At 49.7% G+C, this 139,617-nt stretch overlaps 5 protein-coding genes, 2 long non-coding RNA genes and 1 pseudogene across 8 annotated transcripts in view; 3 read left to right on the top strand and 5 right to left on the bottom strand.

Moving 5' to 3' along the window:
- Positions 1-3,201: 3,201 nt before the first annotated feature.
- Positions 3,202-22,031, top strand: LOC134395738 (class I histocompatibility antigen, F10 alpha chain-like). Its single transcript, XM_063121901.1, has 6 exons — positions 3,202-3,256; positions 14,231-14,500; positions 18,410-18,685; positions 19,751-20,035; positions 20,694-20,780; positions 21,991-22,031. The coding sequence occupies exons 1-6, from the start codon at positions 3,202-3,204 to the stop codon at positions 22,029-22,031; spliced, it is 1,014 nt and encodes a 337-aa protein (XP_062977971.1).
- Positions 22,032-24,668: 2,637 nt separating this feature from the next.
- Positions 24,669-29,149, top strand: LOC134396492 (uncharacterized). Its single transcript, XR_010025266.1, has 3 exons — positions 24,669-24,730; positions 25,194-25,227; positions 25,926-29,149. It is a non-coding gene; the product is annotated as an uncharacterized LOC134396492 (long non-coding RNA).
- A 6,646-nt stretch (positions 29,150-35,795) lies between these two features.
- On the top strand, positions 35,796-63,382 carry LOC134396435 (H-2 class I histocompatibility antigen, Q9 alpha chain-like). Its single transcript, XM_063122938.1, has 9 exons — positions 35,796-35,940; positions 43,918-44,199; positions 53,765-54,040; positions 55,537-55,824; positions 56,481-56,567; positions 57,704-57,736; positions 61,395-61,421; positions 61,892-61,924; positions 62,591-63,382. The coding sequence occupies exons 1-8, from the start codon at positions 35,883-35,885 to the stop codon at positions 61,909-61,911; spliced, it is 1,071 nt and encodes a 356-aa protein (XP_062979008.1). The 5' UTR covers positions 35,796-35,882; the 3' UTR covers positions 61,912-61,924; positions 62,591-63,382.
- A 3,733-nt stretch (positions 63,383-67,115) lies between these two features.
- On the bottom strand, positions 67,116-95,748 carry LOC134396436 (H-2 class I histocompatibility antigen, Q9 alpha chain-like). Of its 2 annotated transcripts, XM_063122939.1 has the most exons (9): positions 93,297-93,413; positions 87,777-88,058; positions 76,322-76,597; positions 73,717-74,004; positions 73,067-73,153; positions 71,904-71,936; positions 69,117-69,143; positions 68,623-68,656; positions 67,124-67,922 (listed from the first exon to the last, which is right to left on the bottom strand). In XM_063122939.1, exons 1-8 carry the CDS (start codon positions 93,352-93,354, stop codon positions 68,637-68,639), a joined length of 1,071 nt encoding a protein of 356 aa, XP_062979009.1. In that variant the 5' UTR covers positions 93,355-93,413; the 3' UTR covers positions 67,124-67,922; positions 68,623-68,636. The 2 variants fall into 2 exon arrangements, with proteins under 2 accessions (XP_062979010.1, XP_062979009.1); XM_063122940.1 differs by lacking the exons at positions 87,777-88,058; positions 93,297-93,413 and adding an exon at positions 95,473-95,748 and having other exon boundaries at positions 67,116-67,922.
- Positions 95,749-96,127: 379 nt separating this feature from the next.
- Positions 96,128-96,276, bottom strand: LOC134397072 (U2 spliceosomal RNA; annotated as a pseudogene).
- Positions 96,277-101,647: 5,371 nt separating this feature from the next.
- On the bottom strand, positions 101,648-103,078 carry LOC134396494 (uncharacterized). Its single transcript, XR_010025268.1, has 3 exons — positions 103,052-103,078; positions 102,537-102,570; positions 101,648-101,844 (listed from the first exon to the last, which is right to left on the bottom strand). It is a non-coding gene; the product is annotated as an uncharacterized LOC134396494 (long non-coding RNA).
- A 1,246-nt stretch (positions 103,079-104,324) lies between these two features.
- LOC134395740 (zinc-alpha-2-glycoprotein-like) lies at positions 104,325-115,111 on the bottom strand. The gene is made up of 6 exons (XM_063121902.1): positions 115,042-115,111; positions 113,986-114,255; positions 110,368-110,643; positions 107,725-108,012; positions 106,051-106,137; positions 104,325-104,365 (listed from the first exon to the last, which is right to left on the bottom strand). The coding sequence occupies exons 1-6, from the start codon at positions 115,109-115,111 to the stop codon at positions 104,325-104,327; spliced, it is 1,032 nt and encodes a 343-aa protein (XP_062977972.1).
- Positions 115,112-127,043: 11,932 nt separating this feature from the next.
- The window catches only part of TAP2 (transporter 2, ATP binding cassette subfamily B member), a 27,971-nt gene continuing 15,397 nt past the window's right edge, over positions 127,044-139,617 (bottom strand). The window contains exons 7-12 of the mRNA XM_063122476.1: positions 137,057-137,185; positions 135,681-135,869; positions 132,960-133,133; positions 130,962-131,121; positions 129,250-129,386; positions 127,044-127,859 (exon numbers count right to left, since the gene is read on the bottom strand). Of these exons, the coding sequence (XP_062978546.1) occupies positions 127,668-127,859; positions 129,250-129,386; positions 130,962-131,121; positions 132,960-133,133; positions 135,681-135,869; positions 137,057-137,185 (981 nt within the window). The 3' untranslated portion in view covers positions 127,044-127,667. The remainder of the gene's footprint in view (positions 127,860-129,249; positions 129,387-130,961; positions 131,122-132,959; positions 133,134-135,680; positions 135,870-137,056; positions 137,186-139,617) is intronic.

Here is a 139,617-nt window from a genome sequence, read left to right on the forward strand (position 1 = left end):
GAATATCATCCCTCCATCTTGCCCTTGGTCGGCCCCTCTTCCTTTTGCCTTCCACTTTCCCTAGCATCAGCCTCTTCTCCAGGGTATCCTGTCTTCTCATTATGTGGCCAAAGTGCTTCAGTTTTGCCTTTAATACCATTCCCTCAAGTGAGCAGTCTGGCTTTATTTCCTGGAGTATGGACTGGTTTGATCTTCTTGCAGTCCAAGGCACTCTCAGAATTTTCCTCCAACACCACAGTTCAAAAGCATCTATCTTCCTTCGCTCAGCCCTATTGCAGCCCTAAAAGTTCCTCTTGAAGGCCTCTAGTGTGGGAGAGCCCACCACCTCCCTAGGTCACTGGTTCCATTGTCGTACTGCTCTAGCAGTGAGGAAGTCTTTCCGGATGTCCAGCCGGAATCCGACTTCCTGTAACTTGAGCCTGTTATTCCGCATCCTGCACTCTGGGATGATTGAGAAGAGATCCTGGCCTTCCTCTGTGTGACAACCTTTGAAGTATAAGGGCCGTCTTTGTTTCCTGAAGGCTTCCATTGGATGGCCTTGTTCTTCAGTCCCATTCATTTCAATGGGTCCCCAACATTGGAGTCAACCTTAATCGTTAACTAGTTGAACTTCATTTTTCCAAGATCGAGAATGTGACCAACAGGCTTCTGAAAAAGGTGTTTGATTTGATTATCTCAGGGTGCGATCTTACGCATGCTTAGCAGGCAATGCTGGGGTCGGTGAGCTTTTTTCCTCTCTAAACATGCATAGGATTGCACCCTAAACCTCTTTTTAGTGACATAGAGATCTGTTGTGAACATATTTTGCATTTTGATTGATGCTGATGGATGTAAAACATTTTAATAGCCCTGCTGAGATGGGCCAAATTAAAGGGATTCATTTTCCTCCCTCCTGTGCTGTGGCTTTTGTACTTGGGCGTCAGAAGACTCCGGTTCTCTGCAGAGCCGGGTTTTGCCACCCTCTCGGCTGGCCACTCCAGGCCTCCGCCAACAGGGCACCACGTTTGCGAACACAACAAAAGTCAGTGTAAAGGTTTTGTGGGTGGGAAGTAGGTTGTTGCAAGAGCTAAACAGACCCGAAACACTTGTTTTTTTGTTGAAAGAATAAAAAAGGCATCATGAAATAGGCCAAAAGCGAAAGCGCCCAGGAATCGGAGACCCCCAGCCTCACGGCAACTTGTGGAACTGCCCGAGGACTCCGGCCCCAGCCCAGGCTGCCACTGGCGATGGCTCCCCCAAACCCCTCCCAGCCCTGCTCCTGGGGACCCTTCGGACTGGACGTGCTGGGGAGGGAATCTGGGGTGTTCGCCATGCAAAGCCCCTGTGGGGGCCCCTCCTCTCCTCCTCCAGGCTTCGTGGGGCTGGTAAGGAGAGCAGCAAAGTCCGCTTCCGCGCTGGTGGACTCAGGGCCGGTGCGACCATAGAGGCGGCTCAGTGCCAGGCTAAGGGGGGCGCTGGGCGGCGGGCGCAGTACTCATGCAGGCGTTGGCTGTGAGGCGAGGGTTCAGCTGGCCGGGCCTGGGCGGAGGAGATGGTGCGTGCCATGTATCCGCTTGGCACAGCCAAAGCAAAGCCAGGGACAGTGGGGAGGGGATGCTCGGGGGTGCCCTGAGGCAGAAGGGCAAATTACGATCCCCCCCCCCCCCCCCGCAATCCAAATCAAGATGCACAATCAAAAGCCAGTGAAGTCATTTTGGCTTTTATGAACTCTAGTCCACAAAAGCTTATTATGCCATAGTCAATTTGTGAGTCTTCAAGATGCCACGAGACACTTTGCGGCTTTTGAACACACAACAGAACAAGAGGCGCCTCTGCTTTTGGGCAGCAAAACCACTTCCGCCTCCCCTGATCCAGGTGAGAGGCTGGAGCAGAAGCCCTAATCTGTCTCGAGTACCCAACACACAGTACAAACACTCAAGACCAGCACTTGAATGAACAAGAAGCCTAGAGGGAGATTGTATTCCTATACACCATGGCAGCCCCCCCTCCCCGGCCCTCGAGTCTGTGCTGGTGCTGCACCGAGTACCAAGAAGGGCAGAGCTGGTTGAGAGCCCCAGTTCACCCCCCCCAGGTCTCAGTGATACATACCAGGTTGCCTTGTAAGCTGGCCAGTGTCACCACAAAGCCTCACCCATGCTGGGACTTGAGAATCGACTCCTCATTCCTGCCCCGTCTTGCAGTCAGGCAAGCCGAACACACTCTGAGTAGGGCATGAATGCCTACAGTGTTTAATAAATAAATGAATGAAAATAATGTCCTTTATGGCTGAGTATTCAATAAATGATCACTTGGACGGTAGGTGTGTGGGTGTGGGAACATCCCTGGGCGCCCACCCTAATGAAATGTGCTGCGAAGCCTGTGGGCTTGCTTACCTTGCAAAGTGCCCATTTCTTTCCCTCATCCCAGGGACTGCAGGTTTCGGGGACCCCTGGCCTCATTTCCCTTTCTGGGAGGCTTTTGGTGGGTCTAAACAGGGCCTCCTGAGAGGAAAACAAACTATTACTCCCCTCTCCTCTTTGCACTCTGCACATGCTCCCCACAGAAGTTAGAAGGCTGGAAAGGGGGTAATGGGAAGTCAGGCCATAAAAGAACCGTTTCTTCTACAGCTTAGAATAATCCATTGCTAGGTTGATTTGGCATTGCGAAAGTGGAAAAAAAACAGCGACATTCTGCTGATCTATTAGGCTGTTGTTGTTTTCTGCTGCCCGAGTAAAAACAGGGCGGATTTGCCCCGGTGGCGTAAAGGAAGTTGGCTTCAGCTACTGCTTGACTTTTAATTCGACGCCACCCCGTGTGCCAGGCAGGCGCTGCGCCCACAGCCGGACTTTGAACGTGAAACAGTGGGAGTCCCCGGGCCAAGGCCGAGCCTCCTTCCCCGGCCTTCCTCCAGAGGCTTCACCCGCCTCGCCGGGGCCCCCCTCCGGCCTCTGCCCTCCCGCCTTCCGACGCGGAGTCCCGACCAAGGCGCAGAGCGGGGAGACTTTCTCTTTCCCTTTCCAGCGACCCGCCCACTTGCGGCGGATCTGCCCAGCAACCACCGCAGGACACAGCCCGATTTTTTTGAGTGGTCGAATATTTCCCCCCTCGGCCAATCCCGAGGCTTCCTCGGCGGAGAGGGCGGAGCGTTCTCCCCCCCACGCCCAGTCAGGGGGACTCGAGGGAGTCCGGAGCCAAGGATGCTCCTCGCGCGTCGGGCCGGCCATGGAGCGCTGCTTCTCCGTGTTGCTCCTGGGGGTGGTGGGGCCGCCCTGCTCCGGTAAGTCCCTCTGCGGGAGAGTAAACTGCTCTGGGGAGGGGGGAGCGCCGAATTCACCACCAACCTCTTTGCAATGCGTTTATTTGAGACGCAAGAAGGGGAGGCAGGGAGCCCCCCGTCCGTCCCTCCCTCCCCCCAATGTACTGACTCCGGTTTCGTATTGTTCTGGAGTGTCTCCCCTCTCCCCAAAGCCAGCTTGGGATCTGGAGCTAAATATGAAGAGGCAAGGCGGCGGGGGCGTTGTCGCTGTCCCTAAATTATGGGCGTCCTGCCGCCTTCCCCCTCAAAAGTTTACTCCGATCTGACTTTTACGCCTTCGGATGTGGCTCCTCGTCTGAGTTCAGACGACACGCTAATTAACCGTTGTTTCCCATTCTGTTGCTATTACGTGCCCCCCCTCCACTTGTCGTCCGAATTCCGCCCTGGTCCCCCAAAGACTTAACTGCTGCTTTTGTTGACGTGGGAGTGGGGCTGCCTGGGGGGCACTTGGAGCTTCACCCCATGTACCTGTTTCCCTCGAATTATACCCCAACAGTGCATCGCTGTAGCCGTTGTTGCTACCGGGCGGCTAGATCCTTTGCATACCAGGAAATGGGTTTAAGGGGGGAAATGTAAAAAAAATATATCAAGGGATGACCCAATCCGATTCAAATTTGGTATGCTTAAAGCGCTCCTTAAAATCTATTACTGTGCCGATTTTGATGTTTCTATCTTTAAAGCTTACGCAGATGTAAGCCGTTGTTTAATTTTTCTCAAATCCTGCTCCTGCGTCCCAGTGGCCGCTGGGATGATACCCTCGGAAGCTAGTTATCAAAATACGGCCTCAGAAAAAACTAGTATCAAAATACGGCAAGGCGTCTGCCTTTGAAGCAAAATTAAAGCAGGACGCAGGGGAGGACTTCACAATAAAAGCAGATTATAAGCTGGAAAACTTCGGAGTCCTTTGCACCCAATTCGCAGTGATTGCACAGTATAACGCTGGTGTGATAAAGCTCTTCGTCGTCTTGGTAACTTTTCTGTGCAGCAGCGGTGTAGTCTCAGCCATGATGTGCGAGAACCAAAGAACTTCTTAGAAACCCCGGTCAGGCTTCTTCCTTCTCGACCTCCCCCCCTCCCTCCCCACACATCCCAATTTCTCTTGGTGTCTCCCCCCCCCCCCCCCGCCATATCCCTTCTCTTGTTCTCTCCCTCCCCGCCTCCACCAATGAGTGGCTGGGCAGGGATTTCCAGTCTTAGAAACGTTCTTCTGCCTACACAGCACTCCTTAGATCCAACTCAGTTCTGTCTGAAATGGCCAGAAAAATTAGATATTTCAGTAAGGAGGGAAAAGAGAGCAGTCAACTTTTCACAGTGTGGAAGTTTTCTGACTTAAATAGGGACATAGGAAGCTGCCTTATAGTGAGTGAGGGCGTTGGTCTGTTTAGCCTAGTATTGTCGACACTGACTGGCAGCAGCTTCCCAGGGTTCCAGGCAGGATTCTTCCCTCGCCCTCCCTGGAGAAGCCGGGAATCCAATCTTCCGCATGCGTACTAAATGTGGCGTCCATGAAGGCATCATTCCATCAGCGGCCGCCTCTGGCAAGCTTAATTTTTCAGTGTTGCATTTGTTGTGGGACAACCTCCCAGCTCTGTCTTTCCAGTTGGTCTCTGCAAAAATGCAGCCGAGGAGAGATGTGGGCTGGCACCAAGGTTGGTCACCCCCCCTCTCCCTTATCGATTAGGGATGAAGATAAGCCACAGTCTGCAGAGGGTTTTTTAACCCATCATGCATTATTGTGTCATGTAGCTGTGACTCTGGGTTATTTTGGCTGGCTACAGAGCTGTGTGGCAAAACCAGGCAAAACAGTGGCCACTCTGCTCTTTGCTGGCTTACTAATTAGGAACACGGTAAAGAAACCAAGCGAGCCCTTTAAAGGAGGGAGGCTATGGGGTTTGGTCTCAATCCTGCAAAAAAACCCAACCCTGCCAATGTTACAGGCATCTCCCCTTTTTTGGGCACTTGACGGGGGCCAGGGGTTTGGGAGTCAAGTGACACACCGTAACTTAATAGCCTACTCACAAGAGCTGGAAGAATGACAAGGGCTTTAAACTGAATCTTACCAGATGTAAACCTCGAGGCAACAATGGATGAAGGCCAATGCACCACAGTACAGAGAACAGCTCCAATAGTGCCCCAAAATAGTGTCTGCAACAAGGTAGGAACAAAGCCAGACTATAGAACTCAGGGTCTTCGATGTCTATATACTAATGTCCAGAGCGTGGGAAACAAACAGAACGAACTTGAACTCTTATTACATGAAGGCAAATACGACTTGATAGGTATAACTGAAACTTGGTGGGATGACTCCCATGACTGGAATATAGCAATTGAAGGATATAACTTGTTCAAAAAGAACAGAAGACATAGAAAGGGAGGCGGAGTTGCACTATATGTTAAAAATACCTATCCCTGCACAGAAATACAGGCGGATCAGACTGGGAGCCCCATCGAGAGCATCTGGATTAAAATAAATGGGGCTAGGAATAAAAAGAACATGATAATCGGAGTCTACTACCGACCACCCAGTCAAGGAGAAGAAGAGGATGAAACCTTTGAGAATCAAATTGCCAGTGTTTCAAGGAAGTCTGATGTAATAGTGATGGGGGACTTCAGTTACCCTGATATCTGTTGGGAGACAAATACTGCCGAAAGTGACCCCTCTAAGAAATTCCTGACATGTGGGGGTGATAACTTTCTCCTACAGAAAGTGGAGGAAGGAACCAGACGATCTGCAATCCTTGACTTGATATTGATCAATAGGGATGACTTAGTGGATAAAACGGCAGTTGCGGGAACTCTGGGGGAAAGTGACCACATCATACTTGAATTCTTGATTATAAAGGAAGCAAAAGCTGAATGTAGCCATTCACGTACTCTGGATTTTAGGAAAGCTGATTTTAATAAACTCAGAACTATGATAAGTAAGGTCCCGTGGCAAGGGAGCCTAATGAGAAAAGGACTGCAAGATGGGTGGGAGTATTTTAAAAAAGAAATTTTAAAGGCACAATTACAAACAATTCCAACAAGGAGAAAAGGTAGAAGACAACAGAGGAAACGAATGTGGCTCCACAAAAAGCTTAGAGATGACCTGAAAACAAAAAAGGATACATATAGGAAGTGGAAGGAAGGCCAGGCTACAGGTTAAGACTTTCCTCTTTGCCCAGGCATATGGCGGCACATCTTAATCACCCACATGTTTAGTTTTTTAAACGGTTTTTAATGCTTTATGTGTGTATGTTCTGTGTTTTAGAATTTTAAATTTTGTATACTCATTTTTATCTCAATTTTAGAATTTCTGTAAACCGCCCAGAGAGCTCTGGCTATGGGGGCGGTATATAAGTGTAATAAATAAATAAATAAATAAATAAATAAATAAATAAATAAAAGAAGAGTACAGACAAGTGGCGCAGAAGTGCCGAAATGGCGTCAGGAAGGCTAAAGCTGTGAATGAGCTGAGATTAGTGAGGGATGCTAAAAGCAATAAAAAGGCTTTCTTCAGATACATAGAGTAGTAAAAGTCAGAGGAAAGAAATGGTGGTTCAACTGCTTAATGAGGATGGCAAATTGATAACAGATGACAAAGAAAAGGCTAAAGTGTTCAATTCCTACTTTGGCTCAGTCTTCTCCCAAAAGCGGGTCTATGACCCCCCTGGAAAAAGTGAAGCAGAAGTTGAGGGGGCAGGATTGCAGTTTGAGATTGATAAATGGTCAAAGAACACCTAATTTCCTTGAATGAGTTCAAATCTCTAGGGCCCGATGAACTGCATCCTAGAGTAATGAAGGAGCTAGGGAAAGAACTCTCAGAACCTTTGTCCATTATCTTTGCAAAATCATGGATGATGGGTGAGGTGCCGGATGACTGGAGGAGGGCTGATGTTCTCCCTATCTTCAAAAGGGGCAAAAAGGAGGAACCTGGGAAATACAGACCAGTCAGTCTGACATCCATCCCTGGGAAAAATTTGCAGCAGATTATAAAGAAGTCAATCTGTAAACACCTTGAAATCAATGCAGTGATTACTAGAAGCCAACATGGATTTGTCAGGAACAAATCCTGTCAGACTAATTTGATCTCATTATTTGATCAGGTAACCTCCCTTGTGGACTGTGGGAATGCTGTGGACGTCATATATCTTGACTTCAGCAAAGCTTTTGACAAAGTACCACATGGCATTCTGATTAACAAACTAGCTAAAAGTGGGCTAGATGGAACAACTATTAGGTGGATTCACAGAATGAGACTACCTGACTCAGCAATACTACAAACGAGAAGGATCTTGGAATTGTTGTCGATCACAAGCTGAATATGAGCCAACAGTGCGAAATGGCTGCAAGAAAGGCAAATGCTATTTTGGGCTGCATTAATAGAAGTATAGCTTCCAAATCACGTGAGGTACTGGTTCCTCTCTATTCGGCCCTGGTTAGGCCTCATCTAGAGTATTGCGTCCAGTTCTGGGCTCCACAATACAAGAAGGATGCAGACAAGCTGGAGCATGTTCAGAGGAGGGCAACCAGGATGATCAGGGGTCTGGAAACAAAGCCCTATGAAGAGAGACTGAAAGAACTGGGCATGTTTAGCCTGGAGAAGAGAAGATTGAGGGGAGACATGATAGCACTCTTCAAATACTTAAAAGGTTGTCACACAGAGGAGGGCCAGGATCTCGTCTCGATCCTCCCAGAGTGCAGGACACGGAATAATGGGCTCAAGTTACAGGAAGTCAGATTCCGGCTGGACATCAGGAAAAACTTCCTGACTGTTAGAGCAGTACGACAGTGGAACCAGTTACCTAGGGAGGTTGTGGGCTCTCCCACACTAGAGGCCTTCAAGAGGCAGCTGGACACCCATCTGTCGTGTATGCTTTGAGGTGGATTCCTGCATTGAGCAGGGGGTTGGACTCGATGGCCTTTTAGGCACCTTCCAACTCTACTATTCTATGATTCTATGATTTGTCTGATCATGTGGCGAATTACAGAAGCTTATTAACCCATCATAGGCTATTGTGCTGTCTGAACACTGCCATTGAATAGGAACTTAAAATAAATGTAAAAGTATAATTTATTCAGACAACAGTTACAAATGTACTGAGTTTACTGTTAAAAGTTTTAAAATATGATAATTTTATGAGCAAATCAAGTTTTACATAAAATAACTTTAGGAACAGAAAGGTTATTTTATGTTCCTAAAGCATCCCTTCCCAATCTGGTGCCCTGCAGATATTTTGGACTATAATGTCCAGCATTCCAGATTATTAGTCATGCTGTCAGAGGCTGATGGGAGCTGAAGTCCAAAATATCTGGAGGGCACCAGGTTGGGGAAGGCTGACCTAAAGCAACAAAGTGACTTTAGATCTTTCCCCAGAATTTCTTTTTTTTTCTTAACGCCCTTGGGGGGAAAACATTTTTTTTCCTCATAGCCTCAAAATTTCCAGAAACTTTATGTTACTAGCTGGCACCAACAGGAAAGGTAATAGTGAAGACAGAACCATAGAATAGTAGAGTTGGAAGGGGCCTACAAGGCCATCGAGTCCAACCCCCTGCTCAATGCAGGAATTCACCCTAAAGCATCCCTGACAGATGGCTGTCCAGCTGCCTCTTGAAGGCCTCTAGGGTGGGAGAGTCCATGACAACCTCCCTAGGTCATTGGTTCCATTGTCGTACTGCTCTAACAGTGAGGAAGTTTTTCCTGATGTCCAGCTGGAACCTGGCTTCCTGTAATGAAATGCTGAAATGTAGTTGTTTTTTGGTAAAAGATTCTCCTGCCAGATATGTCACTGCACACATCAGAATTCTTTTTTTTAACCAAAAAAATAAAAAGAAAGAAAAAGAACAGTAACACTAAGAGCCCAAATGGAACAGTAACACTAAGAGCCTAATTTTAAACAAATTTGCAATCCCTTTAATGGATCCAATGGTACTACTTTAAGTAGGCAGGAGTGACAGTTTGACTTGTGGCTTTGGTGGCATGGAACCCAGACCAAGATAGATTCAGAGGGACAACACCGCTTTCTGGTAACGTGAAATTTGTGACATGGCTTAGCCATGCATTTTCTCACCTTCTATGGCTATTAACTTCTCTGATGCTTCCAAAATAGGACTGGTTATTTGAGGCGTTTTACTAGGAAGAACAGCAGTTTTTACGAGGCTGTAAAACTCTGGCAGATCAGGAAATGCATGCCCTTCTTTTGGGATACTCGAAAGAGCCCTTTTGTATGGTCCAGCAGCACCAGCAGTAGTTGCAGTTGGTAACTGGTACGTTGAAATGCTAGTGCCATAGAATGTAGTTTCAGACGTAGAAGACGACAAGTTGTGGTCAATATTGTCGTACGCACTCATCGTGAATAGCCCTTCCTTGAAATTTGCAGGACAGAGGACTCCCTCCTTGGAACATTCTACTGCAACTTGAGAAAGTCCTGTGGTGATTTCAGTCAAACGGTTGTGTGAAATGGGCAATCCTAAATTGTGATCTTAGTTAATGAGAGTTTTATCTCAGGTTCTGGTGTACGTAGACAAAGCCTTATAAATACAAAGGGGTGGTTCATACGTTTTCTTCTGCCGGACCTGATTTCCAGTTGGACCATTTTTTTTGTGATTGAAAAGTATTAACTGAGCGATGGTTAAAGCTGGTTGTGTAGACTTGCTGTCTTTCACTTCAGTACTACCTAAAGCAATAAATATAATGTTGCAAGCAAACCCGAGGGATTTCTGGCAGTCAGTATCAAAACTTGCACTGAAATTAGTAGTACAGTGAAACACCTCTTTGCTTAACCTCATAATAAATCTTTGGGATGTTATGACATCGGCATCAATGTCTTCGGGTGCTACATCATGGGAAATATTTGTATTATCTTGAACTAGAACGTACTCTTTGCTTGTCTTCTCGGCCTGAAGTTGAGGGAAATGGTAGAGAAGTCTCTCTCTAAATCTGGTTGTATGAACTTCTGGTTGTGCATCCAGTCCTGTGAGCTCCACCAGTTTTGTCCTGAATATTTTTAAAGTACTCCCCATAGGGAATATGTACTCTATATTTTCAGAAACCAGTTTTTCATTTATAAATGATGCAATGTGTGCGAAAGCCATGGACTGACAGACAGTGTCTTCATTGACACGTTGCTTTGGCTTTTGCAGTTCTACAGACCTTGCTTCGTGGCATAGGTTGGCCATGCATCTGACACGGTACTTAGCTTCCAAAGCAATTCAATTCGTACCTTCCATTATAGCATGAAGATCAGTGTTATCAATGAGTGATGCTTTTTCACAAACATATTTCCTTTAGTGCATAAAAGACCAAATATTGTCCGTAAGTCTTGGAGGTGGTGTGGACGCATGACGTGTCTTGCGTGGCGTCTGTGATGATGATTCCCCACACGATTGTGGTTCATTTTGAATTGTTACCGCCTTCTTACAAGACTGTGAACATTTAACTGCATGGTTCAGATTTTTTGTGTTGTACTTAAGTGAACATTTTTTATGCCAACGTGCCTGCCTTATGTCTTTCAAAGGTATGCTGCGTTCCTTCTCCTTTGTCAAAATATTCAATTTTTACTTCATTTGTTAATCTTCCAAGTTCTTTAAATTTCACTAGATTCTCTGATAGTGTCTTGTACACGGCACTCTGTTCACCTGAATAAAAATAAAAAGACTTGTTACTTTTGAAAAGTTTAAGCTCTCTTAAACTGCGGTAGATGACTAAAATGTTTGATTAGTGAAGAGTTTTTAAAGAATAAAATTAATGAATAAAAATGTTCTTTTTTAATTAGTGCAATCAAAAATAGTTTTTTAAAGCAAATTTATTAAAATACCTACTTTAAAATAGTACCATTGAATTTTTTGACCAAAAAAAATTATAAAAGACACCTCAACTGCTTATCTACCCCATTTTTAAAATAGAGTCCACCATTTTGAAAGATGGCCGCCATATTGATTTCTAATTTTTGGGTGTGTGTGTGTGTGTCCCTATCTTAAATGACTTATTTAGGCCTAAAGGTTTACCTTCTTACCACAAATTGCCGGATCTTAATGGGTTTTTATGCGATCAGCCCCCACTAATCAGTGTTTCATTGGGAATGGCCCAAAACTTTGGGAGGTCATAAAATATCCAGTTCTTTATTTTTAAGTGTGCCCTGTGGGCGTCATGTGTTAAAGTACAAAAGCAGTGCTTTTGATTGGAAACAATGCTTGTGCATCTCAGCTCATGGTGGTTTATGGTATGGGGTCTTACCGGTCTTTCCATCATAGTAATATATGGTACGGAGTATCCCAAAGCTTTTCTTCAAGATGCAGAGGCAATCAGTTATTTACGCAGGCTGCTCCAGCAGCTCTGAATTGAACTGGAAGCCAAGAACCAAGATGAGCCTCATAGTTAGGGACAGATGTGGGCGGCCGTTCTGACAACTGGTCATGGGTGTCTGTGCTGTCCCCATGCCTCTGCCTGCCAGGAGAGATTTGTTAACAGTCTTCCTGAACCACCCAGAGAACTTCGGCTATTGGGCGGTATAGAAATGTAATAAATAAATAAATAAATAAATAAGAAAGCCATAAAGACTGAACTCTTCCGGCAGGCCTACCCGGTTGAATTTTAAGATGCCTTTTGATTATGTTTTACTTTAATATGTTTTTAATCAGTTTTTTGTATTTTATAGTGTTTTGTGTTTCGTATTGTTCCCCACCTCGATCTAGAGGGAGAGGCGGGTAAGAAATAAATAAATATATCGTTGTTGTTGTTATGTGCCCCTGTGTATAGACATTTTTCAGCCAGGTTAACGCAAACCACTTCTTTAAATCCAACAATCCTTATTAAACAGTCTTCTTTAACAAACAATAAAGAATGGTAACTTACATTCTACAAGAAACTAAAGAGGTAAACTAGGGAGAAATAGGTATAGGGTGACCATATTTTGGAAACCAAAAAGGAGGACAACATGGCCGTCCCAAGGGGGCGTGCCCACCAACATGCCCAGCCCCCAAGGGGGCGTGCCCACCCAAACATGGCCTTGGTCACAGGTCTGATTTCACAGCATACAATTAAGACAAACCTGTTTTACATAACATCTTAATGTTAAAATCACTGGAATAAAAAGCGAATGAGACATTCACTGTATCTGAAATTAACTTCACTCATTCTTACTTTTGTAGCTTTTGCTGTACTTGAAGCTTTTGCTGTACTCCGTGTGATACAGTCTCTTCCCTCAAATATCCTTTTTGACTGCAAATCCTTCACTGGATGACCATAGTCTCACCTTTCCTAACATTTAACACTCTTTCCACATCACCTTTCTCATATCCATACTCACAGATTCAGCATACTGCAACCACTGAACAAATGGAAGTAGTTGACAAGTACAGAAAAATCTAGTACAACGAACAAGCAAACAAGCATTCAGAAAGAGTATAAACTACTGTTCCCCTGCAGACATTAGCCATGGAACAAAATGGATTAAAGGCTAGCACCTCTTAGCTTGTTTCAACTTCAACCAGTGATAACAGTCAAAAACAACAAAGAAAAACACATCTACCTCATTGACATAGTAATACCTAATGAAAAAATTGTTGCAGAAGAGGAAAAGAGAGAGAAATATACATCAGTGGCTATGGAAGTTAAAGAACTATGGCAACAGGAAAAAGTTACAATTATTCCGTTAGTCACATCAGTCACCAGCATCACATTATTATTATTTTTTTATAGAAGACCTTCAGAAATTAGGCTGACCAAAATACATGCACGCCAACATCCAGAAAGTAGTCATACTTAAAACATGTTCAATAGTCAGAAAAATTCTGAATCAGTAAAAGACGGCATGACTTGGCAAAGCCCATCATGTTCACCTACAAAAACCACCATGAGCAAGAAAAGAGAGATAAATGACGATGAAGATGATGATGTTAATAATGGCAACCCTGTTAATTTTTAAAAAATATTTTTAAGAAGGATGAACAATTATCAGCAATTTTTACAAAACATACATCAGGCCAATTATATCAAACAAATTGGAGAGGAAGGTCTGTGGGTCAAAATGCATTATTTAATAGGACTATCACCTCCAAACCATCCCCCCCACTCACAAACAGAAAACTACAGCCCTCCCCCAAACACACACTGCAAACATGCACATGCATCCATTCACTCAAAGCAAGGCATCCCATTCAGCACACACACACACACACACACACACACACACACACACACACAAACTCTGGATCAGCCATTCCAACACACACACACACACACTCACTCAAACACCCCATGCACCCCTACACTCTCTCTCACACACACACCCTTCAGTCTTACCTCCTCCTTCTTCTTCTTCTTCTTCTTCTTCTTCTTCTTCTTCTTCTTCTTCTTCTTCTTCTTCTTCTTCTTCTCTGCTCCTGGTTTCTTCTCGCCTTTTGCTGGGCCGGTGCAATTGCGCTGACCCAACAGAAGGCTAGATCGGCCCTGGGAGGGCTGGGAGACGTGTTCCCGGAAGTCCAGGAAGGCGTCTCCCGGCTCCTCTCCTCCAGGGCCAATTTTGGGCTTCTCCTGCGCTGGCATAATCACGCCAGCGCAGGAGAAGGCTGAAATCGGCGCTGGGGGCGGGGGCTGGAAGATGTGTTCTGGAAGTCTGGGAAGGCGTCTTCCACACTTTCCCCCAGTAAATTAGGGCCAAGTCCCGGTTGCCACGGAGACGGCCGTGACTCCAGGGTTTCCCGGTGCATCTGGTCACCCTAAGTATGAATGCTGGCTAAAAGGGGGCGGGTAAAAAAAAAAACCTTCGCTCTGCCAGGTCCTCTGGGCCTCTTCTTGCCTCTTTGCTGTCTAGGCCTAAAATGCTAGACCACCATGGCTTCATGTGGCTTCTGAATGGGGTCGAAGGAGCTGCTGGAGGGAGGACAGATGGATGGAGGCTGAGGGGAATCCTCAGTTCTGGCCCTCCGCTAATTCTGCCCCTTTCTTTTTTCCAGGCTCCTCCTCCCACTCCCTACAGTACTTCTACACTGGGGTATCAGAGGCCAGCCAGGGACTGCCCAGGTTCGTGGCTGTGGGATACGTGGATGGCCAGCCCATGGACCACTATGATAGCAACACGAGGAAGAAGGTGCCTGCAGTGCCCTGGATGAGGAAGGTTGAGAGGGATTATGCTGAGCTCTGGAGAAACTCGAAAAGGCGGAGCAGTGAGTTGGTCTTCAAACAGAGCCTGGTGAACCTGCAGAATTACTACAACCAGAGTGATGGTGAGTGGATGATGGGACTTGGGGCACTGCTTTCACTTCCTACCAATACTCCTCTCCCCCAGGGGCTGGAGAGGGCTGTTGGGAGGGAAGAGCGAACGTCTTCTCAGCAGAGAAACGCCGAATAAAAGGATATTTCAGCAGGTGTCATTTATTTATTATTTATGCATTGCATTTTTATACTGGCCAATAGCCGAAGCTCTCTGGGTGGTTCACAAAAATTAAAAACATTCAAAGTAGAAAACAAACAGTATAAATGCATGATATAAGACGCAATATAAAAGCTCAACCCATTTGTATGCATGCAGCACCTGGTGAAATTCCCTCCTCATCACAACAGTTAAAGCTGCAGGAGCCCTGCCCTCTTTTGTATTTGGTCACACTAGTATAGCTACCACTGCATAAATGAGTTCTTACCCTTCAGTCAAATTAAGAATAAAATATAGGCTCAGATAGTTTCAGTTATGTCAGAAAGCATCAGGACTGCACAAACGCAGTGAAAGATCCTTATTGAGGGCCCTGCTACATCTCCACATAGCAAAGGATGAAAATATCATTATAAAAGATTGCACCATTGGTGTATATTTTAGAGAGAGCTAAGTGAACTGAATTTTTTAAAAATACAGACATTAAGATGCTCAAGATGTGGATATTGGGCCCGATAAAAGTGCAGTTACGGGAACTCTGGGGGAAAGTGATCATGTCATGCCTGAGTTCTTGATTTTAAAGGCAGCAAAAGCTGAGGGTAGCCGTACGTGTACTCTGGAGTTTAGGAAAGCTGATTTTAATAAATTCAGAATTATGATAAGTAAGGTCCCATGGCAGGTGACCCTCATGAGAAAAGGAGTCCAAGGTGGGTTTGTGTTGTGGGGAAGGATTGACTGACTGATTCAAAATGTATATCCTGGCGCCTTCTAGATTATGAAAACATGGTATATAATTTAGAATAAAATGAATATCACCAAAAACGTTAAAATACAGAATAAATAAAACTGAATGAACTGTCTTTATAGGTTTTTTGATCACTGCATCAGTTGGGGCTGTGCCAAGTGAGATATTTTTGGTAACACGAATGGGGTTGAGTGGCACAGTTTTCTCCTCACTGCCTACAATCTTTTCCAAACATCTTGTTTTTAGATTTGCACATCTACGTTGTTGTTGTTGTTGCTGAGAAAGTCAGGAGTTGGAAAGATCATCTCCCGTAGTCTAGTTCGATCATGAACTGCATTAATGACAATGAAAGGGTGTTTTGGCAGTGCCATGAAAAGAATCTTGTGCAGATGGGGGCCCTCTTCAGTAGATTCTTCCCAGAGGACCTGAGTGTGCAGGGCGGATTGTACTGGAGAAGGCGATCCCGCAGGTAGCCTGGACCCAAACCATGTAGGGCTATAAAGGTGATAACCCACACTTTGTACTTCGCCCGGAAACTAATTGGCAGCCAGAGAAGAGATTTTAAAACTGGTGTAATGTGGTCACCCCTAGGGGTACCAGTGACCAGCCTGCCTGCCCTATTTTGAAGTAGTTGAAGGTTCCGGACTAGGCACAAAGGTAGCCCTATGTAGAGTGCATTGCAGAAGTCGAGCCTCAAAGTTACCAGTGCGTGCGCTACCGTCTTTAGGTCTTCTGACTCTAGGAAGGGATGCAGCTGGCGTATCAGCCGAAGCTGTTAGTAGGCACTCCTGGCTGCCACATCTGTCTGGGCTGTCATTTGGAGCGACGGATCCAGAAGTTGGCCACTGTGTGAACACCGTGCTGGACTAGACGGACCCTCGGTCTGATCCAGCATCTGGGCTCTTCTTCTTATGTTCTTATACAGCCAGATTGTTCTCGTTCCATCCTTCATATTTAGCCCCAGTGGCTCAATTTTTAATTAATTCTACAGTCTGTTATTGTACTGTACGACTCCATTGAAATAAGTCATTCATGAATTGAGTCAACTCGATTAGGCAAGAGTAGCAGCAGGATACAACCCTAATTTTAATTTGGGAAATGTTAACAAAAGAGAGCTTCGGCTATTGGGCGGTATAAAAATGAAATAAATAAATAAATAAATAAATAAATAAATATAAAATAAAAAGCCCCGTAATGTTTGCATCTTTTCTTACAATGGCAAAGAAGTTTTGAGGCTAGGAGTGAATCATAAGCTGGATAATGGGCTCCCTCATTACAGTACAGTCATCACCTGTAGCCCCCTTGGCTTTTGGGAGACATTTGGGGGTGGGGGGACGACCCAGGATTGGCTGGGGCTTCTGGGAACAGCAAGGAAGGCTGCCTGGATTCGGATGAGAGCGTGCATGGCGGCCGTTTTGAAATGGGGCAAACCTCCATTTTGGTCAGCCCCTCTGGTCTTGGGCACCATGGAACACATTTCTTGGAAACACCTCCCACCCACCCGGCGCAAGGTCTCTCCTTCCAGATCCAGGTTATGGGATGGGTGGGTGCAGGGCAGAGAGCTGAGCAGAAGCCCTCTTTTCTTTGGTGGACCAATGAGGGGGGGGTCATGCCTCTTGGCTTTGCCGTTCTCATCCTGGGCCTCAAGGAACCTTAGTGGGGGGAGAGGGGGAAACACCAATGTTGCTATAACAAGATCCCCCCCATGAAAAAAGTTCCGACCCCACCCCCTGAGGTGTGCAAAGACCAGAGTCACAGAGGCTGGGACGGCCCTGATCTGACCCAGGAGGGTGGGGTTATGTGTGGGGTGGGGGCCCCTCCCTTGCCTTCTGAGGGGGCGGGGAGGGGCTGGTTTTGATTGACAGGAGCACCCCAGGCAAGGGGGGCCGGGGGGGGAATGTCAGTCAGATCAAGGTGGGTGAGAGAGAAAAGGACACGGAGAGAGAAAGTGGAGGGATTGAGCCTCTCTGGGTTTAAGGCAAGGTGACCCAAATTGAAGCTGCCTGCCAATGTACAGCTTCACCCCCCCACATACACAAAAAAACCCATGGCAGTTATTATGATGTTGGTGGGGAGAGTTGGAGGCCTGTCTGATGCTTTGGGGAGACATTTGGGGGTGGGGGGGACGACCCTGGATCGGCTGAGGCTTCTGGGAACAGCAAGGAAGGCCGACTGAATTCAGATGAGAGCGTGCATGGCGGCCATTTTGAAATGGGGCAAAAAAAAAACCCCATTTTGGTCAGCCCCTCTGGTCTTGGGCATCATGGAACACATTTCTTGGAAACACCTCCGCCCCTCACCCGCAAGGTCTCTCCTGCCAGGGAGCAGATCCAGGTTGTGGGGTGGGTGGGTGCAGGGCAGAGAGCTGAGCAGAAGCCCTCTTTTCTTTGGTGGACCAATGAGGGGGGGGTCATGCCTCTTGGCTTTGTCATTCTCATCCTGGGCCTCAAGGAACCTTAGTGGGGGGAGAGGGGGAAACACCAATGTTGCTATAACAAGATCCCCCCCATGAAAAAAGTTATGTTTCTCTTTCGAGGGGGAGGGGGGAGGATCCTGGGGGTCCCCACCCCACCCTCTGAGGTGTGCAAAGACCAGAGTCACAGAGGCTCTGACCCAGGAGGGTGGGGGGATGTGTGGGGTGGGGCCCCCTCCTTTGCCTTCTGAGGGGGAGGGGGAGGGGCTGGTTTTGATTGACAGGAGTACCCCAGTAAAGGGGGGCGGGGGGGTGTCAGTCAGGTCAAGGTGGGTGAGAGAGAAAAGGACACGGAGAGAGAAAGTGGAGCGATTGAGCCTCTCTGGGTTTAAGGCAAGGTGACCCAAATTTTAGGGCTCAGCAGCTAATAAGGTAATTCACCTATTCTCCGGCAGCCTCTTCCTTCTAGGAGCCGGAGAGAAAGAAATCTTGTCGGAGCCTCTTTTGTGGGGCTTCATGCCCGGAGGTGGGGTGGGTGGGTGTGAAATGGCTGCCCCCGCCCTGGTTTCCCCCACCTCATCTCTTCTCCTTCTTCCCTCCTCTTCCAGGGTTTCATACCTTTCAGCTCATGTACGGCTGTGAGCTGAGGGGAGACGGGGGCAAAGGAGGATATATACAGTTTGGCTACAACGGGAGGGATTTCATCGCCCTGGACAAGGAGACCCTCACCTGGACGGCCGCCGATACCCAGGCCCAAAGAAGCAAGAGGAAGTTGGATGCTGACAGGGCAGGTAACCAATACCAGAAGTCCTACCTGGAGGAGACCTGCATTGAGTGGCTGCGGAGATACCTGGACTACGGGAAGGAGACTCTGCTGAGGACAGGTGTGTACATTGGGGGGGGGAATAAGGGGTCTGTGGGGAGTAGCGAGAGACTGGCGGGGGGGGATTCCATCTCTTCTTCATCCCAGTGTGAGACCCAATCCACACATAACAAAGGGGGCACATCTGGGGCTGCCCCCCTTCAGACCCCTGCGGGGGGAGGGGTTTTCTGTACCCTCCAGATTTTTAAAATGAAAATCCCTGCAAGTAGAAAACTAGCACAATGTACAGAGAAATGGGGGGGGGTCAACTTCCTTCACTTTACCCTCTAAGTGTTGCAGTTACAGTGAATTCATTTAATTTTACTACTGAGGCGCCTTCCAATATATGGCCTCCCCCCCCACCTGTGGCCTGAAGTGGTCCAGCCCACCACCACCACACCTCCCTCCTCCACTTTGACAGATCTGGCCTGAAACACACGATCCAAGCAGATCCCCTGGTCAGGCTTGGGCTGGGCCAGTTCTGTCCAGACTGCGTGTGGGGAGGGAGCTGCACATGTGGGTCCTCCCCCCTGTAGCCAGAACCCCCTCCCTGCCCATGGAGAGCTGCCCCTGCCCTTTTCTTCCTGCCCCAAAGGAGACCCTCCCTCTCCCCTCTCCTCCCCCCCCTCCTGCGAGTGACAGGCTGAGGTCTCCCCTCCTCTCCCCCCCTCAAATCACTCCCTTGGGGGCAGGATCCTTCACTGCTCTCCAGAGGAGTCCCATGTCCACCTGTGGCCCATCCCAGCATTTGCTCATCTGCAGGGAACAGAGAGGATTATTGCAAAATGGTAGCCTCCCCTCCTATGGAACTCCCTGCCTCTGGAGGTCAGGCAGGCGCCAACTTTGTATTCCTTTTGGCGCCTCCTGAAAATGTCATCGTTCCAGAGACAGTTGTGAACGGCTAAGACTCATACAAAGCCTGACAAATCCCCTTGCTTTGAGGTCTTTCAAAATCTCTTGGGGGTTCAGTCTTTGCAGTAGGACCAGATGCCCCCAAGGGGTGTTTTCCTGCTCTAAAGAGCAAAGCATCCATCCTGCCAGGCGCTGGAGAGGCTCTGGGTTAACTCCGAGGCTGCTTCTTTTGCAGAGCGCCCCGTGGTGAAGGTGACGAGCCAGGCGGAGCATGACGGCACGGAGACCCTCGTCTGCCAGGCCCACGGCTTCTACCCCAAGGCCATCGAGACCACCTGGAGGAGGGACGGGGAGGTCATGGACCATGCAACCTTCCGCAGGGACGTCGCCCCCAATTCGGACGGGACCTACCATGCCTGGCTCAGCATTAAGGTCGACCCCAAGGATCGGGACCGCTACCGGTGCCGTGTGGGGCATGACAGCCTGCTGGAGCCTCTGGACTTTGCTTGGGAGGAGACCGGTGGTGAGAGACTGGGGGTGGTGGAGGGTCTTCATTGTGGTGGTGGTGGGGATTAGTGAGAGGGGAGGACTCTAGGAGGTGCATTTTCCCCATTGAAGATGGAGACGTAACCCCACCCTCAGCAGAATCACAGACTGCATTACAAACCCCCTCCTTTTCTTGGATAGAAACGAAGTTTTTAGGATTTTGTAGATTTCGACACCCTTGTCGTCCTTCCTGGCCGGAACCTGCTGCCTTGGAGGCCGTTAACTGACATTGCGCCCTAGGGAAGAGCTCTCGGTCTTTGTCTCTCTCTGCAAGACTGAGTGGCTCTGAAATCACGAGATTTCTGACCGAATTTATATTATTGGAGGCAAACATGTCAGCAAAATGGGAGGAGTCAAGCCTTGTTATGGCTCCTCCCTTTGGGAAGAGACCCTCCCCCACCTCCCAGCCCAGCCCTGCAAGGACTTTTGCAGACTTTCGCAGGGGATGATGGGTTGGGGGGTGGGCTGTTCCTTGGACCTCTCCCCTTCTGACAACTGCAGCGTCTTCTCCCTCTGTTGACCCCCCCCCCCCCAGGCCTCATGGGCCATCCGGGGCCTCCCCCATCCCAGCAGAAGGGTGTTTTGGGGGGTTCCCTTCAATCTCTTTGCTCTTTCTCTCCATTCACCTTTAGCATCCAACTTGGGGCTCATTATCGGGTGTGTGGTGGGGGCTGCCGTTGCCCTGCTGGTAGCTGGGATCGTTGGGATCTATTTCTACAGTGAGTATAAATGTTTCTGCTGAGTTTATCTGTCTTTTGTGAGGGGAGGGAGGAGGTTCAATACAGTCCAGGTCTTTGAGGCAGGGCTGGGCTTCTGAGTCCCCCCCCCCCATCTTTCATTCAGACCTCATATTTATTTATTTATTTATTACACTTATATACCGCTCCCATAGCCAGGGCTCTCTGGGCGGTTTACAGAAATTCTAGAATTGAGGTAAAAACAAGTATACAAAATTTTAAACTCTAAAACACAGAACATACACACATAAAGCATTAAATGCTTCATGATGTGCATCTGAAGAGTCGCCCTTCAGATCCAATTGTGTCTCAACTCCATCTGATGTTTGGAGGGTTCTGCCTCCACACCAGGCCTGGCCCAGGACAGGTTGCTGCCTGAAGCAAGACCCCCCCCTCCCGCTGCCTCCCCCCCTCCACAAGGCCTCCCCCCCCACAAGAAGCAGTCTCTTGCTCACCCCCTGCCTTGCCTTCCCTCCCCGCCACCCCGGCTTCCTTCCCCTCGCAGGGGCCCACGTGCTGCCTGTAAGGTCTTTCTGCCTTCGGGAGCCGTGCAGCATCTGCATGTCTGGCAAAGTATCGGCAGAGATCCCAGGACTTCTTGTGATCTTAACTTCCAGGCCATTCGTGGGCCTGTGCTAGGGCAAGTCAGGCAGCTGGCCAGCAGGGCAGGGGAGGCCAGGGGTGCAGTTGGGTGGGGGCGAGGGGGTAACGGCTGCTTCTGGATCCTGCCCACTGGCTGCCTGGCCGGCCAAGAAGGTGGGCAGCTGGACCAAGCGGCGGCCGAGCCTTCCGGCCCTGCTCCACCCCACTGGCGGTGAGAGGTCTCCTAGTTCTCTCCCTTTCAAAGTGGGTTGAAAAGCAGCGCAGAAAGCTTAGAATAGGAGTCAAAACACCCCCACCCCCCCACCCGGCTTCTTCAGGTGCTGCCCTGAGCTCTCTTCCAGGGTGGTTCCAGAGGGAAGGACCAGAGGCATCAGCAGTGACTTTGGAGCAAACCCGGCGTCTGCTCGATGCGTGGAAAGCTTTTGTACTAATGGCCATTTCTTGGAGCGCCTGTGAGACCCCCTACTTTGGAGGCTGTGAGGAAGGGGTGGGAGAAACATCTGCCGGGGGCCCTTCGTCAGGGCAGAGGGTGAGACTGGATGATCTCTGGGGATCACGTTGAGTTCTGACTCTGATTCTTTCTTTGCAGAGAAACATCAAGATGGCTACAGAGCAGCATCAAGTGAGTGATCCCTTCCTCTTTGCCCGTTTACTCCAATTCGGCCTAAGCCTTGGGTGGTAAATGAGGACGTAGGGGGATGAGTTCAGTCTCCAAGCTGTGTCTCCAAGCCTTCGGCTGCCCCTGAAGCCACAGAGGAGGACCTCCTGCTACCATCACAGTTCTCTTTCCCTCCCTGAGAAGGTACCTGGGAAAGGTGGGTCCTCATTGGTGTAAAGCCGGGCTCCTCCTCCTGTGTGTAGATCCTGAGAAAGGATCCTTGTCCCAAGGAATAAACGACAGAGAAGGATCCAGGCTGAGGGATCCAGGCTCTCATTTTGCTTTCTTGGTTTGTTTCAATGGATTTTTTTATTGATTCATTTATTTATTTATTACATTTCAATACTGAGCTGTAGCCAAAGCTCTCTGGGCAGTTTACAGAAGATGAAAACATGAAACATTAAAAATCGATATACAGAATTTTAAACCATTGAAACCTCAAAACAGACCACATACAAAGACCACATCCTTTGGAAAACAACTTCGAACTCCCAGCCCGACCTAAAGACAAATCTGGGGTCGATTAAAACTCAACATCTGCTGTTAAACAGCTGAGAGAATAGAAAAGTCTTGACCTGGCGCTGAGAAGGTGACCATGTTGGCACCAGGCAGGGCCCCCCTCCTTCACTGCAGATATTTTCAGGGAGCCTCAAAACGATCAAAGCTCTAAGAAGTCGTGGTTGGGAGAGGAGAGGGCAGGAAGGAAGGAAAGAAGGCAGATCTCAACCGAGGAGGGATGATCTCTTTGTGACCTTCAGCTTTGGCTGCTTGGTTCAAATATGGACGTGAATTTTGCACCCGCAGTCACCCTCCGCCTGCTTTGCTGTCCCCCTTGAAATTTAGAGACTGGGCTGCCTCAGGTCTCTTAGTTCCTGCCTGTCCGCTCCCTTCCTGCCTCTGCTCTTCTATACGGCTGATGGGTCTCAAAGCAGCTCTTAGCTGGGGTCACACATTTGAAGTGTTTTTTATGCCTGCCCTTATGGAAATCACGGCTGGATCACACTCCCGACTGAGAAGCTCCACGTTACAGCTGCCCAGGGTTTGTTTAACCTCCCACCACACCCTCTCCCACTGAACTGAAGGCTCCAGAGACGCTCTCCATCTGGGTGGATGGAATTGGAGTTCATTGGGGGAAGAACAATCCAGACCTGTAACCTAGAATCAAACCCTGCATTCTAATTCTGGCTTCCCTCACCCACAACGACCCCCAATTCCAGATCCAGACATCCCAGGAAACCACTCAATGGGGGCAAGCCCCAGCACGCTTGCTCGCTCGCTGCCACTCATTCAGGACAACCCAGGGTTTAAAGAAGCCACGGGTGGTTGTGACATGCAAACCAGCTCCTGTTCCCAGAACCTGGGGGAAGGAACTCTTTGCACCCAGGGGACTCCCTGCCCCATGCTTTTTTCTCCTGGTTGCAGACCCTTCACGGCTCCATACAGCTCGAAAGAGCAAATAGGTCAAAAGAAGGGGCTGGATTTGAGGAGCCTTTGCCAGCTCTGAGCCTCCTCCCTCTCCCCATTCCTCCGTCCTTTAACCCACTGCCCACTCCGCAACGCCTTCTCTTCGCCACCCAGTCCCATCGAAGGACAGGAGTGTTGAACGGTTTGGGTAGCTGTGGAACTCCCTGCCCCAGGAGGTTCGCTTGGCCTCCTCTCTGCTGGCGTTTACAGGGAGGCTCCATTGTCTGGGAGGAGCTGCGCCTGCATTGTAGTTTCTGAGCAGACGCGGTCCTCGTTCACATTCTTCCTGAGCTGTATTTCTTTATTTACTGAATTTTTATATCCGCCCAACAGCCGAAGCTCCCTGGGCAGTTCACACAAATTAAAACCATTCAAAGCATAAAACAAACAGTATAAAGACATGACATAAAATACAATATAAAAGCGCAACCAGGATAAAATCAGCAGCAGTGCAGAAATACAGATTTAAAACAGCAAAGTTAAAATTGAATTTATAGACTGTTAAAATGCTGAGAGAATAAAAAGGTCTTCGCCTGGCGTCTAAGAGAATACGATGTAGATAGATTCCAGGCGAACCTCCTTAGGGAGCTCATTCCACAGCAGATGTCTGGTTTGAAGACATGTGTTTTTGAGAGGCTTTTGCTGTTATGCAGAGCCCTGTGCGCCCCTGGACGCCACGTAGGGTTCCGGAGGGCAGGGAAAGGGGTAAGAAAGGGGGCTGCTTGTGGTCTTCCCCAGCGGAGCATCTGGGGCTTCACTGTGGGAACCGACTCTAGACTAAATCAGCCAGGAGTGCCGACCTTGGGTCCAGGGGCCGGATTCCCCTGGCCAAGAACAATGCAGTGGGTTGGGTGGCGTCAGGGCTGTGCCCATGAGTCCCCCCTCCCTCCCTCCTCCCTCCCCCTCCCTCCTCCTGCCTCCCCTCCTTCCTTCCTCCTGGAAACTGCAGGTTCATTTAGGAATAGATTTGGTTTGGGTACACATTTAATTTTTCCCACGTGTCTCTTTTTGTGGGGTGTTTCTGTGGCTGGCGCAGTTGGTCATATCGGAGTGGAAAGTGTGTTTGCGTCTGAGAGTGAAGGACAGAAGGAGCCCAGCACGCCCCCCCCCCCCTCCATCCCTTCCCCTCCACCCAGTTTGGCATCAGACCCTCATTCCTTTTCTTTTCTCTCCTTTCCAGCAAAGGACCAAAACTCCGACAGCTCCGGTGAGTGTGAGGGAATCCCACGCCAAAAGGGCAAGAGGAGTTGTGCCTCCCCCTGAGGCTGCTGGGGAGGAGAGAGACACACACACACACCTGTTGTCCCTCCCAGGCCCGTTCTGCTTGACTTCCCCCCTCATACCTTCGTCCCTCCACCCTGGTTCGCAGTCTGCCAGCCCCACTCATTCTGTGCCCTGATCCAGGCCAGGAGACGGCAGGGCTGCAGTTGACTAAAGCGCCCCCTGGGCTCTGCCCTGAGAAGCACGGACCTCTGCAATGCCATAAAGCCAACATGGGGGGGGGGACATTTCTGGTGGCACAACCTGGCCTCCTCGCAGAGGTTCAGGAAGGCTGGGAGGTGTCTCCCCCCTTGAAGATGGAAAAGCACGCCACCCTCCCTGAGTTGTCCATCAGACACGTGTTACTTAGGGTGGGGGCTAACGCTGGTGTTTCCTTCTCTCCAACGCAGGGAGCAACCCGGCCATCTAGGAGCCCCCAAGCAGGTGAGTGGCAGAGGAGGGGGCGTCCTTTGTGGGAGGGGTCCGGGAGTGAGCAGGGGAAGGAGGAGCCCTGCAGGGGGAGGAAGCGCTGGGCTGCAGGACGCTTCCTCTCCCTGGTCGCTCCCTTCCTCCTGGCGCTGGGAAAGGGAGAACCTCCTGCAGCCAGACCTCACCCCTTCCCTACCGAGGGAACAGCCGCCATTCCGAACAGGAAGAGGAAGTGGCGCCATTGCTGGAGCAGCCGGGCTTTGATGGATTCGCTTGAACGCATACACTTATTAAACAGAGCACTGCGCGTCCTCACAGGGCAGATGTAGACACTGTGAAATCCTGGTCCTCTCCTAACTCTGAAGCAGGTCTGGATTCTCCAGGGTGGGGGTGGAGGAGGCACAAACGCTTCTAGTTATGGGGACAAAGTGATTTGCCTCAGAAGGGTGTGTGTGTGTGTGTGTCCTGATAGCCTGTGCAGGAGATTCTCCCACCCTGACCTTGGCCACAGCTCACATCGCTGCCCAGTGCTCTCTCCCTCCGGTGATTCCTGGCCAGCCCCTTCCCCTGGGGCTGCAGCCTCTGCTCCTCCACCTGGGCGAGAGATGCTGAGATCCCTCCTTCCGCCCAGCATCAGTCTGGATTGGACTCCTGGGGCTTCGTCCTCTTGGCTTCATCCCAAACAGAATCTCCCGGTTTCTCTCTCTCTGCAGCTTGACTCTGGGGGAGACTCTTCTCCCGATGGAGGAAGACAAGAGGAAGAGAGGATCCATCCATGAACTGAATTCTATCAAGTCCTTCTCAGGGACTTCTTCAGCCTGTTTCTGATTGCAGAGAGCTTGGCTTGGCGTGATTTGCTTTCTGGCACAGCTGCTGCCTCAAGTCGCATTTGCCCCTTAGCTTTTTACCCCATAAAAGATATCTTAGTTGATTAACACACTAGGGGTTTAAATCAATTGTTGGGAGATCAAATTGGTTAACGCTGCATGAAGTTGCCTAGGAGAAAACAGCAGCTCTGAAGGAGGGAAATGCGGCCTTTCTTTTTAGATGTCACCTGCAGAAGTGTCCCAGGGCACCATCTCAGAAGAGGCAGATCTCCTGCTTACGAGAGGAAACGAGATGGGGGGTGGAGGGAGGCCCTCCTTAAGATGCCGCCTTCCAATTATACCTTTAAGTTCTTCGGGAGGGGACCCTGCACTTGAGGGGCATTTTTTTAATCAAAGTGTTTAATTAACCTATCTAAACAAAGCAACTAAATATTGCATCCCTAAAAATTCAAAATTATGCCTCCAGTATTAGGCTGCAACTGATTTTTTAAAAATTACAGAGATATGCAGCAGGAAATTGCCAAAGTGTCTGTTTCCTCATAGAATCATAGAGTAGTAGAGTTGGAAGGGGCCTACAAGGCCATCGAGTCCAACCCCCTGCTCAATGCAGGAACCCACCCTAAAGCATCCCTGACAGATTCTTGACCAGCTGCCTCTTGAAGGCCTCTAGTGTGGGAGAGCCCACAGCCTCCCTAGGTCACTGGTTCCATTGTCGTACTGCTCTAACAGTCAGGAAGTTTTTCCTGATGTCCATCTGGAATCTGGCTTCCTTTAACTTGAGCCCGTTATTCCGCGTCCTGCACTCTGGGAGGATCGAGAAGAGATCCTGGCCCTCCTCTGTGTGACAACCTTTGAAGTATAAGGGCCGTCTTTGTTTCCTGAAGGCTTCCATTGGATGGCCTTGTTCTTCAGTCCCATTCATTTCAATGGGTCCCCAACATTGGAGTCAACCTGAATTGTTAACTAGTTGAACTTCGTTTTTCCAAGATCGAGAGTGTTATTAACAGGCTTCTGAAAAAGGTGTTTGAATTGATTATCTCAGGGTGCGATCTTACGCATGCTTAGCCGTGAGTTGGTGAGCTTTTTCTCTCTCTAAACATGCATAGGATTGCACCCTAAACCTCTTTTTAGTGACATAGAGATCCGTTGTTAACATATTTTGCATTTTGATTGATGCTAATGGATGTAAAACATTTTAATAACCCTGCCGAGATGGGCCAAATTAAAGGGATTTATTTTCCTCCCTCCCGTGCTGTGGCTTTTGTTCTTGGGCGTCAGAAGACTCCGGTTGTCTGCAGAGCCGGGTTTTGCCACCCTCTCGGCTGGCCACTCCAGGCCTCCGCCAACAGGGCACCACGTTTGCTAACACCAAAAAGCCAGTGTAAAGGTTTTGTGGGTGGGAAGTAGGTCGTTGCAAGAGCTAAACAGACCCGAAACACTTGTTTTTTGTTGAAAGAATAAAAAAGGCATCATGAAACAGGCAAAAAGCGAAAGCGCCCAGGAGTCGGAGACCCCCAGCCTCACGGCAACTTGTGGAACTGCCCGAGGACTCCGGCCCCAGCCCAGGCTGCAACTGGCGATGGCTCCCCCAAATCCCTCCCAGCCCTGCTCCTGGGGACCCGTTGGACTGGATGTGCTGGGGAGGGAATCTGGGGTGTTCGCCATGCAAAGCCCCTGTGGGGGCCCCTCCTCTCCTCCTCCAGGCTTCGTGGGGCTGGTAAGGAGAGCAGCAAAGTCCGCTTCCGCACTGGTGGACTCGGGTCGAAGCCTTGTGCATGGGTGGACAGTCCTGAGTGCTGCTCCCCTCACTTTAAATGAATTTATTACTGCATTTATAGCCCACCTTTCTTCCCCTTGCAAGGAATGCAAGAGGGCTGGCACGGTCCTCCACTCCCTGCCCCACTTTAATCCTCACAGCAACCCTCTGAGGTAGGTTTGGCTGGGAGTCAGTAGCGTCAGAGGCATAAATGATGAGGTGAAGACAGTAGCAGGGTGAGTAAATATATATAACTATATCAAGGATCTGGGGATCACTGGTTGTGTTGTACATTAGGTGCGTCTTTAGTTGATTCTACACAGGGTGGATTGCTTTATTATTATATTTATTTGTATCCCGCTTTTTGCCCAATACTGGGCCTCAAGGCGGCCTTACAAAATTTAAAGTCAAGCTCACTCGAATCCAAGACTTAAATCGGCCAGAAAAAAAAGGATTGATTTAAATCACGTGTCCCACTGAAACTTTTTCATGTATTTTCTGAACAATGGTGTAAATCTGACCACTAAGCAGTGTTAATTTCCGAATAAGAGTTTTATTTACACTTTTTCAATCTTCCAAGGAGGCCTTTGCATTTTTCCCTCCCACTGTATGTATTTTGCACGCTTCTCTTTTTCTCCTAGAGAGGGAAGGGTTTGCACCCACGACAGTTTGAGGCGAAGAGCACAATCTTCTTCATGTCTCCTTAGAAATTCCTTCCATTGAGGTCAATGGGGCTTATTCCCAGATCAGTGGATAGAGGATCACAGCCTTAGGATGGGAATGCAGGCACTGGGCAATTTTGTCTTCTCTTTTTCATTCCAGTGTTGCTGTTTTTGGCTTCACTCTGTCTTGGCCCAAAGTAGCAAATTCCAAAGACTTATAGATCCAAACAAGGTTTCATAGTAAACTTTTAAAGATCTAATGTTTCGGATTTTAGTAAGCATTCGGGTTTTATTGTTTATCCACACTCCTATATTTTGTCTTTCTTAATTCTTTTACCTTGCTTGGCCCAACTCTCAACGGAACAATATTCCTACCTAGCTTGTACCTGTGACTACAGGCAGAGGAACTGAAAGGCCAGAAGATTCAAGAGCTAATAGTTAGGCCAGACAGAGCTATTTTCATGAAATGAAAAACCGAAATGAATTGCCCATGTCTGATTGGAAGAAAACTTGATTTTCGTGAGGCTGTCAGGGTAGGTTTAGCATGTTTAGGGTGGGATTTAATTGCAACTATGCTATTTTTTTAAAAATTGCAAGAGAAATGTAGTGTTTATTGATGACTTTAAAAAAATCTGATGTTTATTTTTTAAACAATACCTTTTTGAATTAAAATAATTCCATTTTCCTTTGAATCATTCATTTTATTCACCACAATTCTACACTAGCACTTTTCTGCAGAACGGACCTCCACAGAGTGAATGAGGGAGGTTTGGGAGAAATTTGGAGCTATAAAGATGGTTTTACTTTGAGCATATAAGTTAATTCTGCTGCTGTTCTTACATGGAGTTGTTTTCACATCTGTGGTTTACCCAAAACGTTTGGACACTATTAACTATAAAATAAACCCACTTTATGTTCCTGAAGGAAATCCAGGCCTGTACTATTTTCTAGCCAGAACCCGTGTTGATAAAGGGCTGGAATGCCCAACGCCTCATGGGAAATGCTTTATTTCACAAGGGATTCACCCACCTTGGCTAGGACACAGCAGGGCCCCTCATGGACCGGAAGAATGTATCGGAAGAGATACAGGAGCAGGGCTTGTCTGCACGGCTTCAAATATGGGATGAATGCGTGGTGGGGGCTTGTCCCATCCTGGGAAAGGCAGCCTTGCACAAACGGCGTGACCCATCTCTGGGCTGAATAGTTGGGAAGAGAATGAATTGCCGAAGCTTCCCTGGAATCCCACGCTCTTGTAGACAGGGAGGCCTTATTTGCGGTTCAACACCAGCTCTGGATTTGAGTGGGGTGAAGATGCCCCAGGGGACGTGTCCAAATGGTTTATTTGCAAGAGCCTGACGCGTTTCGACCTGTTTCTTATTCTGAAGCTTTTTTCACAGGCCTGTAACATTAATAATAAAAAAGAAATGAGACAACCTTGTTTTACGCAATTTTATTTTTTTTATGCAATGCGCAATTTCCAGAGGCTCCCAAATTATCCCCCCGTTGTGTCAATGGCAGCTGCCCATGATGCAACAGGGGAAAGTGCCGTTTCGGCAGGGGCTGCAGGTGCCTTCCGAGCCCTGGCCGGTCCACACCGAGCCCGAGAAGAGGCCCAAGTGGCCCGACAAATGGGGGCAGGCGCCGGAGAGTCCACCCTGCCCTCTTCAAAAGGGACTCAAAAATGAAGTGTTTTCTAAAGGAAGCGTCTAATCTGCATGTCGAGGAAATGTCTGTGCCACAATTTGAACTGGTTCTCTTTCGAAGGGGAAATCTAGCCGTTCCCACTTCCCCCCTGTGCTGTTACATTTCCTCCTGCAGCCGCTCTACCAGGAAAGCGGAGCCACCTGGGCCCTGTTCACTTAAGAAACCCAAAGCATGTGAAGTAGTAATCTAAAGACCCAAAAGATGAAATCTTTGAGGGTGAAGCTCCTGTTGAAGCTGGGTGCTTTTTATTGCAATCCACCACCTTTGTAATATGGAATAAAAGAAAGAGGCATTGAATATGGTGGGATTAATTGATGAGTAAACATTCATAGGCTTGCGCTGTGAGTAAATTCTCCCCACCCACCATCCCTGTCCTAATTCTCTGAGGAGAAAAAAGGAAGACGTGGAGAAGGTACGGATTAATTCTTTCCTCCCCCTCTCATTTTTCCTGGCCAAAAGGCGAAAGTCTTCATTATCACACCTTACCCATAACGTGGGTGGGGGAAGAGATGAAAGTAAAGCAGTTCTACCCAGTCTGCCAGGTATGGAAGCCATTTTGTGCAGGCCAGCTGTGAAGAAAAAAGGGACTCAAAACGGTGTCGTCCTGTATTATAATAATAATAATAATTTTATTTCTTTATTACCCACCTCTCCCTTTGGATCGAGGCGGGGAACAACATTAGTACAATACAATATAAATCAAATACATAAAATTAATTAAAAGAGCATATGAAACCAATACAATATCAAAATAACAATCAAGACATCTTAAAATTCTCGGTTTAAAATTCATCTGGGCAGGCCTGCTGGAAGAGGTTAGTCTTTATAGCTGTCTTAAACTCGGAGAGAGAATTAAGTTGACGCGTCTCCTCCGGCAGGCCTTTCTAGAGTCTGGGAGCGGCAGAAGAGAAGGTCCTCTGGGTCACAGTTATTAATCTAGTTTTTGCTAGCTGAAGTAGATTCTTCCCAGAGGACCTGAGTGTGTGGGGCGGATTGTACGGGAGAAGGCAATCCCGCAGGTAGCCTGGACCCAAACCACATAGGGCTTTAAAGCTCATGACCAACAATTTGTACTTTGCCCGGAAACTAATTGGCAGCCAGTGGAGCGATTTTAATGTTGACTTTAATGTTGTTTAGAGCCTCCTCCAGGTTTTTAGGGGCCCCTGGGCAAGACACCCTCAATAAGCCCCCTCCCTTGATTTTCTCCCTACTGTTGTCACCAGCTGCTGTTGGTTGTAACAAGCGAGCTGCAACCACGGTGAAGAACCGGAACAGCTGCTGGGGAGCGGGGCCTTGGCAGGGGCCCAACCATGCCTAGCCTTGATGGGAGCCCTGGTCCCGCTGGAAGCGACCACCCCAAGTGGCTGTTTGGCTGGTGTAAGTGCAGAAACACCCGGTCATGCGGCTTGAAGGTTATTCGCTGTTTCAGCCTGAATGGAAAAGGTCTCAGGTTCCAGCCCCAGCATGTCCAGACGGCTACATGACTGCAGGTCGCAAGAGCGGGAAAGGCTCCTGCCTGAGGCTTTGGGCAGCCCTTGGCAGAGAGACTGAACAGCAGTGGGCTGGATGGATAAGGCAGGTTCATGCACCCCCGCGTGACTCCGATGCTTTTGCGGGAGGCTGCTGCTGCATCTGGCAGGTTCTGTCTGTCTCACGCTTAGCTGGGGCGTCAAGCTTCCTTCAGGGAGCCAAACGGTGGGATCTGGGCCCAAAACGCTGCTGGCAAAACATCCGGCCTTTGCTCGGAGCTTTTCCTTACACAGAGGGAAGTTGGACCTGAGGTTTCCAACTTTTGGGGTGCAGCTTCCTAACTGCAAAAGTGTCAGTCTCCTCCCAGGCCCCAGGCCTCCAGATTTTTTGCAAACCGCCCAGAGAGCTTCGGCTCTTGGGTGGTATATAAATGTAATAAATAAAGAAATAAAGAAATTTAAGGGACCCCACGCCATGGAAGGGCAGTGTAAACCAGAGGGAAAGTGGGTGATGGCTGGAAAGTGCTATTGTAGGGGGTAGCATCAACAGAGACCAAGCTGGCCCAGGGATTTAATACCAGCACAAAATAAAATGGTATATACAAGAACTTGAGAATAACGGAATAACGGGCTCAAGTTACAGGAAGCCAGATTCCAGCTGGACATCAGGAAAAGCTTCCTGACTGTTAGAGCAGTACAACAATGTAACCAGTGACCTAGGGAGGTGGTGGGCTCTTCTCCCACACTAGAGGCCTTCAAGAGGCAGCTGGACAACCATCTGTCAGGGATGCTTATTATTATTATTATTTATTTATTTATTTATTTATTTATTTATTTATTTATTTATTTATATAGCACCATCAGTATACATGGTGCTGTACAGAGTAAAACAGTAAATAGCAAGACCCTGCCGCATAGGTTTACAATCTAATAAAATCATAGTAAAACAATAAGGAGGGGAAGAGAATGCAAACAGGTACAGGGTAGGGTAAGCAGGCACAGGGTAGGGTAAAACTAACAGTAGAAAGTAACAGTAGAAGTCTGCACAACATCAAGTTTTAAAAGCTTTAGGAAAAAGAAAAGTTTTTAGTTGAGCTTTAAAAGCTGCGGTTGAACTTGTAGTTCTCAAATGTTCTGGAAGAGCGTTCCAGGCGTAAGGGGCAGCAGAAGAGAATGGACGAAGCCGAGCAAGGGAAGTAGAGGCCCTTGGGCAGGCGAGAAACATGGCATCAGAGGAGCGAAGAGCACGAGCGGGGCAATAGTGTGAGATGAGAGAGGAGAGATAGGAAGGAGCTAGACCGTGAAAAGCTTTGAAGGTTAACAGGAGAAGTTTATATTGGATTCTGAAGTGAATTGGAAGCCAATGAAGAGATTTCAGAAGCTTTAGGGTGGATTCCTGCACTGAGCAGGGGGTTGGACTCAATGGCCTTGTAGGCCCCTTCCAACTCTACTTTTCTATGATTCTATGATAAGACAATGTTTCAGTGCTATAGATAGTACTATTTACTTCAATGATTAATAAATAGCCTGAGGCAACCTCACCACCCCTCTAAGTCCCCCAACAAAACAAAGACCTTCATCACACCAGCGATCTATCGCACACTCGCCATGCCTCGTATGCAGTTTTGCAACCTGGAACTCACACGTCGTCGTCCACATCCTGCACCCATTTCGCCTCTTCCCCTCCATGTTTCTTTTCTTTTTGGAGTGTGGAAAGTCTGGATTATTTTCCTTCCCTGTGAAATAAATGCTCTCCTCCCTCCCATGTGTTTCTGTGGCTGAGTTCTATCAACCATCCCGTTCTTTGTTGGGGGGCATGTGTGTCTAAGGGGGATCTCTCTAACAAAAGAGGAGGGTGGGGTGGTTCTCCACTCAACCATGAAGGGGGGGGGAGAGAGGCCCCATTTAATTCTATGTTCTTACTCCTGAGTAGGCATAACCAGGGGTACATTTTCACCTTAAAAGAAATGCAGAAAATGCACCGGGATGGGGGGGGCGGGGTTCATCCTGTGAAGCTTCGCAGTTAAAGACTTGGTGGGTTTTTTTTAGAAATGGAGCCAGGCAGTGCATATTCAGTCCTCCACCCCTATAGTTTGCTGAGTGGGTCCATCCTACTTTCGGTCCTCCAGCACAGCTTATAAGGATCCTAGGGAGAGCACTGTGTGTTCTTTTTCTTTCCCCCACCCTTCTCCTAAGTTTTACAGTGCAATGACACTTAATTGAAAGGAAGAAAGATAGACCAGTCCATTGACATGTACGGGGTTGACTTTCCCTAATCTCTTAATCCCTTAGGTACACCATTGCATCATTACACAGCTTTGCATGATCAAAGTAAAGGAAAATAGATCCTTCACAAATGCAAACAGGTGGACTTTCGCATTGGTGGACTATGGGGAAAGGGTTTAAGAGGGGAACTAAAAAATCCCTAAAAAATCAAGGGATGAACCGATCTGATTCAAATTTGGCATGACTAAAGTCCTCGTTAAGAGCTATCCCCATGTCAAGTTTGATCTCTTTATCTTTAAAAATTACACAGATGTAAGCATTTTGGTCACCTTGGAGCAAAGGAGGGGACCTGACCGCCTTTCCAAAAGAAATTAGTTAAAATGATTGTTCATCTGCCCACCCTTTGAAAGGAGCAAAACAAACCTTCGCTCCTCCTCCCCTGCAAACCTTTCCCCAAGCCAAGGGGCAGCAACAGTCTTGGCCCACGGGCTCCCTCCTCCTTCCTACAAATGGCCTCCCTTCCTTGGAGTTTATTTAATATTATCTTCGGGGAAAGTGCAGTGTGTTGTTTTATTGTAATTGTGCAGTTTCAGGCTGCTGTACTATTGTATTTGCGCAGAAATAAAGAAATATTTTTTTAAAATAAAAAATTAACTGCAGGGGGAAGGAGAACTTAGGGGGGCAGGGTGTGAAGTTTTGCCAACGTAGTAGTGCTCCAGGTGAAAAGATACATGAGCTGAAATGGCGCAGCAACATACAGACATGAAAGTGCCCAGTGCTCCACTCGCTAAGGAAATGGTGGGGGAAACTGCGGACAAAAATCAGATTAAAAAAGTAGGTGTGACTCCAAAGCCTCTCTCTCTTTCCGTTCTATTATGCTCATTGCAAATGTCAGAAGGCTGGAAGGAAAAGCTGGGGTCTCTTTGCGGTGCGTGTACTTTGAGGCGCGATATGGGGAGGCCAGTTCGCTCGCGAGTCGGGGACCTAGGGAGCCTTATACCCCCATGTCTTGGGGGTCTTTTAGTCAGTACGACCCATGGCCCATGAGAGGTATGCAGACCTTTTCCACTTTGTGCATGCTCACTGCAAATGTCAGAAGTCTAGAAGAGTGGTCGAAGAAAACCATACAAGCCATTAATATAATACTTGAAACTATTACTGTTATTTATCTATAATATTTCTATACCGCTCAATATCTAAAAAAGATTCCAGAGCTGTGAACAAACAGCAAAAGAAAGATTAGAAAAGCAAATTAAAATTGTTCAACTTAAAATAAAGGACCAGAAAAAAAGGAAAAGGAAAAAAGGAACAGTGGCTATTACTACTGTTTATTGAATTATTTATGTAGTACATTTTTAATCTGCCCGATAACTAATGTTGTAATCCACCCAAACAAATTAAAAAAGAACAACCTAAAATGCCATTTAAAAACAGTCAAAATATAAAATGAAATTCAAATATTTTAAAGAACAAGAATTGAATACAGTATACTACTGTTTCACAACGACAATCCATTACTAGAGAGATTGGGTATTGCTGAAAATGAAAAATAAAGATTGATAATCTGTTGATTGATTTATCTGCAACTCCCCCCCTTTTGGGCCAAATTAACGCCATCCGTATGCCAGGCGCTGGACCGTCATTAGCGTTGCAGACAGAAAACTCCATCGCGATGCCCATTGAGCCCTCCAGCCCCTGCCATGTATTCAAGAATTCCCCCCCTTCCCCAAACGCGGACCCTGCGAAGGGGATTCCCGAAAGGCCTTCAGCGAGAATACTTTCTCTTTCCCTTTCCAGCGCTTACAGCTTGCGGCTCTCGATCTACCCAGCAACCACGCTCGAAATCAAAATATTTATTTCCTATTGGTCGCATATTTTCCCCTCGGCCAATCCGAGCTCGTGCTCCGGTTCTTCTGGGCGTGAGCCACCCCCTCCTTCGGGAGCGAGGAGAGAGGTGCGAGGAGGTTTTAGGTCGTCGGTAAACACGAGAAGGAGAAGCGCGAGAGACTTCGGGATTGAGACCAAAATGTGGCCTGCCTTCCTCGTGGAGGTGGTGGCTGCCTTCCTGCTGCAGGGCTGCTTGGGTGAGTCTCTCCGGGGGCGGCCAGGATTTGCAAGCCAGGAGGGGTCGGGGTGGGGTGGGGGGAGAGACCGCGAAGGGGTGTCCCTTGGCTGTCCATGTAATGTTTGTGCAGGTTTCCCCCCCCCCCATAACGTAATCTGGACTCACTCCGTTTTCCGATCCGCTTTCGCCCCCGCTGAGCGCCCACTGCGCCTGCTGGTGTCACAACGCGCTGAAAATGTCATAATGTTTCGTCTGATCAGATCTACACCAAGCAGGAGATGACACTTTGAAAACGGTTTGAAAACTTTATAAGGAGTGTGTCCTGGGCCCCAACTGTTGTTACTACTGTTATAAACCGGTTTAAAACAGTAGTGTTTAAAACAATACCTGATGGAACGCCTCTCCCGACATGAACCTACCCGTACACTGCGCTCAACATCTAAGGTCCTCCTCCGAGTGCCTACTCCAAGGGAAGCTCGGAGGATGGCAACAAGGGAGAGGGCCTTTTCAGTGGTTGCCCCCCGACTGTGGAATGATCTCCCCGATGAGGCTCGCCTGGCGCCAACATTGTTATCTTTTCGGCGCCAGGTCAAGACTTTTCTCTTCTCCCAGGCATTTTTAACAGCATTTTAACAGCATTTAACAACGTTAAGTTTGTTTTTAATGGACCCCACAATTGTTTTTAAATGGATACTGTTGTTTTTATACTGTTTTTTATGTGTGTGTTTTAAATTGTATACTTTTTAATGTTTACTATTCTTAAATGTTGTAAACCGCCCAGAGAGCTTCGGCTGTGGGGCGGTATATAAATGTAATTAAATAAATAAAATAAATAATAGTGTAGAGATCCTGCCCAGGTTTTCGTAATCCCGGAAAGCCAGCTTGGCATGGGGCTGCTAAATGCAAGGCGAAAATGGGGACGGGAGCTGGCGGTAGATGGGTCTCTTTCAGGCCGGGGTGGGGTGGGGCGGGGCGGCAAAGGGGGAACAGACCCCCCAAATTTCCATTCCCCTCAGATTCCTCTGAGCGCCCCTAGTCTCTTTCTTTCCCTGGGTTACGTGCTTGGATGAAGGGATCTACCCCCCCCAACTCCAAATGTTAGTCAAATATTGTGCCTTTAGGCGGAATTCCTCCTCTCCTGAAGACTTGGATATTTCCCCCTTCCAATTTCCCCTTTAATTCCCTCCCCCCCCCCCGTTAAAAAGGCTCCGCAGAGGCCACCATGTAGGTCACCTGCCACCACTCCGAAGCTATCCCAGGGTAAAGTGCCCTTGTAGACGATCAGTCTTTTTCTCCGGCCTTTTAGTATTTGTTTATTTATTAATTTATTTATTACATTGATATACCACCCCATAATAATAATAATAATAATAATAAAATATTTCTTACCTGCCCCTCCATTCTGATCGAGGCGGGGAACAACAATAAATGATAAAATACATAAAACTGAATTAAGAACATAATACACATTGTTAAAACATCCTAAAAACACCCTTAAATTCCACTGGATAGGCCTGCCGGAAGAGCTTGAGAGCGTTCTCAAATGCTAATAGACTGTCTAGTTGAGGCCATTCCACAGTCTGGGAGCAGCAGAAGAGAAGTTCCTCTGAGTAACAGTTGCCAAAGCTCTTTGGGCGGCTTACAAAGATAAAAACATGGAACATTAAAAACAAATATATAAAATTTTAAACGATAAGAAGCATAGAACACCCCCCACATCCCTTAAATACCCCCATCGCTTATCTTGTTCTCTCCATGCACACCCCCCCCCAAAAAAAAAACCCACCTGAGGATTGGACTCAGCCTGGAGTTTGGGTCTGGGCATAAATTTTCCTTGCAAGAAACATTTCTCTGCACTGTCTGGACTCTACAAATCTGGCTTGGCTCTATGGGCAACAATTTAATTAATTAATTAATTAATTTAAACATTCATGGGCTGCTTTTCAGGGCAGGAGATCTCCAAAGGCAGCATACAACGTTAAAATACATATGATAGAATTCGTAATTAAAAAAAACACACCAAAGGAATGAAGGGTGTAATCCTATGTATGTTAGGCAGAAAACGTCCTACAACTCCCAGAATGCCAGAACCAGCATTGGAGTCTCCAGCAGCACAAGACTGCAGCAAAGGGGGATCATGGGGGGCTGTTGGGGTTGATTATTGCCCCCCCCATCCCTTAGGTGTCAGGTGAAGGAGAAAAAAGTCATGCAACAATGTCCCCTGGTGAATGTGGACGTTGTTCGTTTCGTCTAAAGATGCATAGGGTTGTGCCTGAAACACATTTTGTATTTTTCTGCTCTTTAAAGAATATAGTCTAGCTGCATTTTTCGCTGTTCTCACTTTTTTTGTTTTGTTTTTCTATTGGCGTGGACATTGGCGTGGACATGATTTCATGGATAACTGTGGCGTTACACCCCACAAGTCAGTTCCCAAATGTATGTCTAGGGTTTGTAAGTCTGTGGTGAGTTTGGAATGTTGGCCTGAGTGGGCGGAGTCAGAATGTCTGGGGAGGGGGAGGAGTCATATATAAGGGAAGGACTGAGGGGATTGTGAGGGACTTTTTAGGTGCTCTTAGAGTCCTTAGGGCTCTCTGTGGTTTAGCTCTCTGTGTTTAGAGTACTTGGGTCTGGAGAATTTGAGGTTCAGGGTAGAGAGTGGTGTCTTTAGAGTGTGGTGTGCACATAGTTGATGTATATTAATCAATACAGATAATAATAACGTTCAAGAGTGATTGTGTGAGAAAAAGGAAAGCGCGTATGTGAATGAGTGAAAGGATTGGATGAAAGGTTTCAAAAAGGTTTTTAAATGTTTTATTTGAAACAAAGCTTGTGAACTTTTAAAAATAAATTTTAATCATTTTGTTTTAACTATCACAAAAATCCCACGTGTCTGTTTGGCATTTAACATCTGAAGTTTATTCATTTAGCACCCACTCTGTCAATAATTCACCTCAGCACATATCATTCACAGCGTTTTATTTTATATATTGAAATCCTTCTCCATTTAACCCCTTTCTCCACAGTTTGGAGGAAGGTGGTTTTTATCCCTCGCCTCAGGCGTATCAAGCGGTGGTGCTTGGCCTTGAGCAGGGAGTAGCCGCGGCCAGGCTTGGTGTTCAGAGCCTGTGTCGTGGCAATAACGCCCTGGACAATTCATAAATAAAGCAGTAAATAAGGTATATTGGTGCCTGAGGAGAAAGATTAAAGTGGTGTGCTTCACCACTAAAATAACCAAAAGAACAGCCATTTTGAATAAAATCTGTCACTTCTCAGTCTTTTTATTTACGGGCAAAACCTGTCATCTGGGGCAGCCCCATATTCTGGCATGTGGTAGGTCTGGCTAAGGGGGCAGCGGTGTTCCTTGTGTGTGGTTCGTTTTATTTTGAAAGGGCAGGCCTGGCCTGGGTTTCCTCACTTTGGGCACATTGAATTCATTTTGGAGTTCTTTGTGTTCTTCTTGCTGCAGAGATGAACTTCTTGTGCTTTTAACTGAGATGAAACCAAACGCAGACTTTTTCAGAGCTCTTGTGTTTTGAATGGGGGTCTTGGAAGTGGTTTCAGGCCTCCGTTTGATGTTGACTGAAAGCGGAATTGGAAGAAGAGATTATAGTGACTTTGGAAAGCCACCGTCTTTTGATCTGTGTGTAACAGCAGCACTTCCTGCGTTTTTAAGACTTCTCACTCAAAGCATTCAACTGTTTTTAGTTGGGTTTTTTCGTACTTCTGTCGTGAGTCTCACTGCAGTTTTTGAAAGCCAGTGAGTGATGACACCCTCACGGCCTGGTGCTTGAAGGGGTTCAAAGCGCATTGAACATACAGTTCTCCGAGTTCATTGTTCAGTCCGTCAGTCCCCACCTGGGATTGCGGTGAGGATAACAGAGGATGAAGCTGCATTTTGTGTGTGTGTGTGTGTGTGTGTGTGTGTGCGATAGTGGTGCTGGTAGAATAGGTGTCAGAAAAAAAATACTGTGTTGTGCTATCCAAATCTGTGACAGAATCTACAAGCTGAAGTTTCAAGACACTCATGTGTTTTTTCACAGATGGAAAGTGCTATGATACGCTCATCCCTTTGCCATTTCTGATAAAGTTAAAGAAATTGGGTGGATGTACTGGTTCATATGTAACGGCTACCTAAGAGTTAAATAACCCATAGTTAGCTGTGGCTACGCTGGAGCTTTCTTGCTCACTGACTCCATGTGTGCTGGTTGCTTTCGCTTCGCTTCGGCTTTGTTGCTTCCGCTTTGTAAACAACTCAGGAACAGCAATAGTTGGAATCTTCTAGAGCTACTGGATCTATAACTTTCTGGAGGGAGGCCTCCCCACAGTCCTCATGGTGCACACTCAAAGGATCCTGCCCCCCTGCCTCCCCACTCAGTTTCTTCTTGACTGCTGCAGCTTCATTGGAACTTTCTATCCTAAAATTCCTCCTTGAAAAGCGAATTCTCTCTTGTCTCCCAGCTTTCCTTTCTTCTTCATTCAGACCTTTTTTCTGATTTGTGTCATTATATACAATTCATCATGGTGAATTTTAATCACACAAGATGTGGAGTCTCCACAATATCAGGGTCTCTCCTCAGAATGAAATGCTGAGATTACCATCTCTGGCTGTGGATCAGTTAGATGAGTTGAGACCCCTACTATGTATTTATTTATTTATTTACAGCTTATTTATTCCCCTCTTCAGGCAGAAAAGGTTCCCAGAGCCAGTCTATAAAGATAAATAATAAGAGAGTCCCTGCCCTTAGGCTTACAATCTAAAAGACTCAACAAAAAAGGAAAAGGGATTATGAGAGAGAAGAAAAAGGCAACCTCAGGCACTGGGGCTTGGCCAGCATGGCCAATGGTCCTGAATACCGGGAGTCAACGTCCAAAACATCTGGAGAGCCACCTCCTGCCCACCCCTGAGCTACACAACATCCTAAACCCCGCTGTCCATCAACAGTGAAGGGTTTAGGATTGCACTGTTATTAAATAAGGTATTTGGGTGCCTGAGGAGATAAAATGAAAGCAGTGCACCAAGTTGAAACAGGATCTCTGTTCAAATCGAACCCTTTGCCACCTTTTATAACACGCAAAACCTGCCGCTTTGGGGCAGCCTCCCCTTCGGCCATAGGGCAGGCGGGGCAAAGGCTGGAGGGGAGAACCGGTCTGGGTTTCCTCACCTTGGGCATGTGGGGCTCCTTTTGTGGCTCTGTGGGTCCTGGCCCAACGCAGGGGAGCTTCCTGTGTGTTGTTAATTGAGATGCCATCAAGGGCAGGTTGAACAGTGCTCTTGTGCTTTCAACTGGGGAAGCCCCCAGAAGGCCCAGGCCTGGGCTCTCAGAAATCATTTCAAGTTGACTCTGTCATCTTTTGTTGTTGGCTGAAAGGAAGTGGAGCTATAAGAAGAGGGTGTAGTGATCTGAGAAAGCCACAGACTTTCCAGGGGTGTGCAGTTAAAAGCCGAATCGACGGTGGTTTTAAGATTCTCCCCACTCAAATCATGCAACAGTTTTTAGTTTTAGTTTGGCTCTCACCAATCCAAGGACCCTGTCCACATCATCGGACTGTACAAACTGAAAAGAATCCAATAATACTGGACAAGCAGGTGCCAAAGTTACATCCACTGGGTCTATGTCAACAATAGCATCCAAGTCAGAGCGGATCCGAGCAAGTTGGTCTGCAAAGTGCTGGGCAAATTGGTCACAGCGGTCTGTTGAAAGGTCTGAAATCTCCTCTTGGGGGCCAGAGTGTAGAAGGCCCCTGACCACCCGAAACAGCTCTGCTGGATGGTTATTTGCAGACCTCCCCTGCTTATTGCAGACGATCTGTTTCGTTTCTTCATCAGATCACTCTTAACTCTGGGCATGTTTAGCCTGGAGAAGAGGAGACTGAGGGGAGACATGAGAGCCCTCTTCAAATACTTGAAAGGTTGTCACACAGAGGAGAGCCAGGATCTCTTCTCGATCCTCCCAGAGTGCAGGAGACGGAATAATGGCCTCTAGTTAAAGGAAGCCAGATTCCAGCTGGACATCAGGAAAAACTTCCTGACTGTTAGAGCAGTACGACAATGAAACCAGTGACGTAGGGAGGTTGTGGGCTCTCCCACCCTAGAGGCCTTCAAGAGGCAGCTGGACAACCATCTGTCAGGGATGCTTTAGGGTGGATTCCTGCCTTGAGCAGGGGGTTGGACTTGATGGCCTTGTAGGCCCCTTCCAACTCTGCTGTTCTATGATTCTATGAATGATAATTTTATGAACAAATCAAGTTTATACATAAAATAACTTTAGGATCAGAAAGGTTGCTTTATGTTCTTAAAGCAGCCCTTCCCAAACTGGTGCCCTCCAGATGTTTTGGACGATAATGTCCAGCATGTCAGACCCGATTGGTCATGCTGCCAGAGGCTGATGGGAGCTTGTCCAAAATATCTGGAGGGCACCAGGCTGGGGAAGGCTGTCCTAAAGCAACACAGTGACTTTAGTTCTTTAACAAGCACTAACAAAATAAGTGTTGATTATTTTTCCATTTCCCCCAGAATTTCTGTGTTTTTCCTAGCCCCCTGAGGGGAAAAGCTTTTTTCTCATGGTCTCAAAATTTATGTCACTAGCTGGCACCAACAGGAAGAAAGTTAATAGTAAAGGCATAGAATCATAGAATAGCAGAGTTGGAAGGGGCCTACAAAGCCATCGAGTCCACCCCACTGCTCAATGCAGGAATCCACCCTAAAGCATCCCTGACAGACAGATGTCCAGCTGCCTCTTGAAGGCCTCTAGTGTGGGAGAGCCCACAACCTCCCTAGGTAACTGATTCCATTGTTGCACTGCTCTAACAGTCAGGAAGTTTTTCCTGATGTCCAGCCGGAATCTGGCTTCCTGTAATGAAATGCTGAAATGTAGGTGGGTTTTTTTGGTAAAAGATTCTCCTGCCAGATATGTCACTGTAGACATCAGAGCTGTTTTTTTTAACAAAAAAAGAAACGGAAGAGTAACTCTAAGAGTCGATTTTAAAAGGATTTGCAATCCCTTTAAAATGCAAAAACTAGCTAGAGGGGCCTCTGAGCTGGTTTAGCTGACTTACCTGTTGGTTGGCAGGGAGAGGCCAAAGGATTATGCATATCTCAGCCCCTCCCTGCCCCCTTGCTCTCAGTTGCTTTCTGCACTGGGGGGAAGGTGGGGGAGGGAAGGAAGACCCATGATCCAACCTCTCCCTCCGTGCACGGCCGTGGAGGTTCTCTGACACCCCAGAGGCTGTCTAGGGCCCATAGGATCCCTCTCTAAGACAACCAGCATCCGCATAGATTATGAGACCGTTCCGGTCTCTGCTTTTCTGAGCTCCCAAAAGAAATGGAAGAAGCACAGGGCAACAATTCCATGATCCCCTGTAAAAAAACCGAGGCAACCAAGCGTCGCAATTCCACGGTAAATGCCTAATGCGGAAGCCCCTGAAAATACACCAGAAGCCCCGTCTTTGCTTGTCCAGCAGAGCTCTCTCGAAGACCCACTAGCTGCATTGATGAGGATGAAGATTTTCAAATATATCTTAAACTAGCAAAAAATCCCGTCGTACGACAGGTGTATTTATTTTGTTAGCACTTCTTTTAGCCAGTTCCCTCATTGCTGCATCTTCCACAACAGTTTGTTACGTTTTGGGGGCCTATTCACAATTTTCTCATTGTGAGGAGGAGCAATCTTTCCTCTCCCTCCCAAGGAGTTGCAACTCCCCCCTTCTCTCTCTTACTTCTCAGATGTAACTCTTACGTTCCCCCTTCTTTTCCCTTAGTGCCCCCTTCCTTCTTAACTCCCTGCAGCCCTTTTACCTGCTGGTCCTTCCCACCCGTCCCTCCTTCTCCCCCTCCATATCTCCTGCCTGGGGAATCCTCCTTGCTTGGACGGATCCTCTCTCCACAACCCAAGTGCCGCCTGCTGTAGGACGGCAGAGCCCGTGAAGGTGGGTGGTCTGACGGGGTCTTCCTATGCAGGGCCCCTAACTCCGCCTCCTCTCTGTGTCTCCTTCCCAGGCTCCTCCTCCTCCACGCACTCCCTGCGCAATTTCTACACGGGGGTCTCAGAGCCCGGAGGGGGGATCCCCCGGTTCATCGCTGTGGGCTACGTGGACGACCAGCTGTTTGTTCACTATGACAGCGACACAAGAAGAGAGCAGCCTCGTGTCCCCTGGATAAAGAAGGTGGAGAAGGACGATGCCCAGTACTGGGATAGGCAGAGCCAGATCTTGCATGGCTGGGAGCAGACATTCAGAGCGAGTGTGGAGAATGTACGGAACTATTACAACCAGAGCAAAGGTAAGTAGAGGATGGGGGGGTGCATGGATTCTCCTCCCACACCCCCAAGATTCATCCCTTTCAGGGGTAGTAGAGCTGAATACTGAGAGAGAGAGAAAGGAAAGGATGGGGGGGGGCTGCTCCTAGGAGAAAAATTGGTTCCCCCCCCCACTTTACATATCCACAGCCTCCCCAGGTCCACTTGACTACAACTAGAGGAGGTGGGGAGGGAGCAGAACAGAGCAGAGCCCCTCCCTTCCCCCACCCCCACCCCCACTCTCATCTAAGCAGGAGCACCAGAGGGGAAGGGGTTTTTTAGACAGAGCGAAACCCCTCTTATTGGAGTGATGAAGGAGGGGGCTGGGTGGGAAGCATCCTGCGCCCTTCCTCTGTATTTTTTCTTTCTTTCAGTAAAAAAAATCCTCCAGCCTTTTAGTTCCAGCAAAACATGTTGCTAGTATAACTTCTGCTCACTTCCTCTGTGAGACCCACCTGCTCCCACCCTCCCATATTTGGACCAATGAGTGGAAGAGGTGACTCTCAAACACGTAACACTGCTTTCATTTCAAATAGCCTTAATTAATTAAATATTTTAATACTGCTTTCCCCCAGTGTTTTAAGCCAGTTACATAAAACAATAAAAACATCTTTTTTAAAATAAATAAATAAATACTAATAATATGACAATGCCGACCCAGCGTGTGGTTGCTGTAAAAAGGCAAATGGGTATAAAGGCGTTTCAAGGTGAGCCGTGTTATCCTGGGTCCCTCCGGCCTCCCGGGCCCCAATCCCTGCTGCGCAGCAACAGCAGTGCCCTCCGCCTGGTGGCCATATCTGGAACTGCAACTCTTCCGTCCAGCCAGGACCGTGAGGCCTCAGGAATCGATCCCATCCAGGCTGGCTCCAGGTAACTCCTGCTCCAAGCTGCGTTTCTCAGCCTGTGCAACTTGCATTTATAAGCAGCCACCACAGACGCCTAAGGCCTGGCCTGGTACCTGCTCTCTGCCCTTTAGTTTATTACTTACTTATTAAAAACCATGTATGCCCCACCGTTTGTCCTAGAAGTTTAAGGCAGCTAAGAGTCAAAATTAAATATAACAATTAAAAATATCCTAACAATTTAAAACAAAACTAACTACTAAATAGGAAAACAGCAGCAGGAAATAAAAACACACACTGGTCAAAATATTTATAATATTCCAAAAAGCAGAGTCAGATTAAAACAGCAAGTTAAAAATGGCATATTAAATTTCTTCCGAAAATGGAAGATCTTTACCAGCTCCCAAAAAGTCTTTCATGAGGGGGTGAGATGGAGACTCAGAGGAGAGCTTCAGAGCCCAGGGGCAGCTGTGGAAAAGGCCCTGTCCCTCATCCCAGTGAAGTGTGTCTCTGGGGTTCTTGGGCCGTACAAGAGGGCGCCCGGGGATGATCTCAACAGGTGGGCTCAGGGAGGGGAATGTGTTCCTTCGGATATCCTGATCCTAAACCCATGAGGGCTTTGAAAGCCATCACCAATACGTTAAGCCTGGAAGCCAATTGGATGCCAGTGCAGCTGTTCCAACTTGCTCCCTATTGACAGTCCAGGTGCTGGATTCTGGACCAGTTGTAGTTTCCAAATACTCTTCAAAGGCAGCCCTGCATAGAATTGCACTGCAATGATCCAGACGTGATATGATTAAGGGTAACCCTGGCCAGGCCTGCATTTTCCAGGAATGGGTATAGTTGGCGCATCACCCCCAGCTCAGCAAAGGTATTCCGGGCGACAGCTGAGACCGGGGCGTCCAAGGTCAAGGCTGGGTCCAGCGGAAGCGACAGACCTGATTTCTCAAGGGGGGCCTATTCCACCCAACACTGGCTGAACCCCAATTCTTGGATGGGCTCTGCTAGCCATATGAGCACCTCTAAGTCATCTGCCCAGCCACGAGCCTGTCTTTAGACGACGTCTCTCTGCCTCCGGCCGGCCCTCTGGTTTTTGTCTGCCCAACCCAGCCCTCAGTGCCAGCCCATATCTTGACTGCAGTCTTCTGTCTCTGACCCATTTTACCCTCACCTGCCTTTAGCGGAATCAGGCCCCAGACGCAGCCTGGCATCTCGTGTCCATGAGGACACTTTTGACTGAACATGCGCAGAGTCACACAGTGAATCACCTAATGAAAAGACAGAGGGAGGGAGGGAAGGAGGGCGTCCAAATGAACACAGGTCTCTCTCTTATGCTCCTGCTTTCACTCCTGACCTCATTCAGACCCATCAAACTCATTAAAGGTGAAAAAAGTGGGAAATGTCCACCAAGTCCCCTGAAACCTTTCCGGACATCGTCCCCCAAGGCCCAACAGACCACACGGGGCTCCATGGGATGGGCAAGGGAGCAGCTGTGTTTCCCAGGCCGACCTCCACTTTCAGGCCTCCTCCTGCTGCTGCTGCTAGTGTTGCGCTAAGCAGCACAGTCGCCCTCCCAACCCGGCTCCCGCCAACACACGACACAACGCTGCAAGGTATTTGAGTGTAAACCCAGCTGCTGCCCTTACTGCAGCCTGTGAAGCAAGCCAGGTGGAGCCTGAAGGAAGTCTGCAGCCTGGGGGCTAAACTAGACGCTACGTTAAATGCAGAGCGTCTAGCGGAGTCTGGCTTTTTTTGTACTCTAGCGTAAGCACACAGGGCCCCGATCCAGATTTATTTATTTATTTATTGCATTTCTATACCGCCCAATAGCCGAAGCTCTCTGGGCGGTTCACAAACTTACTTATAGTACTTAAACAGGGAAGAGTGAAGCCCAGGTAAGGATCCTGCACCCCAACAGCACTCAAGGATGGCCTGGCTGGGCCCGGGCTGCTTCTCCCTCTTACCCTCCGCAGTACCAGCAAGAGCAGGGCAAACCCAGCACAGACACAGGGGCAAGTGCAAGAGTCCCCCCCACACGAGGTGGAGGCTGGATGAGGCCTAGGTGGTCTGAGTTCCTTCTGGCGATGGAGCCGGTTGCTCCCCTTCGCTGCGGAGGGACTCCATATACTTCCGCATCTTCACAATCCTCCACGGTGACAAAGGGCTTCAGTTCGTCCAGCTTCAGCTCCAGGGATCCCCTGTACTCATCGCTAGCAGCCAGGTCCTGAATGTCCTCCTCCAGGAGAAGAGAGGCCATCTTGCCCCCCATGGCTCACATGTGCTGCTTCAGCTAGCCAGTGCCTGTGCTGAGGATCAGCCGCGTACTTGAACAGGTGGGGATGCTTGATGCAGAGTCTGCCTCTGGTCCCTCCCATCCCAAGGGCCTTGTTTGCTCTTGATCCAAGGACAAAGGCAGTGGCCTCCGTGGTCTGCAAAGGATTCCACTTGGAACCATCTCTCTGCAATGGCTCAGAGGACATGGCTTTCCACGTGCTCACTCCCAAAGTCCCTCGTTCATTCGACTGGCTCTGTCCTGGAGGCCGCCCCTTCCTCTTGTGGGGGATGAGACTTCTCCGCCCAGCCACATCTTGCCCTGGGTTTGCCCAGAGGTGAAAGAAAGGGGTGGGGGAACCTCCATTAGCCCCAACAGAAGTTCTTTGGGGAGCAGGCAGGCCTGTGGGTGTTGCCATGCAATCCAACCCACGATCAACCGGTAGACGCCGAATGACGCTCTGTCTATCCCAGCTGCAGAGAATTGTGAGGCCTCACAAAAATGTTAGACTTTATTAAGACCTAGGACTGAAACATCTCACAGGGAGCAAATGCCAGGCAGGCAGGCAGGCAGGTCCTTGGGCAAGTTTACAGACTGTGGTGGGCAGGGCAGAAGAGAGGCGCTGTTCAAGTGTAAATGCTTCTGCTGCTGCTCCTTCTCCGCTGAGAACAAGGAAGGAATCCAAGTGGGGATGTAAAGAGTTTTAGGCCCATGGAAAATCCCCCCACCTGCCAGGTCCCGAGACCCCAGTGCCCACCTTCTCACGCACCCTGGTTCAGGCTGCCTGCCTTGCTCCTGCCCCCTCTAGTGCCCTGACCCACAGTCTGGGGCTGCTGATGCCAGGCTGCCGGCAAGACTGGGCAGGGTCGCCTCAGGGCACCAACCGCCAGCAGTCGCCCCTTTTGGATCCGAGCCCATGATGGGATGGCGATGGTTCCTCTGGAAGAAAACGCTCCGAGCTCAGCTTTGGTTCCTTAACGCTGAAAATGTTGGATGCGCAAAATAGAAGTAGGATGTGGGAAGCAGCAGAAACGAGGCTCCCCAGGGACAAGCTTTGCCCAAGATGAAATATTCACAGCATTATTATAATGCTTTTAAACCAAAGTCAATGCACAAAACAAAATGGGTTTAAGAAAATAAGTGCAATACAAGGTCCAAATGGAGCTACAACTATGCATACGGAGATAAAATTTAATGAAACAACTAATCCATACTGTTAAGCATAAAAAGTGATAATAAACACTTAATTTAAAATGTTAATGATTTAACACACAACAAAATTATACCAGAAGTAGTCCGCAAAGCCTAGATAGGAACTACACAAATCACTTTTTCTACTGTTCAAATGGAAGGCTACATACGTCCACCTGTTCCATATGTGTTTCGACCACAAGGGTCTTCGTCTGTAGGATAAGAAATTATTCAACATTATAGCCCAAAGCATAGAAAATTTTGCTTAACTAAATTGTTCCATTCAGACCTGCAAGGCAAAACCAAAAACATGTTTTTACATATTTCAGAGATAGGAGGGAACGCTAAGACCCCCTTCCTTTCCTGATGCATCCATGGCTTTAAAATTTGTGCCTTTAAAATTTCTTTTTTTAGAAACTCCCACCCACCTTGGACTCCTTTTCTCATTAGGGTCACCTACCATGGGACCTTACTTATCATAATTCTGAGTTTATTAAAATCAGCTTTCCTAAACTCCAAAGTACACGTACGGCTACCCTCAGGTTTTGCTGCCTTTAAAATCAAGAACTCAGGCATGACATGATCACTTTCCCCCAGAGTTCCCATAACTGCCACTTTTATTGGGCACAATATCCACATCTCCATCATCTTAATGTCTGTATTTTTAAAAAATTCAGTTCACTTAGCTCTCTCTAAAATAAAGAATATCATGTCTCCCCTCTAAAAGATTGAGCAGGCCCTCTGCTCAATCTAAAAGATTGAGGGAAGACATGAGAGCACTCTTCAAATACTTAAAAGGTTGCCACACAGAGGAGGGCCAGGATCTCTTCTCGATCCTCCCAGAGTGTCGAGGAGTTCCTCAAGTTACAGGAAGCCAGATTCCAGCTGGACATCAGGAAAACTTCCTGACAGTTAGAGCAGTATGACAATGGAATCAGTTACCTAGGGAGGTTGTGGGCTCTCCCACACTAGAGGCCTTCAAGAGGCAGCTGGACAACCATCTGTCAGGGATGCTTTAGGGTGGATTCCTGCATTGAGCAGGGGGTTGGACTCCATGGCCTTGTAGGCCCTTCCAACTCTGCTATTCTATGATTCTATATACCAACAGTGCATTCTTTTATAATGATATTCTCATCCTTTGCTATGTGGAGATGTAGCAGGGCCCTTAGTAAAGATCTTTCACTACATTTATGCAGTCCTGATGTTTTCTGACATAACTGAAACTATCTGAGCCTATATTTTATTCTTAATTTGACTGAAGGATCAAACTCATTTATGCATTGGTAGATGTTATCGTTCTAATATCTTGCATTCCGGGATAAAGATTCTTCCAACTAAACATCAACATATATGTTAATAAAACCACAATAAGTAACATTAAGTCCTCAGGATCCTTTCCGCAGGTGGGGGAGGGAGGGGTGGAGTGCAGCTGGATCCGGCCCTGAGGTCTTCCTTGCCTGCTTCCCTCTTCATTGCGAGTTTAAAAAATTAAAAATTGAAAGACCAGATTTTGATACAAAGTTCAGTCCAGAGAGGAAAAAGGCCTTATAAATAACCCACCAACAGGTAGGAGTATTTTCTATATTCATTCCACGCATCCCAAGCTGTGACGAAAAGAGAGTTTTGACTGTTTACAATAGCTCAGATCTCCGGACTCTTTTAAAACATTACATGTTTCCCCCTTGCTCACCAGGCAAGCTTCTTCTCATCTAGTGGGAGAATACATGACAATATTAACTGCAGAAATCTTACCTGTTTCCTCCCCCCAAAATAAATGTAGCTAATATACTGTCTCACTAGTTTACTTTTTTTCAAAAAAAGAGATCACATTCTGTCACTTATAAAAAATCTTGGCAGAAAATGAAGTTTAACTGCTGCAGTTTTTTATAACCACTGTTGCTTTAAAGACGCCTGTTTGTAACTGCCGTCCTCTGATGTCTGCCAGGCCTTCCTCCCTAGTAAGTGGGGTGTCCAGAACTGCACCCTAAAGATAAATTCCTGGAGGAGGCGAAGGCGATCCATGGCTACTAGCCCTGATGGTTGTGTGCTACCTCCAGTATCCGAGGCAGTAAGCCTGGGTGCACCAGTTGCTGGGGAACATGGGTGGGAGGGTGCTGTTGCACCATGTCCTGCCTTGTTGGTCTCTGGCTGATGGCTGGTTAATAATAATAATAATTATTATTATTATTTCTTACCCGCCTCTCCGTTTGGATTGAGGTGGGAAACAACAATAAGTATAAAATATGTAAAACTGAATGAAAAACATTGTATATATTAAAAACAACCTAAAATTCCACTGGATAGGCCTGCTGGAATAGATCAGTCTTTATAGCTTTCTTAAATGCTGGTAGACTGTCAAGCTGACGCGTCTCCTCCGGCAGGCCATTCCACAGTCTGGGAGTGGCAGAAGAGAAGGTCCTCTGGGTAATACTTGTCAGCCTAATTTTGGCAGGCTAAAGTAGATTCTTCCCAGAGGACCTGAGTGTGCGGGTGGATAGTACGGGAGAAGGCGATCCCGCAGGTAGCCTGGACCAATGTAGGGCTATAAAGGTGATAACCCACACTTTGTACTTCGCCCGGAAACTAATTGGCAGCCAGAGAAGAGATTTTAAGACTGGTGTAATATGTTCCCCCCTAGATGTACCGGTGGCCAGCCTGGCTGCCCTATTTTGAACTATTTGAAGTTTCCGGACTAGGCACAAAGGTAGCCCTATGTAGAGCGCATTGCAGAATTCGAGCCTCGAAGTTACCAGTGCGGGCACTACCGTCTTTAGGTCTTCTGACTCTAGGAAGGGGCGCAACTGGTGTATCAGCCGAAGCTGATAGTAGACACTCCGGGCTGCCACATCTAACTGGGCTGTCATTTGGAGGGACGGATCCAGAAGTTGGCCACTGTGTGAACACCGTGCTGGACTAGATGGACCCTTGGTCTGATCCAGCATCTGGGCTCTTCTTCTTATGTTCTTATACGGCCAGATTTTTCTCGTTCCATCCTTCATATTTAGCCCCAATGGCTCAATTTTTAATTAATTCTACAGGCTGTTATTGTACTGTACGGCTCCATTGAAATAAGTCATTCATGAATTGAGTCAACTCGATTAGGAAAGAGTAGCAGCAGGACACAACCCTAATTTTAATTTGGAAAATGTCAACAAAAAGCCCCGTAATGTTTTCATCTTTCCTTACTATGGCAAAGAGGTTTTGAGGCCCGGAGTGAACCCTAAGCTGGATAATGGGCTCCCTCTTAAGTGCAGCCGTCACCTGCAGCCCCCTTGACCCCAGGTTGGAAAGCTGGAAAACCTTTTTCCTCTCGTCATCCAAGATCACTGCAGGAGTTAACATCAGCGGCAAAGGGAAAGAAACAAAGGCCGCCTCCTATGGGTGTAGACGCCATCAAATGTATAGAAATTACTTCCGATTAAGCCTGAGTAGGATCAGGCTGCAGGAACGAACGGCTTTTTGCTAAAACGAAGGCAGGAAATTGCAAGGATCAATGCAACCAGCCCTGACACCCACCCACCCACCCACATATATACCACTTGCCTGAACTGCTGCTGCTTTCACTGTGCTGCTGGTGCTGGATCCAGCTGCGGTGCAGGGTGGGCAGGTGAATGGGTGCTGAGCGCAGGGAAAGGCAGCAGACATCCCAAGGAGCAGGCTCCCATCCTGCCTCCCTCCCTCCCTCCCCACCCCCAAATTCCACAGCTAAGAAGCAGCAGCAGCAGATGTGTTGGGCCCACGTTCAGCCCAGAAGGTTCGTGGACAAGTCAGCAGGTGATTGGGGGGGGGGGCTTGGCGGAAGGGAGACCCTGCCTGAGTATCAAGTCTTCTGTTGCTGATGATGTCGCTCCTGTTTTGCTGAGGCCTGAGAGGGAAGCCAGGGGGGCACGTGAAGAGAGATTTGGCCCTACCAAAGCTCCGAGCCTCCTGGATCCCAACCCCAGCGCATCCCCACTGCCTCCTCCTCACCCACACCCAGGCGCACACACCTGTTCCAGTCCGGCCTCCTTCCCTGCCGCCCCTCCTTCCACTGCCCTGACTCGGTAGTGATGCTGCGGAGGCCAGGCTGTCAGCAAGGGTTGGCCGATTCCCCGTCCGAGGGCCACTCAGCCGTGTTTGCTGCCCCTTTGCCCCAGAGGATGTGGGCTGGCTCAAGTGTCCTCCACACAGGCACACACACACGGATTGAGACCTTGCTCTGCACTTGAGCTCCTGTGAGACAGGAAGGCAGGGAGGAGACCAGGGGCAGCCTCAGGTGTATGGGAGGAAGGCAGGCAGGAAGAACCCCTGAAGTCCCCTGGTCCAGGTTCTGCCCACTCCAGGGCTCACGGAAGTATTAGGATGTTCTGGGAGGCTTTTCCCATAGGAGTGGGGGGGGGATCCCTTTGAGAGGATGTGTCCTTCCCACAGCAAGGCCTTGCTTGGGGCCACAACCTCGTGGGAAAGCTGAGCTCTGTTCAGCCCCTAGAATCATAGAAAGCAGAGCTGGAAGGGGCCTAGAAGGCCATGGAGTCCAACCCCCTGCTCACTGCCCAGAAAGGGGTCTTCAGAAATGATCAATATCAGCCTTTGATTTTCACCATTGTGCCTTAAAGCTGAAAACGAGGTGTGTGTGTGGGGGGGGAGAATAGATTAGAAGAAGAATATGGGAAAGGGCCAAACAGGAGCTCCCCAATGACGAGCGTTGTTCGAAATGCGATATTCCCCACAGAGCGCAGAACGCACCAGTGGGACCCGTGCTGTGAGAGAAGGGTCAGTTCAAGTGGGGAATTCTGGGCCTCTGCAATGGGTCCCTTGGAGGGGGGGCGCCTTCGCAATGAGGAAGCTGCCTGCCAATGTACAGCTTCACCCTCCCCCACAAAAAAACCCCATGGCAGTGATTATGATGTTGGTGGGGAGAGTTGGAGGCCTGTCTGATGCTTTTGGGAGACATTTGGGGGTGGGGTTACGACCCTGGATCGGCTGGGGCTTCTGGGAACAGCAAGGAAGGCCCACTGAATTCGGATGAGAGCGTGCATGGCGGCCGTTTTGAAATGGGGCAAACCTCCATTTTGGTCGGCCCCTCTGGTCTTGGGCATCATGGAACACGTTTCTTGGAAACACCCCCACCTCTCACCCGGCGCAAGGTCTCTCCTTCCAGGGAGCAGATCCAGGTTGTGGGGTGGGTGTGAAATGGCTGCCCCTGCCCTGGTTCCCTCCCTCCCATCTCTTCACCTCCTTCCCTCCTCTGTGTGTCTCTTCCAGGGTTTCACTCCCTGCAGCGGATGTACGGCTGTGAGCTGAGGGGAGACGGGAGCAAAGGAGGTTATGACCAGTATGGCTACGACGTGAGGAACTACATCGCCTTCGACAAGGAGACCCTCACCTGGACGGCCGCCGATGTCCCGGCACAAAACACCAAGAGGAAGTGGGAGGCTGAACCTGCCATTGCCCAGCGTAAGAAGGCCTACCTGGAGGAGGAATGCATTGAGTGGCTGCAGAGATACCTGGACTACGGGAAGGAGACTCTGCTGAGGACAGGTGTGTGCATTGGGGGGGGGGAATAAGGGGTCTGTGTGGAGTAGGGAGAGACTGGCCGGGGGGGGGGGCTTCCATCCCTCCTTCATCCCAGCCTGAGACACCATCCACGCACTACAAAGGGGGCACATCTGGGGCTGCCCCCCTTCAGACCCCTGCAGGGAGGAGGGGTTTTCAGTACCCTCCAGATTTTTAAAATGAAAACCCCTGCAAGTAGAAAACTAGCACAATGTACAGAGAAATGGTGGGGGAGGTGCCTGGATCTTCTTCCCTTTCCCCTCTATGTCTTTTAGTTGCAATGAATGCATTTATTTTTACTACAGAGGCACCTTCCAATATACGGCCTCCCCTCCACCTTCGGCCTGAAGTGGTACAGCCCCACCTCCTTCCTCCACTGTGACAGATCCGGCCTGAAACACGCGATCCGAGCAGATCCCCTGATCAGGCTTGGGCTGGGCCAGTTCAGTCCAGACTGCCGGTGGGGAGGGGGCTGCGCGTGTGGGTCCTCCCCCCTGTTGCCAGAACCCCCTCCCTGCCCATGGAGAGCTGCCCCTGCCCTTTTCTTCCTCCCCCAAAGGAGACCCTCCCTCTCCCCTCTCCTCCCCCCTCCTGCGAGTGACAGGCTGAGGTCTCCCCTCCTCTCCCCCCCTCAAATCACTCCCTTGGGGGCAGGATCCTTCACTGCTCTCCAGAGGAGTCCCATGTCCACCCGTGGCCCATCCCAGCACTTGCTCATCTGCAGGGAACAGAGAGGATTATTGCAGAATGGTGGCCTCCCCTCCTGTGGAACTCCCTGCCTCTGGAGGTCAGGCAGGCGCCAACTTTGTATTCCTTTCGGCGCCTCCTGAAAACGTCGTTCCAGGAATTCTTCCCTTGATGACCAGCCACGGTTCACTTTGCACTTTGCTTCTTTAAAAACCCATTTTAAGGTGTTTTATTCTGTGTTTTACTTTATCTTATCTTATCTTGTACACGGCTCCAAAATTTTGAATAGGGAGCGGTATATAAATATTGTAAATAAACAAAATGGAGGAGTGGAGAGCATCCAGGATTCCTTCAAACACACATTTTTCTGCAAGGTTGTTACCCTTGAGGACGCCCAAAGTTCCCGTTTTTTTTCCAGGATTCAGGATTCAGGCTCTTTGGGCTGAATGTATCTGAACACGTGCAGACTGTTTTTTATTTTCTGATAGAACATTGTCATTATAAGAATATGGTGCCCCTGAGCATGTGTGGACTGCCCCATCTGAATTTTGTTCACTTTATAACCATTTCAGATTCCTTCCTAGAGACAGTCGTGAACGGCTAAGAATCATACGAAGCCTGACGAATCCCCTTGCTTTGAGGTCTTTCAAAATCTCTTGGGGGTCCTGCAGGGTGTTCTTTGCAGTAGGACCAGATGCCCCCAAGGGTCGTTTTCCTGCTCTAAAGAGCAAAGCATCCATCCTGCCAGGCGCTGGAGGGGCTCTGGGTTAACTCCGAAGCTGCCTGTCTTGCAGAGCGCCCCGTGGTGAAGGTGACGAGCCAGGCGGAGCATGACGGCACGGAGACCCTCGTCTGCCAGGCCCACGGCTTCTACCCCAAGGCCATCGAGACCACCTGGAGGAGGGACGGGGAGGTCATGGACCATGCGACCTTCCGCAGGGACGTCGCCCCCAATTCGGACGGGACCTACCACGCCTGGCTCAGCATCAAGGTCGACCCCAAGGATCGGGACCTCTACCGGTGCCATGTGGGGCATGACAGCCTGCTGGAGCCCCTGGACTTTGCCTGGGAGGAGCCTGGTGGTGAGAGACTGGGACTGGGGTGGAGTCTTCATTGTGGTGGTGGTGGTTAGTCAGAGGGGAGGACTCTGGGAGGGGCGTTTTCCCCATTGAAGGAGGAGGCGTAACACCACCCCCAGCAGAATCACAGACTGCATCACAACTCGCCCCTTCCCATGTGTGTTCTTGGATACAAATGAAGTTATTAGGATTTTGTAGATTTCGACACCCTTGTCGTCCTTTCTGGCCGGAACCTGCTGCCTTTGATGCCATAAACTGCCATTGCGCCCTAGGCAAGAGCTCTCGGTCTCGGTCTCTCTCTGCAAGACTGAGTGGCTCTGAAATCACGAGGTTTCTGGCAGTATTTATATTATTGAAGGCAAACATGGCAGCAAAACGGGAGGAGTCAAGCCTCGTTATGGCTCCTCCCTTTGGGAAGAGACCCTCCCCCACCTCCCAGCCCAGCCCTGGAAGGACTTGTGCAAACCTTCACAGGGGATGATGGGTTGGGGGGTGGGCTGTTCCTTGGACCTCTCCCCTTCTGACAACTGCAGCGTCTTCTCCCTCTGTTGACCCCCCCAGGCCTCAGGGGCCATCCGGGGCCTCCCCCATCCCAGCAGAAGGGTGTTTTGGGGGGTTTCCCTTCAATCTCTTTGCTCTTTCTCTCCATTCACCTTTAGCATCCAACTTGGGGCTCATTGTCGGGTGTGTGGTGGGGGCCGCCTTTGCCCTGCTGGTAGCTGGGATCCTTGGGATCTATTTCTACAGTAAGTACAGCCGTTTCTGCGGAGTTTATCTGTCTTTTGTGAGTGGGGGGAGGAGGTTCAATACAGTCCCGGTCTTTGAGGCAGGGCTGGGCTTCTGGGTCCTGCCCTCTCCCCCCACCTTCCATTCAGCCCTCATGATGTGCATCTGAAGAGTCGCCCTTGAGATCCAATTGTGTCTCAACTCCATCTGATGTTTGGAGGGTTCTCCCTCCACAACAAGCCTGGCCCAGGACAGGTTGCAGCCTGAAGCAGGACCTCTCCCCTTACTGGCACCTCTCCCCCCCCCCCAAGAAGCAGCCTCTTGCTCACCCCCTGCCTTGCCTTCCCTCCCCGCCACCCCTCGCCGCCCTGGCTTCCTTCCCCTCGCAGGGGCCCACGCGCTGCCTGTAAGGTCTTTCTGCCTTCGGGAGCCGTGCGGCGTCTGCATGTCTGGCAACGTATCGCCAGAGATCCCAGGACTTCTTCTTGTGATCCTAACTTCCAGGCCATGTCTGGGCCTGTGCTAGGGCAAGTCAGGCAGCTGGCCAGCAGGGCAGGGGAGGCCAGGGGTGCAGTTGGGTTGGGGCGAGGGAGCGACGGCTGCTTCTGGATCCTGCCGACTGGCTGCCTCGCCAGCCAAGAAAGTGGCCAGCTGGACCAAGCAGCGGCCGAGCCTTGGGAGTGGGGGGCAGGGCGCCGCTCCCCTCCTCCTCGGCCCCCTGCTGCCCCCGCTTCCTCCCGCTTCACGGTTTGGCTGGCCCTGCTCCACCCCACAGGCCGTGAGAGGTCTCCTGGTTCTCTCCCTTTCAAAGTGGGTTGAAAAGCAGCACAGAAAGCTTAGGATAGGAGTCGAAACACCCCCACCCCCCCACCTGGCTTCTTCAGGTGCTGCCCTGAGCTCTCTTCCAGGGTGGTTCCAGAGGGAAGGGCCAGAGGCATCAGCAGTGAATTTGGAGCAAACCCGGTGTCTGCTCGATGCGTGGAAAGCTTTTGTACTAGTGGCCGTTTCTTGGAGCGCCTGTGAGACCCCCCAACTTGGAGGCTGTGAGGAAGGGGCGGGAGAAACGTCTGCCGGGGGCCCTTTGTCAGGGCAGAGGGTGAGACTGGATGATCTCTGGGGCTCACGTTGAGTTCTGATTCCGATTCTTTCTTTGCAGAGAAACGTCAAGATGGCTACAAAGCAGCATCAAGTGAGTGATCCCTTCCTCTTTGCCCGTTTACTCCAATACGGCCTAAGCCTTGGGTGGGAAATGAGGACATAGGGGGATCAATTCAGTCCTGTCTGTGTCTCCAAGCCTTTGGCTGCCCCTGAGGCCACAGAGGAGTTCTCTTTCCCTACCTGCCAGCATCACGGTTCTCTTTCCCTCCCTGAGAAGGTACCTGGGAAAGGGGGGTCCTCATTGGTGTAAAGCCGGGCTCCTCCTCCTGCGTGTAGATCCTGAGAAAGGATCCTTGTCCCAAGGAATAAACGACAGAGAAGGATCCAGGCTGAGGGATCCAGGCTCTCATTTTGCTTTCTTGGTTTGTTTAAATGGATTTTTTTTATTGATTCATTTATTTATTTATTACATTTCTATACCGACCCGTAGCCAAAGCTCTCTGGGCGGTTTACAAAAGATGAAAACATGAAACATTAAAAATCGATATACAAAATTTGAAACCATCGAAACCTCGAAACAGACCACATACAAAGACCACCACATCCACTGAAAAACAACTTCGAACTCCCAGCCCAACCTAAAGACAGATCTGAGGTCGATTAAAACTCAACATCTGCTGTTAAACGGCTGAGAGAATAGAAAAGTCTTGACCTGGCGCTGAGAAGGTGACCATGTTGGCACCAGGCAGGGCCCCCCTCCTTCACTGCAGATATTTTCAGGGAGCCTCAAAACAATCAAATATCTAAGAAGCAGTGGTTGGGAGAGGAGAGGGCAGGAAGGAAGGAAGGAAAGAAGGCAGGAAGGAAGGAAGGCAGATCTCAACCGATTGGTGACCTTCAGCTTTGGCTGCTTGGTTCAAATATGGACGTGAATTTTGCACCCACAGTCATCCTCTGCCTGCTTTGCTGTCCCGCCTTGAAATTTAGAGACTGGGCTGCCTCAGGCCTCTTAGTTCCTGTCTGTCCGCTCCGTTCCTGCCTCTGCTCTTCTATACGGCTGATGGGTCTCAAACCAGCTCTTAGCTGGGGTCACACATTTGAACGGCAGTGGTTTTTATGTCTGCACTCATGGAAACCACGGCTGGATCACACTCCCGACTGAGAAGCTCCACGTTACAGCTGCCCAGGGTTTGTTTCACCTCCCACCACACCCTCTCCCACTGAACTGAAGGCTCCAGAGACGCTCTCCATCTGGGTGGTTGGAATTGGAGTTCATTGGGAGAAGAACAATCCAGACCAGTAACATAGAACCTGCATTCAAATTCTGGCTTCCCTCACCCACAACAACCCGCAATTCCAGATACAGACATCCCAGCAAACCACTCAATGGGGACTGCAGCACGCTCCCACTCATTCAGGACAACCCAGGGTTTAAAGAAGCCGCGGGTGGTTGTGACATGCAAACCAGCTCCTGTTCCCAGATCCTGGGGAAAGGAACTCTTTGCACCCAGGGGACTCCCTGCCCCATGCTTTTTTCTCCTGGTTGCAGACCCTTCACGGCTCCATACAGCTCGAAAGAGCAAACAGGTCAAAAGAAGGGGCTGGATTTGAGGAGCCTTTGCCAGCTCTGAGCCTCCTCCCTCTCCCCATTCCTCCGTCCTTTAACCTGTTGGGTAATCACTGTACTTATATGTGCTGTAAGTTACAGACAGTACTAGTGAATAGCAGAGTATACAACGGCTCTTAGTTAGGACACAGCAATGACCAGTAAATATAAGGCAAAGATTCTTTGTGGTTATAAAAATAAATCTTTTACTGACAGATATAGTTATGGCAAATATGTACATATTAATACTCACACATTTTCACAGAAATACAGCTTACATCAGGGATCACAGCAATGAGTGGTGATGAGAAGAGATATAAATCTCTCTATATATATACTTAACAATGGTTCAAAACACTCTCTTTTATAGACAGCTCTGTACAAATGATGCAACCACTAATTGGCAATCATAGAAAAATAACACTATGCAATAGTCTCTCCTCTCTCTCCTCCCTCTCCTCTCTCTCCTCCTCTCTCTCCTCTCTCATCTCACACTATTGCCCCGCTCGTGCTCTTCGCTCCTCTGATGCCATGCTTCTCACCTGCCCAAGGACCTCCACTTCCCTTGCTCGGCTTCGTCCATTTTCTTCTGCTGCCCCTTACGCCTGGAACGCTCTTCCAGAACATCTGAGAACTACAAGTTCAATCGCAGCTTTTAAAGCTCAACTAAAAACTTTTCTTTTTCCTAAAGCTTTTAAAACCTGATGTTGTGCGGACTTTATACTGTTAGTTTTACCCTACCCTGTGCCTGCTTACCCTACCCTGTGCCTGTTGGCATTCTCTTCCCCTCCTTATTGTTTTACTATGATTTTATTAGATTGTAAGCCTATGCGGCAGGGCCTTGCTATTTACTGTTTTACTCTGTACAGCACCATGTACATTGATGGTGCTATATAAATAAATAATAATAATAAAATAATAATAATAATAATAGTCCAATTATTCAATAACTGTCCACCTGCAAAGTTGACCTTTAAGTGATTGTCTTCTGCTGACTCCTCACTTCTTCCAGGATTTGGAGGACATTACAGAAATAAAGGAAAAGATAAAAACAGAGTCCATTCCAGGACTCAACATAACCCACTGCCCACTCTGCAACTCCTTCTCTTCGCCACCCAGTCCCATCGAAGGTCAGGAGTGTTGAACGGTTTGGGTAGCTGTGGAACTCCCTGCCCAAGGAGGCTCGCTTGGCCTCCTCTCTGCTGGCGTTTACAGGGAGGCTCCATTGTCTGGGAAGAGCTGCGCCTGCATTGGAGTTAATGGTTTCTGAGCAGACGCGGTCCTCGTTCACATTCTTCCTGAGCTGTATTTCTTTATTTACTGCGTTTTTATATCCGCCCAACAGCCGAAGCCCCCTGGGCAGTTCACAAAAATTAAAACCATTCAAAGCATAAAACAAACACTATAAAAAGATGGTACAAAATACAATGTAAAAGCACAACCAGGATAAAATCAGCAGCAGTGCAGAAATACAGATTTAAAACAGCAAAGTTAAAATTGAATTTATAGACTGTTAAAATGCTGAGAGAATAAAAAGGTCTTTCCTTGACGTTTGAGAGAAGATGGTGTAGATAGATTCCAGGCGAACCTCCTTAGGGAGCTCATTCCGCAGCAGATGTCTGGTTTGGAGACATGTTTTTTGGACAGGCTTTTGCTGTTATGCAGAGCCCTGTGCGCCCCTGGACGCCACGTAGGGTTCCGGAGGGCAGGAAAAGGGGTAAGAAAGGGGGCTGCTTGTGGTCTTCCCCAGCGGAGCATCTGGGGCTTCACTGGGAACAGACTCTAGACTAAATCAGCCAGGAGTGCCGAGCTTGGGTCCAGGGGCCAGATTCCCCTGGCCAGGAACAATGCAGTGGGTTGGGTGACATCAGGGCACTGCCCATAAGTCCCCCCTCCCTCCCCTCCTTCCTCCTGGAAACTGCAGGTTCATTTAGGAATAGATTTGGTTTGGGTACACATTTAATTTTTTCCACGTGTCTTTGTGGGGTGTTTCTGTGGCTGGCGCAGTTGGTCATAGCGGAGTGGAAAGTGTGTTTGTGTCTGAGAGCGAAGGACAGAAGGAGCCCAACACGCCCCCCCATCCCTTCCCCTCCACCCAGTGTGGCATCAGACCCTGATTCCTTTTCTTTTCTCTCCTTTCCAGCAAAGGACCAAAACTCCGACAGCTCCGGTGAGTGTGAGCGAATCCCACGCCAAAAGGGCAAGAGGAATTGTGCCCCCCCCCAGGTTGCTGGGGAGGAGAGAGAGAGAGAGAGAGAGAGAGAGACGCCCGTTGTCTCTCCCAGGCCCATTCTGCTTGACTCCCCCCTCATACCTTCGTCCCTCCACCCTGGTTCGCAGTCTGCCAGCCCCACTCATTCCGTGCCGGGACCCAGGCCGGGAGACGGCAGGGCTGCAGTTGACTAAAGCGCCCCCTGGGCTCTGCCCTGAGAAGCACGGAAACCCCTCCAGTGCCATAAAGCCAACATGGGGGGGGGACATTTCTGGTGGCACAACCTGGCCTCCTCCCAGAGGTTCAGGAAGGCTGGGAGGTGTGCCCCCCCTTGAAGATGGAAAAGCGCCCCCCCACCTGAATTATCTGTCAGTCATGTATTATTTAGGGTGGGGGCTAACGCTGGTGTTTCCTTCTCTCCAATGCAGGGAGCAACCTGGCCATCTAGGACTCCCAAGGAGGTGAGTGGCAGAGGAGGGGGCGTCCTTTGTGGGAGGGGTCCGGGAGTGAGCAGGGGAAGGAGGAGCCCTGCAGGGGGAGGAAGCGCTGGGCTGCAGGACGCTTCCTCTCCCTGGTCGCTCCCTCCCTCCTGGCGCTGGGAAAGGGGGAACCTCCTGCAGCCAGACCTCACAGGGAACGGCCGCCATTCCGAACAGGAAGAGGAAGTGGCGCCATTGCTGCAGCAGCTGGGCTTTGATGGATTCGCTTGAACGCATACACTTATTAAACAGAGCACTGCGCGTCCTCACAGGGCAGATGTCGACACTGTGAAATCCTGGCCCTCTCCTAACTCTGAAGCAGGTCTGGATTCTCCAGGGTGGGGTTGGGGGAAGCACAAACGCTACTAGTTCTAGGGACAAAGTGCTTTGCCTTGGAATGCTGTGTGTGTGTGTGTGTGTGTGTGTGTCCTCATAGCCTGTGCAGGAGATTCTCCCACCCTGACCTTGGCCACAGCTCACATCGCTGCCCAGTGCTGTCTCCCTCCGGCGATTCCTGGCCAGCCTCCACCTGGGCGAGAGATGCTGAGACCCCTCCTGCCGCCCAGCATCAATCTGGATTGGACTCCTGGGGCTTCATCCTCTTGGCTTCATCCCAAACAGAATCTCCCGGTTTCTCTCTCTCTGTAGCTTGACTCTGGGGGAGACTCTTCTCCCGATGGAAGAAAACAAGAGGAAGAGAGGATCCATCCATGAACTGAATTCTATCAAGTCCTTCTCAGGGACTTCTTCGGCCTGTTTCTGACTGCAGAGAGCTTGGCTTGGCGTGATTTGCTTTCTGGCACAGCTGCTGCCTCAACACACATTTGCATCTTAGCTTTTTACCTGATAAAAGATATCTTAGTTGATTAACACACTAGGGGTTTAAATCAATTGTTGGGAGATCAAATTGGATAACGCTGCATGAAGTTGCCTAGGAGAAAACAGCAGCTCTGAAGGGGGGAAATGCAGCCTTTCTTTTTGGATGCCACCTGCAGAAGTGTCCCAGGGCACCATCTCAGAAGAGGCAGATCTCCTGCTTACGAGAGGAAACGAGATGGGGGGTGGAGGGAGGCCCTCCTTAAGATGCCGCCTTCCAATTATACCTTTAAGTGCTTGGGGGGGGGGGGAACCCTGCACTTGAGAGGAGTGTTTTTTTAATCAAAAGTTTTTAATTAACGTATCTAAACAAAGTAACTAAAAACTGCAGCCCAAAAATTCAAAATTACACCTCCAGTATTAGGCTGTAATTGATTTTTTTAAAAAAATTACAGAGATATGCAGCAGGAAATTGCCAAAGTGTCTGTTTCCTCATAGAATCATAGAATAGCAGAGTTGGAGTTGTTAATGTATTTTGCATTTTGATTGATGCTAATGGATGTAAAACATTTTAATAGCCCTGCTGAGATGGGCCAAATTAAAGGGATTCATTTTCCTCCCTCCCATGCTGTGGCTTTTGTTCTTGGGCGTCAGAAGACTCCGGTTGTCTGCAGAGCCGGGTTTTGCCACCCTCTCGGCTGGCCACTCCAGGCCTCCGCCAACAGGGCACCACATTTGCCAACACCAAAAAGCCAGTGTAAAGGTTTTGTGGGTGGGAAGTAGGTCGCTGCAAGAGCTAAACAGACCCGAAACACTTGTTTTTTGTTGAAAGAATAAAAAAGGCATCATGAAACAGGCCAAAAGCGAAAGCGCCCAGGAATCGGAGACCCCCAGCCTCACGGCAACTTGTGGAACTGCCTGAGGAACTGCCCAGGCTGCCACTGGCGATGGCTCCCCCAAATCCCTCCCAGCCCTGCTCCTGGGGACCCTTTGGACTGGGTGTGCTGGGGAGGGAATCTGGGGTGTTCGCCATGCAAAGCCCCTGTGGGGGCCCCTCCTCTCCTCCTCCAGGCTTCGTGGGGCTGGTAAGGAGAGCAGCAAAGTCCGCTTCCGCACTGGTGGACTCGGGTCGAAGCCTTGTGCATGGGCGGACACTCCTGAGTGCTGGTCCCCTCACTTTAAAGGAATTTATTACTGCATTTATAGCCCACCTTTCTTCCCCTTGCAAGGAATGCCAGAGGGCTGGCACGGTCCTCCACTCCCTGCCCCACTTTAATCCTCACAGCAACCCTCTGAGGTAGGTTTGGCTGGGAGTCAGTAACGTCAGAGGCATAAATGATGAGGTGAAGACAGTAGCAGGGTGAGTAAATATATATAACCATATCAAGGATCTGGGGATCACTGGTTGTGTTGTACATTAGGTGCGTCTTTAGTTGATTCTACACAGGGTGGATTGCTTTATTATTATATTTATTTGTATCCCACTTTTTGCCCAATACTGGGCCTCAAGGCGGCCTTACAAAATTTAAAGTCAAGCTCACTCGAATCCAAGACTTAAATCAGCCAGAAAAAAAAGGATTGATTTAAATCATGTGTCCCACTGAAACTTTTTCATGTATTTTCTGAACAATGGTGTAAATCTGACCACTAAGCAGTGTTAATTTCCGAATAAGAGTTTTATTTACACTGTTTCAATCTTCCAAGGAGGCCTTTGCATTTCTCCCTCCCACTGTATATATTTTGCACGCTTCTCTTTTTCTCCTAGAGAGGGAAGGGTCCTCCTTACGACAAGCACCCGTGACAGTTTGAGGCGAAGAGCACAATCTTCTTCATGTCTCCTTAGAAATTTCTTCCATTGAGGTCATTGGGGCTTATTCCCAGATCAGTGGATAGAGGATCACAGCCTTAGGATGGGAATGCAGGCACTGGGCAATTTTGTCTTCTTTTTCATTCCAGTGTTGCTGTTTTCGGCTTCACTCTCTCTTGGCCCAAAGTAGCAAATTCCAAAGACTTATAGATCCAAACAAGGTTTCATAGTAAACTTTTAAAGATCTAATGTTTCGGATTTTTTTATCCATACTCCTATATTTTGTCTTTCTGTCTTAAATCTTTTACCTTGCTTGGCCCAACTCTCAACAGAATAATATTCCTACCTAGCTTGTACCTGTGACTACAGGCAGAGGAACTGAAAGGCCAGAAGATTCAAGAGCTAATAGTTAGGCCAGACAGAGCTATTTTCATGAAATGAAAAACTGAAATGAATTGCCCATGTTGGATTGGTAGAAAACTTGATTTTCATGAGACTGTCAGGGTAGGTTTAGCATGTTTAGGGTGGGATTTAATTGCAACTATGCTATTTTTTTTAACTGCAAGAGAAATGTAGTGAGTGTTATGACTTTAAAGAATCTGATGTTATTTTTTAAACAATACTTTTTTGAATTAAAAATAATTCCATTTTCCTTTGAATCATTCATTTTATTCACCGCGATTCTACACTAGCACTTTTCTGCAGAATGGACCTCCACAGAGTGAATGAGGGAGGTTTGGGAGAAATTTGGAGCTATAAAGATGGTTTTACTTTGAGCATATAAGTTAATTCTGCTGCTGCTCTTACACGGAGTTGTTTTCACATCTGTGGTTTACCCAAAACTATAAAATAAACCCACTTTATGTTCCTGAAGAAAATCCAGGCCTGTACTATTTTCTAGACAGAACCCATGTTGATAAAGGGCTGTAACGCCCAGCGCCTCATGGGAAATACTTTATTTCACAAGGGATTCACCCACCTTGGCTAGGACACAGCAGGGCCTCTCATGGACCAGAAGAATGTATCGGAAGAGATACAGGATTCCAAAGTTATCATATATTGAACAGAGAGTATTTGTTTTTTGTAAAGTTCTTTAAACCTTGCTTCAGATTCAGACTCATCCGGAATCATTACACATTCAAACCGTGGCTTGTATTTAGAATCATAGAAATGCAGCGTTGGAAGGGGCCTACAAGGCCATCGAGTCCAACCCCTTGCTCAATGCAGGAATCCACCCTAAAGCATCCCTGACAGATGCTTGTCCAGCTGCCTCTTGAAGGCCTCTAGTGTGGGAGAGCCCACAACCTCCCTAGGGAACTGGTTCCATTGCCGTACTGCTCTAACAGCCAGGAAGTTTTTCCTGATGTCCAGCCGGAATCTGGCTTCCTTTAACTTGAGCCTGTTATTCCGTGTCCTGCACTCTGGGAGGATCGAGAAGAGATCCTGGCCCTCCTGTTTTTTGTAAAGTTCTTTAAACCTTGTTTTACACATTCAAACCATGGCTTGTACTTGCCACACCTGACAGGCTCACCACTGACACGCTTGCTGGCCAAGCTACACCACACCTCTGCTGCCTGCAGGCTCTGCATGTGCATGTCAGGATGCTGGCAGGGAGTAGGGCTTGTCTGCACGGCCTCAAATATGGGATGAATGCGTGGTGGGGGCTTGTCCCATCCCGGGAAAGGCTGCTTTGCACAAACGGCGTGACCCATCTCTGGGCTGAGCAGTTGGGAAGAGAATGAATTGCCGAAACTTCCCTGGAATCCCACGCTCTTGTAGACAGGGAGGCGTTATTTGCGGTTCAACACCAGCTCTGGATTTGAGTGGGGTGAAGATGCCCCAGGGGACGTGTCTCACTCAGGAGTGCAAAAGAAACACCTCAGGATGCCAAATGGTTTATTCGCAAGAGCCTGACACGTTTCGACCTGTTTCTTATTCTGAGGCCTTCTTCACAGGCCTGGAACATTAATAATAATAAAAAATGAGACAACCTTGTTTTACGCAATTTTATTTTTTTTACGCAATGCGCAATTTCCAGAGGCTCCCAAATTATCCCCCCGTTGTGTCAACCGCGGCTGCCCATGATGCAACAGGGGAAAGTGCCGTTTCGGCAGGGGCTGCAGGTGCCTTCCGAGCCCTGGCCGGTCCACACCGAGCCCGCGAAGAGGCCCAAGCGGCCCGACAAATGGGGCAGGCGCCGGAGAGTCCACCCAGCCCTCTTCAAAAGGGACTCAAAAGTGAAGTGTTTTCTAAAAAAGTGTCTAATCTGCATTTATTTATTTATTTATTACATTTTTATACCGCCCAATAGCCGAAGCTCTCTGGGCGGTTCACAAAAATTAAAACCACAATAAAACACCCAACAGGCACAATTACAAAATACAGTATAAAAAGCGCAACCAGGATAAAACCACACAGCATAATCTTATAATTGATATAAGATTAAAATACAGAGTTAAAACAGTAAAATTTAAATTTAAGTTAAAATTAAGTGTTAAAATACTGAGAGAATAAAAAGGTCTTCAGCTGGCGACGAAAGCAGTACAGTGTAGACGCCAGTCGGACCTCTCTGGGGAGCTCGTTCCACAGCCGGGGTGCCACAGCGGAGAAAGCCCGCCTCCTAGTAGCCACCTGCCTCGCTTCCTTTGGCATGTCGAGGAAGTGTCTGTGCCACAATTCTACCTTGTTTGAAAGCCTTTTTCCTTCTTGTAATTTGAATTTGGGTAACACAGGCTTTATAAAAATATATACAATTAATTAATATATAATTTATTTCAGAAATAAATATTTATTATTTATATATATAAATAATATATATATTATTTATATATTATAAATATATGTCCTTAAAAATAAAAAGTTGGCAAAAAAAAAAGTGTGTGTGTGTGTGTGTGTGAAAGTAGCTCACCTTGCCTAGGGTGCAAAATAGTCTGGCACCGGCCCTGAGCATCCTTGGCTCCGGACTCCCACGAGTCCCCCTGAAAGGGCGTGGGGGGAAGAACGCTCCACCCTCTCTGCTGAGGAAGCCTCGGGATTGGCCGAGGGGAAATATTCGACCACTCAAAAAAATCGGGCCCAGTGTCCGGCAGTGGTTGCTGGGCAGACGGCGCAAGTGGGCGGATCGCTGGAAAGGGAGAGAGAAAGTCTCCCGGCTCTTCGCCTTTTCGGGTCTCCGCCTCGGACGGCGGGAGGGCAAAGGCTGGAGGGGGCCGCTGGTGTTTGCGTGCCTCTGGAAGAAGACCGGGGAAGGAGGCTCGGCCTTGGCCAGGGGACTCCCGCTGTTCCATGGTCAAAGTCCGGCTGTCGGCACAGCGCCTGCCTGGCACACGGGGTGGCGTTGAATTAAAAGTCAAAAAGCTGCAGAGAGAGAAAAATCCGGGGATTCTGTTTGGGATGAAGCCAAGAGGACGAAGCCCCAGGAGTCCAATCCAGATTGATGCTGGGCGGCAGGAGGGATCTCAGCATCTCTCGCCCAGGTGGAGGAGCAGAGGCAGCAGCCCCAGGGGAAGGGGCTGGCCAGGAATCGCCGGAGGGAGACTGCACTGGGCAGCGATGGGAGCTGTGGCCAAGGTCAGGGTGGGGGAATCTCCTGCACAGGCTATCAGGACACACACACACACACACACAGAGCCTTCCGAGGCAAAGCACTTTGTCCCCAGAACTAGAAGCGTTTGTGCCTCCCCCACCCCCACCCTGGAGAATCCAGACCTGCTTCAGAGTTAGGAGAGGGCCAGGATTTCACAGTGTCGACATCTGCCCTGTGAGGACGCCCAGAGCTCTGTTTAAGTGTATGCATTCAAGCGAATCCATCAAAGCCCGGCTGCTCCAGCAATGGCGCCACTTCCTCTTCCTGTTTGGAATGGCAGCCGTTCCCTCGGTAGGGAAGGGGTGAGGTCTGGCTGCAGGAGGTTCCCCCTTTCCCAGCGCCAGGAGGAAGGAAGCGACCAAGGAAAGGAAGCGTCCTGCAGCCCAGCGCTTCTCCCCCTGCAGGGCTCCTCCTTCCCCTGCTCAGTCCCTGACCCCTCCCACAAAGGACGCCCCCTCCTCTGCCACTCACCTGCTTGGGGGCTCCTAGATGGCCGGGTTGCTCCCTGCATTGGAGAGAAGGAAACACCAACGTCAGCCCCCACCCTAAATAACGCATGTCTGATGGACAATTCAGGGAGGGGGGGCGCTTTTCCATCTTCAAGGGGGGAGACACACATCCCAGCCTTCCTGAACCTCTGGGACGAGGCCAGGTTGTGCCACCAGAAATGCCCCCCCCCCATGTTGGCATTATGGCACTGCAGGGGTTTCCGTGCTTCTCAGGGCAGAGCCCAGGGGGCGCTTTAGTCAACTGCAGCCCTGCCGTCTCCCGGCCTGGATCCCGGCACGGAATGAGTGGGGCTGGCAGACTGCGAACCAGGGTGGAGGGACGAAGGTATGAGGGGGGAGTCAAGCAGAACGGGCCTGGGAGAGACAATGGGCGTCTCTCTCTCTCTCCTTCCTAGCAGCCTCAGGGAGAGGCACAATTCTTCCTGCCCTTTTGGGGTGAGATTCCCTCACACTCACCGGAACTGTCGGAGTTTTGGTCCTTTGCTGGAAAGGAGAGAAAAGAAAAGGAATCAAGGTCTGATGCCATACTGGGTGGCGGGGAAGGGATGGAGGTGGGGGGGCGTGTTGGGCTCCTTCTGTCCTTCGCTCTCAGACACAAACGTACTTTCCAATCAGCTTCGCCCAACTGCGCCAGCCACAGAAACACCCCACAAAAAGACACGTGGGAAAAAAGAGATGTGTACCCAAAACAAATCTATTCCTAAATGAACCTGCAGTTTCCAGGAGGAAGGCAGGAGGGGAGGGAGGAGGACGTCAGGGAGGGAGGGGGGGGAGGGAGGGGGGACTCATGGGCAGTGCCCTGACCCAACCCGCTGCATTGTTCCTGGCCAGGGGAATCCGGCCCCTGGACCCAAGCTCGGCACTCCTGGCAGATTTAGTCTAGAGTCTGTTCCCACAGTGAAGCCCCAGATGCCCCACTGGGAAGACCACAAGCAGCCCCCTTTCTTATCCCTTTCCCTGCCCTCCGGAACCCTATGTGGTGTCCAGGGGCGCACAGGGCTCTGCGTAACAGCAAAAGCCTGTCCAAGAAAACATGTCTTCAAACCTGACATCTGCTGTGGAATTTTTATTTATTTATTTATTTATTTATTACATTTTTATACCGCCCAAGAGCCGAAGCTCTCTGGGCGGTTCACAATGAGCTCCCTAAGGAGGTTCGCCTGGAATCTATCTACACCATCTTCTCTCAAACGTCAAGGAAAGACCTTTTTATTCTCTCAGCATTTTAACAGTCTATAAATTCAATTTTAACTTTGCTGTTTTAAATCTGTATTTCTGCACTGCTGCTGATTTTATCCTGGTTGTGCTTTTACATTGTATTTTGTACCATCTTTTTATAGTGTTTGTTTTATGCTTTGAATGGTTTTAATTTTTGTGAACTGCCCAGGGGGCTTCGGCTGTTGGGCGGATATAAAAACGCAGTAAATAAAGAAATACAGCTCAGGAAGAATGTGAACGAGGACCGCGTCTGCTCAGAAACCATTAACTCCAATGCAGGCGCAGCTCCTCCCAGACAATGGAGCCTCCCTGTAAACGCCAGCAGAGAAGAGGCCAAGCGAACCTCCTGGGGCAGGGAGTTCCACAGCGACCCAAACCGTTCAACACTCCTGACCTTCGATGGGACTGGGTGGCGAAGAGAAGGAGTTGCAGAGTGGGCAGTGGGTTAAAGGACGGAGGAATGGGGAGAGGGAGGAGGCTCAGAGCTGGCAAAGGCTCCTCAAATCCAGCCCCTTCTTTTGACCTGTTTGCTCTTTCGAGCTGTATGGAGCCGTGAAGGGTCTGCAACCAGGAGAAAGAAGCACGGGGCAGGGAGTCCCCTGGGTGCAAAGAGTTCCTTCCCCCAGGATCTGGGAACAGGAGCTGGTTTGCATGTCACACCCACCCGCGGCTTCTTTAAACCCTGGGTTGTTCTGAATGAGTGGCAGCGAGCGAGCGAGCGTGCTGGGACTTGCCCCCCTTGAGTGGTTTCCTGGGATGTCTGGATCTGGAATTGGGGGTCGTTGTGGGTGAGGGAAGCCAGAATTAGAATGCAGGGTTTGATTCTAGGTTACAGGTCTGGATTGTTCTTCCCCCAATGAACTCCAATTCCAACCAGCCAGATGGAGAGCGTCTCTGGAGCCTCTAGCGCAGTGGGAGGGGGTGAGGTGGGAGGTTAAACACACCCTGGGCAGCTGTAACGTGGAGCTTCTCAGTCGGGAGTGTGATCCAGCCGTGGTTTCCATAAGGGCAGGCATAAAAAACACTGCCTTTCAAATGTGTGGCCCCAGCTAAGAGCTGGTTTGAGACCCATCAGCCATATAGGAGAGCAGAGGCAGGAAGGGGCAGACAGGCAGGAACTAAGAGACCTGAGACAGCCCAGTCTCTAAATTTCAAGGGGGGACAGCCAGGCAGGTGGAGGGTGACTGTGGGTGCAAAATTCACATCCATATTTGAACCAAGCAGCCAAAGCTGAAGGTCACCAATAGATATCCTCCCTCGGTTGAGATCTGCCTTCCTTCCTGCCTTCCTGCCTTCCTCTCTCCTCTCCCAATCACCGCTTCTTAGAGCTTTGATTGTTTTGAGGCTCCCTGAAAATATCTGCAGTGAAGGAGGGGGGCCCTGCCTGGTGCCAACATGGTCACCTTCTCAGCGCCAGGTCAAGACGTTTCTATTCTCTCAGCCATTTAACAGCAGATGTTGAGTTTTAATCGACCCCAGATCTGTCTTTAGGTTGGGCTGGGAGTTCGAAGTTGTTTTCCAATGGATGTGGTCTTTGTATGTGGTCTGTTTTGAGGTTTCGATGGTTTTAAATTTTGTATATCGAATTTTAATGTTCCATGTTTTCATCTTTTGTAAACTGCCCAGAGAGCTTTGGCTACGGGTCGGTATAGAATGAAATAAATAAATAAATGAATCAATAAAAAAATCTATTTAAACAAACCAAGAAAGCAAAATGAGAGCCTGGATCCCTCAGCCTGGATCCTTCTCTGTCGTTTATTCCTTGGGACAAGGATCCTTTCTCAGGATCTACACGCAGGAGGAGGAGCCCGGCTTTACACCAATGAGGACCCCCCTTTCCCAGGTACCTTCTCAGGGAGGGAAAGAGAACCGTGATGCTGGCAGGAGGTCCTCCTCTGTGGCCTCAGGGGCAGCCGAAGGCTTGGAGACACAGACAGGACTGAATTGATCCCCCTATGTCCTCATTTCCCACCCAAGGCTTAGGCCGCATTGGAGTAAACGGGCAAAGAGGAAGGGATCACTCACTTGATGCTGCTTTGTAGCCACCTTGACGTTTCTCTGCAAAGAAAGAATCGGAGTCAGAACTCAACGTGACACCAGAGATCATCCAGTCTCACCCTCTGCCCTGACAAAGGGCCCCCGGCAGACGTTTCTCCCTCCCCTTCCTCACAGCCTCCAAGGTGGGGGGTCTCACAGGCGCTCCAAGAAACAGCCACTAGTACAAAAGCTTTCCACGCATCGAGCAGACACCGAGTTTGCTCCAAAGTCACTGCTGATGCCTCTGGTCCTTCCCTCTGGAACCACCCCGGAGGAGAGCTCAGGGCAGCACCAGGGTGGGGCGGTGGGGGTGTTTCGACTCGTATGCTAAGCTTTCTGTGCTGCTTTTCAACCCACTTTGAAAGGGAGAGAACCAGGAGACCTCTCACGGCCTGTGGGGTGGAGCAGGGCCGGCCAAACCGTGAAGCGGGAGGAAGCGGGGGCAGCAGGTGGCCGAGGAGGAGGGGAGCGGCGCCCTGCCCCCCACTCCCAAGGCTCGGCCGCCGCTTGGTCCAGCTGGCCACCTTCTTGGCCGGCCAGGCAGCCAGTCGGCAGGATCCAGAAGCAGCCGTCACTCCCTCGCCCCCACCCAACGGCACCCCTGGCCTCCCCTGCCCTGCTGGCCAGCTGCCTGACTTGCCCTAGCACAGGCCCAGACATGGCCTGGAAGTGAGGATCTCAAGAAGAAGTCCTGGGATCTCTGGCGATACTTTGCCAGGCATGCAGACGCTGCACGGCTCCCGAAGGCAGAAAGGCCTTAAAGGCAGCTCGTGGGCCCCTGCGAGGGGAAGGAAGCCGGGGTGGCGGGGAGACAAGACAATGCACGGGGTACACAAGAGGCTGCTTCTTGAGGGGGGGAGGCCTTGTGGAGGGGGAGGGGGCAGCGGGAGGGGGGGTCCTGCTTCAGGCAGCAACCTGTCCTGGGCCAGGCCTGGTGTGGAGGGAGAACCCTCCAAACCTCAGATGGAGTTGAGGCACAACTTGATCTCAAGGGCGACTCTTCAGTTGCACATCATGAGGGCTGAATGGAAGGTGGGGGGAGAGGGCAGGACCCAGAAGCCCAGCCCTGCCTCAAAGACCGGGACTGTATTGAACCTCCTCCCTCCCCTCACAAAAAAAGAGTTAAACTAAGCAGAAACGTTTATACTTACTGTAGAAATAGATCCCAAGGATCCCAGCTACCAGCAGGGCAAAGGCGGCCCCCACCACACACCCAACAATGAGCCCCAAGTTGGATGCTAAAGGTGAATGGAGACAAAGAGCAAAGAGATTGAAGGGAAACTCTAAAACACCCTTCTGCTGGGATGGGGGAGGCCCCGGATGGGAAAGTCTGCACAAGTCCTTCCAGGGCTGGGCTGGGAGGTGGGGGAGGGTCTCTTCCCAAAGGGAGGAGCCATAACGAGGCTTGACTCCTCCCATTTTGCTGACATGTTTGCCTCCAATAATATAACTACCGTCAGAAATCTCGTGATTTCAGAGCCACTCAGTCTTGCAGAGAGAGACCGAGACCGAGAGCTCTTCCCTAGGGCGCAATGTCAATTTACGGCCTCCAAAGCAGCAGGTTCCGGCCAGAAAGGACGACAAGGGGGTTGAAATCTACAAAATCCTAAAAACTTCATTTCTATCCAAGAACACACACGGGAAGGGGGGGGGGGGTTGTGATGCAGGCTGTGATTCTGCTGGGGGTGGTGTTATGTCTCCATCTTCAATGGGGAAAATGCCCCTCCCAGAGTCCTCCCCTCTGACTAATCACCACCACCACCACAATGAAGACCCTCCACCACCACCCCCAGTGTCTCACCACCGGTCTCCTCCCAGGCAACGTCCAGGGGCTCCAGCAGGCTGTCATGCTCCACGTGGCACCGGTAGAGGTCCCGATCCTTGGGGTCGACCTTGATGCTGAGCCAGGCGTGGTAGGTCCCGTCCGAATTGGGGGCGACGTCCCTGCGGAAGGTCTTATGCTCCATGACCTCCCCATCCCTCCTCCAGGTGGTCTCGATGGCCTTGGGGTAGAAGCCGTGGGCCCGGCAGACGAGGGTCTCCATGCTGTCATGCTCCGCCTGGCTCGTCACCTTCACCACGGGGCGCTCTGCAAGACAGGCAGCTTCGGAGTTAACCCAGAGCCTCTCCAGCGCCTGGCAGGATGGATGCTTTGCTCTTTGGAGCAGGAAAACAGCCCTTGGGGGCATCTGGTCCTACTGCAAAGACTGAACACCCTGCAGGACCCCCCAGAGAGATTTTGAAAGACCTCAAAGCAAGGGGATTCCTCAGGCTTCATATGATTCTTAGCCGTTCACAACTGTCTCTAGGAAGGAATCTGAAATGGTTATAAAGTGAACAAAATTCAGCTTGTCCTTGATTCTTCCCTTCCAGGGAGGGACGCTGCCCTCGCTGCTCCTCGCCTCTCCTGGCCACGTGGTCGCTTCCTTCCTTCATTAACCACGTCATGCCTCTTTAAAAAGGCCCTGCAATGGTGGCTGGGTCAAGTGGGAGGGGGGCCTGGGAGGGAAAGGAGGAGAGAAGGGAAGGAAGGAGGAGAGAAGGGAAGGAAGGACGGAGAAACCAGCAGCGTGGTGGGGAAGGAAGGAGGCCGCCTGCCGTGGAAGGAAGAGGGCACCACCTCCACACCCAGGAAGACCAGCAATCCCGGGACCCAGGAAAAGGGATAAAGCACTGCTTCTGGACAAACAGCAAAACTAGCGCCGCTCTTCCCAGAGAACTGTGGGCTGAAAGGGGGAGTTGAAAATACTTGATTCATATTGGTGTTCGTTCTTTTTCCTATTATTCACTAAATCTTCTTACGTGAAGTAAATTCTCTTAAATATCGATTTTGTTTGTCTCTGGAGTCATTGCCATCTGCCCCTCCTCATCCTAGTTGTAGAAACCCAAAAACATCCCAATCCCATTTCATGCTTTATGCGGCGTCCTCTTCATTTCTGGGAACCCAGCAAACGGCTCTGGAAAGGGCCAGGATCCCTGATAGTCCTCCGAGCGGCTCTGAACTGCGCCCTTGAGGGAGGAGAGGCCATCGCTCTCCTCTCCGCTGCAGATCTGCCAGGAGGGGAAGACGAGATCAGGGCGGCCAACAGGCCCAGCCAGGACTTCAAGGGGACGTAAAGCCCACAAGAGAAGTTATGGCGTCAGTGTTGGTGTATTTCCCCACTGAATCAATTTACAAAAGGTGGTATTCTTAGATGGGGCAGTCCACACATGCTCAGGGGCACCGTATTCTTACAATAACAATGTTCTATCAGAAAATAAAAAACACTCTGCACATGCTCAGACACATTCAGCCCAAAGAGCCTGAATCCTGGAAAAGAAAACAGGGGAACTTTGGGCGTCCTCAAGGGTAACAACCTTGCAGAAAAATGTGTGTTTGAAGGAATCCTGGATGCTCTCCACTCCTCCATTTTGTTTATTTACAATATTTATATACCGCTCCCTATTCAAAATTTTGGAGCCGTGTACAAGATAAGATAAAGTAAAACACAGAATAAAACACCTTAAAATGGGTTTTTAAAGAAGCAAAGGGCAAAGTGAACCGTGGCTGGTCATCAAGGGAAGCCTTCCTGGAAGGACGACGTTTTCAGGAGGCGCCGAAAGGAATACAAAGTTGGCGCCTGCCTGACCTCCAGAGGCAGGGAGTTCCATAGGAGGGGAGGCTACCATTTTGCAATAATCTTCTCTGTTCCCTGCGGATGAGCAAGTGCTGGGATGGGCCACGGGTGGACATGGGACTCCTCTGGACAGCAGGGACAGATCCTGCAAAGGGAGTGATTTGAGGGGGGGGAGGGGAGACCTCAGCCTGTCACTCGCAGGAGGGGGGAGGAGGAGAGGAGAGAGGGAGGGTCTCCTTTGGGGCAGGAAGAAAAGGGCAGGGGCAGCTCTCCATGGGTGGGGGAGGGGTTTCTGGCAGGGGGGAGGACCCACATGTGCAGCCCCCTCCCCACACGCAGTCTGGACTGGACTGTCCCAGCCCAGGCCTGATCAGGGGATCTGGTTGGATCGTGTGTTTCAGGCTGGATCTGCCCAAGTGGAGGAAGGAGGTGGGGCTGTACCACTTCAGGCCGCAGGTGGAGGGGAGGCCATATATTTGAAGGTGCCTCAGTAGTAAAAATAAATGCATTCATTGCAACTAAAAGACATAGAGGAGAAAGGGAAGAAAATCCAGGCAACCCCCCCCCCCCACACACATTTCTCTGTACATTGTGCTAGTTTTCTACTTGCAGGGGTTTTCATTTTAAAAATCTGGAGGGTACTGAAAACCCCTCCCCCCCAGATGTGCCCCCTTTGTAGTGTGCGGATGGCATCTCAGGCTGGGATGAAGGAGGGATGGAAGCCCCCCCCCCTGGCAGCCCCTCCTTCCTCCCCACAGACCCTTTATTCCCCCCCCCCAATGCACACACCTGTCCTCAGCAGAGTCTCGTTCCCGTAGTCCAGGAATCTCCGCAGATATTCAATGCAGATCTCCTCCAGGTAGTACTTCCGGTATTGGTTATCTGCCCTGTCAGCCACCCACTTCCTCTTGGTGTTTTGGGCCGAGACATCGGCGGCCGTCCAGGTGAGGGTCTCCTTGTCGAAGGCGAGGTAGTCCCTCCCGTCGTAGCCATACTGGCTATACCCCCCTTTGGTCCCGTCTCCCCTCAGCTCACAGCCGCACATCCGCTGAACGGTGTGAAACCCTGGAAGAGACGCACAGAGGAGGGAAGGCGGTGAAGAGATTGGGGGGGGGGGGGGAACAAGCTATATAAATAAATAAATAAATAATGATGCGTTTTAATTTTTGTGAACCGCCCAGAGAGCTTCGGCTATTGGGCGTTATAAAAATGTAATAAATAAATAAATAAATAAATAATAACAACAAGGGTGGGGGCAGCCGTTTCCCACCCACCCACCCCACCCCCGGGCATGAAGCCCCACAAAAGAGGCTCCGACAAGATTTCTTTCCCTCCGGCTCCTGGAAGGAAGAGGCTGCCCCAGAAAAAGTGAATTATCTTATCAGCTACTGAGCCCTAAACTTGGGGTCACCACCTTGCCTTAAATCCAGAGAGGCTCAATCCCTCCACCTTCTCTCTCCGTGTCCTTTTCTCTCTCACCCACCTTGATCTGACTGACATCCCCCCCCCCGGCCCCCCTTGCCTGGGGTGCTCCTGTCAATCAAAACCAGCCCCTCCCCCGCCCCCTCAGAAGGCAAAGGAGGGGGCCCCACCCCACACATTCCCCCACCTCCTGGGTCAGAGCCTCTGTGACTCTGGTCTTTGCACACCTCGGGAGGGGGGTGGGAACCCCCGGGATTCTCCCCCCTCCCCCTCGAAAGAGAAACATAACTGTTTTTATGGTGGGGGGAGATCTTGTTATTGCAACACTGATGTTTTCCCCCCACTAAGGTTCCTTGAGGCCCAGGATAAGAAAGGCAAAGCCAAGAGACCTGTCCCCCCCCTCATTGGTCCACCAAAGAAAAGAGGGCTTCTGCTCAGCGCTCTGCCCTGCACCCACCCACCCCATAACCTGGATCTGCTCCCTGGAAGGAGAGACCTTGCGGAGGGGGTGGAGGTGTTTCCAAGAAATGGCTTCCCTGTTGCCCAAGACCAGAGGGGCCAACCAAAATGGGGGGTTTGCCCCATTTCAAAATGGCCGCCATGCACGCTCTCATCCGAATCCAGGCGGCCTTCCTTGCTGTTCCCAGAAACCTCAGCCGATCCAGGGTCGTCCCCCCCACCCCCAAATGTCTCCCCAAAAGCATCAGACAGGCCTCCAACTCTCCCCACCAACATCATAATCACTGCCATGGGGTTTTGTGTGTGGGGTGTGTGTGAAGCTGTACATTGGCAGGCAGCTTCCTCATTGAGAAGGCGCCCCCCCTCCAAGGGACCCATTGCAGAGGCCCAGAATTCCCCACTTGAACTGACGCTTCTCTCACAGCACGGGTCCCACTGGTGCGTTCTGCGCTCTGTGGGGAATATCGCATTTCGAACTACGCTCGTCATTGGGGAGCTCCTGTTTGGCCCTTTCCCATGTACTTCTTCTAATCTATTCTCCCCCCCCCCCACCCCGTTTTCAGCTTTAAGGCACAATGGTGAAAATCAAAGGCTGATATTGTTCATTTCTGAAGACCCCTTTCTGGGCAGTGAGCAGGGGGTTGGACTCCATGGCCTTCTAGGCCCCTTCCAACTCTGCTATTCTATGATCTAGGGGCTGAACAGAGCTCAGCTTTCCCACGAGGTTGTGGCCCCAAGCAAGGCCTTGCCGTGGGAAGGACACATCCTCTCAAAGGGATCCCCCCCCCACTCCTATGGAAACAGCCTCCCAGAACATCCTAATACTTCCGTGAGCCCTGGAGTGGGCAGAACCTGGACCAGGGGACTTCAGGGGTTCTTCCTGCCTGCCTTCCTCCCATACACCTGAGGCTGCCCCTGGTCTCCTCCCTGCCTTCCTGTCTCACAGGAGCTCACGTGCAGAGCAAGGTCTCGATCCGTGTGTGTGTGCCTGTGTGGAGGCACACTTGAGCCAGCCCACAGCCTCCGGGGCAAAGGGGCAGCAGACTCGGCTGAGTGGCCCTCGGACGGGGAATCGGCCAACCCTTGCTGACAGCCCGGCCTCCGCAGCATCACTACCGAGTCAGGGCAGTGGAAGGAGGGGCGGCAGGGAAGGAGACTGGAACAGGTGTGTGCGCCTGGGTGTGGGTGAGGAGGAGGCAGTGGGGATGCGCTGGGGTTGAGGCTCGGAGCTTTGGTAGGGCCAAATCTCTCTTCACGTGCCCCCCTGGCTTCCCTCTCAGGCCTCAGCAAAACAGGAGCGACATCAGCAGCAACAGAAGACTTGATACTCAGGCAGGGTCTCCCTTCCGCCAAGCCCCCACCCCGCCCCGTCACCTGCTGACTTGTCCACGAACCTTCTGGGCTGAACGTGGGCCCAACACATCTGCTGCTGCTGCTTCTTAGCTGTGGAATTTGGGGGAGGGAGGGAGGGAGGGAGGCAGGATGGGAGCCTGCTCCTTGGGATGTCTGCTGCCTTTCCCTGTGCTCAGCACCCATTCACCTGCCCACCCTGCACCGCAGCTGGATCCAGCACCAGCAGCACCGTGAAAGCAGCAGCAGTACAGGCAAGTGGTATATATGGGTGTGGGTGAGGGCTGGTTGCACTGATCCTTGCAATTTTCTGCCTTCGTTTTAGCAAAAAACATACATTCCTGCAGCCTGATCCTACTCAGGCTTAATCGGAAGTAATTTCTATACATTTGATGGAGTCTACACACATAGGAGACGGCCTTCATTTCTTTCCCTTTGCCACTGATATTAGGTCCTGCAGTGATCTTGGATGAGGAGAGGAAAAAGGTTTTCCAGCTTTCCAACCTCTCTGCTGTAAAAGGGGTCGAGGGGGCTACAGGTGACGGCTGCACTTAAGAGGGAGCCCATTATCCAGCTTATGGTTCACTCCCGGCCTCAAAACCTGTTTGCCATAGTAAGAAAAGATAAAAACATTACGGGGCTTTTTGTTAACATTTCCCAAATTAAAATTATTGTTGTATCCTGCTGCTACTCTTTCCTAATCGAGTTGACTCAATTCATGAATGACTTATTTCAATGGGGTCGTACAGTACAATAACAGCCTGTAGAATTCATTAAAAATTGAGCCATTGGGGCTAAATATGAAGGATGGAATGAGAAAAATCTGGCTGTATAAGAACATAAGAAGAAGAGCCCAGATGCTGGATCAGACCAAGGGTCCGTCTAGTCCAGCACGGTGTTCACACAGTGGCCAACTTCTAGATCCGTCGCTCCAAATGACAGCCCAGATAGATGTGGCAGCCAGGAGTGCCTACTAACAGCTTCGGCTGGTACGCCAGCTGCGCCCCTTCCTGGAGTCAGAAGACCTAAAGACGGTCGTGCCCGCACTGGTAACTTCGAGGCTCGACTTCTGCAATGCGCTCTACATAGGGCTACCTTTGTGCCTAGTCCGGAAACTTCAAATAGTTCAAAATATGGCAACCAGGCTGGTCACCGGTACATCTAGGGGGGACCACATTACACCAGTCTTAAAATCTCTTCTCTAGCTGCCAATTAGTTTCCAGGCGAAGTACAAAGTGTTGGTTATCACCTTTACAGCCCTACATGGTTTGGGTCCAGGCTACCTGCGGGATCACCTTCTCCCATACAATCCACCCAACACACTCAGGTCCTCTGGGAAGAATCTACTTTAGCCTGCCAAAATTAGGCTGACAAGTATTACCCAGAGGACCTTCTCTTCTGCCACTCCCAGACTGTGGAATGGCCTGCCGGAGGAGACGCGTCAACTTAACGGTCTACCAGCATTTAAGAAAGCTATAAAGACTGATCTATTCCAGCAGGCCTATCCAGTGGAATTTTAGGATGTTTTTAATATATACGATGTTTTTCATTCAGTTTTATGTATTTTATAATTATTGTTATTTCCCGCCTCGATCCAAACAGAGAGACAGGTAAGAAATTATTATTTATTTATTTATTTATTATTAACCAGCCATCAGCCAGGGACCAACAAGGCAGGACATGGTGCAACAGCACCCTCCCACCCATGTTCCCCAGCAACTGGTGCACACAGGCTTGCTGCCTCTGATACTGGAGGTAGCACACAACTATCAGGGCTAGTAGCCATGGATAGCCTTTGCCTCCTACAGGAAGTTATCTTTAGGGTGCAGTTCTGAACACCCCACTTACTAGGGAGGAAGGCCTGGCAGACATCAGAGGACGGCAGTTACAAACAGGCGTCTTTAAAGCAACAGTGGTTATAAAAAACTGCAGCAGTTAAAGTTAATTTTCTGCCAAGATTTTTAATAAGTGACAGAATGTTATCTCTTTTTTTGAAAAAAAGTAAACTAGTGAGACAATATATTAGCTACATTTATTTTGGGGAGAGGGAACAGGTAAGATTTCTGCAGTTAATATTGTCATGTATTCTCCCTCTAGATGAGAAGAAGCTTGCTTGGTGAGCAAGGGGAAAACTTGTAATGTTTTAAAAGAGTCCGGAGATCTGAGCTATTGTAAACAGCCAAAACCCTCTTTTCGTCACAGCTTGGGATGTATGGAATGAATATAGAGAATACTCCTACCAGTTGGTGGGTTATTTATACGGACTTTTTCCTCTCTGGACTGAACTTTGTATCAAAATCTGGTCTTTCAATTTTCAATGTTTTAACTCGCAATGAAGAGGGAAGCAGGCAAGGAAGACCTCAGGGCCCGATCCAGCTGCACTCCACCCCTCCCTCCCCCACTGGGCCCCTGCCACCAGCTGCCCTGTGGGAAGGATCCTGAGGACTTCCCTGTGGGAAGGATCCTGAGGACTTTTTGTGGTTTTATTAATATATGTTGAAGTTTAGTCGGAAGAATCTTTATCCCGGAATGCAAGACATTAGAACGATAACATCTACCAATGCATAAATGAGTTCTTATCCTTCAGTCAAATTAAGAATAAATTAAGTCAATAAATTAATAAATTAAGTCAAATAAATTAATAAATTAATAAATTAATAAATTAAATAAATTAAATAAATAAAATTAAATAAATAATAAATAAACAATAATATATAAATAAATAATAAATAAATAATTATAAATAAATAAATAAATAATTATAAATTATAAATAAATAAATTATAAATAAATAAATAAATAATTATAAATAAATAATAAATAAATAATAATAAATAATAATAAATAAATTATAATAATTAATTAATTAATTAATTAAGTCAAATTAAGAATAAAATATAGGCTCAGATAGTTTCAGTTATGTCAGAAAACATCAGGACTGCATAAATGTAGTGAAAGATCTTTACTAAGGGCCCTGCTACATCTCCACATAGCAAAGGATGAAAATATCATTATAAAAGAATGCACTGTTGGTATATAGAATCATAGAATAGCAGAGTTGGAAGGGGCCTACAAGGCCATCGAGTCCAACCCCCTGCTCAATGCAGGAATCCACCCTAAAGCATCCCTGACAGGTGGTTGTCCAGCTGCCTCTTGAAGGCCTCTAGTGTGGGAGAGCCCACAACCTAGCTGATTCCATTGTCGAACTGCTCTAACAGTCAGGAGGTTTTTCCTGATGTCCAGCCGGAATCTGGCTTCCTTTAACTTGAGCTTGTTATTCCATGTCCTGCACTCTGGGAGGATCGAGAAGAGACCCTGGCCCTCCTCTGTGTGACAACCTTTTAAGTATTTGAAGAGTGCTATCATGTCTCCCCTCAATCTTTTAGATTGAGCAGGGGGCCTGCTCAATCTTATAGAAGAGAGACATGATATTCTTTATTTTAGAGAGAGCTAAGTGAACTGAATTTTTTGAAAATACAGACATTAAGATGATGGAGATGTGGATATTGTGCCCAATAAAAGTGGCAGTTATGGGAACTCTGGGGGAAAGTGATCATGTTATACCTGAGTTCTTGATTTTAAAGGCAGCAAAAGCTGAGGGTAGCCATGCGCGTACTTTGGATTTTAGGAAAGCTGATTTTAATAAACTCAGAATTATGGTAAGTAAGGTCCCATAGCAGGTGACCCTAATGAGAAAAGGAGTCCAAGATGGGTGGGAGTTTCTAAAAATGGAAATTTTAAAGGCACAATTTTTAAAGGCCTGGATGCCTCAGGAAAGGAAGGGGATCTTAGCGTTCCCTCCTATCTTTGAAATGTGTAAAAAAATGTTTTTGGTTTTGCCTTGCAGGTCTGAATGGAACAATTTAGTTAAGCAAAATTTTCTATGCTTTGGGCTATAATGTTGAATAATTTCTTATCCTACAGACGAAGACCCTTGTGGTCGAAACACATATGGAACAGGTGGACGTATGTAGCCTTCCATATGAACAGCAGAAAAGTGATTTGTGTAGTTCCTATCTAGGGTTTGCGGACTACTTAATTTTTATTCTGGTATAATTTTATGTTGTGTCTTAAATCATTAAAATTTTAAATTAAGTGTTTATTATTACTTTTTATGCTTAACAGTATGGATTAGTTGTTTCATTAAATTTTATCTCCGTATGCATAGTTGTAGCTCTATTTGAACCTTGTATTGCACTTATTTTCTTAAACCCGTTTTGTTTTGTGCGTTGACTTTGGTTTAAGACGCCACCTTTTATAATAATGCTGTGAATATTTCATCTTGGGCAACGCTTGTCCCTGGGGAGCCTCGTTTCTGCTGCTTCCCACATCCTACTTCTATTTTGCGCATCCAACATTTTCAGCGTTAAGGAACCAAAGCTGAGCTCGGAGCATTTTCTTCCGGAGGAACCATCGCCATCCCGTCATGGGCTCGGATCCGAAAGGGGCGACTGCTGGTGGTTGGTGCCCTGAGGCGACCCTGCCCAGTCTTGCCGGCAGCCTGGCATCAACGGCTCCAGACTGTGGGTCAGGGCACTAGAGGGGGCAGAAGCAAGGCAGGCAGCCTGAACCAGGGTGCGTGAGAAGGTGGGCAACGGGGTCTCGGGACCTGGCAGGTGGGGGGATTTTCCATGGGCCTAAAACTCTTTACATCCCCACTTGGATTCCTTCCTTGTTCTCAGCGGAGAAGGAGCAGCAGCAGAAGCATTTACACTTGAACAGCGCCTCACTTCTGCCAGCCCACCACAGTCTGTAAACTTGCCCAAGGACCTGCCTGCCTGCCTGCCTGCCTGCCTGGCATTTGCTCCCTGTGAGATGTTTCAGTCCTAGGTCTTAATAAAGTCTAACACTGTTGTGAGACCTCACAATTCTCTGCAGCTGGGATAGACAGAGCGTCATTCGGCGTCTACCGGTTGATCATGGGTTGGATTGCATGGCAACACCCACAGACCTGCCTGCTTCTCAAAGAGCTTCCATTGGGGCTAGTGGAGGTTCCCCCCCCCTTTCTTTCACCTCTGGGCAAACCCAGGGCAAGATGTGGCTGGGTGGAGAAGTCCCATCCCCCACAAGAGGAAGGGGCGGCCTCCAGGACAGAGCCAGTCGAATGAACGAGGGACTTTGGGAGTGAGCACGTGGAAAACCATGTCCTCTGAGCCATTGCAGAGAGATGGTTCCAAGTGGAATCCCTTGCGCATCACGGAGGCCACTGCCTTTGTCCTTGGATCAAGAGCAAACAAGGCCCTTGGGATGGGAGGGAGCAGAGGCAGACTCTGCATCAAGCATCCCCACCTGTTCAAGTACGCGGCTGATCCTCAGCACAGGCACTGGCTAGCTGAAGCAGCACATGTGAGCCACGGGGGGCAAGATGGCCTCTCTTCTCCTGGAGGAGGACATTCAGGACCTGGCTGCTAGCGATGAGTACAGGGGATCCCTGGAGCTGAAGCTGGACGAACTGAAGCCCTTTGTCACCGTGGAGGACTGTGAAGATGCGGAAGTATATGGAGTCCCTCTGCAGCGAAGGGGAGCAACCGGCTCCATCGCCAGAAGGAACTCAGACCACCTAGGCCTCATCCAGCCTCCACCTCGGGTGGGGGAGACTCTTGCACTTGCCCCTGTGTCTGTGCTGGGTTTGCCCTGCTCTTGCTGGTACTGCGGAGGGTGAGAGGGAGAAGCAGCCCAGGCCCAGCCAGGCCATCCTTGAGTGCTGATGCAGTGCAGGATCCTTACCTGGGCTTCACTCTTCCCTGTTTAAGTACTATAAGTAAGTTTGTGAACCGCCCAGAGAGCTTCGGCTATTGGGCGGTATAGAAATGCAATAAATAAATAAATCTGGATTGGGGCCCTGTGTGCTTACGCTAGCGTACAAAAAAAGCCAGACTCCCCTAGACACTCTGCATTTAACGTAGCGTCTAGTTTAGCCCCCAGGCTGCAGACTTCTCCAGCTCCACCTGGCTTGCTTCACAGGCTGCAGTAAGGGCAGCAGCTGGGTTTACACTCAAAGACCTTGCAGCGTTTTGTCGTGTGTTGGCGGGAGCCGGGTTGGGAGGGCGACTGTGCTGCTTAGCGCAACACTAGCAGCAGCAGCAGCAGGAGGCCTGAAAGTGGAAGTCAGCCTTGGAAACACAGCTGCTCCCTTGCCCATCCCATGGGGCCCCGTGTGGTCGGTTGGGCCTTGGGGGACGGTGTCCAGAAAGGTTTCAGGGGACTTGGTGGACATTTCTTACTTTCTTCACCTTTAAATAATTTGATGGGTCTGAATGAGGTCAGGAGTGAAAGCAGGAGCATAAGGGAGAGACCTGCGTTCATTTGGACGCCCTCCTTCCCTCCCTCCCTCTGTCTTTTCCTTAGGTGATTCACTGTGTGACTCTGCGCATGTTCAGTCAAAAGTGTCCTCATGGACACGAGATGCCAGGCTGCATCTGGGGCCTGATTCCGCTAAAGGCAGGTGAGAGTAAAATGGGTCAGAGACAGAAGACTGCAGTCAAGATATGGGCTGGCATCAAGGGCTGGGTTGGGCAGACAAAAAGCAGAGGGCCGGCCGGAGGCAGAGAGACATCGTCTAAAGACAGGCTCGTGGCTGGGCAGATGACTTAGAGGTGCTCATATGGCTAGCAGAGCTCATCCAAGAATTGGGGTTCAGCCAGTGTTGGGTGGAATAGGCCCCCCTTGAGAAAGCAGGTCTATAGCTTCCGCTGGACCCAGCCTTGACCTTGGAGGCCCCGGTCTCAGCTGTCGCTCGGAGTACCTTTGCTGAGCTGGGGGTGATGCGCCAACTATACCCATTCCTAGAAAATGCAGGCCTGGCCAGAGTTACCCTTAATCATATCACGTCTGGATCATTGCAGTGCAATTCTACGCAGGGCTGCCTTTGAAGAGTATTTGGAAACTACAACTGGTCCGGAATCCAGCACCTGGACTGTCAATAAGGAGCAAGTTGAAACAGCTGCACTGTCATCCAATTGGCTTCCAGGCACAATTTAACGTATTGGTGATGGCTTTCAAAGCCCTCACGGGTTTAGGATCAGGATATCCGAAGGAACACATTCCCCTCCCTGAGCCCACCTGTTGAGATCATCCCCGGGCGCCCTCTTGTACAGCCCAAGAACCCCAGAGACACACTTCACTGGGATGAGGGACAGGGCCTTTTCCACAGCTGCCCCTGGGCTCTGAAGCTCTCCTCTGAGTCTCCATCTCACCCCCTCATGAATGACTTTCTAGGAGCTGGTAAAGATCTTCCATTTTCAGAAGAAATTTAATATGCCATTTTTAACTTGCTGTTTTAATCTGACTCTGCTTTTTGGAATATTTTAAATAGTTTGACTGGTGTTGCATTTTTATTTTCTGCTCCAGGTTTCCTATTAAGTAATTAGTTTTGTTTTAAACTGTTAGGATGTTTTTAATTGTTATATTTGATTTTGACTCTTGGCTGCCTTAAGCTTCTGGGACAAACGGTGGGGCATACATGGTTTTTTAAATAAGTAAGTAATAAACTAAAGGGCAGAGAGCAGGTACCAGGCCAGGCCTTAGGCGTCTGTGGTGGCTGCTTATAAATGCAAGTTGCACAGGCTGAGAAACGCAGCTTGGAGCAGGAGTTACCTGGAGCCAGCCTGGATGGGATCGATTCCTGAGGCCTCACGGTCCTGGCTGGACGGAAGAGTTGCAGTTCCAGCTGTGGCCACCAGGCGGAGGAGGCACTGCTGTTGCTGCGCAGCAGGGATTGGGGCCCGGGAGGCCGGAGGGACCCAGGAAAACACGGCTCACCTTGAAACGCCTTTATACCAATTTGCCTTTTTACAGCAACCACACGCAGGGTCGGCATTTTCATATTATTAGGATTTATTTTATTTTTTAAAAAAGATGCTTTTATTGTTTTATGTAACTGGCTTAAAACACTGGGGAAAAGCAGTATTAAAATATTTAATTAATTAAGGCTATTTGAAATGAAAGCAGTGTTACGTGTTTGACAGTCACCTCTTCCACTCATTGGTCCAAATATGGGAGGGTGGGAGCAGGTGGGTCTCACAGAGGAAGCGAGCAGAAGTTCTAATAAAATCATAATAAAACAATAAGGAGGGGAAGAGAATGCACCAAACAGGCAGTATAAAAGTCATTTATAAAAGTATAAAAGTCATATTATACTGTTAGTTTTACCCTACCCAGTGCCTGCTTACCCTTCCCTGTGCCTGTTTGCATTCTCTTCCCCTCCTTATTGTTTCATTATGATTTTATTAGAATGTAAGCCTATGCGGCAGGGTCTTGCGATTTACTGTTCTACTGTGTACAGCACCATGTACATTGATGGTGCTATATAAAATAATAATAATAATAATAATAATAATAATAATAATAATAATAACAAATCAAGTTTTAAAAGCTTTTTCCTAAAGCTTTTAAAACTTGATTTGTTCTGACTTTTATACTGCCTGTTTGGTGCATTCTCTTCCCCTCCTTATTGTTTTCCTATGATATTATTAGATTGTAAGCCTATGCGGCAGGGTCTTGCTATTTACTGTTTTACTCTGTACAGCACCATGTACACTGATGGTGCTATATAAATAATAATAATAATAATAATAATAATAATAATAATAATAGCAACATGTTTTGCTGGAACTACAAGGATGGAGGTTTTTTTCTCTTGAAAGAAATACAGAGAAAGGGCGCAGAATGCTTCCCACCCAGCCCCCTCCTTCACCACTCCAATAAGAGGGGTTTCGCTCTGTCTAAAATCCCCTTCCCCTCTGGTGCTCCTGCTTAGATGAGAGTGGGGTTGGGGGAAGGGAGGGGCTCTGCTCTGCTCGCTCCCCACCTCCTCTAGTTGTAGTCAAGTGGACCTGGGGAGGCTGTGGATATGTAAAGTGGGGGGGGGGAACACACCAATTTTTCTCCTAAGAGCGGCCTCCCTTTTTCTCTCCCTCCCTCTCAGCACTCTGCTCTCCTGGCCCTGGAAGGGAGGAATCTGGGATGGGGGGGAGCAGAATCCATGCAGCCCCGCCCCCCGTCCTCCACTTACCCTTGCTCTGGTTGTAAAAGTTCCGTACATTCTCCACATTCACTCGGAATGTCTGTTCCCAGGCCTGCAAGATCTGGCTCTGCCTATCCCAGTACTGGGCATCGTCCTTCTCCACCTTCTTTATCCAGGGGACGCGAGGCTGTGCTCTTCTTGTGTTGCTGTCATAGTGAACAAACAGCTGGTCGTCCACGTAGCCCACACGGATGAACCAGGGCAGCCCCTGGCCGGGCTCTGAGACCCCCGTGTAGAAATAGCGCAGGGAGTGCGTGGAGGAGGAGGAGCCTGGGAAGGAGACACAGAGAGGAGGCGGAGTTAGGGGCCCTGCATAGGAAGACCCCGTCAGACCACCCGCCTTCACGGGCTCTGCCGTCCTACAGCAGGCGGCACTAGGCTTGTGGGGAGAGGAGCCGTCCAAGCAAGGATTCCCCAGGCAGGAGATATGGAGGGGGAGAAGGAGGGACGGGCGAGAAGGACCAGCAGGTAAAAGGGCTGCAGGGAGTTAAGAAGGAAGGGGGCACTAGGGGAAAAGAAGGGGGAACGTAAGAGTTACATCTGAGAAGTAAGAGAGAGAAGGGGGGAGTTGCAACTCCTTGGGAGGGAGAGGAAAGATTGCTCCTCCTCACAATGAGAAAATAGTGAATAGGCCCCCAAAACGTAACAAACTGTTGTGGAAGATGCAGCAATGAGGGAACTGGCTAAAAGAAGTGCTAACAAAATAAATACACCTGTCGTACGACGGGATTTTTTGCTAGTTTAAGATATATTCGAAAATCGTCATCCTCATCAATGCAGCTAGTGGGTCTTCGAGAGAGCTCTGCTGGACAAGCAAAGACGGGGCTTCTGGTGTATTTTCAGGGGCTTCCGCATTAGGCATTTACCGTGGAATTGCGACGCTTGGTTGCCTTGGTGTTTTTTTACAGGGGATCATGGAATTGTTGTCCTCCTGTGCTTCTTCCATTTCTTTTGGGAGCTCAGAAAAGCAGAGACCAGAACGGTCTCATAATCTATGCGGATGCTGGTTGTCTTAGAGAGGGATCCTATGGGCCCTAGACAGCCTCTGGGGTGTCAGAGAACGCTGCGCATCTCTGCCTCCAGGGCCGTGCACGAAAGGAGAGGTTGGATCATGGGTCTTCCTTCCCCCCCACCTTCCCCACCATGCAGAAAGCAACTGAGAGCAAGGGGGCAGGGAGGGGCTGAGATATGCATAATCCTTTGGCCTCTCCCTGCCAACCAACAGGTAAGTCAGCTAAACCAGCTCAGAGGCCCCTCTAGCTAGTTTTTGCATTTTAAAGGGATTGCAAATCCTTTTAAAATCGACTCTGAGTGTTACTCTTCCATTTCTTTTTTTGTTAAAAAAAAAACAGCTCTGATGTCTACAGTGACATATCTGGCAGGAGAATCTTTTACCCAAAAAAACCCTACATTTCAGCATTTCATTATAGGAAGCCGGATTCCAGCTGGACATCAAGAAAAACTTCCTGGCTGTTAGAGCAGTACGACAATGGAATCAGTTACCTAGGGAGGTTGTGGGCTCTCCCACACTAGAGTCCTTCAAGAGGCAGCTGGATAACCCTCTGTCAGGGATGCTTTAGGGTGGATTCCTGCATTGAGCAGGGGGTTGGACTCGATGGCCTTGTAGGCCCCTTCCAACTCTACTATTCAGTGATTCTATGAAATTTCGTGCTCAAGGAACTGCATCCTAGAGTAATGAAGGAGCTAGCGGAAGAACACTCAGAACCTTTGTCTATTATCTTTGCAAAATCATGGAAGACGGGTGAGGTGCCGGACGACTGGAGGAGGGCTAACATTGGCCCTATCTTCAAAAAGGGCAAAAAGGAGGAACCTTGAAATAGCCCGGGACAGCCGTTTCGGAATGAGTGAAATGACCAAACTCACCAATCACAAATAACTCCATAGCAGGGATGTTATAAACTATAACAATGTCCACGGAAACCAGGTTCCAAAATCCAGTTCCAGGCAATAGTCCGTATTGAAGAAAAACAGCCCAGAAAGGCATTTTCAAGTGAGCCAAAGCAATCAAACTCACCAGTCATATATTCCTTCAAGGAACGGATGCAATAAGCCACAAAACACCCATGGAAACCACGTTCCAGTACAGGTTCTGGAGAATAGACCACACTGCACAAGCCAGGTCCGGGAGAGATATTGGAACATGGTTTATGTGGATGAGATCCAGTGTGGTGTAGTGGTTAGTGTTGGACTGGGAGTTGGGAGACCCGGGTTCTAGTCTCCAGTCGATCATGGAATTCATTGAGTGACTTTGGGCCAACCACAGACTCAGCCCAACGTACCATATAATGCTGGAATCACTGAACAATGGAGTTGGAAGGGGGGCCTATAAGGCCATCAAGTCCAACCCCCTGCTCAATACAGGAATCCACCTTAAAGCATCCCTGACGGACTGCTGTCCAGCTGCGTCATGCGGGAGAGCCCACCACCTCCCTAGGTCACTGGTTCCATTGTCTTGCTGCTCCACCAGTCAGGAAGTTTTTCCTGATGTCCAACTGGAATCTGGCTTCCTGTAACTTGAGCCCATTATTCCCTGTCCTACACTCTGGGAGGATCAAGATGTGATCTTGGCCCTCCTCTGTGTGGCAACCTTTCAGGTCCTTGGAGAGAGCTATCACGTCTCCACCTCAGTTTTGTCTTCTCAAGGCTAAACATACCCAGTTCTTCCCATAGCTCCTCACAGGACTTTGTTTCCAGACCCCTGAATCTACCTCACAGAGTTGTTGTGAGGCTAAAATGGGGAGGAGGGGGATTCTACACACCACCTTGGCTTCCTTGGAGGAAAAAGAAAGAAACCAAAGGGCAGAGTGGAGAAGCAACAGCACCTCCCAACACCCAAAGGAAAGGGTTGGAGAGAGGGGTGTGTGAAGCCACTTGCGCCAGGCTCTGAGGGGGAGGGAGAGAGGGAGGGAGGCAGGGGTCCTCGCCCTAAGAGTTTGCGGTAGGGAGGGAAGGCAAAGGAAGGGGAGCACGGGGGGGGGGCCTTCAGAGTCAGGGGGCAGGAGAAGCACTTGGAGGAAGCGTGGAAAGGAGGCGCTTCTCTCTCTCCCCTTCGCCAGGGCTGGCGCTAGGCCAATAAGGCAGCGGCCTAGGGTGCAGAGGCGCTGGAACGGAGCAGGAAAGAGCGGCAAATTCAGTTGCTCTCTCCACCCTGCTCCTACTCAGGGTTTTTTCACCGGTGCTCCAAGCTGCTCTGCCTGACCTCTGGTGACAGTTGCTGAACAAGGTGGGAGCAGCAGCCACGGAGGAGGGGAGGCGGGAGGCAGAGTGCCCAGGCAGGCAGGCAGGCAGGCAGGCAGGCTGGCCCACCAGGGGAGGAGCGGGGCTGTTTCTGTAAGGAGTAAGATTGCCCCGAGCTGCAGATTGGGGCCCCCAACCCTTTGGAGCAGCTGCCCTCCTCGCATCATCAGCCCTGCAGGCACTGTAATGTTTGGGAGAAAGAGAGAGTGGAGCTGTATGTTTACGTAGGGTGACCAACTGGAAAGGAGGACGGGGCTCCTGCATCTTTAACAGTTGCCTAGAAAAGGGAAATTCAGCAGGTGTCATTTGTATATACGGAGAACCTGGTGAAATTTCCTCTTCATCACAACAGTTAAAGATGCAGGAGCTATACTAGAGTGACCAGATTTAAAAGAGCGCAGGGCACCTGCAGCTTTAACTGTTGCGATGAAGAGGAAATTTCACCAGGTTCTCCGTATATACAAAGGACACCTGCAGAAATTCCCTTTTCAATACAACTGTTAAAGATGAAGGAGCCCTGTCCTCCTTTTCATAGGGTCACCCTACACGTGCCTTCTCTCCTCACCGCTGCCCCACTGCCCACCTGAGTCTGGACTCCAGCAAGAGAAAAGAAAGGGGGGGGGAGGGAGGGAGAGAGAACTGCTTGCTAAAACAAAGCTGTTAGCAGGCAAAGCTAACATACTTATAGGGCCAGTTCCCCTTAGAAACAACGACAGAACCTTCCCACCAATCATAATACAATTTTGCAATACAGTAACCAATGATAGACAAGGCACTTATGCATGTACAAAGTGCAAATAATTCTAAAAACTAGAAAAACTATACATAGATGCATTGAAACCTGCACCTGTTTCATTTTGTGGTTAGCTAGCTCCGAGAATATCTCACTCTACCCTCTGTTTTCATCAAAACACAGTTGTGTGACGCCGTGAGGTGTCAGTTCAACAGTTAGATGTTCAACAGTTAGATGCAGTCTTAATATCTGTTAGTTCCACTGAAAGCATGGATCTCATGATTTATAATGAAAAGGCCAAAGCATATACTTTCCTATACCTGTGGGCACAGGTAAAAGAACCGCACAGCTTGATTTCCTCGACACCTGCTGGTTACATGACCCACAAGGCCAGGTTGTGGTATAGTCCTCTTCTTCTTTTGTGTTTAAAAGCCATAAAGTATCCTGTGACATCTGGAAGACTCACAACTTTATTATGGCATAATAAGCAGTTGTCAACTGGCCTCAAGTGCCAAAATGACTTGACTGACTTATGCACTGTGACTTTGGGATGGGGGTCATGTCGTTTGCTATTCCGCTTTGGGCAACAAAATGTCTCTGGCCAGCCCTGACCGGAGCTGGCTATAATTTAGATACTGAACAACATGCATTGGGTTTCCTAGGTGCCCAGGTGTCTCAGGCAGGATCTACACTACTGCTTTCATAGAATAGAGTTGGAAGGGGTCTATAAGGCCATCAAGTGCAACCCCTGCCTTAAAGCATCCCTGACAGATGTTTGTCCAGCTGCCTCTTGATCGCCTTTAGTGTGGGAGAGCCAACAACCACCCTAGATCATTGGTTCCATTGCTGTAGTGCTCTAATAGTCAGGAAGTTTTTCCTGATGTCGAGCTGGAATCTGGCTTCCTCTAACTTGAGTCCGTTATTCCGTGTCCTGCACTCTGGGAGGATCGAGAAGAGATCCTGGCCCTCCTCTGCGTGACAACCTTTCAAGTATTTGAAGAGTGCTATCATGTCTCCCTTCAATCTTTTCTTCTCCTGGCTAAACATGCCCAGTTCTTTCAGTCTCTCTTCCTAGGGCTTTGTTTCCAGACCCCTGATCATCCTCGTTGCCCTCCTCTGAACCCCCTCCAGCTTGTCTGCCACCCAGAACCAGATGCAATACTCAAGTTGAGGCCTAACCAATGCCAAATAGTGGGGAACAAGTACCTCGCATGATTTGGAAGCTATACTTCTATTAAAGCTTTTAAAGTGTCATATATCCTGCTTGGTGCAGATCTGATCAGACGAAACATGATAACATTTTCAGCACGTTGCGACACCAGCAGGCGCAGTGGGCGTTCAGCCAGGGCGAAAGCGGATCGCAAAACGGAGTGAGTCCAGATTACGTTATGGGTGGGGGGGAACCTGCACAAACATTACATGGACAGCCAAGGGACACCCCTTCGCCCCCGGCGCGGTCTCCCCCCCACCCGACCCCTCCCGGCTTGCAAATCCTGGCCGCCCCCGGAGAGACTCACCCAAGCAGCCCTGCAGCAGGAAGGCAGCCCCCACCCCCACGAGGAAGGCAGGCCACATTTTGGTCTCAATCCCGAAGTCTCTCGCGCGTCTCTTTTTCGTGTTTATTGACAAAACCGCTCCCGAAGCGCTTACTGCGGAAGAGGGGGTGGCTCACGCCCAGCAGAATCCGGAGCACGAGCTCGGATTGGCTGAGGGGAAAATATCCGACCAATGGGAAATAAATATTTTGATTTCGAGCGTGGTTGCTGGGTGGATGGAGAGCCGCGAGCTGTGAGCGCTGGAAAGGGAAAGAGAAAGTATTCTCACCGAAGGCCTTTCGGGAATCCCCTTCGCATCGCAGTGTCACTGTTTGGGGAAGGGGGGGAATTCTTGAATACATGGCAGGGGCTGGAGGGCTCAATGGGCATTGCGACGGAGGAGGGTAAAGGGTTTTCTGTCTGCAAAGCTAATGACGGTCCAGAGCCTGGCATACGGATGGCGTTAATTTGGCCTCAAAAGGGGGGAAATCATAGAATCATAGAATAGCAGAGTCGGAAGGGGCCTATGAGGCCATCGAGTCCAACCCCCTACTCAATGCAGGAATCCACCCTAAAGCATCCCTGACAGATGGTTGTCCAGCTGCCTCTTGAAGGCCTCTAGGGTGGGAGAGCCCACAACCCCCCTAGGTAACTGATTCCATTGTCATACTGCTCTAACAGTCAGGAAGTTTTTCCTGATGTCCAGCTGGAATCTGGCTTCCATTAACTTGAGCCCGTTATTCCGTTATTCTCAAGTTCTTGTATATACCATTTTATTTTGTGCTGGTATTAAATCCCTGGGCCAGCTTGGTCTCTGTTGATGCTACCCCCTACAATAGCACTTTCCAGCCATCACCCACTTTCCCTCTGGTTTACACTGCCCTTCCATAGCGTGGGGTCCCTTAAATTTCTTTCTTTCTTTCTTTATTACATTTATATACCCCCAAGGCCTGGCTTTGGGAAGAACACATCCCCCCTCCTCTCAAAGGGATCCCTCCCACCCACCTATGAAAAAACCCTCCCAGAAAATCCCAACACTTCTGTGAGGCCTGGATTGTTCAGACTGTGGATCGGGGGCTTGAGCATGAACCTAGGGGCCTGCAGGGATTCTTCCGGCCTTTCTCCCAAACAGCTGAGGCTGCCCCTGGTCTCCCCTGTCCCGTCCAGTCCCACAGGAGCTCAAGTGCAGGGGAAGGTCTGGATCCATGTATGTGTGTGGATGACACTTGAGCCAGCCCACTTCCTCCAGTGCAAATGTGGCAGCAAGCATGGCGGCCACATGCTTCCTCAGACTGGGAATTGGCCCATTGTTGCTGGCAGCCTGGCATCCCGACGTAGCACTGCCATGTTGGGGGTGAGGCCCAGAGGCCTCTGGGGGGACGATGACAACACAGACACTGCAGTCACCTGTACGGGCGCTTTTCATTTAGCACTAGCGTATTTTTTAAAAACAACAACAACAACACTGCAGAGAAGGGGCCTGGAATATTTATCATGCAGCCGCAGCCCCCCCCCCCACCCCAAAAAAAAGAAAATCAAGGAGGCCTGGCTTGACTCATCATCCCTCTCTTCCCCTCAGGTTCTCCCTGGCATGTCTGTATTTTTTTATTCCCTCTTTCACTTCCTCAGTGCAAGCTCAGCAGAGGACATTCGGGACTGTCCTTTGCCTATCCAGAAAGGGGCCCAAGAGCAGACCCACCATGGGACCGGCCCTCAAGGTCCCTCTGTCTGGTTCAGGCCTCAGCGTGTGTGTGTGTGTGTGTGTGTGTGTGTGTGTACCTGCACACACACAAATGACAGCTGCTTCCAGATGTGTTTTTGGAATATTACAGGGGATCAAGACATCATCTTCTACTTGCCACCAGACAGGAGGCCTCCGTTTCCTTCACAGAATTTCCATGCACAGTTGGAGGAACTAGAGGGCAAGGCCAGATGTCATGGGGTGGGGGGGGCTCTCATTCTATTAACTCCCCACCCACCCACCCACCCTCAGGATCCCTAGCGCTTGGTGCAACTCTGTATTGGGTCTGTCCTCTGTGGAGGCCCTAGCAGTCCCCTCAAGCCACTTCCTGCCCTTGGAAAGGACCAACCCCACATCCTCCACTCACCTCCAGTCACCAACTCACCTCCACTCACCAACCCCACACCCTCCACTCACCTCCAGTCTGGTTGTAGCACTTCCGCGCAAAGACCAGGTTCTGTCTGTATATCGGCTCATTGTACCATTCTATCTGGTTCCACCCATCCCAGTGCTGGGGATTGTCCTTCCCAAACTTCTCCATCCAGGGCGTTCGAGGCCGGGTCCTCCGGGTGTCGCTGTCATACTGGAAAAAGAGCTGCTCGTCCACGTAGCCCACAGTGATGAACTGGGGCAGCCCCTGGCCAGGCTCCGACAGGGCCATTACAAAATAGCACAGGGAGTGCAAGGAGGAAGAGGAGCCTGGGAAGGAGACGCGTAAAGCAAGTTCAGTTGGAGGGAGGGGGCTGCACTGGAGAATCCCCCTCTGAGCTACAGTCCTTCCAAGATGCTGCCACCCCACAGCAGCCCCCAATGAGGAGCCCCAAGATGTGTGTGGGAGTGAGAGGGGGGATATCTCTGTATACAATAGGGTGACCCTATGGAAAGGAGGACAGGGCTCCTGTATCTTTAACAGTTGTATTGGAAAGGGAATTTCAGCAGGTGTCATTTGTATGCATACAGCACCTGGGGGAATTCCCTCTTCATCACAACAGTTAAAGCTGCAGGAGCCCTGCCCTCTTTTAAATCTGGTCACGCTAGTATAGCTGCGCTGGTTATAGCTGTGAGAGCCTTTTTTGGCTGAATGGCGGCATAAAAATGCTTAAATAAATAAAGGATGTATCAGATATTAAACGGATAAGAAGAGATTCTGCATTTGATCTTAGCTCAGAGGGCAAGATTAGATGAAGCTTTCACATCTTAGCCAAAAGGCCAAGAAGCAATCCCATGTTATGTCCTTGCATATTGTGAAGGGTTGGCTGCCTACATTACTCAAAACATTTAATTTCACTGGTTGTTGCCTTGAGAGCCCAACCAGACCTTGGAAGTGAAGGTGTGGGGGGAGGGGGGAGATGTTTCTTTCAAATACAATCCCCGCCCCACAAGCCAAGCAGAGTTCACTTATGGGGAGGGGGGGAGGAGCTGCACCAATGGAGAGAACGAGACAAGGGATGAAGACGTATCCAGAGAATTGGGGTGTAAAATGGGGGGGCCTCAAGAGGCCCACAGAGGAAGACTGGCTTGGATCAAGGTGGTTTGGTTGTTTCCCGCTTTGCTATTGCTGTGACTGTTCAAGGGATCTATTAAGCGCCAAATCAATTGTGAAACAGAGGCTGCTCAACATAGATATGCAAGACCTTCAGAGTGCTGCTCGGATGGGGTCCATGCTCCCCCTCAGGCCTTAGGCCTACCAGTCTCCTTTTGCAAAGACGAGATGCCCTACCTGCGCTGGTTCACAATTCCCAAATACAGGAGAGCATTGCACCGGTCAACAGATGCTGTCCCTGTAAAAATACTGAGGCGGAAACCACATCACACGTGTTACTGTTCTGTAGATTTTATCAAAGGCCTAGGAATGATCTTCTGAACCCCATTTTATAATCTTTTCCTGGTCACCCAACTGAATTCCTAATGTTCCCTATTACTTCAGAGCTCAAACAAGTCAATCACGGAGCAAGTGGCCAAGATTTTGAAGTTGGCCATTTCTCTTAGATCCTCTATGATTACTTGTCCTTTTAATAGCCAAATGTATGCTCAGTCCTCCCCCCTGTCCAGATGCACACATAATTCAAAGGCACAAACAGGCATTACTGTAAATGTGTGTCCAGCAGCTACGTCTTTCCTTTTTTACTCTAGAGTAGGCACAACACCCCCACATCAGGATATTAAAAGCTCTTCTACACCCACCCACGCTAGGGTCAGGGCTGGTGCTGCCATAGAGACCATTCAGGTGGCCGCCTAGAGCGCCAAGCTAAGAGGGGTGCCGGGCACAGCGCAGCACTCATGCGTGTTGGCTGTGAGCCGGCCGGGCCCGAGGATTCAGCTGGGCCTGGGTGGGCGAGATGGTGCCCTGCGCCCGCCCAGCCGAAGCAAAGCCAGGGACGCTGGGGTAGGGGTGGGGCGGCTCCACATTCGGACTTCCGGAAGAGAGAGAGAGAGAGAATGTATGGGTGAATGGGGTGCATCATGGGGTCTTTGAGTGAATGCATGTGTTCATGCCTGTGTTTGTTTGGAGTGAGTGATGCTGAGTGTGTGTGTGTGTGTGAGTTGGGGGGGGGATGATTTGGAGGTGATATTCCTACTAAATAATGCATTTTAGACCCATAGACGTTCCTTTCCAATTTGTTTGCTATAATTGGCATGGCGTATTTCTTGCACTTTAAAATAAATTTAGCAGTTTCAAGTTTTGTGCTTCTTATTTTTTCCAGGAAACATGTGTTCTTAAAAATCAAAGTTGGCATTTTGGGGTGGGTGGGGGCTGAAAGTAGCTCACCTTGCCTAGGGCGCAAAATAGTCTGGCACCAGCCCTGGCTAGGGTCCCCGACCCACGAGCGAACCGGCCTCCCCATATTGCGCCTCAAAGTACACGCACCGCAAAGAGACCCCACAAGAGGCTGGCTGCGAATCCTGCGCCCCCGGGACGGTTCAGCCCCCGGAGGTACTCACCAGAGCAGCCCCCCAGCAGGGCACTCGCCGCCAGCAGCAGCAGCAGGGGCGCCCCGCGCAGCCCCATCTCCAGCCGGAGCCTCAATAATTTCCTCTGCTTACTTCTATTGCAAGGCGCTCACTGGGACGCGGAGGAAGACTCTGACCTCTCTGCCGAAGGCGTCCTCGGGATTGGCCAAAGGGGACGGGCCGGCACCCTGCCAGCGCTGGGAAAGGGAAAGTTGTCAACGCCGAGCTCCATCCGGGCGTCCCCTTCGCGGAGACTGTGTTTGGGGGAGGGAGGGGAGAGGCCGGAGGGCGCAATGCGCGTCGCCCTGGGTGCGGCACGGGCCCCATGTCCTATCTGTGAGAGGCGGGTGGCGCTCAGCCCTGCGGGCCCAGGGAAGGAGGCAGGGACCCCCGCCGCCCGAGGGCTAATGGCCAAGAGTCCGCGCAGCGCCTGGCACGCGGCCTGGCGTTACATGAAAAGCTACCTCGCAGCTAAAATAAACTTCCCTTAGTTCTTCAGGGTCACGCTGCCTCGTCGTACTTGGCCAGCAGAGGTGGGGAAGGGGCGCGATAACCAAGCAGCAAAAACTCTTTGCTTTCCTTTTTTTTATCAGCAACTCCAAATCTACCTAGTAATGGATTCTTCTTATTATTAGTAGCAGTAGTAGTAGTAGTAGCACTCAATCAAGTGTATTGTACTGGCCAAAGGCCCTGACAAATGCACCAAAAGGGGAGCATCCATGCATATATACAATAATACAGTAATACAAAGCCTGGAGAGAGAGATAAAAGACATACATCGCTTAAAATTTGCTGCACGTATATATCAAGGTTCAAACATCTTGTTAGGCCCTCTGAAGACTTGTTGGGGATGGACTCAGAGGAGGAAGCAGGATCTTTACAGGCAGAGGCTGGTGTCACGGCTGCTGAACTGGTGCCAGCTGGGAGTGGGGCCAACTCAGAGAATGAAGGGGAAGCAGAGCCAAGTACCAGCGTGCCGGTGATTAAACCAGCAGGGAGCTTGGCCAATTCAGAAGACACAGAGGGAGAAGCAACAAACTTACCTGCACAGTTGTTTAGGCAGCATAGGGCAGAAAAGGAAGCCCGGCGCAGGTCTCTGCGTATTTATACTAGACGCCAGCTCAATAGGGAACACTTGTAGCTGCCAGGGAGGGGTATTTAGAGAGCGGGGAAGCAACAGGAACTTTGCCAGAGATGAACTGAGCATCCTGGCAAAAGCTCTTGATTCTGGTTTCTGACCTTCGTGACCGTGTATCCTAGTTGAACTTTGGACTGGCTTGGAATTCGTGACCTGCTCCTATCCCTGGACTTCTGGACTGTTTCTTGGACTCTCTCTACCTCTCGTAAGCCCTTGGCTTTTGGAACGGAACTGGACTCTGCTTTATGTTTAAACGTCTTGTACTGACATTAAAGAGTTAACTGTGTTATTTCATAGCACAGAGAAAGACAAACTCCACCGTTTGTTTGCTGAGTTTGTGGCTGAATTCTTGGGGTTTGTCTGGGCATGCTGCCCACGTCTGTATCTCTAATTACCTGGTCTACTGGCAGCTTTCCCGGACACATCTGTGGAAAGGGCTGTCTAATATATTTATAGATTAGCTTTCTTCAATCAAGGCAGAGCTAGGGCTGGCAACGTCCGACAGAAAGCTCTGGCGTGGGCTGGTCCATGAAGTCACGAAGAGTCGGAAGCTACTGAACGAATAAAATTTCTGAAGCTGTCATTTGTATATATGGAGAACCTGAGGAAATTTCCTCTTCATCACAGCAGTTAAAGCTGCAGGAGCCCTGCCCTCTTTTAAATCTGGTCACTCTAGTATAGCTTCTACAGCTTTAACTGTTGTGATGAAGAGAGAATTTCACCAGGTTCTCCATATATACAAATGTCACCTGCTGAAAATTCCCTTTTCTATGCAACTGTTAAAGATACAGGAGCCCTGTCCTCCTTTTCATAGGGTCACCCTAGTAATTTAACAGTTGAGGTATAATCCCTAGGGTGGTTATAGCACCAGATAATATCAAGTGATCCCCTTTGCAGTCTACTCCTACTTCCTTCAGGAACTTTTGACGAATTTTTTGTGCTGTTGTCGCGAAGGTTGCAACTTTGAGTGTTTTTGATTTATTATAGTCTACGAACAGGTCACAGATTATATCTCTGGTGAGCCAACCCACTCTTGGTCTCAAAAGGTCTTTTAAAAAACACTCCCTGATCTCATGATAAAACAGGCACTGCAACAAGAGGTGTACTATATCTTCCACCTCTCCTGAACCATAGAATCATACAATAGCAGAGTTGGAAGGGGCCTACAAGGCCATCGAGTCCAACCCCCTGTGCAATGCAGGAATCCACCCTAAAGCATCCCTGACAGATGCTTATCCAGCTGCCTCTTGAAGGCCTCTAGTGAATAACCTACCTAGTCTACTTAGGAGTCTCCTCAGGCCCACCTGTGTAATAGATAGGAGCGCCATGTCATCAGCATACAGCAGCATCTGCACTTTTCTGGAACCGATGGAAGGGGGGAAACAGTCCCTAGCAGTCAAATCAGACACGATGTTGTTCACATAGAAGTTAAACAGAAAGGGGGCTAGTAGGCACCCCTGCCTGACCCCTCTTCTGGTAGTGATTTTGTCGGTGAGCATGCCCGAGGGACCTAGCCGCACTCTTACGTCCATTTTTGAGTGAAGTTTCCTGATCAGGAACAGCAATTGCTTATCTATACAGGTCTGTGAGAGTTTGTCCCAAAGGCGATCTCTATCTATTAGGTCGAATGCAGACGTAAAGTCCACAAAAGCGGCACATAGGCTTCCCTTTAATTGTGCCCGATATTTGTGGACCACATGATTTAAGACAAAACAACGATCTATTGTGCTCCTTCCCTGCCTAAACCCAGCCTGCTCCTCGGCCAGGATATCGTTTTGCTCAGCCCAATTTTGTAACTTATCCAGAAGAAACCTACTGTAAACTTTTGACACTATGCCCAATAGACTGATGGGTCTATATTTATTGGGATCATGCTTTATATGGTTTTCAGCTGTTCCTTCCAGCCTTCTGACATTTGCAATGAGCATAATAGAACGGAAAGAGAGAGAGGCTTTGGAGTCACACCTACTTTTTTAATCTGATTTTTGTCCGTGGCTTCCCCCACCATTTCCTTAGCGAGTGGAGCACTGGGCACTTCCACGTCTGTATGTTGCTGCGCCATTTCAGCTCATGTATCTTTTCACCTGGAGCACTACTACGTTGGCAAAACTTCACACCCTGCCCCCCTAAGTTCTCCTTCCCCCTGCAGTTAATTTTTTATTTAAATTTTTTTCTTTATTTCTGCACAAATACAATAGTACAGCAGCCTGAAACTGCACAATTACGATAAAACAACACACTACACTTTCCCCTAAGATAATATTAAACAAACTCCAAGGAAGGGAGGCCATTTGTAGGAAGGAGGAGGGAGCCCGTGGGCCGAGACTGTTGCTGCCCCTTGGCTTGGGAAAGGTTTGCAGGGGAGGAGGAGCGAAGGTTTGTTTTGCTCGTTTCAAAGGTGGGCAGATAAACAATCATTTTAACGAATTTCTTTTGGAAAGGTGGTCAGGTCCCCTCCTTTGCTCCAAGGTGACCAAAATGCTTACATCTGTGTAATTTTATGGGGTAAAAAGCTAAGGGGCAAATGCGTCTTGAGGCTGCAGCTGTGCCAGAAAGCAAATCATGCCAAGCCAAGCTCTCTGCAATCGGAAACAGGCCGAAGAAGTCCCTGAGAAGAATTGATAGAATTCAGTTCATGGATGGATCCTCTCTTCCTCGTGTCTTCCTCCATTGGGAGGAGAGTCTCCCCCAGAGTCAAGCTGCAGAGAGAGAGAAACCGGGAGATTCTGTTTGGGATGAAGCCAAGAGGATGAAGCCCCAGGATTCCAATCCAGATTGATGCTGGGCGGCAGGAGGGATCTCAGCATCTCTCGCCCAGGTGGAGGAGCAGAGGCAGAAGCCCCAGGGGAAGGGGCTGGCCAGGAATCGCCGGAGGGAGACAGCACTGGGCAGCGATGTGAGCTGTGGCCAAAGTCAGGGTGGGGGAATCTCCTGCACAGGCTATCAGGACACACACACACACACACAGAGCCTTCCGAGGCAAATCACTTTGTCCCCAGAACTAGAAGCGTTTGTGCCTCCCCCACCCCCACCCTGGAGAATCCAGACCTGCTTCAGAGCTAGGAGAGGAGCAGGATTTCACAGTGTCGACATCTGCCCTGTGAGGACGCCCAGAGCTCTGTTTAAGTGTATGCGTTCAAGCGAATCCATCAAAGCCCGGCTGCTCCAGCAATGGCGCCACTTCCTCTTCCTGTTCGGAATGGCGGCCGTTCCTTCGGTAGGGAAGGTCTGGCTGCAGGAGGTTCCCCCTTTCCCAGCGCCAGGAGGAAGGAAGCGACCAAGGAAAGGAAGCGTCCTGCAGCCCAGCGCTTCCTCCCCCTGCAGGGCTCCTTCTTCCCCTGCTCACTCCCTGACCCCTCCCACAAAGGACGCCCCCTCCTCTGCCACTCACCTGCTTGGGGGCTCCTAGATGGCCGGGTTGCTCCCTGCATTGGAGAGAAGGAAACACCAGCGTTAGCCCTCACCCTAAATAACGCATGTCTGATGGACAATTCAGGGAGGGGGGGCACTTTTCCACCTTCAAGGGGGGGGACACCTCCCAGCCTTCCTGAACCTCTGGGAGGAGGCCAGGTTGTGCCACCAGAAATGCCCCCCCCCATGTTGGCATTATGGCACTGGAGGGGTTTCCGTGCTTCTCAGGGCAGAGCCCAGGGGTCTCTTTAGTCAACTGCAGCCCTGCCGTCTCCCGGCCTGGATCCCGGCACGGAATGAGTGGGGCTGGCAGACTGCGAACCAGGGTGGAGGGACGAACGTATGAGGGGGGAAGTCAAGCAGAATGGGCCTGGGAGGGACAACGGGCCTCTCTCTCTCTCTCTCTCTCTCTCTCTCTTTCTCTCTCCTCCCCAGCAGCCTCAGGGGGAGGCATAATTCCTCCTGCCCACTGGGGTGGGATTCCCTCACACTCACCAGAGCTGTCGGAGTTTTGGTCCTTTGCTGGAAAGGAGAGAAAAGAAAAGGAATCAGGGTCTGATGCCACACTGGGTGGAGGGGAAGGGATGGGAGGGGGGCGTGTTGGGCTCCTTCTGTCCTTCGCTCTCAGACACAAACGCACTTTCCAAGTCAGCTTCGCCCAACTGCGCCAGCCACAGAAACATCCCACAAAAAGAGACACGTGGAAAAAATTAAATGTGTACCCAAAACAATTCTATTCCTAAATGAACTTGCAGTTTCCAGGAGGAAGACAGGAGGGGGGACTCATGGGCACAGCCCTGACGCCACCCAACCCGCTGCATTGTTCCTGGCCAGGGGAATCCGGCTCCTGGACCCAAGTTCGGCACTCCTGGCTCATTTAGTCTAGAGTCTGTTCCCAGTGAAGCCTCAGATGCTCCGCTGGGAAGACCACAAGCAGCCCCCTTTCTTACCCCTTTCCCTGCCCTCTGGAACCCTACGTGGCATCCAGGGGCGCACAGGGATCTGCATAACAGCAAATGCCTGTCAAAAAAACATGTCTTCAAACCCGATATCTGCTGTGGAATGAGCTCCCTGAGGAGGTTCGCCTGGAATCTATCTACACCATATTCTTTCAGACTCCAATTCCAACCACCCAGATGGAGAGCGTCTCTGGAGCCTCTAGCGCAGTGGGAGAGGCGGGGCGGGAGGTGAAACAAACCCTGGGCAGCTGTAACGTGGAGCTTCTCAGTCGGGAGTGTGATCCAGCCGTGGTTTCCATAAGGGCAGACATATTAAAAAAAACACTGCCGTTCAAATGTGTGACCCCAGCTAAGAGCTGGTTTGAGACCCATCAGCCATATAGAAGAGCACAAGCAGGGACGGAGCGGACAGACAGGAACTAAGAGGCCTGAGGCAGCCCAGTCTCTAAATTTCAAGGGGGGGACAGCAAAGCAGGCGGAGGGTGACTGCGGGTGCAAAATTCACGTCCATATTTGAACCAAGCAGCCAAAGCTGAAGGTTGCCAATAGATCAGCCCTCCTCGGTTGAGGTCTGCCTTCCTTCTTTCCTTCCTTCCTGCCCTCTCCTCTCCCAACCACTGCTTCCTAGAGCTTTGATTGTTTTGAGGCTCCCTGAAAATATCTGCAGTGAAGGAGGGGGCCCTGCCTGGTGCCAACATGGTCACCTTCTCAGCGCCAGGTCAAGACGTTTCTATTCTCTCAGCCGTTTAACAGCAGATGCTGAGTTTTAATTGACCCCAGATTTGTCTTTAGGGCAAAGAGGAAGGGGATTACTCACTTGATGCTGCTCTGTAGCAATCTTGACATTTCTCTGCAAAGAAAGAATTGGAGTCAGAACTCAACATGAGTCCCAGAGATCATCCAGTCTCACCCTCTGCCCTGACGAAGGGCCCCCGGCAGACGTTTCTCCCTCCCCTTCCTCACAGCCTCCAAGGTGGGGGGTCTCACAGGCGCTCCAAGAAATGGCCATTAGTACAAAAGCTTTCCACGCGTCGAGCAGACACCGGGTTTGCTCCAAAGTCACTGCTGATGCCTCCGGTCCTTCCCTCTGGAACCGCCCCGGAGGAGAGCTCAGGGCAGCACCTGAAGAAGCCGGGTGGGGCGGTGGGGGTGTTTCGACTCCTATTCTAAGCTTTCTGTGCTGCTTTTCAACCCACTTTGAAAGGGAGAGAACTAGGAGACCTCTCAACGCCTGTGGGGTGGAGCAGGCAGGCCCGGTGCTGCCATAGAGGCAACTCAGGCAGCCGCCTAGAGCGCCAAGCAAATGAGGGCGCCGAGCAGCATATCCGGAAGCTGCTCTCCTAGAGCGGCTTCTGGGTGTGCTGTTCCAAAGCTGTTGCCCCAGCCTCCGCCCAACCACAGCGTCCTGGCTCCTTCGAAGCCAGGATGCTGGGCTTGGAGGCAGAGGCTTCAGTATGGCGCGCCAGGAAGCCACTTCCAGGCGTGCCGCTTGCAAGCCTCTGCCCCGCCCCCCAACCCCAGCATCCTGGCTTCAAAGCTGGGAGCGGGAGGGAGCGGGTGGTCAGTGGGCGAGCAAGGGGGCAGCCGTAGCGGTGAGTGAGCGATGGGGGGAGCCAGAGCGTGTGAGCAAGGGGGGAGCCGGAACGGCAAGCGGGTGGGGGTGGCGGGCGAGCGGGTGGGGGGAGCAGTGAGTGAGCAAGCGAGCGGGTGGGCAGACGAGTGAGGGGGCTGTGAGTGAGCGAGCAGGGGGCGGCGGCTTAAGAACGCGCCTGCCTAGGGCGCTGTATAGTGTGGCGCCAGCCCTGGGAGCAGGGCTGGCCAAACCGTGAAGCGGGAGGAAGCGGGGGCAGCAGGGGGCAGAGGAGGAGGGGAGCGGCGCCCTGCCCCCCACTCCCAAGGCTCAGCCGCCGCTTGGTCCAGCTGGCCACCTTCTTGGCCGGCCAGGCAGCCGGTCGGCAGGATCCAGAAGCAGCCGTCACTCCCTCGCCCCCACCCAACGGCACCCCTGGCCTCCCCTGCCCTGCTGGCCAGCTGCCTGACTTGCCCTAGCACAGGCCCAGACATGGCCTGGAAGTCAGGATCACAAGAAGTCCTGGGATCTCTGGCGATACTTTGCCAGGCATGCAGACACTGCATGGCTCCCGAAGGCAGAAAGACATTGCAGGCAGTGTGTGGGCCCCTGCGAGGGGAAGGAAGCCGGGGTGGCGGGGAGGGAAGGTAAGGCGGGGGGTGAGAAAGAGGGTGCTTCTTGGGGGGGCCTTGTGGAGGGGGAGGAGGCAGTGGGGGGTGTCCTGCTTCAGGCAGCAACGTGTCCTGGGCCAGGCCTGGTGTGGAGGGAGAACCCTCCAAACCTCAGATGGAGTTGAGACGCAACTGGGTCTCATGCGCAACTCTTCAGTTGCACATCATGAGGGCTGAATGGAAGGTGGAGGGAGAGGGCAGGACCCAGAAGCCCAGCCCTGCCTCAAGGACTGTATTGAACCTCCCCCCCCCTCACAAAAGACAGATAAACTGAGCAGAAACGTTTATACTTACTGTAGAAATAGATCCCAACGATCCCAGCTACCAGCAGGGCAAAGGCGGCCCCCACGACACACCCGATAATGAGCCCCAAGTTGGATGCTAGAGGTGAATGGAGAGAAAGAGCAAAGCGATTGGAGGGAAACCCAATTGATGTTCAATTCCTTTTATTACAGTCAACAGACCAATAAAACATATAAAAACACATAATAAATATTTAAAATACATGAAATTAAAACAGAGTATGATTGCATGAGCCTCCTTAAAGTTCTGTGCTAGAAGCAAAGGAAAGTCCTGCCACCATAACTGATCTGGTAAGGATGGCGTGATTAAGAAATTTAGCAACTTGTTCAAGTGGCACGCTTCTCTTGGGCCTGTAAAAGGACCGAGATAAGGGTCACGGACGATCGTCCAGGTAATCGTTGCGTGAAAGGATGGATAAGGGCTTTTCTGGCCTCCTGATAGAAGCGGCAGTTGAACAATACGTGGGAGATAGATTCCACCTCCTCGTTGTTACAGGGGCAGCATCTATCTGACAGTGGGACTTTCCCAAATCTGCCCTCCATTACCCTAGGAGGCATAGCATTAAGCCTTGCTAGGGAAAATGCCCTCCTATATTTGGCTATAGATAACCAGCTTAAATACAGAGGTACACTATTTTGGTTGTGATCCCGTAGCCCCAAGGCATACGGGGAACATAGACCCCGTGCAGCTTGTTGTGGTTCCTGAGTATCAATATCCAGGAGTCTCTGCTTAATGATCCTTTTGGTGCTACCCAGGTCCAGGGATAACAGGTGGTCTTGGGAGAGCCCTATGGTGGTAAGCTTTAGCTGAACTGCTTTCACCCATGGAGTTGAATGGAGAGAAAGAGCAAAGCGATGGAAGGGAAACCCCAAAACACCCTTCTGCTGTGATGGGGGAGCTCCCAGATAGCCCATGAGCACTGGGGGGGGGGGGTCAACAGAGGGAGAAGATGCTGCAGTAGCCAGAAGGGGAGAGGTCCAAGGAACAGCCCACCCCCAACCCATCATCCCCTGGGAAAGTCTGCAAAACTCCTTCCAGGGCTGGAGTGGGAGGTGGGGGAGGGTCTCTTCCCAAAGGGAGGAGCCATAACAAGGCTTGACTCCTCCCATTTTGCTGACATGTTTGCCTCCAATAATATAAATACTGTCAGAAATCTCGTGATTTCAGAGCCACTCAGTCTTGCAGAGAGAGACAGAGACCGGGAGCTCTTGCCTAGGACGCAATGTCAGTTTATGTCCTCCAAGGCAGCAGGTTCCGGCCAGAAAGGACAACAAGGGTGTCGAAATCTACAACATCCTAAAAACTTCGTTTGTATCCAAGAACACACACGGGAACCAACAGGGTCGCACTCCCCCTGCCTCTCTCCCAGCAGAGGTCATCCCACAGGGCGACCGAAGAAGTTTCCGTTCCAAAACCAGGCCTGAAACCCGATTGAACAGGATCTAGATAATCCGTTTCATTCAAGAGTGCCTGGAGTTGTATTGGATACAATACTTTGTTTGTATCCAAGAAAAGGAAGGGGTGTTCTTATGTAGGCTGTGATTCTGCTGGGGGTGGTGTTACGCCTCCTTCTCCAATGGGGAAAATGCACCTCCCAGAGTCCTCCCCTCTGACTAATCACCACCATCATAATGAAGACCCTCCACCCCAGTCCCAGTCTCTCACCACCGGTCTCCTCCCAGGCAATGTCCAGGGGCTCCAGCAGGCTGTCATGCTCCACGTGGCACCGGTAGCGGTCCCGATCCTTGGGGTCGACCTTGATGCTGAGCCAGGCATGGTAGGTCCCGTCCGAATTGGGGGCGACGTCCCTGCGGAAGGTCGCATGGTCCATGACCTCCCCGTCCCTCCTCCAGGTGGTCTCGATGGCCTTGGGGTAGAAGCCGTGGGCCTGGCAGACGAGGGTCTCCAAGCCATCGTGGTCCGCCTGGCTCGTCACCTTCACCACGGGGCGCTCTGCAAGACAGGCAGCTTCGGAGTTAACCCAGAGCCTCTCCAGCGCCTGGCAGGATGGATGCTTTGCTCTTTAGAGCAGGAAAACAACCCTTGGGGGCATCTGGTCCTACTGCAAAGACTGAACACCCTGCAGGACCCCCAAGAGAGATTTTGAAAGACCTCAAAGCAAGGGGATTCCTCAGGCTTCGTATGATTCTTAGTTGTTCACGACTGTCTCTAGGAAGGAATCTGAAATGGTTATAAAGTGAACAAAATTCAACCTGTCCTTGATTCTTCCCTTCCAGGGAGAGACGCTGCCCTCGCCTCTCCTGGCCACGTGGTCGCTTCCTTCCTTCCTTAACCACGTCATGCCTGTTTCTAAAGCCCCTGCAATGGTGGCTGAGTCAAGGGGGAGGGAAAAGGGGGAGTTGAGTTTGAGGGAAAAAAGAGGAGGAGGAAGAAGTAGAAAGGGAGGGAAGGAGGAGAGAAGGGAAGGAAGGACGGAGGAACCAGCAGTGTGGTGAAGGCAGGAGGCCGCCTGCCGTGGTAGGAAGAGGGCACCACCTCCACACCCAGGGAGACCAGCAATCCGGAGACCAAAGAATAGTCATAAAGCACTGCTTCTGGACCAACAGCAAAACTAGCGCCGCTCTTCACAGGGAACTGTGGGCTGAAAGGGGGAGTTGAAAATACTTGATTCATATTGGCGTTCATTCTTTTTTTCTATTATTCACTAAATCTTCTTACGTGAAGTAAATTCTCTTAAATATCGATTTTGTTTGTCTCTGGAGGGATTGCCATCGGCCCCTCCTCATCCTAGTTGTAGAAACCCAAAAAATCCCATTCCCATTTCATGTTTTATGCGGCTTCCTCTTCATTTCTGGGAACCGAGCAAAAGACTCCGGAAAGGGCCAGGATCCCTGACAGTCCTCCGAGCGGCTCTGAACTTTGCCCTTGAGGGAGGAAAGGCCATCGCTCTCCTCTCCACTGCAGATCTGCCAGGAGGGGAAGACGAGATCAGGGCGGCCAACAGGCCCAGCCAGGACTTCAAGGGGACGTAAAGCCCACAAGAGAAGTTATGGTGTCAGTGTTTGTATATTTTCCCACTGAATAAATTTACAAAAGGTGGTATTCTCAGATGGGGCAGTCCACACATGCTCAGGGGCAATGTATTCTTACAATGACAATGTTCTATCAGAAAATAAAAACACTCTGCATGTGCTCAGACACATTCAGCCCAAAAGGTCTGAATCCTGGAAAAGAAAACAGGGGAACTTTGGGCGTCCTCAAGGGTAAAAACCTTGCAGAAAAATGTGTGTTTGAAGGAATCCTGGATGCTCTCCACTCCTCCATTTTGTTTATTTACAATATTTACGTACCGCTCCCTATTCAAAATTTTGGAGCCGTGTACAAGATAAGATAAAGTAAAACACAGAATAAAACACCTTAAAATGGGTTTTTAAAGAAGCAAAGGGCAAAGTGAACCGTGGCTGGTCATCAAGGGAAGCCTTCCTGGAAGGACGACGTTTTCAGGAGGCGCCGAAAGGAATACAAAGTTGGCGCCTGCCTGACCTCCAGAGGCAGGGAGTTCCATAGGAGGGGAGGCCACCATTCTGCAATAATCCTCTCTGTTCCCTGCAGATGAGCAAGTGCTGGGATGGGCCACAGGTGGACATGGGACTCCTCTGGAGAGCAGGGACGGATCCTGCCCCCAAGGGAGTGATTTGAGGGGGGGAGAGGAGGGGAGACCTCAGCCTGTCACTCGCAGGAGGGGGGAGGAGGAGAGGAGGGAGGGAGGGTCTCCTTTGGGGCAGGAAGAAAAGGGCAGGGGCAGCTCTCCATGGGCGGGAGAGGGGTTTCTGGCAACAGGGGGGAGGACCCACATGCACAGCCCCCTCCCCACACGCAGTCTGGACTGGACTGTCCCAGCCCAAGCCTGATCAGGGGATCTGGTTGGATCGTGTGTTTCAGGCTGGATCTGCCGAAGTGGAGGAAGGAGGTGGGGCTGTACCACTTCAGGCCACAGGTGGAGGGGAGGCCATATATTGGAAGGCGCCTCCGTAGTGAAAATAAACACATTCATTGCAACTAAAAGACATAGAGGGAAAAGGGAAGAAAATCCAGCCCCCCCCCATTTCTGTGTACATTGTGCTAGTTTTCTACTTGCAGGGATTTTCATTTTAAAAATCTGGAGGGTACTGAAAACCCCTCCCCCCTACAGGGGTCTGAAGGGGGGCAGCCCCAGATGTGCCCCCTTTGTAGTGCGTGGATGGCATCTCAGGCTGGGATGAAGAAGGGATGGGAAAAAAAACCCTGGCAGCCCCTCCTTCCTCCCCACAGACCCCTTATTCACACACACACACCCAATGCACACACCTGTCCTCAGCAGAGTCTCCTTGCCGTAGTCCAGGTATCTCCGCAGCCACTCAATGCAGGACTCCTCCAGGTAGGCCTTCAGACGCTGGGCAATGGCAGGTTCAGCCTCCCACTTCCTCTTGGTGTTTTGTGCAGGGACATCGGCGGCTGTCCAGGTGAGGGTCTCCTTGTCGAAGGCGATGAAATCCCTCCCGTCGTAGCCATACTGGTCATAACCTCCTTTGCTCCCGTCTCCCCTCAGCTCACAGCCGTACATGTTCTGCCAGGTATGAAACCCTGGAAGAGACGCACAGAGGAGGGAAGGAGGTGAAGAGATGAGGTGGGGGAAACCAGGGCGGGGGCAGCCATTTCACACCCACCCACCCCACCCACGGGCATCAAGCCCCACAAAAGAGGCTCCGACAAGATTTCTTTCTCTCCGGCTCCTGCCCCAGAATAGCTGAATTATCTTATCAGCTGCTGAGCCCTAAACTTGGGGTCACCACCTTGCCTTAAAGCCAGAGAGGCTCAATCCTTCCACTTTCTCTCTCCGTGTCCTTTTCTCTCTCACCCACCTTGACGTGACTGACATCCCCCCCCAGCCCCCCTTGCCTGGGGTGCTCCTGTCAATCAAAAACAGCCCCTCTCCCACCCCCTCAGAAGGCAAAGGAGGGCCCCCACCCCACACATTCCCCCACCCTCCTGGGTCAAAGCCTCTGTGACTCTGGTCTTTGCACACCTCAGAGGGTGGGGTGGGGACCCCCGGGATCCTCCCCCCTCCCCCTCGAAAGAGAAACATAACTGTTTTTATGGTGGGGGGGAATCTTGTTATTGCAAAGTTGATGTTTCCCCTCCCTGCGAGATCTCGGTATCGAGGTGGTCGGCGCGGCAGGAGGGGTGGAGTGACTCCTGGCCGATTCCCGCGGCCGAGGTGACGCTACGGTGGATTTCTCCGCGTCCCTCTTTTTCTTCTTCTTCTTCTCCAGTTCAGAAGAAGGTATCAGAGTTCTGGCTTTCTTAGAAACTTTTTTAGCCATTGAACTCGATAAAGACCGACCAGGCGTGAGGGGTATCTCAGCCCTATTTGCTCTGGCCTGCACTCCAGTGCTGTGGTCTGGCGGTTTTTCTGTAACAGTCTTAGTAACTGCCGTTTTGTGGGCAACGGACTTATGAACCGCCGTCTTTTCCATTGTTGGGGCCTCCGTGGCCTTGAGAGCCTTCTCCCACAGTATCGAACGGAGTCGGTCTGCTCGGTTCTTTCTGGTCTGTTTGGTAAAAGACATACAGTGGTGGCAGGTCTCTACCACATGTCCTTCACCCAAACAAACAATGCACAGGGAGTGCCCGTCAGACGGAGGAAGTTTCGCTCCACACTTGACGCACTTTCTAAATGGTGCTTTGAGTGCCATAAAGGCCTCACGCGACAAAAGTCGCTGAGGAAGAAATCTAACTAGAAATATATATATATATATATATATATATATATATATATATTTATAGAATAAAGACGAAAAAGGATGTTGAAGTGAGAAGCGAGCGAAAAGAGGAAAGAATGAAGAAAAAAGGTATTTTGAATAGAGAAAAACGCTAAGCAGGTTGGTTCTATGGTCTATGCACAATGGCGGACGACGAAGAACTGAGGTAAGGGCGGGAACCCCGTGGACATGCGCGGTAGCGTGGGGGAGGGGTTCCCGCCAAAAACGTTCCACTCATCTATAGAAGGTTCCGGTCTGGTCTCTGCGCAGGCGCAAAGCCCATATGTGTGATGCATAGAGACCACGAAGAAGAACCAGTACCTCACGTGATTTGGAAGCTATACTTCTATTAATGCAGCCCAAAATAGCATTGGCTTTCCTTGCAGCCACATCGCACTGTCGGCTCATATTCAGCTTGTGATCTACAACAATTCCAAGATCCTTCTCGTTTGTAGTATTGCTGAGCCAAGTATCCCCCATCTTGCAACTGTGCCTTTGGTTTCTATTCCCTAAATGCAGAACTTGGCATTTATCCCTATTAAATTTCATTCTGTTGTTTTCAGCCCAGCACTCCAGCCTATCAAGATCACTTTGAAGTTTGTTTCTGTCTTCCAGGGTATTAGCTATCCCACCCAGTAATTACAAGAAAATTACTTGTAATTTTCTACCTCTGCTTTAATAAAAAGCAGCCTGTAGCTATATATTCATGCAGCCTGATCTAATGCACGCCTACTCAGAAGAGATTCCCTTATGTTTCATGGAATTTACTCCCCAGTAAGTATGCTCAGGAAGCAGCCTTAGTTTGTTTCCCTTTGTCGCTAGGATTCCTTTATTACCGAGGTAGCCTTGGAGGAGAAGAATATGCAGGTTCTCTGGCTTTAGGGTTCCCTAGCTGTAAAAAGGGGGCAAGAGGCGGAATAGGACAGCTATACTTCAAGGGGGCCCACTATTATCATTTGCCATTAGCTTCAAACTTTTTGCCATTATATGAAAAAAATGAAAACGTTACTTGGCTTATTGTTAATAATTGTCAAATACAGAATAGTTGGGCTGCTGCTGCTATTCTTGGCTAACCCATTTGACTGAATACATGAGGTATGTATTTCAATTAAGGATATAGGAAGAGCTGTGCTGACTCAGACCAAAGGCTGAACTAGTGCAGGAGGACCCTCCCAGTCCATGTTCCCCAGCAACTGGGGTAACGCCTCTGATACTGGAATTGAGCTGTTGGGGCTAAATATTAGGATGGAACTAGAAAATTATGTTGAGAAAAGCCTAGGAGTATCATGCGTAGGGTGACCATCTGGAATGGAAGACAGGGCTCTTTTGTCTTTAACAGTTGTCTAGAAAAGGGGATTCCATGAGGTGTCATTGGTACGCATGCAGCACCTGGTGGAATTCCATCTTTGTCACAACAGTTAAAGCTGAAGGAGCTATACTAGTGTGACCACATACAAAAGAGGGCAGGACTCCTGCAGCTTTAACTGTTGTGATGAGGAGGGAATTTCACCAGGTGCTGCATGCATACAAACGGGTTGTGCTTTTATATTGTATCTTATATCATGCATTGAAGGATGACACGGCAGGCCTGGAAATTCCTCATGACTGCAAACTGTCTTTGGGATTAAGGGTTGGCCGTCACAGCCTCGTTATCTCAGTAATTGCCTATTGTCTCGGAAGCAGTGCGTCCTGTTTAACTTCCATCTTAAACCGGGAACAAACATGATGAGAAAGCTACCTTTGCACACAAAGGTGATAAGGAAAGTTGATTCAGCACGCAAACAGGACAATGGAGGTTCACTGAGCAAGAAGAGGAGGGGGAGTAGAAATAGCTATATAAACTCTCTGTATGTCATAATAAACTGTGATTCTCATCATCACCTCTGCCTTTCACTTCGGTGTGCGAGATTCCTTCAATGCATTTATACTGTTTGTTTTATATTTTGAATGTTTTCAATTTTTGTGAACCACCCAGAGAGCTTCAGCTATTGGCTAGTATAAAAATGCAATAAATAAATGACACCTGCTGAAATATCCTGTTATTAGGCGTTTCTCTGCTGAGAAGACATTCGCTCTTCCCTCCCAACAGCCCTCTCCAGCCCCTGGGAGAGAGGAGTATTGGTAGGAAGGGAAAGCAGTGCCCCAAGTCCCATCATCCACTCACCACCACTCTGGTTGTAGTAATTCTGCAGGTTCACCAGGCTCTGTTTGAAGACCAACTCACTGATCCGCCTATTCGGGTTTCTCCAGTGCTCGGCATGATCCCTCTCAACCTTCCTCATCCAGGGCACTGCAGGCACCTTCCTCCTGGTGTTGCTGTCATAGTGGTCCATGGGCTGGCCATCCACGTATCCCACAGCCACGAACCTGGGCAGTCCCTGGCCGGCCTCTGATACCCCAGTGTAGAAGTACTGTAGGGAGTGGGAGGAGGAGCCTGGAAAAAAGAAAGGGGCAGAATTAGCGGAGGGCCAGAACTGAGGATTCCCCTCAGCCTCCATCCATCCGGGCTTCTTCCAGCAGCTCCTTTGACCCTATTCAGAAGACACACGAAGCCATGGTGGTTTAGCCTTTTGAGCTAAGCATTATAGCTTAGCGTGTTGTGTGACCTTTTCCTAACCGTGGTGGTTACATAACCATGGTTTAAACACGCTCACTGAACATTTGCTGCAAAAGACTTAGCGGCCTAAACCCGTCTTAGTGGGTCTTCTGAACAGGCCCTGTCTGGGAAGGATGTCTGTCTAAGCCCAGGAGATATTCCAGGCAAGGCAGGAGATGGGGAGCAGGAAGGGGGAGGCATTGGGGAGGGGAAAGTGGCAATGGAGTTGAGAGAGAGAAACAGGAGAGGGGAGCCAAGATCAGAGCAACTCCCTGTTGACAACTATCAAGGCTCTGCTCCCAACAGGGAAAAGCAGAAGTCAGATCAACCTGAACCTAACGGGCTCAAGTTAAAGGAAGCCAGATTCCAGCTGGACATCAGGAAAAACTTCCTGACTGTTAGAGCATTACGACAATGGAATCAGTTACCTAGGGAGGTTGTGGGCTCTCCCACCCTAGAGGCCTTCAAGAGGCAGCTGGACAACCCTCTGTCAGGGATGCTTTAGGGTGGATTCCTGCATTGAGCAGGGAGTTGGACTCCATGGCCTTGCAGGCCCCTTCCAACTCTGCTATTCTATGATTCTAAGTATAACCCCAAACACACACACACATACACACCACTCACCTGTACTGCTCCTGCCTTGGCTCTGCTGCTGATGGGTGGGCAGGTAAGTGGGCACAGCCTGCCCGCACATCAAGCTCCCAGCCCTAGCGCTGATCTAGCCTTCTGCTGGGTCAGCATGATACGACTGGCCCAGCAGAAGGCTAAAGACTAGGCCGAGATTGGCCAGGGGGATCCTGGGAGGTGCGTACGACAGTACGACAGTGGAACCAGTTACCTAGGGAGGTTGTGGTCTGAAGGCTGAAATCAGCGCTGGGGGCAGGGGCTGGAAGACGCGTTCCCAGAAGTCTGGGAAGGCGTCTCCCAGGTCCTCCCCCCAGGGTCAATTTCCCCCCTGCACTAGCGGGACTGGGGCAAGTGGGCCTGGGCCTTAATTCACTGGGGGAAAGGGCTGGAAGACACAGTCCACAAGGGAGGTTATCCTATCAAAAAATGAGATCAAATTAGTCTGACAGGATTTGTTCCTGACAAATCCATGTTGGCTTCTAGTAATCACTGCATTGATTTCAAGGTGTTTACAGATTGACTTCTTTATAATCTGCTCCAAATTTTTCCCAGGGATGGATGTCAGACTGACTGGTCTGTAGTTCCCAGGTTCCTCCTTTTTGCCCTTTTTGAAGATAGGGACAACGTTAGCCCTCCTCCAGTCATCCAGCACCTCACCCGTCTTCGATTTTGCAAAGATAATTGACAGCGGTTCTGAGAGTTCTTCCACTAGCTCCTTCATTACTCTTGGATGCAGTTCATCAGGCCCTGGAGATTTGAACTCATTCAAGGAAATTAGGTGTTCTTTGACCATTTGTTTATCAATCTCAAACTGCAATCCTGCCCCCTCAACTTCTGCTTCACTTTTTCCAGGGGGGTCATAGACCCGGTTTTGGGAGAAGACTGAGCCAAAGTAGGAACTGAACACTTTAGCCTTTTCTTTGTCATCTGTTATCAATTTGCCATCCTCATTAAACAGTTGAACCCCCATTTCTTTCCTCTGTCTTTTACTACTCACATATCTGAAGAAAGCCTTTTTATTGCTTTTAGCATCCCTCGCTAATGTCAGCTCATTCACAGCTTTAGCCTTCTTGATGCCATTTCAGCACTTCTGTGCCTCCTGTCTGTACTCTTCTTTTGTAGCCTGGCCTTCCTTCCGCTTCCTATATGTATCCCTTTTTGTTTTCAGGTCATCTCTAAGCTTTTTGTGGAGCCACATTGGTTTCTTCTGTTGCCCTCTATCTTTTTTCCTTGTTGGAATTGTTTGTAACTGTGCCTTTAAAATTTCCTTTTTTAAATACTCCCACCCATCTTGCACTCCTTTTCTCATTAGGCTCATTTGCCATGGGACCTTACTTATCATAGTTCTGAGTTTATTAAAATCAGCTTCCCTAAAATCCAGAATACGTGTATGGCTACACTCAGCTTTTGCTTCCTTTATAATCAAGAATTCAAGTATGATGTGGTCACTTTCCCCCAGAGTTCCCGCAAGTGCTGTTTTATCCACCAAGTCATCCCTATTGATGAATATCAAGTCAAGGATTGCCGATCCTCTAGTTCCTTCCTCCACTTTCTATAAGAGAAAGTTATCACCCATACATGTCAGGAATTTCTTAGAGGGGCCACTTTTGGCAGTATTTGTCTCCCAACAGATATCAGGGTAACTGAAGTCCCCCGTCACTATTACATCAGACTTCCTTGAAACACTGGCAATTTGTTTCTCAAAAGTTTAGTCCTCGTCTTCTCCTTGATTGGGTGATCAGTAGTAGACTCCAATTATAATTTTCTTTTTAGTCCTCACCACATTTCTTTTAACCCAGATGCTCTTGATGGGGCTCCCAGTCTGATCCACCTGTATTTCTGTGCAGGGATAGGTATTTTTAACATATAGTGCAACTCCGCCTCCCTTTCTATTTCTTCTGTTCTTTTTGAAGAAGTTATATCCTTCAATTGCTATATTCCAGTCATGGGAGTCATCCCACCAAGTTTCAGTTATACCTATCAAGTCGTATTTGCCTTCATGTAATAAGAGTTCAAGTTCATTCTGTTTGTTTCCCATGCTCTGGGCATTAGTATATAGACATCGAAGACCATGTGTTTTATAGTCTGGCTTTGTTCCTACCTTGTTGCAGACACTATTTTGGGGCACTATTGGAGCTATTTTGGGGCACTCTGTACTGTGGTGCATTGGCCTTCATCCATTATTGCCTCGAAGTTTACGTCTCCTTTCACCGTATGATTCAGTTTAAAGCCCTCCTGATCAAGTTCTTCACATTGCGGCTGAACACATCCTTGTGAGTATCCTATTAAGTTACAGTGTGTCACTTGACTCCCTGGCCCCGTCCTGCTGGAGTTCTTCCTCCAGAGCAGGAACTCTGAAGCACTGGAGGTTTGCAGGATTGGGACAAAATGGAAGCAACTGATCCACCATCAACCCCCAGCCAACAACTGCTTTAAGGACATAAAGGAGATAATCCCCAATGCCAAAGGAGGTTGCCTAGAAAACCTTGGGGGTTTGCAGGATCAGGGCCAAACTCCACACACAGCATCGCCTAGTTCTGAGGCATCTGATCCACCGTAACAACCCTGCACATTTATTCCAGAGGAGCAAAAATCCCAAGTGCCCAAAAAAGGGGGAGATGCCTGTAACATTTGCAGGGGGGAGGGGGGTTTGCAGGATTGAGACCAAAACCCATAGCCTCCCTCCTTTAAAGGGCTCGCTTGGTTTCTTTAATGCGTTCCTAATTAGTAAGCCAGCAAAGAGCAGAGTGGCCGCTGTTTTGCCTGGTTTTGCCACACAGCTCTGTAGCCAGCCAAAATAACCCATAGTGACAGCTACACGACACAATAATGCATGATGGGTTAAAAAACACTTGCCAGAGGCGGCCGCTGGTGGAACGACGCCTTCATGGAGGGCCACAGCTTAGTGGCAGAGCATTTAGTACGCATGCGGAAGACTGGATTCCCGGCTTCTCCAGGGAGGGTGAGGGAAGAATCCTGCCTGGAACCCTGGGAAGCTGCTACCAGTCAGTGTCGACAATACTGAGCTAAACAGACCAACGCCCTCACTCACTATAAGGCAGCTTCCACGTCCCTATTTAAGTCAGAAAACTTCCACACTGTGAAAAGTTGACTGCTCTCTTTTCCCTCCTTACTTACATATCTAATTCCACTGGCCATTTCCGACAGAGCTGAGTTGGATCTAAGGAGTGCTGTGTAGGGAGAAGAGTGTTTCTCACACTGGAAATCCCTGCCCAGCCACTCATTGGTGGAGGTGGGGAGGGAGAGAACAAGAGAAGGGATATTGGGGGGGGGGGGGAGACACCAAGAGAAATTGGGATGTGTGGGGAGGGAGGGGGGGAGGTCGAGAAGGAAGAAGCCTGACTGGGGTTTCTAAGAAGTTCTTTGGTTCTCGCACATCATGGCTGAGACTACACCGCTGCTGCACAGAAAAGTTACCAAGACGAAGAGCTTTATCACACCAGCGTTATACTGTGCAATCACTGCGAATTGGGTGCAAAGGACTCCGAAGTTTTCCATCTTATAATCTGCTTTTATTGTGAAGTCCTCCCCTGCGTCCTGCTTTAATTGTGCTTCAAAGGCAAAAGACTCGCTGTATTTTGATAACTAGTTTCCGAGCGTATCATCCCAGCGGCCACTGGGACGCAGGAGCAGGATTTGAGAAAAATTAAACAAATGCTTACGTCTGCGTAAGCTTTAAAGATAGAAACATCAAAATCAGCACAGTAATAGATATTAAGGAGAGCTTTAAGCATACCAAATTTGCATCGGATTGGATCATCCATTGATTTTTTATGATTTTTTTTTACATTTCCCCCCTTAAACCCATTTCCTGGTATGCAAAGGATCTAGCCGCCCGGTATCAACAACAGCGACAGCTTTGCACTGTTGGGGTATAATTCGAGGGAAACAGGTACATGGGATGAAGCTCCAAGTGCCCCCCAGGCAGCCCCACTCCCACGTCAACAAAAGCAGCAGTTAAGTCTTTGGGGGACCAGGGCGGAGTTCGGACGACACGCTAATCAAGGGGGCGGGGCGGGCGCGTAATAGCAACAGAATGGGAAACAACGGTTAATTAGCGTGTCGTCTGAACTCAGACGAGGAGCCACATCTGAAGGCGTAAAAGTCAGATCAGACTAACCTTTTGAGGGGGGAGGCGGACCGGAAAGGAGACTGGGGGAGGGAGGGCTCTCTGCCTCCCCTTCCTGCGTCTCAAATAAACGCATTGCAAAGAGGCTGGTGGTTAATTCGGCGCTCCCCCCCTCCCCAGAACAGTTTACACTCCTGCGGAGGGGCTCACCGGAGCAGGGCACCCCCACCCCCACCCCCACCCCCAGGAGCAACACGAACAAGCAGCACTCCATGGCCGTCCCGACGCGCGAGTAGCATCCTCGGGGGCGGTGGGACCATAGAGGCGACTCAGCGCCAAGCTAAGAGGGGCGGGCGCAGCACTCATGCACGCGTTGGCTGTGAGCCGAGGAGAGGGCCGTGACCCGTGGCCGCTTGGCATATTGAAGCAAAGCCAGGGACGCGAATGGAGTATTCCGATTTCGGAATTCCCAAACTCGCCTGGAAGCCGCGGTCCCAGCAGAGCCGCTCTAGCCGCACGCCTGCGCAGCCGGAAGGAACCCAGCTACCCGCGGCGTGTTCTCTCCCCGCCCCGACGCTGCTCCTCCTCCTGCCCCCTCCCGCTGCTGCCTCCACACCGAGAGCGCGCGGAGAAGCGGCGCTGGAGACGGACCTCCTCCTCCTCCTCCTTTCAGCGGAGCGAAACAGACCCGGCAAAGTCTCCAGAGTTGGAGCGGGGCGGGAGGGGGGAGCGAGAGCGGGAGGTCAGGCGCCGGAGAGAAGCAGGAAACAGGCGCAGGGTGAAAACCCCATGGAAGCCTTACCTAGAGTAGACCCATTGGATTGCTCTTGAGGAATGAGCCAGCCCTCCCTTAAGTCCCGTTCATGTCAATGGGCCTACTTTGGGTAAGCCTTAGGTTGGCTTTTATCCGCAGGGCGCAGAGATCTATTTCCCCCTCTCTCCCGCCATCGGTTTTTGTGCTTCTTTTCTGCTCGCGTTTAGATGGCACAGAAGAGCCAAACGCCCAATATGTGGTCCCGGGCTGGCGCGAACAAGGGCCGAGCAAAGTCTTGGAGGTGGCTCCCGCGGGGAGACCCGAGCAATCCTTAGGCATGGGTGGATACGCCGAAGCAGGGCTGGGCAGAGGCGGGGTGGCGCACGGCGGGCTGATCCTTCGCCGCCGGCCAGTGGACGAGCCGTCCGTCCGTTGGTTCAGGGGTAGCAGTGGGGAACGACGGCGCTCCTGTCGCCCGGGGACTGTTGCTGCAACAGCCGCCTCTCCTGGCGGCGGTCCTACACGTCCCAGTTGGAGAGTCAGTCTTCAAAGGGTAGCTGGCGAACCTGACAGGCGAAGAGCAGCAGCAGCTGCCACGCTGATCAGCTGGGCTCCGGAGGCTCCCAAAATATCCCCCATGACTCAGGAGGGGAAAGTGTGCCGTTTCGGCAGTGGCTGGGGGCACCAGCCGGGCCACACTGAGAAGAGGCCCAAGCGCCCCGACAAATGGGGGCAGGCGCCGGAGAGTCCACCCAGCCCTCTTCAAAAGGGTCTCAAAAGTGAAGTGTTTTCTAAAGGAAGCGTCTAATCTGCATGTCGAGGAAGTGTCTGTGCCACAATTCTGCCTTGTTTGAAAGCCTTTTTCCTTATTGTAATTTGAATTTGGGTAACAGGCTTTATATATATAATATATTAATATATACCTTATTTCAGAATAAATATATTAACATGTGGGACACAGCTTCACCCATCTAAGAAATATACTTGGCCTCTTCTGTGCCCCCCCTCCCCTGAATTTTTTCTGGTGCCTCCTTCCAAACTCCCCCCCCCCAGTACAGCTCAGCTGCATCCCTGGTGGCCCCCCATTCAGTTTCTCCCCTTAAAAAAGGTCCCATCCCGGGTCTTGCCTGTAGTCTGGACTCCCCAGAGGAAGATCCGCCTCTGCAACTGTCGAACCAGGGGTGGAACTGGTTCTCTTTCGAAGGGGAAATCTAGCTGTTCCCACTCCCCCCCCCCGTGCTGCTACATTTCCTCCTGCAGCTAGTTCTATCGGGAAAGCAGAAGAACCCTGTGGATTTCTTACTCTGTTACTTTTGCTGTCCAAGTGAGACATGGCAGATTTACAGTAGCAGATTTAGGAACAAGCCAAGTCAGCCATGCCTTAGAGCCTTATATTATGAGGGGCCTCTAAAGACGTTGGAGATAACTATGCTGTAAGATAACAGAGATGAACTCGCTTTGGCTTAAATATGTCCAAAAGTCTGGTGTGACTTACAGCAGAGTTGCCTTAGATAGAGAAAGCATGGCAACACAGCATTTGGAGGCAATAAGCGAAAATTAGAGCCAGTTTAGAAGTTCAAATCAACTTACTTTCTGTTAGAAATGGATAGATATGTTACTTTTTCATATATTGCAATGTTTATCATAAAAAGAAATATAATAACTAATGCATTATTAAATGTATTATTAAAAGCTTCAGAATACAGTCGGCTCAAAGGCCCGGTTATAACTGAATCTTTATAGAAAAACAAGAAAGCATAGCAAGTGTAGGGCTTTAGTTGAAATAGTAAGAAGTTGTGGTCAGGCTTGTGGTGAGAAGAGGTGATAAATAGAACAAAACTGAAACATATCTGTTGTTTCTGAACTCATGACCTTGTGGTTACATGATGGGAGGGGGGAAATAAAGAGTGATTAAGAAATATGCTCAGAAGACTCAAAACCAAATATGGACATAAGTAAATAAGAGTGGGTGGAATATCAAATGAAAGAAGCAGGGAGGTAAACAGGGGCGGGGCCAGCAGGCCTACTGGGATAGGCTGTAACCCCTTGAGTCTCTAACCAATGGAATGATAGGGGAGGGACCACTTCGGCAGGGCGAAGGGATAAAATGGTTTTGCTCTAACTGGTAGGTGTGCCTACCTGCCTAGACACCCAAACTTGCAAGTTTGCTCAATAAAACAGAGTGTTTAAACTTTCACCATTTGTCCTTGAACCTTCTTTTCAAAACGTGTTTCTAACATTTAGAAGTGCTCTTCAAAGAAGGCTGTCTAACATTGGCCCGTTCAGACAACACACTAAACCACGCCGCTTAACCTCAAAACGGTTAACGGAATGCATTGACCTTAAAGCATTCCATTAACCATTTTGTGGTTAAGCGGCGTGGTTTAGCGTGTTGTCTGCACTCCCTGCCACTTCTCGTTACGCTTTCTCTTATAATGTCATGCACTCCCCACCCCACTTTATTTTTGTGGGATGGGGGCCTTTGAACCTTGCATGTCTTAACCCGGAGGATTCGCCAAAGAAGCAGATCCTTGACCCCTCCCTCCGGGCCTCGCCCCCCCAGCCCCCCCAACACAGCCAGCGCCCCTTCCGCGGGGATTCCCCAAGCAGAGCCGGACGAGCCCAAGTTTCTCTTCGCTTTCCAAAGGCGCTCACAGCCTGCGGCGCGATATCTGCCCAGCAACCACTGACGAAATCGGAACGCCTTTTCCCCCCGTTGGGCCGAGTGTTTTCGCCTGGACCAATCCTGCTCAGCGGGCAGAAGTCAGAGTGGATCGTTTTGCCGGGCGGCGTGAGCCGCAATGGGGCTGCGCCGGGGGCCCCTGCTGTTGCTGGGTTTCCTGGGGGCCACTGCCCTGCTGGGGTTCTGTGCCGGTGAGTGTGTGGGGTGCTGCTGCACTGCCCTACTTGAGGGGGTGAGGGGGGAGAATTTGCAGCCTCTGTGTTGCCCGGGGAGGGAGGGGTCTCTCTCTCTCTCTCTCTCTCTCTCTCTCTCTCTCTCTCTCTCTGTGCAAATTCATGGACGAGACGCGGACCGTCCCAGCCCCCTTTTTGGCTTCCTGCCCCCCCCCCGTAAAGCACCCCATCTTTTCCCGGCCTTTCACTGGAAATGCTTCTTCTTGTTCTGGAGGCCTCGCAGAAGAGCCAGTCTGGGGGTTTATGGGGCGGGGGGTGCATCAATTGACTCAATACGAGGGTGGAGGCTGAGGGAGGGGCGTCGCTTTCCCCCCCCCCATCGAAGTGTCAGTCAAATGCCCCAGTGGGGTCTCCGCTGCCCCCCCCCCCCGCTCCTCCCCCGGGGACTCAGCAGCTCCTGCAGTTTTCCTGTGCAGCGCCTGGCGCGCGCGCGCGCACACACACACACACTCACGGAGGGAGGGAGGGCCAAGAGCTCCTGGCAGGAACCAGGCTTCCTGAAGCGTCTCTCTCTCTCTCTCTCTCTCCCCCCCACTCATTCTGCCCCATGGCAGGACTGGCCAAGGGGTCGGGGGGGGGGGGGAAGGTGGCCTTTGAAAGGATGGAGGGGGACAGGCACGCTGCATCTCCTCAACTTGGGCATCTGGAACTTGTTTTGTGGTGTATTTGTTTCATTATTTATTAGTAATACTCATATAGGCGTGACCAGATACAAAACAGGGCAGGGCTCATGTATTTTTAACAGTTAGTTGCACTGAAAAGGGAATTTCAGCACGTGTCCTTTGCAGGCAGGCAGGCAGCACCTGGTGAAATTCCCTCTTCATCACAACAGTTAAAGCTGCAGGAGCCCTGCCTAGCGTGACCAGGTACAAAAGAGGGGGTCGCAAAAACCAAAGCAACGAGGAATTGCCTACATTGTGTCAGGGCTGGAAAATTTACCTACAGAGGGTTAAGCCCGAGAAGGAGAAGGAGAAGGAGAAGAAATGGCCATTTGCACAATCTCTGGATCCTCGATTCTCAACAGGTGTTAGTACCAGCCTTCCTCAACCTGGGGCGCTCCAGATGTGTTGGACTGCATCTCCCAGAATGCCCCAGCAGGCTGGGGCATTCTGAGAGTTGTAGTCCAACACATCTGGAGCGCCCCAGGTTGAGGAAGGCTGTGTTAGACATTATTACTGGACTGTAAAATGTCAAGGCCTCATGACTCAACTGTTAATTGAATAATTGACTGATGTAACTGAGTGCAATACTTTGTATGAAAATGTATATAAAGCTGTACAGATGTAATGGTGGTGTGGGTGGATGCTGAATGGTGAAGTTTCGTATGCTGCATGATATCGTACAGAAGACGTTATACCTCAGTATAAAACTTTACTGACGAAAAGTTATACGTGTCGTGAGTATTATTTCTTCTCTGAGGGACAATAGCTCAATATCCATACAGAGGAATCCATCGCTGAAGCAGCTGTGTTACTGCTTAAATCTCTGCTAAAGTCAATTCCTGACACATTGTCGAGTGAAAGGAAGGCCAGAGTCACTTGGTACAAGGTCAACGCAAGGAATGAAAATTCGCTCACCAGCTGCAGGTCCAGGTATTCCAGTGACATTAAGGAACGGTGTATGGAGCTGATGTTCCATTGCAGAGGCCTCTCCTTGTGTTGAGAGTCTTCAGAAGGATTAGAACTGAGCTGAGCTTCAAATCCAGCCGGTACATTGATGGTGCTATATAAATAAATAATAATAATAATAATAATAATAGGGACGGAGTTCAAACACTCTTGTCATATAGTGCGCAGTTTCTGCTGGATCATCACATTCGACTTGATCAGCAACTCCAGGCAGCTTCCTCACAACCTTGTTTTAAATTTCGGTTATTTAAATTTCTATGCTGCATTTTTAATGCTGTATTTTATGGTTTTATGAGTTGTTGTAAACTGCCCAGAGAGCTTCAGGTATTGGGCAGTCTGGAAATGAAATAAATAACATAGAACACCAGTTCTGGCCCATTTGCACTTGCTGCATTTTTATATTTTTTTTAGTTTTGTTTATCATAGAATCATCGAATAGCAGAGTTGAGTCCAACTCCCTGCTCAATGCACGAATCCACCCTAAAGCATCCCTGACAGATGGTTGTCCAGCTGCCTCTTGAAGGCCTCAATTGTGGGAGAGCCCACAACCTCCCTAGGTCACTGGTTCCACTGTCGTACTGCTCTAACAGTCAGGAAGTTTTTCCTGATGTCCAGCCGGAATCTGGCTTCCTTTAACTTGAGCCCGTTATTCCGTGTCCTGCACTCTGGGAGGATCGAGAAGAGATCCTGGCCCTCCTCTGTGTGACAACCTTTGAAGTATTTGAAGAGTGCTCTCATGTCTCCCCTCAATCTTCTCTTCTCCAGGCTAAACATGCCCAGTTCTTTCAGACTCTCTTCATAGGGCTTTGTTTCCAGACCCCTGATCATCCTGGTTGCCCTCCTCTGAACACGCTCCAGCTTGTCTGCATCCTTCTTGAATTGTGGAGCCCAGAACTGGACGCAATACTCTAGATGAGGCCTAACCAGGGCCGAATAGAGAGGAACCAGTACCTCACATGATTTGGAAGCTATACTTCTATTAATGCAGCCCAAAATAGCATTTGCCTTTCTTGCAGCCATATCGCACTGTTGGCTCATATTCAGCTTGCGATCTACAACAATTCCAAGATCCTTCTCGTTTGCAGTATTGCTGAGCCAAGTATCCCCCACCTTGTAACTGTGCCTTTGGTTTCTATTTCCTAAATGTAGAACTTGGCATTTATCCCTATTAAATTTCATTCTGTTGTTTTCAGCCCTGGTATGAACCTGCCCATACACTCAGGTATACGTGATAAGGTTTTTAATGGGTCATGGGATTTTAAAATCGTTATGTTTTTGTATGTTGGGTTTACATTGTGCATTTTTAGGGTTTTAAGCTTTGTAAACTACCCAGAGAGCTTCAGCTACTGCATGACATGGCAATGTAATAAAGTTGGAGGCCCTGGCTGTGCTTCTAGCCTTCCTTTGGCCTGCATTCTGGGATGGATGTGGAATAGATTGCAGAGTTAAGATGGGAGAGGCACACGCTCCGCGATGAGGAGGCGGCGGCTGCATCCCTTGTACCAGGCCAAAGTCAGCCTCTGGGCTCAGGGCAGAGCCTTTCAGGAGCACGACAGGCATGTTCAGGCAGTCCAAAATAACCACCCCCTGAACTTTTGAAATCAGTGGGGTGAAATAATAACAAAGTATAATGGGGTCTAGTGACCATTCAGCATGGATTGTGCTTTTGTATATGGGCCTGTTCAGACAGCACGCTAAGCCATAGTTAGGTTGCTAACCCCTTTGCAGCAACTGGTTTGAGTGTTTAAACTGTGATTATGCAGACACCATGGTTAGGAATGGTTCACATCCATAATGTTTAGCTCAAAATGCTTAACCGCCATTGGCTTAGCATGTTGTCTGAACAAGGTCATGACATCTATTTTTGTTTCCGTGCCTCCTTTTTTCTCTGGAGTGGGCATTTGGGGTCACTCATTTTTTTACACAGACTCCAGACGACATCACTGCCACATCACTGCATTCCAGGGTTTCTGAACTCCAGTTTGTTTTTAAGACCTGATCTATGGGGAAAATGTGCTGGTGCCGTGCTTTTGGAGGCACCGTTCTGGGCAGTGCTGCGATAGGGGAATGGATTGGGCAAGGAGGGAAAGAGAAAGGCTAGAGTCTAGAAAGGGAGAGAAAGAAGATTGCTCTAATTTGCCCCAAGGTTTTTCTGACAACTGTATTTTAGACGGAGGCAGCGAGGGGAAACCATCCTGAACTAGCAATGTGCTACTGAGGCTTCTCCCTGCAACTGGTACTTTTAGGCTGCAATTCTATACAGACTTTACTTGGGAGTAACTTTCAATGAACTCAGTAGAGGTTTATTTTAGAGAAGATATCGAGTATATGCAGTTGTTCTGTTCATTAGTGATTTCCTCTTTCTTTCAAAGTGGCATTTTACACCTTTTATTAGTTACTTCTTGTTCGCTTGCAAACCCATGGCATTTCTGAGCAGCCCTTCATCAGCCAATTATAGTGTTGCCTGCCTGCTCCCTCCATGAATTTAAATGTTTACCATTACAATTGTAGGTTTTAAGAGGAATGCAGTGCTATACTAATTGTCCTACGGAACCATCATTTTGCAACCTCAGTCGGAAACAGATTTCAAACCTCAAGCAACAGTCACACACTTTTACTTTATTTTACAAAACGTCGTTTTATTTTACAAAATGTCACTTCCTGTCATCACAAGCCTGGTCAGTCAAGAGCAGGAGGCATTAAGTAGTAGGTCCGTAATACCTTAATTCCTCCTACTTAATATTTACATAACCCTGTAGGAGAACAAAGTATTCAGGCTCCAAATTCACACAGGGAAAGAGATGTGACTAAATGCATATTCATCTAAGCAGGAGGATGCTTAAAATAAAGACTTTTAGCCTTCCAAAATGAATTTTTGGAGGGCATATTTTAAAAGATACAGTTTAAGTTCTTCACAGGAACTATGCTCAAATGAAGTTAATTCATTGGAAATCAGGCTTTCAGATATTCTTTTCTTCAGTTTTTTTTAAAGCTAAAATGTACACCTTCCTGCCATCCTTCAAATGTTACAAACTTGCTACCAGTACCCACAAATGACTACTATTTCACAACTGTATAGTTCTTATTAAGTTAGTGCTGTACAATCCACTCTCTCCCTTTCGGTCTCTCCTTCCCTCCCTCTCCCCACGAAGCAGGTCCTATATCCACCCAAGTTGCCAAACCTGAATTTGGCATCCAGTTCTTAAGCTAAACAACGTCCCCACTTCCGCACACGTCACTCCAGCTGGTTCCTTTGCACCAGCCTGTAATAGGGGCCCTTTCGGTCCATCAGCACGTCGTGAGTCCCCTCTTCGACAACCTTCCCGGCTTCCAGCACCACGATCTTTTGCGCGTTCTCCACCGTCTGCATGCGATGAGCGATCACCAGCACCGCCCGGGCCTGACGCTTCAGCACCGACTGCTGGATCTGCAGGAAGAAGGCAACGATCCACGTTAGATGCACAGCGTGCGTCTGTGTGATGGGGAGGAGGAGATGCCTTGATAAGCGTCACCCTGCGGCTCCCGGCCCTTCCCACAGACAGACGCGCCTTCAGCCTCCTTCGTAGTTAAATAATAACTATAATGCAGAGCTTGTAGCACCTTCAAAGCACTTCACATATTTAGTCTCCTTACAACAGCCCTGTAAGGTAGGTTAGCAAATGGGGGAATGTAGTATGTAGTCTAGGGGTGTGCACGGACCCCCCCCCGATCCTCTTCGCGCCTGATCCGCAAATTGCGGATCGGGCCCACTCTGCCCCGCCTCGATCTGCCTAGGGGCCACTCTGCTCCGCTGCCGAGCTCCGGCTCCGAATCGGAGCTCCACAGTGGCGGGGAGTGGCGCCAGGTAAGGCCCCCCTCTCTCCTCCCCCTTACCTGTGTCCATCCAGGACCATCCCAGCTTCACTAGAGCCCGCGGCTCAACCAGGAACTGTAGGCCCCGATTGCAGCCTACACTTCCTGGTTGAGCCGCGGGCTCTAGTGAAGGTGGCGACAGGCCGTGACAGACGCATGTAAGACCCCCCTCCCCCTTACCTGGCTCTGCCGCCGTCGCCGCACGGGCGGTGGCAGGGCCAGATAACCCCCCTCCCTCCTCTCCCTTACCTGCATCCGTCTGCGGTCCCGCGGCTGTTTCAACTGAGCCTGAGGACTCAACCAGGAAGACTAGGCTCTGGCTCTGGTGGCGACAGCGGCAGGGCCAAGTAAACCCCCCCTTACCTTTTTTTACGGAGCTCCGGATCGAGGCGAAGGATCTGCCTTCACCTCGATCCGCTCCGCGGCTCCCCCGATCCTCTTCACCTCTGCCTTAAGGGGAGGCGAAGCCCCCCGATCCACTCCTGCTTCTCCGGTCTGAAGAGAAGCGGAGCACATCCCTAACATAGTCTAGGATTGCTATTTTGGCACATTACATAAATGGCATGTTATTTGTTGATCGGTGGCTTTGTTTTTGCTACAAGTCCTATTGGCACTCAGCAGCTGAGTTTGCCCTTAGGGGGAATCCCTGGAAAGCCCGTTTCAGGAATGGATCCTTGTGTTAACAAAGGCTGCGTCCTGCTAAGTGTGTGAACACAGCAGTTTCCCATGTGTTACACACATTCTATGCCTCGGAGGAGGCACAGCTATATTTTTTACACTGAAAGAGAAACCCCTAAATTGCTCGCTTTGCGAAGGAGCCACGCTTTGTCCTGTGCTGTGTAGAGCGATGGTTCTTTGCCAGCACATCAATGAAGCCGTCTCCCCCACCCAGGGTGGGCAGTTCTTATATTCCCAAGCCCCGCGCAAGAAGTAGTTCAATTCCTCCCACGCCACCACGAACTGACCGCAGCTTCACTCTCCACATCCAGGGCGCTCGTGGCTTCATCCAGCACCAAGACCTTCGGGTTGCGGATCAGGGCCCGGGCAATGGCCAGGCGCTGCTTCTGCCCGGCGGACAGCTGGCCTCCCTTTTCCCCCACATCTGCAGGGAAGACGGGAGACAGAGACAAGATTTATTTATTCATTTATTTATTACATTTCTATACCGCCCAATAGCCGGAGCTCTCTGGGCGGTTCACAAAAATTAAAAACATTCAAAGTATAAAACAACAGTATAAAACCATAATATAAAATACAATATAAAAGCTCAACCAGATAAAAACAGCAGCAATGCAAAATTACAAATTTAAAACACCAAGTTAAAATTTATTGATAGACTGTTAAAATGCAGGGAGAATAAAAAGGTCTTCACCTGGCGTCTAAAAGCATATAATGTAGGTGCCAAGCGAACCTCCTTAGGGAGCTCATTCCACAGCCGGGGTGCCACAGCAGAGAAGGCCCTCCTCCTAGTAGCCACCTGCCTTACTTCCCTTGGCAGGGGCTCGCGGAGAAGGACCCCTGAGGATGACCTTAGGGTCCGGGCAGGTACATATGGGAGGAGGCTGGCCCCAAGCCGTTTAGGGCTTTAAATGTTAATACCAGCACTTTGAATCGGGCCCAGACCTCGACTGGCAGCCAATGAAGCTGGAAAAGGACTGGCGTGATGTGAAGCCAGTATTCCAAACTCAGCTAGCTTAATTGACCTAGAGAGCCTTACACAGTTCGGGACCGCAATATTGACAGAGCAGCTCTCCTGGGGTGAACCTACCTGTATACTATGCTCATAATCAGGCCCTCCTCTGAGTGAGGCTCGGAGGAGGGCAACCAGGAAGAGGGCCTTCTCCTCCAACTCCACAATTCTATGATTCTATGATATTACCAATATTAGAACGATCCATGCACGTGATGCTTTCTATGAGGCAAAAGGTCCCTGCCCCAATGATCCTGCCATCTAAATTCTGACCAGACAGCAGATGGACCAAAAGAGAAGGCAGCCCTTCCCCTAAGGAGCCCAGGCTGACCTACAAGGTTCTCCACACGACCTTTTATCTTCACAACCACCCTGTGAGGTAGGTTAGGCTGAGAAGTCACCCAGTGAGCTCCATGGCTGAGCGGGGATTTGGGCCTGGGTCTCTTTACTCTTAATACTGTGAACTGCTGAGAGATTTTACTATACTCAGCGGTATGTAAGTGCCACAAATAAATAAATAGTCAACAAACCTCCACCCACTGTACCTTACTGCAAATTGCCTTCCCCTGTTATTTGTCCTTGGCTTCTGATACTCTGAGGTATACTGATTACAGACTTTTAAAAATATGTTCAGCGGTATATACATCTATTAAATACTGCCACTGAACATGAGGTTATGTTCTATAGCTCTGTGGACTAATAGCTAAAACGTGTCTCTAGGCTCTAGGCCTACAGGGCTGTGTGTCACCCTTTCGAAAAAGCCATTTGAGCTAGCGACCATAGCCACATCTCGGGGGGGGGGGGGGGTTGGTTGGTTCCAGAAGTTAATTATATATTGGGATCAGTCTGGTCATTTAGCCCCCACCCCACCCTGACTCCCCTGGAGGTGTTCAAGGTGGAGGCTAAGAATCAGGAAAATGCTGGGTTTTCTGGAAGGAGAGCGGAGTTTTACAGGGACGGACCGAGGCGGGAACGGATTTCACCCACCTGCGCTGAAGCCGCCTTCCAGCTCACGGATGAAGCCCAAGGCGTTGGCTTCTTCTGCCGCAACAGCCGCGTCGTCTTTGCTGCAGTCCTGCACCCCATAGGCAATATTGTCCCAAATGGATCCGGAGAAAAGGACGGGCTCCTGGCCCACCAGCGCCACCTGGAATGAGGTACGGCTATTAGGAGTGGATGGGAGAGGGGGGGGGCAAGGGCAAACTGGGGGTCTTCTGAGCCCATGGGGAAAACCCTCCATCATCAAGTGTGGTTTCTGTGGTCAGGCCCATTCCACGCCTTTGCCCCACGCCACTGTCTTTGGGCAAGATCCGCAAGCCCTCAAGGTCGGTGTAGACGAGTGTTTTGGCTTTCGTTAGCAGGGTGTGTGTGTCACATTTTACAAGCAACCACAACACTCTGGTTTCAGGGGTCCCCAACCTTTTTGGGCCAGTGAGCACATTTGGGAATTGGAGAAACTGCTGTGGGCACCTCCACAAAATGGCTCTCACGGAGGATGTGGCATTGAGCAGGGGGTTGGACTCGATGGCCTTGTATGCCCCTTCTAACTCTGCTGTTCTATGATAGTCACATAGCGGCTTTCGTGAGGCCCAGGCTAGTCAAACGTGAGCTTAAAGAAGTGGGGAAGGGTGTTAGGAAATAGCGAGGCTAGGAGGGGGAGAGGAAACTGCAAGGCAAAGGAGGGGGGAAAGAGAAAGAGCCAGGCTAGAAGCTAGAAAGGAATCAAAGGAAGGAGGCCAGAGATGGAGAAGGTAGAGCAACAGTGAGGAATGGGGTTGTGGGGAGAGAAGGCTAGAGAAGGGGAGAGAGAGACCGAAGCAGAAAGGTTTGCGTGGGTGGAAGAAGACTTTGGGCAGGGCCAGGAAGCCACTCTTTCTTTCTCTGCCTCTCTACCCACAGCTGCTCAGTGGAAGGGACAGGGAGGAGAACCTGGCGTCTTAACATTTTTCAAGGTTTTTATTTAAAATAAAAATCGGAGCTAGGCCTTTTCCCGTATCAGTGAACAGGACAAGCAGAAGGGAGTTTTTGTTTCATGCCCTACCGTCTGTACTGCCTACAGCAGCCTTCCTTAAACCTGGTGCCCTCCAGATGTGTTGGACTACGACTCCCAGGATTCCTGACTATTGGCCATGCTGGCTGGGGCTGATGGGAGTTGCAGTCCAACCCATCTGGCGGGCACTAGGTTGGGGACGGCTGTGTGAGGCCAATCTCCAGATAATGGGCTTAGAACCGGGTGGGCTGTGGTTGTCTTTTTGTGGTGACCACCTTTTGCCATTGACGTCTCTGGGCAGGGAGGAAACGGGGGCCTTCTCAGTTGTAGCCCCCTCCCAGTTATGGAACGCCCTCTTCCGAGAGGTCTGCCTGGTGCCTATCCTGCTATCTTTTTGGTGCCAGGCATAGACCTTTTTCCTCTAACACAGCCTTCCTCAACCTGGGGCGCTCCAGATGTGTTGGACTGCATCTCCCAGAATGCCCCAGCCAGCAGGGCTGGCTGGGGCATTCTGGGAGTCGTAGTCCAAAACATCTGGAGCACCCCAGGTTGAGGAAGGCTGCTCTAACAGTTTTAAAAAATATCTGTTTACTTCCACTTTGGTGTCGGGAGTTTTAAAATTTTTGAGTTCTCCATATCGCTGGGTGCTTTTTAGCCTCTGCTGGTTTTAAATCAGTAGTTTTTCTACTGTGAAGCATTTGGTTTTTGATTTTACATGCTGCGAATGATTGGTTTTTTCATTTGCGTTTTACTGTGTGCATTGCCCTGAGAACAATTTGTTACAGGGAGACGAATACATCAAATGAATAATAAATAATAAAGGAATAAATTATACTCTTCCAGCATTCGCACCTGCTCAAGTACGATGTCCGTTTTGCAGAAAACAAAACTGCCTTTCCCTCAGCACCAAATTAGCTCCCAAACAGACAGAGCAGACAGGTGTCTGTGGGTTCTCTCAGGTTGTGGACCTCAGTCATGTTCAGCGGCCCCCTCACCTGTCTGTGGAGGTATTTGTGCTCGTAGTTCTGGATCGGGACCCCATCCAGCAGGATCTCCCCGGATTGGGGCTCGAAGAACCGCTCCAGGAGGGCCACGCAGGTGCTCTTGCCGCTGCCGTTCAGACCCACCAGCGCCGTCACCTCCCCGGGCCGGAGCTCAAAGGAGACGTTCTACAGCAGACGACAAGAAAAGCGCTCAGATGGATCCAGGAATTGCCTTCCACTTGCAGAAGGCCTCTCACCCCACGCAGCAAGGTCTCCCAACTCTCCGTGTGGGACATTTTCAGCGGCTCGAAGGAGAAGGAGAGGGTGGGGAACTCCACTCCCGCCAGCGCAGTCGCTCCAGCTAAAATTTGGCGGTTCAACCCACTTGGCAGCAGGGCCGGTGCCAGACTTTTTTGCGCCCTAGGCAAGGTGAGCTGCTTTCACACACACCCCACCGTACCCCCCCACCCCAGCTAGGTGGAGACAGGTTACCTGTCCCTCGCCTGAAGTCCTCCTGGCTTGGCGGGACGCTGCGGTGGGGTGGGCGGGCAGCTCCAATTCTGTCCGTTCGCCGCCCAGCACCCCCCCCCCCAGTGTTCCGGCTTGTCTTTGGCTGGGAGCTCTCAGCCGAAAACAAGCCGGGACGCTGGGGGAGGGCGGTCAGACGGCTCCATGTTCTGACGTCCGGTGCGCCCCGGATGTCAGAACATGGAGCCGCCCGTCCCCGCCCCCCAGTGTCCTGGGTTGGCTTCGGCTGCTGGGCAGGCGCCCAGCTGAAGCCAAGCCAGGGACGCTGGGGAGCAGGGCGGAAGGCTAGGAGGGTGACTTCCAGGGGCGCTTACTTGGCGCTCTAGGCGGCCGCCTAACTGGCCTCTATGGAAGCGCCGGCCCTGCTTGGCAGCTCTTGTGGGATGCCCACCTCCAGCCATCCCCCAGAGAAATGACGCTGAACTGCAAGAGGCTGAATAATATTAAAGCAGCACAGAAAGACCACAAAACGGAGTCTTCTTCTCCCTCCTGCCGGAGCTACGGAGAGTGACATTCTCAACTCAAACCGGACTCTCCTTTCAAGGTGGAGCGAGGAACCCTTTATGAACCTTCACAAAGAGGCAGCGCCGAGGGGCATTGCTGCTTTTGCACCATTCGTTCCCTGCGACCCCGACAAGCGCCATTACCAAATTGTGGGTGGGCTGCAGGGGGGGGGGGAGCTGAGGGTAGAGAAGGGGAACGGAGGAGAACAGCAGCAACTTCTGTGGCGGCACCGTGGAGTGCTTGGTGGTGGTGCTGCAGCACTAGCGGCCCTACATTTGCTGCGCTGCAGCAGGAGCACCGCAGTTCTTCAGAATCCAGGTCTGGCAGGGGCAGGGGGGAGCATGGATTCTTTACCCGTTTTAAAATAAGGATCCATGGCCAAGACAGCTTGCTCCACATCAACCACCCCCACATCTTTCTGATGTCCAGCCTGCCCAAGATCGCCAGAGCAATCTCCATTAACTGTGGGACAACCTTTCAAGTATTTGAAGATGGAGGGGAAGCATGAGAGCACTCTTCAAAGACTTGAAAGGTTGTCCCACAGAGGAGGGCCAGGATCTCGTCTCGATCCTCCCAGAGTGCAGGACACGGAATAATGGGCTCAAGTTAAAGGAAGCCAGATTCCGGCTGGACATCAGGAAAAACTTCCTGACTGTTAGAGCAGTTGTTGTTTATTCGTTCAGTCGTTTCCGACTCTTCGTGACTTCATGGACCAGCCCATGCCAGAGCTTTCTGTCGGCTGTCGCCACCCCTAGCTTCCCCAAGGTCAAGTCTGTCACCTCCAGAATATCATCCATCCATCTTGCCCTTGGTCGGCCCCTCTTCCTTTTGACAATGGAATCAGTGACCTAGGGAGGTCGTGGGCTCTCCCACACTCGAGGCCTTCAAGAGGCAGCTGGACAACCATCTGTCAGGGATGCTTTAGGGTGGATTCCTGCATTGAGCAGGGGGTTGGACTCGATGGCCTTGTAGGCCCCTTCCAACTCTGCTGTTCTATGATTCTATGAACTTCTTTCCAATTCTAGCTCCTAGCCCTCAAAGGGGCTAGGGTTTTTTCCAGTCGCTTTAGATTGTTTTATCGATATGGGCCTTGCCCTGGGACCATAACGTGAAGAGCAGGCTAAATAAATAAAGATTAGAATGTCTTCCTGACTCCATGAAACTCTGCTCACTCATTGAGACTCCTGGGCCTGTCACTCATCCAGACTAAATCTAATAAATACGGTCCCTGTATCCCGTTGTCTCCTTCCTTGACTATCCAAGGATGCTGTACACTGGATCTCACCGGGGGTTCCTGCGTGTGTGAACATGAGGTTCTCTTCTGAGAAGAGTCTGAGCATTGGTTAGAAAGCTTCTTAACTTCTGCTTTATTTTCATGAGGTACCTTTCTGCCCAGAGAGACCAGATACAAAAGAGGGCAGGGCTCCTGCAGCTGTAACTGTTGTGATGAAGAGGGCGCTTCACCAGGTGCTGCCTGCATAACAATGACACCTGCTGAAATTCCATTTTCTAAACAACTGTGAAAGATGCAGAGGAGCCTTGTCCTCTTTTCCATGTGGTCACCCTAGTAAAATAAGCAGGCACGTGCAGATCAGCATAGATCGCGGTGGTTTCTTTAGAGCCAAGGTTTTCTATTCCAATATTCTCCTCCCCAATTAAGCGTGACTAGATCTTTTGTTGTTTTAACATTATATATAGTACCTTTAACACCTGGATTTCAGGCCGGGAAGGATAACAGAAGGAAACATTTCTGAACGAGACGTGGCCCCGGAGACGTTCCGGCGCCAGTGTCCCCTCGGTGCGAACCGAAGGCTCCCGGCTCATGTAGTCAAACACTTTTTCTGCAGCTCCCACATTGCTGAGCGCATCTCCGTAAATGTACATCAGGGTCTGTGAAATGGACAGAGCCAAAAGAAATGAATACTGGTAGATACCAGAACGCGGGACACGACCCCGAATTTTGAGCACTGAATTCCAGAACCAAAACTCAGATGCACGTTTTGAATCCAAAATTCATGTTCTTTTCATTTGTGGGCACCTGTGAAGAAACACTGCATTTACATCTGCTTGTTTATGCGTTGTTAGGTTTATATACTGTAAGGAGTGTTATACCGTATTTCTTCGATTGTAAGACGCCATCGATTGTAAGACGCACACTAATTACAGTACCACCAACAGAAAAAAAACCCCTAAGACACACCCCATTTTTAGAGATGTTTATATGGGGGGGAAAGTGCGTCTTAGAATCGAAGAAATAGGGTACTGTGAGTAGGCCAGAACCGTAACGATGCTACTCTGTATTGGACCTAAAACGGTTCCTGCTGCCTTGGTTACGGTTGCTATGAAGGGAGGCTTCAAGCTCAGTTTGAAAATGTCTAGGGGGGAAAGCTACCTTTGTTTGGATTGGTCAGATGGTTCAACAAAGGTGACTGGCCGTTAGAAGCTCCATAACGAACGTGATTGGCCACGAGATTTGAAAAAGGTCTGGTTAAGGATCAGGTTGACAGAGGAGAGTTAATGGGTTTTGGCTGAAGGGAGATCCCCCGGGAAGACCTGAACCCCAGAGCCAATGGTGGAGGAGAGCCATATTGTGAAGTTTTGGTGAAGCAAGGAGGCAGCAGAGCCCAGTACGAGGAGGCTTGAGGCTCTGGTCTGACCAGAGGGGGCTTCAGCAAGTAGCCCCTGAAACAGAACCATCCCAGAAGCCAGAGGCAACAGGAAGAGCTGGAAGCAGAGGAAGCCTGCTGTACATCCCTGGTTGTGAGGGATTGGCTGGGGTGGAGTCTGAAGGAAAAGTTAATAATCTGGTTCCTGTATAATGCTGGCAATTCCTGGGTTGTCTAACCCAGGAACTGTGAGGCTAAGCGGAGTGTGTGAGCCATGTGCTTGTTACTTCCGCTTTGAATCAACAACCTGGGAATGACCCGTTCTTGGGTTGTTTCATAATGTCCGAACCTGGAAATTCTGGGTTATTTAAGGTTAAACAACCCAGAGTTAAACCAACAGCAAACTATTGGCAATTATTCAGTTCCTTTGCCAGTTCCATTTGTAACCTCACTGTGCGGCTTTTCACCCACCTGTACATATACCCCTACTTCCATCTGGTAGAGGATGAAGGAGACCAAGTTTCCTTTGGTCACGAGGCCAGTGAGGATCTGCTGGTACCCGCAGAAAAGCATGATTAACTTAAGGCCCAGCCCAAGGATCTAGAGAAAGAGAGAGAAATTAGGAGAAGTGGTGAAATTTGAATGCCTGTTAACTTCTTGCTTGGTGAGTCATAGAATCATAGAATCATAGAATAGCAGAGTTGGAAGGGGCCTACAAGGCCATCGAGTCCAACCCCCTGCTCAATGCAGGAATCCACCCTAAAGCATCCCTGACAGATGGTTGTCCAGCTGCCTCTTGAATGCCTCTAGTGTGGGAGAGCCCACAACCTCCCTAGGTAGCTGATTCCACTGTCGCACTGCTCTAACAGTCAGGAAGTTTTTCCTGATGTCCAGCCGGAATCTGGCTTCCTTTAACTTGAGCCCGTTATTCCGTGTCCTGCACTCTGGGAGGATCGAGAAGAGATCCTGGCCCTCCTCTGTGTGGCAACCTTTTAAGTATTTGAAGAGTGCTATCATGTCTCCCCTCAATCTTCTCTTCTCTAGGCTAAACATGCCCAGTTCTTTCAGTCTCTGCTGATGTCCCTCCCTTCATTCCCCTCACAGATCCCAAGAGGCAGAGATGCCCCCCAGTTTAAACACCAAGAAACAGTCCCTCATTTCTTTGGGAATGTTCTCAAGGTCCTCTCCTGGGTTCGTCTACTTGTAGTGATGTGGCTTTCCTTACCAAAACTGAATTGAAACATTTTCCGGGAAATTTCATATGCAAATTAGATTAACTTGTATAGGTTAAATTTGTATCAGAAAAATTTCTGATACCCTAGAGCAGAGGTGCAGAAATTCTGGCCCGTGGGCCTTTTAGAATCATAGAATAGTAGAGTTGGAAGGGGCCCATAAGGCCATCGAGCCCAACCCCCTGCTCAATGCAGGAATCCACCCTAAAGCATCCCTGACAGATGCTTGTCCAGTTGCCTCTTGAAGGCCTCTAGTGTGGGAGAGCCCACAACCTCCCTAGGTCACTGGTTCCATTGTCATACTGCTCTAACATTCAGGAAGTTTTTCCTGATGTCCAGCCGGAATCTGGCTTCCTTTAACTTGAGCCCGTTCTTCCGTGTCCTGCACTCTGGGAGGATCGAGAAGAGATCCCGGCCCTCCTCTGTGTGACAACCTTTTAAGTATTTGAAGAGCGCTATCATGTCTCCCCTCAATCTTCTCTTCTCCAGGCTAAACATGCCCAGTTCTTTCAGTCTCTCTTTATAGGGCTTTGTTCCCAGACTCCTGACCCCTGCAGGGCACCCCAATACAGCCCACAAAGCCTCCAGGAGAAGGACCCCTGGTGGAATTCTCTTGGAAGGCATCCTCTCTGTTATCTCTGACCTGAGATCGGAGATAACACCTCATGCACCAACAAGGAAACGTCTGCTATTATCATCACAATCAGTTTATTTGTAAGCTGCTTTTCCACGGTAAAGCAATGCTCAAAGCAGCTAATAGAAACATTAATATATATATTTTTACACAAAATACAGCAACATATATAGACCTTTTCTCCATGGAGGTAGTTTGGCTCCATTCCTTTTGCCCTGCCCACCACTGGAATGTGATCCTGAGAGCAATTTCATGCTCACTACAGACCTTCCCTGTCAAGCACACGGAGGTTTGGGGTGCAAGGGGCAGAGAGCGCATCTTCCGGTGGCCCTCTGTGCATTCTATTGGTGAATGCCTGAGGAGGGCTTTTCTCTTTTTTTGTGGCATGCGGGCCTCTCCCTCTTCCACGGTACAGAAACCCTAGTCAGCTCTAGGAAAGATATAGGGCTGGATTGGCGTCCACCCAGAGAAGAGTCTTCAGTGTGGTGGCTCCCTTTCTGTGGAACTCACTGTGCCTGAAGGTCAGGCAGGCACCCATATTGTGTTTTCTCATCGCCTCCTGAAAACATCTGTATTTCAAGAAGCCTTCCTGGATTGAGCAGCTGCGGTTTTGATTTGATATTGTTTTGGTTTTTTTAACTTTTTATATGGTGTTTTATCCTTTTTTTAAAACCATTTATCGTTCACCACTCCAGAATCTGATTAGATGTGGAGCACAGTATATAGAAGTTGCAAATAAAATAAACAAAGATAAACTCCTGTCATCCTCCAAAATGCAATCATTCTTCACTCCACGTGCCCTTTGGACGCCCATTGGAGATATGTTTGGCCAAAGTTCCCCATGCTCTGGTAATCCCCTGTTTAGACTATTCCAATGCGTTGTACCTGAAGCTACTTCTAAAAGTGGTTTGGAAACCTCAGTTACTCCAAAATCAGGGCACTAGATTACTTAACTGGAACTCGCTGCTGCAAGCTGAATATGAGCCAACAGTGCGATATGGCTGCAAGAAAGGTAAATGCTATTTTGGGCTGCATTAAGAGAAGTATAGCTTCCAAATCACGTGAGGTACTGGTTCCTCTCTATTCGGCCCTGGTTAGGCCTCATCTAGAGTATTTCGTCCAGTTCTGGGCTCCACAATTCAAGAAGGACGCAGACAAGCTGGAGC

This window comes from Elgaria multicarinata, chromosome 3 (genome assembly GCF_023053635.1).
Source record: "Elgaria multicarinata webbii isolate HBS135686 ecotype San Diego chromosome 3, rElgMul1.1.pri, whole genome shotgun sequence".
In the NCBI taxonomy this organism is placed as follows: domain Eukaryota; kingdom Metazoa; phylum Chordata; class Lepidosauria; order Squamata; family Anguidae; genus Elgaria; species Elgaria multicarinata.

What these genes read in the sequence shown, in the direction of transcription:
- LOC134395738 (XM_063121901.1), top strand. Translation starts at nt 3,202, where the DNA reads ATGGAGCGCTGCTTCTCCGTGTTGCTCCTGGGGGTGGTGGGGCCGCCC. An exon ending in TTACTACAACCAGAGTGATG is followed by an intron (nt 14,501 to 18,409) that starts GTGAGTGGATGA and finishes CTCCTCTTCCAG; the next exon opens with GGTTTCATACCTTTCAGCTC. An exon ending in GGAGACTCTGCTGAGGACAG is followed by an intron (nt 18,686 to 19,750) that starts GTGTGTACATTG and finishes CTTCTTTTGCAG; the next exon opens with AGCGCCCCGTGGTGAAGGTG.
- LOC134396435 (XM_063122938.1), top strand. Translation starts at nt 35,883, where the DNA reads ATGTGGCCTGCCTTCCTCGTGGAGGTGGTGGCTGCCTTCCTGCTGCAG. An exon ending in TGCCTGGGAGGAGCCTGGTG is followed by an intron (nt 55,825 to 56,480) that starts GTGAGAGACTGG and finishes ATTCACCTTTAG; the next exon opens with CATCCAACTTGGGGCTCATT. An exon ending in CCTTGGGATCTATTTCTACA is followed by an intron (nt 56,568 to 57,703) that starts GTAAGTACAGCC and finishes CTTTCTTTGCAG; the next exon opens with AGAAACGTCAAGATGGCTAC.
- LOC134396436 (XM_063122939.1), bottom strand. Translation starts at nt 93,354, where the DNA reads ATGTGGCCTGCCTTCCTCGTGGGGGTGGGGGCTGCCTTCCTGCTGCAG. An exon ending in CTTTTACAACCAGAGCAAGG is followed by an intron (nt 76,598 to 87,776) that starts GTAAGTGGAGGA and finishes CGTCTCTTCCAG; the next exon opens with GGTTTCACACCGTTCAGCGG. An exon ending in CCAAAACTCCGACAGTTCCG is followed by an intron (nt 68,657 to 69,116) that starts GTGAGTGTGAGG and finishes TCTCCAATGCAG; the next exon opens with GGAGCAACCCGGCCATCTAG.
- LOC134395740 (XM_063121902.1), bottom strand. Translation starts at nt 115,111, where the DNA reads ATGTGCGGGCAGGCTGTGCCCACTTACCTGCCCACCCATCAGCAGCAG. An exon ending in GGAGACTCTGCTGAGGACAG is followed by an intron (nt 108,013 to 110,367) that starts GTGTGTGCATTG and finishes CCTGTCTTGCAG; the next exon opens with AGCGCCCCGTGGTGAAGGTG. An exon ending in CGTTGGGATCTATTTCTACA is followed by an intron (nt 104,366 to 106,050) that starts GTAAGTATAAAC and finishes CTTTCTTTGCAG; the next exon opens with AGAAATGTCAAGATTGCTAC.